Consider the following 106,796-nt stretch of genomic DNA (forward strand, 5'->3'; position numbering starts at 1 on the left):
ACTCCCACTGCTGCTGGGGGGGTCAGCTGAGGGATTTGTGTCTGCATGCAGCACCGGCCCATGCTTGCGTTTCCCGGAATTGGTTTGCTGTCAGTATCATATTTAGGGCAACACTGGTTAGCGTAGTACCGCCCTTTATGGCAGCATGGGCAGACTCTGGGCTTTTTGGACTTCGCTCCTTTTAAGGCATGGCAGTCTTTCTTAAGGTGGCCCAGTTTTCCACAACCAAAACAAGTCTGTCCTGTGGGACGAGGAGCTACCTTAAGGGCAGCAAAGGCAGCAGCCATGAGTTCATATTTGTGTTCAACCGTTCCAATACGATTACAAGCTTCCACCATTTATTCAATTGCAGGGTCTTTAAGTGGCTTTAAAACTCTTTGGCAGTTCAAGTTAGCATTCTCCACTTTAATTTTAAAAGAATAATATTGCGAGCTTCTTGATGGGCCACCTGTTTATCTAAGGCCTCACGAAGTCTGTCGATGAACTGTGTAAAAGGCTGTTTTGCCCCTTGGGTTGTGGATATGAAAACCTTTTGTGGTTTACTGGCATCTGGGACTTTCATAAAAGCGCAGTATGCATCATTCCTAATATTGTCCAAAGCTTCATGCGGGATCCCCCATGCTTGAGCCTCTGGCTGAGAATGCTGGCCCATTCCCATGAGGTGGTCAAGGGTTAGAGCTGCAAGCTGTTGATTTGCATTCCCCGTATAAATTAACCATCTAGCTTCTAACAACTGCCTCCACCCTGCCTCCCACAGTGCATATTGTGTAGGTGCAAGCAGCAGCTGAGAAGGCAATTTTAAACTGTGGGGAGCCATAACATAAGAATTGAGCATGGTAGAAACCATATTAGTAAAATAAGGAGAACAAACACCATATTCTGTTACATTTGTCTTAATTCCTTAATAACTGAAAAAGGCAAACTTTCCCAGGCAGGCTGTCTCTGACCGTGATAAATCACGGGTGCCACTATGGCTTGAGTGATATCAAACCACCATGATTCTAAGGCCTTTTGGCAAAGTTTACGCCAATTGTGATGGGAATAGGGAGATAAGAATTAGGCTTCTTTTCAGTGTTTGAAGGTCTGGGATCAAAGAGATCATTGTCAAATTCCAAGTCCCCATCAGAAGCGGCAAATTGCATTGTGAGACCCTGTGCTGGACCGCTGGCAGCTTGCAGCTCCGTGGGTGGTGGAGGCACAAAAGAATGCAAAGCCTCTCCTTCTGTGCTTTGGCAGGGGGTCTGAATTGCCAGAGGGGCTGCAGTGGGGGGGCGTGGCGTGGTGGGTGGCATGGCAGAGCCAGCGGTAGCAAGCAGCTTGGCAGGTAAAACAGCGGGCAGCACGGCGGAGCTGCAGCCAGAGCCAGCAGCAGCAGCCAATTCTTCCCTGGCAGCCTCCTGAGCTCTAAGGGTTTCCAAGATAGCTCACCAGACAGGTAACAAATCAGCTACTAATTTATCACCCTTAGTCGCTTTATCCCAAAGTTTCATCCCCACTTCATTCCATAGTTCCACTGAAAATCCTGTGGCAGGGCTTAACCCTTTAACATGTGATTCCGCCCAGCGTAGGATCAACTTAAGGAAGGGAGAAGCAACAGATCTGCCTTGCTTCTCCAAAAGTTTAGACATAAGGTCATGTAGCGGGTTCGGTTTGTAACCGGTTTGTAAATTTTAACACCAATTTAGTGTAGTGGTTTGGTCTCATTACTATTTACTTTCTGGGAGATAAGAATTAGGAGAAAAGCAAAGCAGGCACCAAACTTGAAAGAATATAAAGAAGTTTATTAATAGACCTAAAATAAGGAAAAAAGAAAAGAGAAAAAAAAAAATCATACCACACCTGCAGAACACTTCTCCTCCCCCCACCTTTCTCCCTTCTCCCACTGACAATTTAAAAAGACAGCCCTTGAGATGTTCAGTCTGTTTACCACTTCCATAACAGCCTTGTTCAGTTCATTTAGGAAGAGGAATCTGTCTTGCCCATGCTATGGAGAAATTATCACGAGCCAGCCGCCCGGGTTGGTTCTCTGCTTGCATCATGTGAGAGTCCCCCTCCCAGGACTTGCAGCTTTTCCTGCAACTGCTTTCGAGGGTCCAATCTTGGGCCACTGGGGTATATTTTTAAGGTTGAGCCATTCAGAAACAAAAGTTCTCTTCATCCATCTCTGGGAGCATTTTCATCTCTAGGAATAGAGGCCCTCCTCCTTCCCTGGGAGCAAAGGGTCTTCCTCATCTTCATCTCTAGGACTATCTCTGGGAGCATCTCTAGGAACTGAGGTTTTCTCCTTTCCCATTTGGAGCAAAAGTCCTCATCACTTCCATCTCTCCCTGTTCAAACTTCTCATGAAATTACAGCTGCGTCAGCATCTGCCTATCTCAGCGCAGATGCTTTTGCTCACAAGTACAAGTTGAACACTCCACCTCCCATGCCTTCATGAAATTACAACGGGTACTCTGATATATCATAGCTTTACAACAGAATTTCAGCTTTAAGCATCTCCTCTTTCTTCTCCCTCAGGTTTTCAGCTCTTCACAGCACTAAAAGGGTTAATCTCACCTAGGCCTTCCAGCTGGAATGTCAATTATCGCTGTTGGTCACATGATCTTTGCCAGACAGCAGGGCAGCTTCAGCTGAACCTTGGCTCCACTGGAGAGGGGGAGCCGGGCCGCTCTGGCTGCACATAGCAGGGACTGGGGGGGGGGGGGGGGGGGGGGGAGGGGGGGAGGAGGAGTGATCCGTGGGTGGAACAGGGCCCATTGGCTCCAGGATGGCTATGCTCCAGCCCGGCCTGGCCCAAGCAGGGCCTGGGCTGGGCCCCCTGGACCCCTGTAAGGGGCCCCACAGCTACCTGTCCCAGCGCCGGGAACGAGACAGAGCTCTGCCCAGGGTTTGTCTATTCTTAAGTGTGGACCACAGAGGTGGTCAAAATTTTAAGTGGCTTACAAAATTGTCCATATTCAAACTGGTCAGCTGATCGGTTCTGTCAGGTCATAGAGGAGTTGTAAGCACCCCTTTGCAAGAACATCAGTCCCAGGACTATGCTTTGCTAACCCATGACAGGTCATAAACATGCTTGTCTTCTGAGGACATATTACTGCCCATGTTCCCCACATCTCACCTTCAAAACCTGAAGGGATTAATGTCGGGCGAACTTCCCGTTTCCTTGCAATGGACACTTAAGTTCTGCGGGGTGTCTCCACCGAGTGCCAGGTAAGTGGTTTGTCGTACTCCTCCTCACATGGGTACATCATTTGCAGAGATTGAGAAAAAAGACACGGACCCTGCTGGATGGTAGTAAAGCAACAAGCAAGGCCAGTTTATTACAGAAATCACCAGCATTTATGGCTCTCTAACTTCTGGACGAATTCCTCTACTTAAACTTCCTTTGCCCCTGTTCCCATAGCAACATTATCAAGTCCTTGAAGACATCCCCTTGCGCCAGCGGTGACCTTGTCCACATCTTCTTTATGCCAAAGTGGTCAGGTCATGGCATCCTCTTCATTCCATCTTTGCTTCTTGTTCTTGCCTTGAGTTTTATCTGTCCCATGGTTTCCGCTGAACCGAGGCTAGAAGATCGGCACAGCTTCTGTTGCTGTCTGGCTCCTGACAGGGGACTGTGCCAAAGGCTTTAAAGAAGTTCAGATATATGGCATTTGTAACTCTTCCCTTGTCCTTTAATGCAGTCACTCCGTCATAGAAGACTACCAGGTTGATCCAGCAGGTCTTGCCCTTGGTGAAACCATTCTGGCTATCTTGGATCACCTTTCTGTTCTCCATGTGCATAAACATAGCTTCTTCATGACCTTCCCAGGCGTAGAGGTGAGACTGACAGGTTGGTCGTTCCCAGGGTGCTCCTTTCTATCCTTTTAAAGATGTGTACAATGTTACCCTTTTTCCAGTCACCTGGAACTTCACCTGACTGCCATGACTAGCACTACATGAGCCAGTTCCTTCGGGTCTCTCAGATGCATCTTATTCAGGTCCCACACACTTATGTACATTCAGGTTCCTCAGGGGCCCACAAACCTGATCTTCTTTTACAGTGGGCGGGACTTTGCTACCCCAGTTCCCATCGTGCTCTTCATTGACTTGAGAGATCATAATTGAAGACTGAGGCAAAAGGGCTGTTCCTCATCAGTTGTTACCTTTTTTGACTGTCCTCTTCCAGTCAACACAGCTGTAGAAAGCCCTTCCTCTTACTGTGTTCCTTGCCAGGTTCAGTTCCAGCTTCATCATGGCCTTCCTCATCCCATCCCTAAACATCTCTATACTCTTCCCAGGTCACTTGTCCTTGCTTCAACTGCTTGTGCATTTCTTCTTTCCCTTTAGTTTTAACAGGAGGTCCCAACTCAGCCATGCCGGTCTCTTGCCTTCCTTTCCCAATGTCTTGCTCTTGGGGATTGATATCTCTTGCATTCTATTGAAGACTTCCTTAAAAATCTGCCAGCTCTGTTCCACCCCCTTGTCCTTGAGGGCAGTTTTCCAGAGCATCCTATCGACTATCTCTTTGAAGAGCTGAAAGTTTTCTTTCCTGAAGGTGAGGGATCTAACTTTACTCCTTAACTTTCCTACATCTCTCAGGACTGCAAACTCCATCAGTGCAGGATCACTGCAGCCCAGCCTGCCTCCAATCCTGATGTCTCCAAGTAGCTTGCTTGTATTGGTGTTGGTGACCAACAGATACATGGCATCCCCTCTGATAGGGTTGTCTATTACCTGCGACAAAAAGTCCATGGATTCCAGGAGTCTCCTAGATTCTCTACAGCTGCCTGTACTACTTTCCCAGTAGTTGGAATAGCTGAAGTCCTCCAGCAGAACAAGAGGCTGTGAACACAATGCCTCCGGACAAAGCCTGGAGCAGGAAGGCTTTGTCAACAGGCTCCCCTTCATCAGGCAGCCTGTAATAGACACCAGCCATGAGGTTCCATTTGTTCCATCAGTCTCTGATTCTTACCCACAGACTTTCAACCTGTTTATGGGTAATAATGGTGTGTTGCAGGAACTATGCAGAAGTAAGCCACAAATTCTACCAAAATCTCAAATTTTTCAGCATCAAATAAAAGGTAGTTGGTTTTGAGTTTTTCAAATTCTACATTAAAACTGATACAGCTTGTCATGCTACCTTTTTTAAAGTACTCTAATTAAGCACAGTTTGTATGTTGATAGAGAAAACAGTGGGAAGAAAAATTGCAGCTTTAGATGAAGAAAACACACGAGATGTGAAGTTTGCTCTTTTCAAAAATAGCAGTCAAACTAAAACCTATGCTACATGTTACTTTGAGTAGTTAATACAAACAAAGCAATTATAATAATGCTTATGTGAGCCAAAGATGGCCAAAGATGTACAAGGTCTTGAGTGGGCATAGGCACAGAGCTGGCAGCAAGAATGGCTCAATGACCAGCAGAAGAGAAGGCAGCTCGAATGATCTGTCAGTCCAAAAGCATCCCTAGAAGAAGATACAACATTGTGTTATCAGCAGAGCAGCACAACTTTTAAAAGCTTGCCATAGAAAACAATAGTTTTGTCTCATGTATTTCTGTTTGAGACAAAATAAATTCCCAGTAATGGTCCAGAACTTCCAAAACTCAGGAATGTTCTAATTTCTAATCTAATGTTCTAATGTTCTAATCTAATGGCACACCAGCAACACACAGTTAAAATAATAGCAAATCAGTGGCACAAAACTCAGTGAAAAAAGCTCCCAGCTGACCAGACGAGGATTCTAGGCATCTGCACAAAATGCTTAAAGCACAGCTCAGGCAGTAAAATAAGAAGTGAATCTCATCAATGCAGACATGATATAAGTTATAAACCCAAATATATTTTCATTTAGATAAGACATGTGGGTCTTCCTTGCGCTTAGATAGCTCCATAAGTGGAGACACAGCTAGATGGTCAGGGAAGGAGAGATGTAGTAATAGATAATTGGTTAACCCTTAAACCTTATTGCAAGAATGGAATCAGTATTGTTAAAAATAAAGAAAGAGTGATACTTAGAAAATGAGGAGTTCTAAAGTTCTTGCCATCATTGACTCTCTTCCTTTTGAGAGTCATTTTATCTACATTTTAATGTCAGTTTTTCCTTTGGTACACACTAATGTCATTTAACATTTAGTTCTTTACAAGGACGTCAAATTATTTTAGTATAGTGTAGGTACAAAAATGCTGTTAGTGAGGATCTTCTTGTTATTTTTCTAAGTCCGTGAGAGACTTTTCTCTCTCACAGAAGAGGTAGCAGGGAATGTAAACAACCAAGCCACCTGCAACCTTGGAAAGTCTTGTTTATGGTATAGTAGAAAATATTTTGATAATGGATGTTTTAGGATTTTGGCCAATCACCCCCAAGGGGTGGATGGTCCTTTGTCCAATTAGACTATGAAGAAAAAAGTCTATAAAAGAGTTTGTAAAATAATTAAATAAATCAATCTTGCTGCACAATTCCTGCCTGCTGGATCTTCTCCTCCTCCTCCTCCTTATAGCTGCGGCACACGGTGATATACCGTAGGAACCAGGCCAGCGGTTAATATTTGGTGCTGCCCGACGTGATTTGCACTCTCTGACGTGTCCTGCTGCTGCGAGCCAAGCCGAATTCCTGTAGAGGTACGCTGTTCCTTTTTGCCCCCGGGACCGGGAGGTCCGACAGAACTGAGAAATGGCGAACAGCGGCTCACAGAACGACGCTGTCGTACTGGTCTGGAAAGGTGTGTTTAGCATATTGCGCACCTCCATTCCTGAAAACTCAGTTCGGGAATTATTAGACTGGGCTACTTTAAAAGGGATTTCCATGGACAGAGATACTGCCCTGGACTTTGCCTTATGGCAGGAACTCGGCTCTGCTGTCCGACACGAGCTCCCGACTGGGGAGCCGGCAGCGTTAGAATTATACAAAACCTGGCGTTCATTATTTTTTCTGCTGACAGCCCTTGACTGTGATAGCAGGGCTGGATCGCCTGTCTCGGTGATGAGTGACGGAGGAATGTCCGAGGGGGGCCCCGCTGACTGGGCTTCTGGGGCAAGTGATGGTGGATTCGGAATAACCCCCCCGGCTCCACAGGCAGAGCCTGCGCCGGCTCACCCTGCACAGTCGCAGGACTCCGCAGCCCCCAGGGACCCCGTGCCAGCAGAGGCGGGGGGGTCAGGGCAGAGGCAGGGCGCACGGCCTGCCTTGCCGTTCGGCTGGATGGCAGCCACAGCTTATCCAGGGCCGCAGATCAGCGGCTTAGCCAACTGGACGGCCAGAGAGCGTCCTAGTTCGGTTCCGTATGCACCTGGATCTAACTTAGCGAGCGTCGCGCCGGGCGTGCCCCTCCCGGGACTGCCTGGCTATGGTCCGCTGCCCTCCCTGGCGCTGGACTGTTCTGCGCAGTCACAGAACCGAACCATGGACCCTTTTATGCAGCATTTGCCCTTTCTGGCAGAGCTGCGAAACCTATCCCGTAGGATGGAGGACTTGCTCAGCCTGTTAGAGCGGCGAATGCCCGAGCCCGCGCCGCAAGCGGCGCCAGCGCCGGCCGTGCCGCCCGCGCCGCCCGCGCCCCCCCCGCCAGAAGCGGGAGACGCAGCTCCGAGCCGAGAAACGGCGCGGCCGGCGGCGAAACCGGGAATAGCGCTGCCGCGGGAAAACGCGGAAGCGGCGGCGGCTGCTGAGCGGCGGGCAGAGGCGGCGGCGCCGGGAGCGCCCACAGAGAACGGACCGGCAGCGGCGCCGGGCGCGTCCGCAGAGCGCCGGCCAGAGACGGCGGCGCCGAGCGCGCCCGGGGAGCGCGAAACAGCAGCGGAAGCGGCAACTGCGCAGAACGTGGCTGCTGTGCGGGAGACGAGCGCGGCGCCGACCGCGGCGCCGGGCGCAGTCGTAGCTCCAGAGTCGGCTGCAGCTTCAGTACCGGCTCGGTCGGAACTGGCCGAGACGGCCTCCCGTAAAGAGACTGCTGTGAAAACTGCCGCGCAGCCAGCTGCAGTCTGTCCTGTCTGTTCTGGCTCTGGTGAACTTAGCCAAAGTGCCTCACCGCCCCGTACATTTCTGTTCCCTCCCAGCACCCCAAAGTTGCCTTTGCCTGATGATTCCTCGTCAGGCAGTGAGGCAGATGAGGTTCTGGCCCCGGGTCGTCAGGCGGCTGTAGCCGCGCGGCGAAGAAAAAGGCTGCGCCGGTCTCGCCCCTGGACTTTTCCGGACTGCACGGTAACAATGCGTCCGACGCATCATAATCGCTTCCTAGAGTCTCTTAAGATATAAGCATTGGGGGAGGGTGACTGGAGGCTATTAGAAATCCTTGGAATGCCAAATAGATCTGAGGATTCTGGGGGTAACCGGGGAGCTGTTACACTCCATCCGCAGGCTGTGCCCGAAGTTCAGGATGGTACTGGTTCCCCAAAAGAGATCCGAGCTTTCCCAGTGTATAAAGCTCTCCCAGATTCAGGAGAGCATGACAAGCATGAGGTAATTGCTTGGAAAGTTGCCCAGGACCTCCAATCCAAGGTGGCACAATACGGGTTAGGTTCTGCTGAGGTTATGCAAATAATAAGGGTGATAAATACAGATTTGCTTTCTCCATTTGATATCAGACACTTAGGTCAAATTCTATTTCAACCTGTACAATTTACAGTTTTTGAAACAACCTGGAGAAAGCTGGCCAACAAGACTGCATTAGCAAATTTGCAGCTCCCTGCTGCTGATCCTAGACAGACAGCAGGAGTGGATGCTTTGATGGGGACTGGTCCCTTCTCTGATCCCAGTCTACAGGGTAACTTGCCCTCTAGCATCCTGCAGCAAGCACAACAGGTCGGCATGGCTGCCCTGTTGAAAACCATAGAGTTGTCAGCACCCAGAAAGCGATATACTGAAATAGTTCAAGGGAAATCAGAGTCATTCCTTTCTTTTGTAGAGAAAGTTGCTGCTTCTCTCGAGAAGCAGGTTGAAGATGATGGGTTAAGACAGTTGTTGTTAAGGCAGTTAGTGAGAGATAACGCAAACGAGGAGTGCAGAAAAATCATAGATGCCTTACCAGGGGATCCTGAGGTAACAGACATGGTCGAAGCCTGCGCTAAGGTGGGATCTGGGAACCAGAGAAGGTCTGCTTTGGCTGCGTTCCTGCAGCCTGTTCGCGCATCTTCTGGTCGTGAACCAAAGCAACCAAAACAGGTGAAGAAACGGAAGCGGCCTAAGCCTAGCCAAAAAGAGAACACACCGATCCCCCAGTGCAAAAGGTGTGGCAGGCCAGGGCATTGCACGGGCTACTGTAGATCCCGGACTCATGCCAATGGTCAGCCTTTGTCGGGAAACTTCCGCCGGGATGCAAGGAGGGGGAATTGCTCTCCGATGCAGTTGCTCCCCCAGAGAGTGGCACAGGTACAGGCACAGCCCTACCCAGCCACCCTAGAGATGGCACCCAGGGATCAGACGGCACCCAGGGATCAGACGGGTTTGACGTCCACACCGCAGCCGCAGTTGTCTTAGACTCTAGTGGTATTTATAAGGTTCCCTTGGATGCATATGGACCCTTAGCCCAGGGATCCAGTGCGATGCTGGTGGGAAAACCTGACGTTGCCCATCAAGGAATCTTAGCGCACTCAGGAGTTATTGATGCTGACTCTAAAGGTCAGATTTGCACTATGGTCTCCACGCAAAAACCCCCTGTAACTATTCCTGAAAAGACCTGCCTTGCTAAATTGGTGCCTTTTAAGTCTTGTGTCCCCAGGATAGAACAACAAACTCACGAAGATAACGGCAGTGGATCTAAGGGACTTCCGCAGGCCTTCTGGACTGCAGACATCTCTGACCAAAGGCCACAGATGACATGTACCCTGATCCTGCCGAATGCCCGTCTGCCCCGGATTCAGCTTCGAGGTTTGATTGATACGGGTGCTGATGTAACTATCATCTCCTTCTCTGTGTGTCCTCCCTCATGGCCTTTAGCCCCGGTGGGATCGGCCATCGCAGGATTAGGAGGAACGGCGAACGGCCTGTGGTGGTGAAGGACTCAGAGGGGCACACAGCTACAATCAGGCCTTATGTTGCTACCACTTCCCTTAACCTTTGGGGGCGGGATGTGTTGGCAGCTTGGGGTGTACAGATTGGGACAAATTTTTAGCAGGGGTCACTGTGTGTAAGGGCGCACAGCATCCTACACTGCCTTTGTGGTGGTTGACTGACACACCAGTCTTTGAGCCGCAGTGGCCCCTACCAAAAGAGAAGTTAGACGCCCTTCATCAGCTGGTTCAGGAACAGTTGCAACAGGGGCACCTTGAACCTTCTACTAGCCCCTGGAACACTCCTGTTTTCGTAATTAAGAAGAAATCAGGGAAATGGAGGTTATTGCAGGACCTCCGGAAAGTTAATGCAGTAATGGAAGGTATGGGGGCATTGCAACCTGGCATGCCCTCTCCCACCATGATTCCTACGGGGTGGGACATCCTGATCATTGATTTAAAGGATTGTTTTTTCACAATTCCTTTGCATCCTGATGACAAACCAAAATTTGCCTTTACTGTGCCTGCCATTAACAATGCTGAACCTGCTAAGAGATACCAATGGAAGGTCCTCCCTCAAGGGATGAGGAACAGCCCAATTATCTGTCAGTGGTATGTTGCCCAAGCTTTAGCCGGAGTTCGCAAGCAGTTTCCTGATGCACGCTGCTACCACTACATGGATGATATCCTGGTGGCAGCGTCCACTCGGGACGAGCTGCTGAGAATACAGCCTCAGCTGCTCGCTGCTCTGCATGCCTATGGATTAGAGGTAGCTCCGGAGAAAGTTCAACAGCATCCTCCTTGGAAATATTTAGGAGTGAAAATTTTGGACCAAATTATCCAACGCCAAGAGGTGCAATTCCCGGATTCGATTAAAACCTTGAATGATGCTCAGAAGCTGTTGGGTGTCATCAATTGGTTATGACCTTATTTAGGTCTAACTGCAGAGCAGCTTTCCCCTCTTTTTAATTTATTAAAAGGGACCCTGGTCTGAATTCACCTTGGGAGTTGACTCCGGAAGCGCGGCAAGCGCTGCAGGAGGTCCAACGGGCTGTTTCCGCTCGTCAGGTTTATCGAGTGGATCTCTCCATTGCTATCACTGTTTACATTACTATTCCAGACCTCCATCCTACAAGTATCATTGGCCAGTGGAATGCACAATGGCCTGATCCTTTGCATATCCTAGAATGGGTCTTTTTGCCTCACCAGCCAAAAAGGACGGTGACCACAGTGTTTGAATTGGTCGCTTCTCTGATAATCAAATGCCGTCAACGGTGTTTGCAACTGATGGCTGCGGATCCTGCAGTAATTGTCATTCCGATCTCAAAGGAATACTTTGAGTGGAGCCTCATCCATAGTGCTCCTTTGCAAAGCGCGCTGCAAAACTTTTCAGGGCAGATCACTTACCATCTGCCCAGCCATAAATTACTGCAGCTGGCAAAATCGACCGTACTTTCCTTGCGGCCGAGAAATAGCCGAGTACCGGTGCAAGGACCCACCGTCTTTACGGATGGTTCTGGGAAAACTGGGAAAGCCATTGTTACCTGGAAGGAGGGATCGGAATGGCAGGTGCTGAAGGAACACGAGTCAGGCTCTGCCTCAGTTAGTTGAAATTAAGGGCTGTTACCCATGGCTTTTCAGCGATTCTCACAGGAACCTTTGAATTTGGTTACTGACTCTGCTTATGTAGCAGATATAACTCAACGCTTAGATTGTTCACTTCTGAAGGAGGTGAACAATGCGGCTCTGTTTTCACTGTTGCAAACCTTGTGGTCTGCGATTCAGGCTCGAGTGCATCCATATTACATTCTGCACATTCGAAGCCACACCAATTTACCAGGGTTTCTAACAGAAGGCAATGCCAGGGCTGACATGCTGGCCAACCCTGCGTGGGTAGGGCCTCAGCCTGACAAAATTGCACAAGCCAAGGCATCGCACGGTTTCTTCCATCAAAGTGCACATACCCTGCAGAAGCAGTTCCATTTAACGCCAACTGAGGCGCGCGACATTGTCAGCGCTTGTGCTGACTGTCACGGACTCGCTGCGCCTTTGCCAGCGGGGGTAAACCCCAGAGGGCTAAAAGCCTTGCAGATTTGGCAAACGGATGTAACGCACATCCCAGAATTTGGTCGGCTGAAATATGTGCACGTGTCTATTGACACTTTCTCCTCGGCTATGTGGGCTACTGCTCACACTGGAGAGAAGGGCCGTGATGTCATTGCCCATTGGAAATTGGCTTTCTCAGTCCTGGGCGTGTCAGCTTCTGTGAAAACCGATAATGGTGCTGCCTACGCCTCGGAGAAAACGCAGCAGTTTTTACACCTATGGGGTGTAGACCATACCTTTGGTATCCCACATTCTCCTACTGGCCAAGCCATTGTCGAACGCGCTCATGGTACCTTGAAGCATGTTTTGGACAAACAGAAAAGGGGAATGCATGGAGAAACCCCACAGAGCCGACTAGCAAAAGCTTTGTATACAATTAATCACCTTACAGTACCACAAAATTCAAATAATCCTGTTATTCTGAATCATTTTCTCTCATTGCAGTCTGCAGGTGAGAGACAGCTGCCCCGGGCAAAAGTCTGGGTACGGAATTTACTCATTAACCAGTGGGAAGGCCCACATGAGCTTAACGTTTGGGGTCATGGGTATGCTTGCGTTTCCACAGATACTGGAGTACAGTGGCTACCTTCAAAATGCGTTCGCCCTGACCTGCGGCACCAGAGGCAGAACAGGCAACCTCCAAATGATGACCAGAACGCCAACCATCCAAATGGCGACCAGAATGTAGATCATCAGCCTAATGACTCTTCTGATGATGACCAGGATGTCAACCATCAGGCAGATGGTCCTTCTACAAGCAGAGACTGGGATGGTCCTTCCACAAGCAGAGACTGAATTTTGAATTTCTTGTTATGGAGTCAGATAGTTAAAGCCTTAAGGACATTTTTAGAATTAATAACTGATGTAGATTTCTATTTAGGATTAATAGTAGGGTTGTTATCTTATAAAACAAAAAGGGGGAATTGTAGGTACAAAAATGCTGTTAGTGAGGATCTTCTTGTTATTTTTCTAAGTCCGTGGGAGACTTTTCTCTCTCACAGAAGAGGTAGCAGGGAATGTAAACAACCAAGCCACCTGCAACCTTGGAAAGTCTTGTTTATGGTATAGTAGAAAATATTTTGATAATGGATGTTTTAGGATTTTGGCCAATCGCCCCCAAGGGGTGGATGGTCCTTTGTCCAATTAGACTATGAAGAAAAAAGTCTATAAAAGAGTTTGTAAAATAATTAAATAAATCAATCTTGCTGCACAATTCCTGCCTGCTGGATCTTCTTCTCCTCCTCCTCCCTATAGCTGCGGGACAGGGTGATATACCGTAGGAACCAGGCCTGCGGTAATAGTATAGCACTTTTAAATCTGACAAAAAAAGAAAGGGGTGAGTACAGAAAGGGACAGGACTATGTTTCATTCTAGCTATTTAGCAGGAATACCATCTAGTTTGTTCATCTGTGTAGATGCCACCTGCAAAGATGAATAGAGATTTGTCACTATTGAGAAGGTCACGAAACACATACACTCTGCCCCGAGTAATGGCAAAAAGCATGTTTATTATTTACACTTCTTTTATACACTTTCTTAACTACATGTTCATTGGCTGTTATTTTCCTACCGTACTATACTATTGGTTGTCTATAGTGTACACACATTCTGTGCTAAACATTGGCCAGTATCCTCACTTTTGCAGCTGTTACAACTTCTTTCTGTTGTTTATCTTCTTGATTCTGCAATTCTCACAGCTACAAACTGATTGTATCAAGGGAAACGTCTGCAAGGTCTTCAGACCAGTTGTCAGTTCCCACAGAGATTCCACCTGTCATTTCAAATTCAAAATAAGCAGGTGTATAGGAAGATTGACATAAATCAAGCAGAAGGCTGTGGAAGACTGTAGAGGGATTTATTTCTTAGCTTATTAAAATGGCATCTAGCATACCAGTAATCAATCTATAATCCAACAGGGATCAAGCACCTAAGTTAATGCGTTTATTTGGCGCGCATAGTAGGATTAATTCAGAATCACCATTTCAATGACTTAACATGCAATTTCCAAACCACCTGGAAGGATCCTGAGACATTCATAAATTTATTACTTTTTAAAGCTTAAGAGCAAATGTCAGCATACTATTATAGGCTATTCAAGTCAATATGCAATTCACTTTAAATAACAGTTTTATCAGACTGTGTAAAGATTGCTTATTAATCAAAGGTATATTAACCTATAAACAAAATGCAAATGTATAAAATGTTTGCATTTTATATTTTGGATTTTTAAAAAAGCCAAAATTAAAATTAGAAAATTGATTTGTGTAGATTATACCTACTTCCAAAGAGAATATTAGTCTTCAGAAATATCACCTACTCTTGAAGATTGTAAATATTTGAAGATTGATATTTCTTATGACTTTATTAAATTTACTTAATAAAGTCAGACCAACAGTACCACACTTATAAAAACTGTATTAACGGACTCACAGGGTACAGTGGGAATATATTTGAAAGTAGTTGCCTGAAGCTCTGAGCTCTACAAGTGAACTCAAATGCTACCTACTGACCAAACTGACAGAAGATCTCTTTTTGCTTGTATGAAGGGCATCATCATCCTATTGTACCACATGTAGATCTCAGAAGAAAATTCACAAATTCTTCAGACAATAACCCTTAAAGTGAAAAGTACTAGATTCCACTTGCCAGCATCAACCAAACTCCATATTTAATGTAGTCACTGTCAGAAGGGGCAGGGAATGAGGTGTGAAGGAAAATAGGAAACATATTTCACTGTTGTAACAACAATTTTGAAAATAAAATAACTAATTACACTGAACTCTAATTTTAAAGGAAAATGTACTAATGATGGCACTGTAAAGATGTTCTCACAAGTTTGTCCACTCAGATGACAGATGCACCTTAGGTCACTTCTACAGACCAGTTTTCATAAATGTCTTTTTACAGGTTCTGTCAGCATTTTAAAGGTGAGAATCTTGCTGCAGTGGTTTAAAACATAACTCAAGCTCTTTATGCTAGCTTTCTGCCAGACACAAAGCACAAATGCCTGCCTGCACTGCCACCATGCCAATTCACTGTCCAGCAGTGCCAGTAAAACCTGACGATGCTGCCCTCCAATGGATTCACGCTGACACATGCTGGGAAGCACTGGCAGTACAGTCCTGAGAACCAGCTACCTGTAGTCAGGGAGTCTCTCGTTTCTGTGGACAGAAATGTGTTCATGACATGTGACACTCAGAATTGCAAAGGACCCCGAAGAGTTCAATTTAAAATTCTCACTTCGTTTTAACATGCTTTTGCCATCTAGCTCCCTGTTATTTCTGACCCTTAACCTAGCCTCCCAGAAAACAAAATCAAGCAATACAAAACCCACGCACATTAAAAGCAAATTATCTCAGAGTCTAGCTAAAGGTGATAGAATCAAATTTACTTGTCAGGAAAGAGAAATTGCTTTCACTAATCATACATGAAGAAAAAGCCTTACTTTTCCTACTACTTGAAAGTTTTAAGTTATGCTAAATTTAATTAACAAGTTTTAGCCCATTACAAAATATTAGTTTCCCCTTTTTATGTTTTTGTGATCTACAATGCACGTCTCCTATGCTACTGTATGAGGATTTGTAGGAAAGTAGCTGTGTTATTCCTTTACTGTGGTTAGTTGGTTGATTGCTATTATGGACTTGTAGTTTTTTTACTTTTTCATTACAAATAATTGACAGATAAGTGACATCCTGGATGCATGCATGGAATCACAGAGTCATAGAATATCTCAGGTTAGAAGACACCCATAAAGATCATTGGATCCAACTCCTTGCTCCCTGTAGGACTGCCTAAAACTAAACCATAAGTATATAAACTTGTCTGAAAGATGAGGAGAAAACAGCAGTTCATATCCACAATAGCAAGAGCCCTAGAAGCCTACTTAACTAAGTGAAATCAAAGAATCAGAAACAGCTGAGTATCAAATGCAATTACACCTCCTTTACCGTTGAAGAAATCACTTGAAAGCCTGGTTTTGTTTGAAATAGTACATCTCTTTCAAGGTGTTTTAAATACTTGATATGAAAATGGACTTTTAACAAATTTCAAAAGATGAAAAAATCTTGCCACATTACGGATATCTTGCAGATTCTAAATGTTTAATGAAGAAATCAATTCAATAGAATATACCATAGCATAATACCAGCATTTCCACAGGCTATATGTAACACACTGCTTCAATATTAAATTATCAGGCTTTGTTTTAAGTGCTAGTTCTCCAGACTGCAGTTGCAAAAATGCTGGCAACACTGTAAAACCATTTTGCTTTTTATTTACAATAAAACACAGTTGATCAGATGTGCATATATGGTCTAATGGTTATCTAGCTATTTTAGCTATTTTATATAGCTATTTTAGCTATGGGCAATTGATAATGATTCATCTTCAGCCTGACAACTTGCATCTCAGAAACTCTAGATTATATATTGTCAGAGTCCTTCCCAGCCCTTTCAGATAGTCACTTTATCTTCACAATATCATTGCAAATATAGGGAAATGATGGCATGTATGCCAATATAGGGAAATGATGGGAAAGTGAACTACAGAAAGATTGAGGATTACTGAAATGAAGCAGCAAGATTCTCTTGGTCATCCTGTCCATAATCAACAACTTAGACTAATACTTATCTACACCTGGTCCCTGCCTATACCTATTTGGATTTGAGGTATTACTGTCTCTAAGTCTTTAGAAGCACCTCCTTCTCTTCAGCTGTGACACTGAACCATGCTGTAAATCAAGTCCCTCCTGATGGGAGAGAATTTACTGAAAGTCCTTGCAAGGAGTTTGAGAGATAAACTGAGACTTTTCCTTTAGTTTCAATGCTTCCAGATAGTTGTTTATTAAGTCTTGTCAGAGGAACAGAGCCACTAGCGTGACCCAGGTACAGCATAGAAGGAAGAAAAGTAGAAGTGAGAGCTAATTATCAAGATTTACACAGCCTTTTAAAGATATTTTAACCAATAGTTACTAAAAACGTACATTATTTTCACTTTCCTGCCAATTATTCAGTAACACGACTAGGAACTGCGGGATTTTCTATCCAATCATTCCAAACTACTTTTACTGCAGAACATGGAGTAGTAGAAGAAGGAGAAGAAGGTTTAGAGAACAACAACAATCCTCCATTTTGATATTTTTTACTCTTATCTATGTACTACAAAGAGAAGCCCAAAACCTCTAAACTTTTCACCCTGTGACAATCTAACATAGTAGTCTATCACCTAATTCACACCACTGTATTTTCTAGTTCTTGTCTGACTGTTGGTAATTTTTTCCAAGGTTTGAAGCTAAAACAGTGTTGTTCAGGGGGGTAAGAACCCTTAAAAACAGGCAGAGAAATATTCTCGGCCCTCTGGGTTCCTACAAGCTGAGCAAGACTAATACTACAAGAAGCCATCGGGAAGACATTCCACTTCTTCGTCATTTCCCTGTCTTCTGTCATCTCAGCTGCATGCTACTGTGACTTAAATTCTAACTGGAAAAGGTGCTAGAGAATTAATTCAGTACAGCAGTGGGTAAATACCCTACCATTCAGTGAGTTAGATCAACTTGGTAGAGAGTCAAGGCTGGTGTCAGAGGAAGAAAATCAAAATCTCCTCTTCAGTAACTGCATGGGCAGTAGGCCTTTTAAAAATTTCAGTCCCAAGATGATTAGGCAGTGCCTGAGTGATTGTTGTGTACACTGTAGGTTAAACTACTCCAGGAGGAGGGATCAGCACTGCACTTTCAGCTCAGGGCAATGGAAAAGACAATTTCTTTGAAAGAGCAAGTAGATGCTTCATGCTACAGAGTAACTGTTGTGCTATGCGTCCCATTACTGCAATTCCTGATCTGTCGAATTTCCCGTGTGTTCACTCGTCGGAGGAAATAACTTTCAGGGATGGGGCTACGCGATTATATGGATTTATTTTTTAAAATAACAAAATGCATCAGTCGAGGTGTGAGATTTTACAATACCTCCGAATAATGGCGAAAGTCATAAGATTTAGAGCTACATTGTAATTTATAACTTTCTAATCCAATAGGCACTTAAAACGACACTTTGTTTTGGATTTATGACCTATCACCTGTGGCACTTCTCACTGCAATGCAGCTGTGTCTTGACCAATAACTTCTCATGTCACGTACACACAGATGTCTCTATTGTACCATCTACATTATTAACGTAAACTATATAAAATCACACTATTATATTTAAAACCCTCCACCAGAACACCCAGTGTACATTTTTACTTATTACTATAGGAACACAGGCTTCTAATCCTTTTGCTTAAGATCCATAAATTTCTGTCAATTAAGCCAGACCTAGTCTCTTCCAGGGTTGTAAATCAAAGCATCCTTTAATTGCAGGAGTTTCTACTCCTCTGTCTCCCACACTGATCAAACCATGAGCCATCTTCCTTTTTGAGATAATAACTGTCTAAGAAAGACATTTTTCTCTTAAGGGAATTTCATGCTCACTGCTGAGAAGCTATAGAACAAAATTACAACTACTAGTCTCTTTTTAATATCTAAGTGGGATTTAGTATGCAAAATACAGTCTAAGGTCTTTAAAATATTAATCCAAAGAGACAAAAAAAAATCAAATAAATACTATTAAGTGTACTTTTTAAGTTACGTGTTAACATTCCTTTAGAAATGCTCCCACAGAGCAGATGCGTTGATATTTTAAAATCTACATGGAACATCCACATGGAAACTATGGAACAGTCTAAGCTAAGACAGTCGAAGTCAAAGATAATTGTTTTCTTCTGTATAACTGGAAGAAAATAAGTAGCAATATGCAATCAGTTCAATCTCTCCTGAAAGTCCATGATTTATGTTATACAGATATCCAAATCTTGCATGTCTATGTCCTGTTTCTAGTATAAATGATACCCTATTTCAGGTTGACAATTCATTTTCAGTGAAAAAAAAATCATTTGTTGAATCCAGGTCTAATAAGGTAGTCACAAAATGTAAACAGTGCCTGAATACTTTTTATTCCAAATAGCATTAAGCTCACATACAACATTTTTTAGTGAGAAACCAAAGTTACCGTGTTGCCTAGACCTGTTTTCTTGTAGTTCTTTGACTGTGTGCTGATAAAAGGTTAATGATGCAACAGTTACTCAAAGAAGTTTTTTTAAATAAATATATTCTACTCTATCCAAGCATAGTCCCTGCTCTAATTGTGCTTTTCTTGAAATCTCTGTGTCAGTTATTCTACAATGTCTAGGAGCACCAAGAAAAACTCAAACTACATTAATGTTACAGGGGAGAAAAAAAAATAAAGGTGCAGCAGGGAATGTCCTGCTTACAAGTAGAAGAAATGGACTGCAGATTATAGAAAATAATGAACAGGGATCAGGAGAAAGCAGATATACATTTTCACTTTCCCTAACACATATCCCAGGTCCACATACTGCCAATTCTTTTTGCTGCTGTAGCAGAAGAATGTAACAGACAGGTTAGGCATCTGCTTCAGATTTTTTAGTCACTCATGTTGCTTCTGAGTAGATGAACCCAGGCAAACAGTACATGTATGTACAACGAGTATGATAAAAGAACAGCATCACCCAACAACATCACTGGCGAAGAGCCTGAAGGGGGTAGAGAGGAATCCAATGGAAAAGAAGTGCATTGGAAGACATGAGCAAGAACACAGGATTCCTGAGAAAAGGACAGGGTTATAAGAATGTGGGTAGGGGTCCATCTTGTCCAGCTCTCACTGCCAGCAGTAGAAAACAGATGTTATTTAGGGCATATCCCCATTTACAGATCATTTTATGTGATTTTTCTAAAATCCCTTCTGAACATCTTGATGCTATGTGTCTCTATAGTCTACTGAAGCAAAAGTTCACTGCCAGTTTTGTAGGGAAGAGAAAAAGGGGGCTTTGTTTTTTAAGTGCTCTTCTTACTAGTTATTTCCTACTAGTTCAGTGAGTGCCTCTAATTTTAGGACTTGCCAAAAATAGTACTTGCTGTATTTGCCTTACCCACCATTTTCATGACTTTGTAAGATTTGATTACATTCCCCCTCATCTCTCTTCTCCAACAGCTACTCCGCCAGCTCTTTCAGTCTTACCTTTCAGGGCGATTGCTCCACTCTCTAAATAAAAGGACAAGAAACTGGACAGAAAAGGCAGAAATCAGGTAAAAACATTTCACAGTTGTAAAAATTCATGGTTTCATATTTCTCAAGAAGAGGAGAACTTTCTGTTTAGGACAGGCAGAAGAGATTATTTCAGAAAGCCTAGTTGATTTAAATTTTTAATTGGAGTATCTCTTTTCTTTTACTGTGCATAATTACCAGGAAGATACTACCCATGTGGCTCAAGTCAACAACTATTCAGAGTTGTTATCTTTGCCCAGTTAATTACTTGCCCATTATAAACACCAATAATATTTGCAATATGGTTCCCTATTTCTTAAGCAGCAGATGTTAATAGAATCTATGGCTCATTTTCTGAATGAATGGAGAATGTGTATGTATGGTCAGTGACTAACAATACTCCAGACAGAGATCTGGAATTATTACACTGTGCACAAGTACCATATTTTTGGTTACTCTGCATTGACAACATTTGCCTTTTTTTACTCTAAGCTATACTGCCTTTGTTGTTTCTCTTACGAAGTCTGCTTTTAGCTTCCATAAGAAAGTTTTAGTTCCTTAATTGTGGACAATGTGTAATCCAACTGCATCACTGAAGCTTAGAAACAAAAAAGAAAAAATAATTTTCTTTTCTGTGATGCTTAGTGGACAATTAGGCATCTTGGGCAAGTTGCTTTATTAAAATTTTAAATATTATTACAAATTATTACAACACCACATCAGGCTTAAGTAGTTTTAAAATAGACTGTAGTTTTTACTAGATCATCTAGAACCTAGCTTCAATACGTTACACAATGATTTCATCATCTTCCCTGATTACTATTTATTGTGAAAATCTCACCTGTCAGAATAGGCTTCTTTTGTTGCAAGTTTATGATCACTGTCTATAATGAAATAGACAACTCCAACTTAATTTTACTTTTCAATCTTTTTCTTAAGACAAGGTGACCAGTTCTCTGATAAACCCAGGCTTAAATTTTTTTTCACTCGCCCAAAGAAAATTCCTGCCTAGACATTTCTATTCATGCACTCTTACTCTTGTTTGGTGCAGGTAAAAAAAAAAACAACCCTTTCCTGGAAGCAGTTCCATGTGTTCTGCAAGAGGCTATAGATAAGGTATCACATTCGGAAGATCTGAGCTTTTTTCCTTGATACATGTTTTTGTGGACTTTTATGCCAGCATTTACTTCCTTCTCCTTTCTCTCTTGTCCTCTAAACATTTATGTGTTCAAATTCAAGGTAGTTTATTACACTCTAATATATGTATGCTACAGGAGTACATATAAAGGAGTCCAACTTAAACAGCAGTTTACCTGGATAATACACATAAATTCCCATAACCTCGCCATTAAAGAAAAAACAGAGAACCTAGCAAGAAAATTACCATGGCCTTCCTACCCTTCAAATAATCATCTGTTGGAATTGATATATGCCTTTTACATTTAACAATAAATTAAGTAAACTTACAATTAACAGTAGATTAAGGAACTGGATTTACTTGAGATGCATATAAAGGAAATTAAAAAGAACAATCAGACCAGCAATGATTTTAGTCCTTCTTCTCACCCTTCTTCTGTTTAAACTCTCTGTTTCTGAATAATACAACAAAAAATATGTTAGAAATGGCTAATCATTGTGTTTGAAACTAAAGTTTTCTTGTGAAAAATGAAGCTTGCTTAAAGTGTTCATTTATTAAATTCTGAACGGGTTGGATGGAAAAGAACAGAAAACCCAACAAAAGAACTTTCTATTTTTTCTTGATCTTTGCCAAAAACTGGAAATGAAGTTTAGCTTTTCATGCCTTGTCTAGAAAAAAAAATAAAGGAAAACAGAAATTTTTTTAAATCTTGACAAACTATGAAAAAGAATTGACTTCTCCTGCTCAAACAACATTAATGGTACCCTCTTGCACTCTGCCATTTGTTATAATCACTTTAAGCAGAGCTCTGTCACCTAGGAGAAATAAATAGTTTAAACCACACCAACAGAGCTTGAGATCAATCTGACAGGCTGTTCTTCAGCTGAACATTGGAAACAATAGTCATTATCTTGTTCCTTTGACAATGTTATTGTTCTCTTTTTAGAGATGTTCTTTTTGTTATAAATGTTCTTTTGCTATATTCCTTCATTTTCTTCTCTCACTTGGCTTTTCTATTCTTCTCTTTAAAAAAATAAAGGAAGAAGAAAAGGAAAATAAAGTTGGTTTAAGGAAGCTAGAAACATAACAGGGATACTAAGAGTACACTTCTATGCAGAAGTGGATCTGATTTTTTTTTAAATTCTGTCTTCTTTTTCACACTCTGCCTAACTGTCCTTCTCCTTCGATTCTTTTTATTAATATGAGTATTCACAAGTACTTTAATCCAAAAGGAATAGCTGTTAAATTTTCTTTAAAAGCAATATAAACACAAACAAAAAAGCAAACTCGCCACACCAACAGCTGTCCATCTTGCAGCAGCTTTTCCTTCAATATACGTATACAGAAATAAATAAAAAAATCCTCCTAAGGAAATTGCAGAATGAGACATCTTTTAGCTCAACAAAGATCATCCAGTTCTGACACTTTACATCAGCCCAGTCTCGCACTGGCTGCCTTGTGTAGCAGATTGAGGCGCTGCAGTGCACTAGTTAAACATCCTGGAATGATTTTCTTATCCGTATCTAAACGGGCGAGCCAATGCTCCACTGTAATGTTGATGCCTTTTTTCACTAGAGGGAGCCAAAACCCCCTGTATGTAGTCGTAAGTACCGTATTTCCAAGTTTTCAGTCCGGTCCTGTGTTAGCAGTTACTGTGGAAAAGACAAATGTGCTACCCGTGGAATACTATTTTTATTATCAATAATATCAATATGTTATTGCAGCATAAAAAGGAGGAAATTCAAAAGATACTGGCTTTGTCCTGCTGGTACAAGTTTACAGAATTTTGGCAGCTGAACTTAAAGCCTTGGGTATAGCAACAAGTTATGACTTTGCATCTTAATACTAGTAAGGAAGTTACTTTACATCTAATCATCTCATACTAATTCATGCTCAGAACAGGGCTGTCTCAGCTTCTCTGTTTTCACCCGTGGAGGATAATCCAGAAGATAAGCTAACTTTAGAGTGCATTGCTAATACTTGTTATGAGACTGGCATATTTGAGGCTCAGTTTTGCCAAGGCAAAACAGCAGTAGTGATTATATGGAAGAACAAGAAGCATGAGGGACAGTACAACAAAGAGCGAGAGTGAGCCTTTCTTCACTCAACTTTGGCAGTCCTTCTAACAGGAAGATTTTGTACGGGACCTCAGAGCTGATGGGAAGTTGTAGAATAGGATCAGCAACATTATTGCAGCTTGGCTTCATGACATGTACACTTTGCAGTAACTCAAAGGCAGCACTCACCAAGAAAGCGTGTGGGGGAACTACACAACCAAACATGGCTTAACCATGTTCATAAAATCACAACTGGAGAACATAGTGCTAATTTTGAGTGTAACAAGGAGAGTGCTCAAATGGGTTTTAGGCTGAACAACTGACCTTCTCCGTCATTTTGATAATGCGAGAAAGGTCAAACCTTTTTTCATATGTATCTATGATGATTCCAGTGATGTTGCAATACTGGATTTCTATTTGGCAAAAGGCTTCATACAAAGAATGAAAGAATTGTATTTGGGGACTTAGGAGTTTGGAGTTTTCTTTTAGGTTTTCTATTTTTTCTCTTTCCTTCCCCCCCCCCCCCCCTTAATAACTTTTGAATACTAAGGCCTTAAGTTACTGAAAACCAAATTTACATTTTCTTAGCTATAAATCCTCTTTATCCCTCTAAAAAAAAATTATACAAGACAGTTTAGTTTCCATTTGTTATCTAGATTACTATTCTCACTTGGTTTATATTTGGTGTTGGCTGTTTACAAAAATTGATTTAGGACTAACGACAGCTTGCATCAACCCTACTGTATAGACCGCCATGCATTGCTGTTTTTTTTAGATGATTTACTGTATGAAAGGGATATAAGGGACAAAATGCTGATGCTGTTGGAACAAGATGATCGTTAAGGTCCCTTCCAACCCAAACCATTCTCTGAATCTATGACACTAGAAAAACAAATAAATGAATAAATAAATAACTATTACTAGTAGTAATAAAGATAGCATCTGATCACTGATTAATTTTGAAAGCAACATGTCTTTCTTAGTTTCTAATAGAGAAGAAAATTATCATGCTGTTTTTCAGAGAAATTTTAAATGCCCACATCAAAATATCTTTTAGACAATTCTTAATACAGGATTCCTTCTTTTTTTCCCCAGTCAATTTCAATTTTTTTTAACCTAAACAAGTTTTACCTTTTATCCAATCTCATTGTTCTGGAGGGGAAAATATGCAAGAGAGTACGGAGAGTAATTACTCTTTACCAGGGAAAAGTAACTCTTAGATTTGTGAGTGTAGTAGAAGGACAGCAGAATCCTATTTTGATATCTTTATTGCACTATATTTGTGCTTTGTACTTACAGCCATATACTTGCAAAGTTTGATAAGATTTTAGGATTGTTTCAAGAAATTATGTAAATAATTTGGACATAAAAGTGGAAATTCCTACACATGATAGGAAATAAGGGGTGGTAACATTTGTTTATTTTAAAACATCATCTAGGTCTAATCAAAAAACAAACAGAACAAAACCAAAAGATAAGAACATAACATTGGCTTCAGAATCTAAAACCCCTTCAATCTTCAGACCTGGACAGTGTCAGATTGTGAATGCACATCCAGTGTACATATTAACTACCACCGCAGCTTCAGCTCCCTGTCCTAATGACTCGTGACAGTCACTCCTGCCCTTCCACTGCTTTAGTGAGGTTAAGAGCACTTACAGCTGTCTCTGTTGATGACACAGTTTCCTTGTCCATAATACCTCTCCAAAGCACAGCAGCCTTGTCTCCTTCACCATCCACGTCTGCACTGTCAGAGTTTCAGTGCAAATATAATGCACCTGGGGATACTTTTTAAGGAAGCTCTCTCAGTGAACCCTAAAGGAACAGTACCTTACTTTGCATAAAAGAACTGTGCTTGAAAACCCATTAGAGATCTAATAAAACTCTCTAAGTACAGAAAAGAGGAAGTAGCAGCTAAGCAAGTAAAGACTGCCTAATAATAATTTGCACCATAGTAATAGAGTTATGTGTTAGAGTCTGTATACCTGTACTGTCCTTGGCTGGGATATAATTATGTTTCCTCATAGCAGCCTGCATGGTGCTGCACTCTGCATTTGTGACCAAAACAGTGCTGATAACACACCAGTGTTTTGGTAATTGAACAGGGCTTGCACAATCCAGGCCCTCTCTGTTTGTCACTCTGTCCCTGCAGCAAGCAGGCCAGGGGTGAGCAAGAGCCTGGGAGGAGAAGCAGTCAGGATGGCTGACCCCAACTGAACAAATGCAAATGCCATATGCCATATAATGACATGCTCAGCAGTCAAAACTGGGGGTGTAGTCTTTCTAAAGCAGCCAATCCTCAGACACAAGCTGGGCACTGATGTGCTGTTTGGAGATGGCAAGTCCCTGCCTTGACGATACTTGCTCTTTTTTCCCTCTCTTGTTCATTACTTAACTGTTCTTATCTCAACCCATAACTTCTTCTTAATACAAAAAGCAAGAAGTATCTCTTTAATCAGCTTGCCTATTCAGTCCACAGATCACCTTGCAGAGTTTTCATACAAGGGGAAGAGGAATGTGGGGGTTGGCGTAGAAAGTGAATTTAATTTTTAGGTCAAATTAGTATGTAGCAGCTTCAGATTTTCTTGGAAGGAATAAATTAATTACACAGAAAATAGTTTTTCCCATCTTTTATTCTATTAAAAAGAAAATAAAATAGTTGAATAACAAATTCCATTTTGATAAGCCCAGCAGCAATTTTGTGGGCCTTTATACTTCAGTATAAGAATGTTAAGAATTTCAAGTTGAAGTTTTGACTCCAAATTTTAGAGATTTTAGAGAATAGAATCAGAATCACACAATATGCTGAGTTGGATGCAATCCATCGCGATCACTGAGTCCAACTCCTGGGCCTGCACAGGACACCCCAAGAATCACACCATGAGCCTAATAGCATTGTCCAAATACTTCTTGAATCTGTCAGGCTTGGTGATGTGACCATTTCCCTGGGGAGTCTCTTCCAGTGCTCAACCCCTCTGTGGGTCAAAAACTTTTTCCTGATATCCAACCTAAACTTCCCCTGACTCAACTTCATTTACTCAAGTCCTGTCACTGGGCACCACAGAGATCAGAGTCTGCCCCTCCTCTTCGCCTCATGACGAAGTTGTAGACTGTTACGAGGTCTCTCCTCAGTCAGACCAAGTGACCTTAGCTGCTTCTCATATGGCTTCCCCTCCAGACCCTTCATCATTCTCATGGCCCTCCTTTGGATGCTCCCTAATAGCTTAATGGTTTTGTTATATTGCAGCGCCCAAAACTGCCCCCAGCACTCGAGGTGAGGCTGCCCTAGTGCAAAGCAGGGCGGGACAATCCCCTCCCTCACCAGCTTGCAATGCTGGGGAAGGCTATGGTTGGCCATCTGGGCTGCCAAGGCACTGATAACTCATGTTCAACTTGCCACCAACCAAGACCCACAGGTCCCTTTCCATGGCACTGCTCTCCAGCATCTCATCCCCAGTTTAAACACACAGTCATGGTTGCCCTGTCCCAGGAGCAGAATCCAGCATCTGTCCTTGTTAAACTTCATAGTGTTGGTGATTGCCTATTCCTCTAATTTGTCAAGAATACCTTTCCTCTAAGATTTCCCACCTGAGCTACAACTATCGGATCAAATGTTCCTCCATAAGTAACAACTTTCACTGTCACTGTTCTAAAATATATAATGGAAAAAAAATCAGTGACATATCTTACATCCTACTAGAATGATTGATGTCTGCTTCTAACAAAATCCTTTTTTTCCACACAGGTTTATGTAACAAATTATGTTTCAAAACATTATACTGAAACTCCCTCCTCTACTTCAGAACTTATAAAAGACATTAAGCATACTGAGATTTTCTATAGATAACTAATGATTAATTAATTTACAGTCCTAATGTTGCTTGCATTTTAACATATAATATTCTTTACTATAATCAATTCACCCTGCTAAAGAAGTAATTATTCAGAGCTCTTCATTCAATCAAGAAAGAGGATGAAAACACTCTGAAGGATAGAGTTAGTAAAATACTTATTCCAAAATTGACCCACCATTATGTCCTCAGTGATAGTGCATTTTTTAAAATCAAATAATTTTTGCAGATAGTGATCAGACTAGCCATTTCTTTGTCTCTTTCTAGTATCCATGTTATCATATTAAGTATCAAAAAGATCAGCACTGAAAGATGAAAGATAAAGGTCTCAATTTTTAGTTTAGTCATTTTGCTTTGATATTTCTCAATTATATGCAGCCTTCATCCTTTTAGAAGGGAATAAGATCTTCCAGTTGTTGAGTTACTGTAAGTTACCCATAACAATCTAGGAAAAAAGCCAATCACAAAACAACAAAACCACTAAAATCTAAAGGCAAGTCAACAGCAGTGGTTTAGAATTAGTGCACCTACATAGCAGTTTAATAAATACTTTCTGTAGAATATCATAATGCGCGTTGTTACAAGACAACTGTGACTAGTTCAGGACTATCAGTCCTGATTAAAGTAATATAAAGATATGTAAAACTAACCTGACAGTTTTAACGTATACTGAAGATTCAATTAAATAATTCTGTTCGGTCTGGCTGGAATTACCACTGATGCTCCTTCTATTGCACACTGACAAATTGTACCAAACTTCACCAAGCTTCAGAATACAAACACAAGAACATGTTAGACCATGATTTGTTTACATTTAGTCTGAATTAAAGTTCAAGAGCCAGTAGTATCTCACATTGTAACTTGTCAATGTTAAAACACCAGATGTAAAAATTATTACAAAAACTATTCCCATTGTAATTAAGAATTATCAAATAAAATACAGCAGTATTTTATATTATTTTATAAAATACTTTGCTAGTGTAAACTGTTCCAACATTACACAACTATATCAATTTCATAGTGAATAAAGGTTACACTGTCATTGGAGACCACCCACAACTCTAGTTTTGACTAATGTTGATTGTTCACTTACAGTTTTCTAGAGTTTGTTTCATAACAAAATTTTTAATAATGTGGGATATTTCCCCCTGAATTTTAGTATGTGTTATGAAAAATTGGTATTTCAGACAGAATTAAAACTACTAATACTACTAAAACTACTACTACTAATTGTAATCTGACCGTGAAAGGCTGTAGTTACATACTTGAAAAAAAAAGTTTTAAACCACAAACTACTTACATGAAATTAGTTTCCAAGTAGAATTTCCAATGTAGGACAGGTTACTTCAAGAAGTAAGAAGGCCAGTTACTAATAAAAGAAAATTTGCTGTACTAAAGAAGTTTAAGTTTTCATTTCAAGTATCACTAATTTTTATTTATGCAAGGAATTTCAGGCACACACAAATATTAGAATGTACTGAATACAGACTTTTACACAATAGCTACACAATAACCCAGAATCTCAAAGTGAAAATGTACTATTTTAAATTTACCAACAGCTTCCCAGAGAGGAATGCCTGCACAGCATGTTTCTTTTTCATTTTCTTAATGTTGGATAATGTTAGCCACTATAATAATTCCATTTTCTTCTTAAGAATGACCAACAGGATAGTACAAACCTTAGAACTCAGTATAATTTATAGTACAAAGAAAGACATGATACAGCAACTGATCCACCTGGATGGAGGCAATTTAACTTGGAAATGAAACTTCAAGAAATCATGATCACATAGCACTCACACATAAGCATGGAATAGGCAATTCTCTAAGATTTTAAATTATAGCACTGTTTTTCTCCATGTCACAGAACGACTATTCAATTCTTTAACATGATCCTTAATGACACGAAAGTGATCATTTCTGTTTCTTACAAAACTATACACTCCAGCTGAGAGCTGAAGTCTTGTCTCAGTTTGCTCATTCTTTTATACCATACTTTCTCAACATTTTAACCATAGGCTGCAGTATTCACTACCTGTCTTGTTTTCCTTCCATGCGCTGATTCTGATGCATTGAATTTTCTTGGAAGAAAAAAGTTAACCTTTTGAGATTTCCTTCTTTATCCCAAAATGAAGTTAAAATCTGATTTCAGAATGAAAAAGGTTAAATCTTACAAGAAAAATCTACCAGACTTAGATCCAACCATTTAATTAATAGGTTCCCACACAAGAAAAATGCATGTGCAAATACTACTTCTCAATCAGAGACAAAAAAAATTAAACTGATGTTTTAAGTGTCAGTGGAGGACCCAAAAAATGGATTTATTACCTTTTCTGATTCCTCTTACCTCTTCCTTCCTCGAGTATTCTTTGTCCCTCTGTTGGCTGATTTCCAATGTTACATTCTTGTAAGGAAGAAACTACATAATATTCTGTTTAATTTTTGGCATAGATGTGCTTTGTAAATAAAAAGGAGAGCCACTATTAACATCATCATTCGCAAGCAGCTTTCCCCAATGCTCCCTTTTAGATAATACAATTACTTCAGAATCCTAGATCCCTTAAAGATATGAAATAATCAGTGTGTACTGAATGAAGCTACATACATCTGTATTATAATCCACGCTCCTCTACCAAAGATAGAGACATACATACTGTTGCTCTCATTTACAAGCTGTATATGGGCCCCTAAGGCTGTTTTTGGAGGGCTGATTTTCAAAACTATTTAAAATACAAACAAACAAACAAAACCCCCAAAACCACTAAGCAAGCACACTGCAACAGGAAATATTTCTTAGGTAGTAGAAGAACGACTTTAAGACATAGTTATTTTAGGGAGAAGATGATTCAATTCTTTGTCTTGCCTATTACAAAACCGTATCTTCATTTTCCAACAGGAGAAATAGTATCTTGGAATTGCAAGTTGTAAGAAACTTTTACCAGGTTTGACTTACCTCATGACTGTGACAGTAAAGAAAAAGTTTTAAAATAGACGTTATTTTAAAAATCAGTATGAGAAATCCTCAGTCACACGATTTGGAAGGTATAGTTCTGTTGTCCACTTATCAAGCATAATCCGTCTCTATTACTGCATGTAGGAAAATTTTGCTTACTTGCCAGAACTGTCTCACACAGCTGTGTGATCTCAAGCAATTCACAATCACTATTTATCCTTCCACTTTCATAAATGCAACTCTGGCATTTTTTCATAGCAATACAGTGCACCAAAGCACTCTGCACCAAAGGTATATGAATACATTCTGTATCGTGGCACACTCTTTCTCACTAGTCTTTACATTTCTCTTTTTTTTGGACCTCAGGAATAAAATTTAGTAATATGCAGCCTAATTAAGTAGCTTTCTCCCTTTGAATATGTACTTTCTTAATGTCAGCATATATTTTAAATGATTTATCAAATTGTTTGGTAAACAATATGAAATAAAAATAAACTAAAGATAGCCCTCATTCCTATTCTACACTCAGATCATATTTAAAGTTGTGAAAATATTTTTCTGTCTGGTATTCATAGCATAGTTAAAGTTAAAAGCACTATTGGACTCACATTTCCAGGACTTTAAAAACAGAAATTGCCATTTTATCCTGATCTAGGACTTCTTTCTTCAATTAACTCAGAACTTTGTCTATCCCAAATTCAATAATTGAACTTAGTTTTTCTTTAAGTTTTGACATTGAAAAGAAGGATGGAGGGGAGAGCAGAGTCTCTGTATTTTAAGTCTGTGTTTACAGAAAGATGTGGTAGGACTTCTGGCATATGAAAGTATCTTCAATCAACAACAACAAAAAATTAAATCAGCATTTTGTGTGACCAGCTAAATTGAGGTGCATCCTTTAATGCAAACACTTTTATTATATTTGCAATAATAGAGAGAATCATCATGATTCCATGGACTGATTAAAAGAACTAACTAACTGAGTACTAGAGATTTATTTGAAATGAAAACACCTGGTATGGTTCAATAATTTGGTCATATTATTCTATTCCCTATGCCTTCAGTGGAAAAAAAAACCCAACCCAACAGTTACATCAATAGTAAAGTTTTGGAGGCTGGAAGTTTGTTTTTTTTTTTTAATGGATATTTCAAAAAACATAGATCCATTTTTGCAGTAGGATTTCTAATTTCTATATCTGTAGATGTATTTCAAACTAAAAGATTAGATTAAGACTTTCCAGATATACTCAGCTGAACGCTTTCTGAATTTTAAGTTGTCAGTTTCTTTAAACGACTAAGGGCCTCTTATCCCACATTGAAATGATATGATACTGCTGCTTTACCCAGTACGCAGAGGAATGTTTGGTATCCATATCACTGAATGTTCTCAATTTAGAAACATGGAATGGCCAAATACAGTCATGCCAAGTATTAATTTCCTGTGATGCTTTTCCTTAACAAACAATATTATTGTGTCTTCCTGTTTCATAGTAATTTACTAAGTTGATGAAATCTCTCTGAGTTACAGCAGGGCTTTTACTTCCACTCTGCACCTGAAGGGTCATACCGCTGAAAGTTCAACAAGAGATCCTGTTATTCTGCATGCCAAATTTGAAAAGTCCAGGATCTAATATGCCAGTATCCCAACGCATAAGTTTATTTATGTTGTTATCTTGAATATCATGTTAAAAGCAAGCTATCATGTTAAAAGCAAGCATATGTCCAGCCTTACAGACATATATATATATATATATATAACAATATATAGTTGCCAGCTCCTTACTGTCATCCTCTCAGGGAGATTGATTAAAATTTCAAACACCGAGTGTTTTTCAGGTTTGAAACAGGTTGAACACTTTTCCCAGCTCCCTCCAGATCTTGTATGCCTTGTATGTCCTTCAGAAGGACAGGAAGTTCTACTACCAGTGGAGGGGCCAGTTGTTTCCAGCCTCCTGTGAGGGAAAGGCAGGAGAGGCACAGCTTGTGTTCGCAGTCAGCTCCACAACTCCTGTTTTCTGCTGCTACAAGACTTTTTGCATTTTACACATATAAATGCAAGGATATAAGAACAAAACTTCCTGCAATGCAATACAGTGTTTTTACTTTCAGTCATCATATCCCTCAGTCTTGCCACACAGCTAGCAATTTGCAAGGACTTCCTCAGGAAACAGGGAAGCATCTCAGCAAATTACTTTGTCAGAGTAATCAAAAGGAAGAGAAAATTGCTAAATCTCTTCTGCATAACTCACATCTTTGTGAAGACATACTTCATGGCCCTCCATGGTACAAAGACCAGTCCTGAGTTTTGTCTCCCAACCTCTGCTTGGAAAGACTATGCAGTTCAGCACAAATACTGCACACTTCTGTGAGGCTCAGGAATGCCAGGATGCATACCCAGCTACTGTCAGCCACCAGAAAAAAACCTTACTCTCAGAATTATGGAGTACCAGTTTTCAAGGAGATTGAGCAGCTCAAGTGGAAGTAAAGTATGAAACCACTTGGAGATTCTGGAGGTCTTGTTATGGTGAAAGTGACTTGATATCTTATGCATTGGGTCTACAAGGCAACATTTTGATCACTGTGGTGGACTGCAAGGACAACCTCTCTGAGCAGCAGCCATGTGTCTGCCCCACGTAGTTCCAGCCAGCTCCAATGGACACAGGGCACAGCTGAGCCCTGCAGTCAAAGTGGTGGCATCTCTCAGAAAACTTATTTAAGAAACTGTAAAAAATACTGTACAACAGTTGAGAGAGAGGAGTGAGAAATATGTGAAAAAGCCCTGAAGGTACCAAGATCAGAGAAGGAGAGGACAAGGTGTTCCAGGCACTGGAGAAGGGATTCCCCTACAGCCCATGCTGGAGGAACTTTATCTTGACAAAACTGTGGCCCACATACAACCTGTAGTTGAAGTAGTTTGTGAAGGACTGTATCCCATGGGAAGGACCCAGCCAGGAGTACTGGAAGAATGTGATAAGTAAAAAGTGGCAGAGAGGAGCTGTTACAGGTTGATCCCAGCAGCCATTTCCTGGATCCTGACACCACTCAGGGAGAGGAGTCAGGATTGAAGGACTGAAGTTGAGCCTGAGAAGAAGAAGGAGGGTGAAGGGAAGACAGTATAAATGCTCTGTATTTGTTTCTCACCACCCAGCTCTATTTTAATTGGCAATAAATTAAATTATTTTCCCCCATGTCCAGTCTGTTTCCCCTGTGATGTTACTTAGTAGGTTTTCTCTCTGTCTTTATCTTGACCCATGAATTTCACCTAAATTTCTCCCCATCCTGCTGATGTTGAGGAGTGAGAAAGCAGCTCTGTGGGCATCTAGCATGCAGCCAAGGTCAACCCACCATGTGTAGTGAAATTTGTCACAATGAAGAAACAGAAAAGTCAGATAAAAGGATTCCATTTCATTGACAGACAAGCTATAAGGACAAAAATAACTTGCTCACTTAAAATTACAGACTCTAGCAGAAACAAAAAAGAAAATGTTAAAACTCACATTAGAATTTCTTGTTACTCATGACACCTTCTGTGAAAGTCTGTGACACTTTCTAACTTTCCTCTACAGTTCACAACTGCCAAGAGGTCACAGAACTTTATCTTTTTTGCTCCTGCCCTCACATACAGCTTCCTGTTTTCTAGCACATGATATAAACCCTCTCTTGTATTTCCTTGCCTCATATGACTGGACAATGGAGTCTTAAATGGTAGTCTGACAGCAAAGGTATTTCTCTTACATTTCTTTAAGTTTTAGGGTTGACTTAGCTCTCTTCTGCCTCAATTAACAAATTCTTGTCTCTAATGTGTTTCTTCCTACTAACGTGAGTTCTCAACTCTACAGTCATTAACTTCTATAATCTTTCGGAAGAATTAAAACTTGGTATCAATAATTTCAGAAAGAACTTTTATCCCGTCTTGTTGGTAAGACCTGGAGATAGAGATCTATATTTTAATACATTAGTGAACTGTCTCAGACAAGACCTCAAAAATCTGAGGTTCCACTGCCCTTCTTTTATTTATATTAGCAGTAAATGAATTATGTAATTAGTGTCCTGACACTGTAATGTCTTTAGTGTCTTGCTGTAAAGTCCATGCAGTTAACACTTTGTAGCCTTTTTTCTCCTGCTGCTATTGTATCCTTTTCATTCTTAATTACTGCATCTTGCAGGAATATTTTGAGGATTAAATTCTGAATGACAGTACAAACACTTTGAAGGAACAAATATATTCTACATTTTTGCAACTCTTCTCAGCTTCAAAATTACTGCTTTCCATCACTCTCTACACTGAAGAATCAATTGTTTCTGTTGTACACAGCCATACAGTGCAGGTCTTTTCAAAACACCCCTTCATGTTTTGTATGTTACATGGTTAAGTACAGAAGGATAACTCCTCTTTCAGACAGCGCTCCTGTTTATCCTCCATTTAGTAACTGGAATAAACAATTCACATATGATTCCTTCAAATTCTTTAGTCTATTTTGCCCAACAGCAGTAGGGTTAAGTAACAAACCTTAGCTTTGAGCTGACTTCTGCACACTCTAATAGCTCTTCTCAGAGAGAGACTCAGACATTGAAAACTGTTACTTTTTATTAACTTATTTATACCTAGAACTTCTGAAGTACTAAAAGACTACTCATTAGTATAATTTCTAGCATGACCTACCCATTATACTTCTACAACTCAGAGGGAAAAAACAGTCTTATACAACTTGCTCCGAGTCTAATGTACTACATGATTTCAGTTGGTCCAGTTAGAGAACTGCATTACTTCAGTACATGAGGCATAGTGTTCAAGATTTTGGCCAAGTGCAACTAGCATAAAATATATTGGTTTGCTAGAACTGATGCATAAGAGTGGCCTTCTTGTGGCAGAGAGGAAGCTCCAAACATCTGCATTTGTAAACACTTGTAGTATAAGCTCTGTCAGATTGGAATATGAGCAGGGGAAGCTTGTGACTGAAATAGGTGTGCAAATAAAATTTCCAGGTGTAAACACAGTATTATATATAGTAGCATATAGTTATGCCACTTTATGCTTCCTAACTTCCAGTCAATTAGAAAATCTAAGGCTACAGTTACACATTACAAAGAATTGGCATTTTATGCATAAGGCTACCTAACAATGATTGTCAAATGAGAAACAGGTTCCCGGTAACACATAGTCACAGAGGAGAGCCTGCAGCACAAGAAGTGTCTTATGGTGAGAATTCATTAAGCAAAGGTGCATATTCCATCAGACCTGCCCAGTACAATGCCTTTTGCTGTGACATTCTACCTGCCAAATGTACTTGGCCAATGCTCTACAAACCAGGCCAGCTGGCCAGCCATCTGAATTTGGGAAGATTGATCATGAATGAGACCTCTAGAAGTTTATGATACACCACCAAGCAAACAAGGAAAGCAAGAAAGGTGCCAGATGAACAAGACATGGATGATATAACTTGCAAACCCTGAAAAAAGGCAGTCTGCCCTAGAAATGGTATTAACAGCTCTCTGAAGGAGAGTTATGGCATATTAAGTCTACACGTAGAATCTGACATATTTTGATTGTTCAGGTTAATATCTAAGAAGAGAAAAGAAGTATACTTCACACTCAATTTACACTTTTGTTACCTAAACATTGAGAAGAAAACACTAATAGACGTAACGTTTATTTGGCACCTAAGGTCTACCCCCCACAGCTGCTTTTGGAGAGAATTAATGCTTCCAACAAATCTGTAGTAACTTAGACCAAACAGAACAGTAGTTTAAAGAAAAGTGTGAACCTTTCTCAGCTGTCCTGATGCATATTAACTTTAAAGCCTCGTTATAACCATATAAATGCCCCTGTTTATATTACTTCTTCGAGCTTTTCAGCAAAATGTTCAGCCAATGCAGAGATAGAATGTTTCTTTGGAGGTCCAATAATGTACAGATACTCTGTTCATACAAGGTAGCAATCCGTTAAAATTTCAGTTGATTGTAATGTGTAGATTTAAGTGAAGCCTTAGTCATTCTTGTCCAGCGACCAGTTTGTTGTTCAATTTAATTAAATTCATATAGTTAAGAAATTTTATGCATACATTTGTACCAGTCAAAGGTGTTATTTTTAACTTGAAAATCTTTTAAATGATGTACTGACATATTTTTTAAGGAATTGCGTAAATAATGTAAGAAATTTATTATTAAATTGTGAAAAAAAACCCTATGCTTAGTTGGTCAAACTTAACCAATGTATCTAAACTAGTCACTATTTATTTTCTCTTCCATAATTCATAATCCAGTTTCTGTGCACTGCAGTTGACAAATCTGCCTGCACTTTAAGTATTGGCAGATTAGTGACATTTAAATCGAACAAGACTTTGCATCTTTCACAAAATTGTTTTGGAATAACCACTTCTGATCAACTGTTTGTGAAGACCTAAGCAAGTTGCAGATCTAAACTAACCTGATTTCTAACAAGAGTACTCTGAAAGTGGCCCACAGACTAAACTGATAAAAAATTCATACTAGCTTTTTCCTCCTAGACCTGAATCCACTGAATCAATTTATTTTTCTTTCTACTAATTCTATAAAAGAATTTTTTTTTTTGCCACCATTGTTTTCCTCTAAATCTTCTCTCTCTAATCTTTAGCACTGTGCAGCTGGCTGGTTGGTTAGGCCCAGGTGAGGAGGGGATTCTGGGTGTGGTTAAAATAAAAGAGGTGTGAAAGGTGAATAAGGCAAGAAGGATGTAGTATTCAAGTCACAGGATAATGACTGTGTTACTTGCATAAATTGCTATTGATGGCTTCTCAGTAGAAGAGAGAATGTAAAATTAAATGGAATAACACTAGGGATACAAAATGAATGAAAAGAAGCAAACTAGACCATACCTGCTGCGTGTAACAGCTACTGAAGAGAAAGAAAATCTTTGCTACTATATTCTATCTCAAGTTGTGATCTTTGAGCTCTTCAGGACATGTTTTAGAATTAACTGAAGGTTAGAAGCAGAAAAATCAAAGTACTAAGTGTGGTGAGGGAGCTGTTTAGAAAGAACAAAAAGCAAAGAAACCAGTGTATAACTTAGTGCATAGTTAAATCTTAAGGATACTTCTTTTGTCTATCTTGCCTCACAAAAGACTGCTAGATGCAGTATTGGAGGCTTCAGTACTTTAAAAAGGGAAAAGCTTCTTTGTCCAGAACTTCTAAATGTTAAGACTAGAACAGTGGTAAGTCTTTTCCTGAAGATAAATTACTGTGATAAACAGGAATCCCTACCAGTGTTAGAAAGTAACCTGAAAACATAGACATTGAAAGGGACTGTGCTCACTGCATAACAGTGCAGCTATCTTGTACAGATTATCTCTTGTCTATAAGCAAAAATCCAACTCACAAAGTGTTGTGGAGGCAGGGGTAAGGTAAATCAGTGACAATGAATATTCTCACCCACATCCTGGTGAGGTGACAGAAACTTGCAAAACAGCTTCAGAAAAAACCAATTTATTTATTTTATATTTTATTAAAATTTTTTTCCATGGGTGGTGGCTTTCTGTAATGACAAAAAGCTTTGTCCATCTGTCCTTAAAATGTTGTGCATCACATGTATTTCTCTCTTGATGCAGACTGAAAGCTGTGCATACCGGAAGTCAGTATTACTTACAGCATAAAATGCTGCTAAGATAGGAATGTCATCCATAATTTATTATGACATCTGGGAAAGAAGGAATTGGTTAAATATGCAATACAAAGAAGTTTTGAAGTGAAAGAAAAGTCCTTCTCTCACATGATGTGAAGAAAGATCTCCAGACACTGTTTTGGCAATTTTTAACTACTCTCAGAAACAACAGCTGCTACTATCACACTGCACAGGGATCACTTCATGTGCAGCTGCATGGTGACCTAGTTCAGACAGTTAAGTGACCAGAAAGCAATTGTTTTTGAGAAGGGCTAGTTTTTGGCTCTCATAGCAGATGAGGTTGGAATCACAACAGTTCTAACTCCAGTTATTTAAACCACTGTGAAAACATAACTTCAAAAGAGATTTCCAAGGCTGAGAGGAGAGAAACTCTACTAAACAAATCGAGGTAAAGAAAACTGAAAAAGCCAAGGAGATTATTAAGTAAAATACAACTAAACATGTAGATGTGCTAGTTTTGGCTGGGATAAAATTAGTTTTCTTCACAATAGCTGGAATGGGGCTATGTTTTGGATTTGTGCTGGAAACAGTGTTGGTAACATGTTTTAGTTACTGCTGGTCAGGGCTTATGCAGTCAGTGCTTTTTCTGCTCCTCATCCCACCCAACCAGTGAGGAGGCTGGAGGTGCACAAGGAGGTGGAAGGCGACACAGCCAGGATGACCACAGGGACGTTTCAGACCATATGGCATCAAGCTCAGTATATAAAACTGAGGGGAAAAGAAGGATGGTGGGATATGCAATAGGGCCCTGCTCCCCTGGGGATGGCTGAACCTGCCTGTGGGAAGGGGTTAGGTAATTGTTTTAAATTTACCTTAATTTAAAAGTTACTTTCATTTTTACACTCTTCAATTCAAACTTCAGTCTATTGCTCTTTGCAGCACTCTTGTCTATCACAAAACATTCTCCTTTAAGATGACTTGGGCAAACTTCAGAGCTTCAGTAAGGAACATAGTGTAATTATACCCTTATTGTAAACTTTCAAGCTGTTTTCTTATTCAAGCAATTCCTAAAGGCATTTTTCTTAACTCTAGGGGGAAATTTTTTTCTCTGCCATACAATACTGAGATTTTGTGGTAATCTCCTATACCATGCTTGAGAGCTGAGCTAGTGTATATGCCTCATCTGGCCTCTGCAGCTCCTCAGACAGGGAATTGTTGAGTGTGACAGCCAACCCCACACCATGCTTGGTGCGCTGAAGTCTCCTTGGTAGGCTCCAGGAAACCTAACCAACTCAGCTGCAGGGTGGTGTGTATATCAGCTGTCCACACATCACTGAGCACCAAGGCAGCTAGCATTGCTCATTCTGGAAGAGTAACCATGAGTTAAGATATGGCACCAAGAGGTCTCCAGCTGACTGACTGTGGCTCACATGTGGGTCCTGGCCAACACAACTCTTCAAGCTTGAATTCATTTGACAGCTGCTGTGACCACCTTTGTCCCGTATACCCACACGGTGAGTAGCTTCCTTCAAGATCTCCTTCACTGATGAGGAAACTATGTTTTCCTGCTGATCTAACCTCTTTCACCCTTGCAGGGGGTTCAAAGGTCGGATGCCAGACGTCAGTCACCAATGTCCCCACAATCCTCCTGCACAGTGATAGAGCCTTGCAGCGCAGGTGTGCTTTCACCGGGAAGGCGGCAGGTAAGCTGCTTCCACCTTCCAGCGCCGTGTTGTATTATTTACAGCACAGTCTCACTCAGCTACTACTTTCTTTTGCCATTCTGGGAACAATTGGACACACAAACTACTTTTTTGCTTGTGTGTTGTTTTTTGGGGGTTTAGGTTGTTTCGTTTTTTCAATAACGACCGTGCATCTCGTTAAACCGTCCTGATCACTGGCAAGGACCGAGCATAGGACTGGGCGTACATGTTTGGATTTAAAGAGGAAGGCCAGCCCTCTGCCAGGGGACAGTCCAAGCCTACCTAAGTACGCTCCAGCGCCGCTCGAACCGCGCGCAGTGAGAAACGCAGTTGCGTTTGTCGTCGGGCCGCGATTTTACACTGAAAACCGCAAAGCGCAGTACCGAGTGGCCCGCGCCAGGCTGCAGTCGCGCCGCTCGCCTCAGGGCGCCCCTCGGGAAGCGCCCTGAGCCCGCACACCGGAATGGGAGCCCCTTCCCAGCGCTAGGCAGAAGGGAGGTAAGGGCGGATGGCGGGCAGGAGATGAGACCGAGCCCACCCGCTCCCCGAGCGACCGCACCGCTTCTGCCGCGCTACCCGAGGCCCGGCAGCAGCGCGGCTCGTCGCCCCCGCCCGAGGCTCCTCCTCCCCCTGCCGGTCGGTCCCAGGGCGCAGGGCTGACATCACGCCCGGGGTTTCCATCCGACCGCGGGAGGGGGAGGCTGAGCGGAGTGGCGGCGTGATGGCGGCGGTCGGCAGGACTTAGGAGTCGGCAGCGGAGCGGAGCGGCGCCCACCCCGGTTCTCCCGGCGCCCCTCCCAGCGTGGTCCAGACCCCATTGTTCGAGCGGCAGAGCGAGCGAGCCCGCGGTGCGGGCAGCGCGGAGCCGGCCGGAGTAGCGGCGGCCACCCAGGCCCCGCCGCGGCCGCGGAAGCCGCCCACGACCCGGGACTGCCGTACGAGCAGCAGTACGCCCCGCGGGGCGCAGCGAGGCCTCGGGCCGTGGGGGGGCCCGGGGAGGGCTGGGCCGGCCGGGCCCCGCGCAGCGCAGGTAGGCAGAGGCCGCCATGGCACCCTTCGCCGGCCGGGAGCTGTGCAGCTGCCGGAGATGAAAGCCGGAGTGGGGGCGGGCAGTGCAGAGGAAATGCGGCCCGGCTGCCGGTCGCGAGGGGGGTGGATGCCCAGCGCCGGGCTGGCTCCTCGGGCCCGCTCCCTGTTCTCCGCCGAGGGAGGGAGGGGTTCGCCGGGGCCGAGGTGGGCAGTGGGGTCGAGCTGCTCCCGCGCCCTCCTGCGGGGGGAGCCAGTGCGAGCCGCCCGGGCGGCCTGAGAGCGGCCGCTGCTCCGCTCCGGGCCGTGGGGGGCGCCGGGGGAAGAGATCGTGGGAGGGCGGCGGCGGTGGCTGTGGAAGTGCTGCCAGGGAGCGGCGCCCGTGCAGGCCGCGCCGATAGCGGAGCGGGCGGGCGGCCCTGCCCGCGCTCCCTGTGGGCGGGCAGCGAGAGAGCGGCGCGGGCGGCAGGGGATGAGAGTCGGGATCGCGTCGGCACGGAGCAGAGAGTGGGCGGCGGGGAGAAAGTTTTGCCGCTGCCCGTGGTGTTTGCCGGGTGCCGAGGGCGCGGCGGGATCTCCCGGCGTGCCCTCTACTCCCTCGCTGGGTCCCCGGCCGCGCTTCGCGGCCCCACTGCGGCTGCGGGGCTCCTTCCGATCGCGCTCCCCTCCCTTATCGCTATTGTTCGCGGGCCGCAGCGGCCTCGGCGGTGTTAGCGCAGGGCAGTGCCCGCTCCAGAGCGAGGGTTCCCTCACCACGGCCCCGATGGGCTTGGGGTTGGGCTGTGGCTTGTTCGAGGGGAGCACCCCGAGGCAGGCAAGACCCTAATCGCCTTCACACCGCCAAGTCTGTGAGGGCGCATGTCTTGGTCTGATTATCACTGAGTTTATACTTGCGGCCAATTCACCGTGAGACTTAACTTTCTCTGGCTGCATCGAATACTTACTGCCTAATGATCTGGCCTAAGATACTCATGTATATGGAATAATGATCATTCCATCTGTGGGATCTTGCTGGTTTGATTTCGTGGGAACTCGTGTTAAACAGTACAGTCTTTTATCTTCCTGCTCCTAACCCACAACTGTAAGTGGTTAGCATTACGTGTATTTCTGGAAATGCTTCCGCTATGTTTTGTGTATGAAATACATTTTACGTAGCAGATCTTAGCAGAACATTAATATTTACCTACCTCTTCAAGTAGGCATTTTTTCTTTAAAATTTAGATCTGTTTTGTCCTGAATTCAATACTATGTCAAAAGTTAAGACACAATGTATAGTAGTGCAGATAGGCAGTAAACTGTTCTCACCCTCCAGTACTAAAGAAATTGTAATTTCCATAACTTTTCCTGTTCTGCAGCTAGTCATTCAGCAGAAATTGCCATCTTTATAGCACTATCCATGAAAAGTTGCATAAAGAAGCATGATGGCGTAAAGAAGTGTATGGTGGAACCCCACTGCAGTCAAACAAAAAGTGAGACAGGTCTTCCCTGCATTTTGTGCATTTTATTTAGATCTTCCAGTTTTTTAAATATGACTAATATGAGGACCTGCTGTTCTCTGGACGTTATTTTTTGTTGTTTTCACAGACAGCAGGAAAAATCCTTTTTTTTTCCCCTCAGAAAAGGAAATGGTGATAAAATGATCAACCGTGAACAGGTAGCACACAAAAAAATGCTACTTTTGAGTTACACATGTGACGTCAAACATGCCCCCTTTCACTGTTAGTGGAAAAAAACGTAGTATTTTTGGTAGGTCTTTAATTGCAAACATACTTTAAAACTGTGTTAATGTTTTCCTTTCCTATTTTAGGTATTTTGGGAGAAATCTTGAATACCCGCTGAGAACACTAAAGCAAACACATACAGTGTCTGGAAAACATACACAGTACCAAGAAGCGGATTCCTGATATCCACCTTGTAACCTGAGTGGACTTTTATTTATTTTTTAAACTTAGTATTTACAATGAATGGGCACAGTGATGAAGAAGGTGTAAGAAACAGTAGTGGAGAGTCAAGGTAAGCACTTGCTTATTTCAGTTATTCCTGGCTATGTATTTTCTTATATTTTGTTTACTAAAACTAAATTATATTTGAACTGAGTGCTAAAGTGTTGTGGTTAGCATGCAGATCATAGGTAGGAAGAATGGCTTTGCTTTCTTGCAGGTGCTTAATCTGCTTGTTATGTTCGCATCATTTCAGCTAAGAATGGGAGTGATCTTGTATATGTCTTACATAATGAAGCTGAAGTAGTATTAAAGCCATGTTGGCATCCAGCAGAATAGTATCACTCTTGAGGGAAAAAAGTGCCTGAGGTATCAAAAATATTGACTTAAAATGTTAAAATAAAGCTATCCTCTATAAAGTGCAAGACACACATACATACTATATGTTGTATAAAACCCTAATTAGGGTGTCTTTAAAGGGGCAGTGGTTCACTTCATTTTTTTATATGAAATACGTTTATAATTCTGTCATTCTTTAAAGCTGTCATACTAGTATAGCTGAAAGTGTTAACTTTGTATTTGTATTCAGAAGTTAAAGGACTATTTTCCAGCTGTGTTCTTAACTAAAAAGAAACCTAAAATCAGTTCTCTAATGTCAAATTACTTCTATCAGGTGCAGAATGTTCAAATGTTTGGAAGAGTGTGATTAGAATGTCCTTGCATCCATGCAGGGTGACAGCCGGTTAGTAGGGGTGGAATTAAGTTCACTTACAGTTCCAAGTTCAAAAAGCCCCTCCAGTGCTACAAAGTTTAGATTTCCAAAACTAGAAATATGATAAACCAAGAGGTTTAAAAATCAACTCGCCAATAAAAGGTGGGCCTTAGACTTCTCCTCTAAAAGGTGACTGTGCTGTTTTTCTGCCCCTCTTTCTGTCAGATCTGTTCTTTGCCTGTTGAAGTGGTTAGCTAATTCTGTCAGTCAGAGTGCCATAAAAAAACTATGTTCTGCAGACTGTGGAAACTTCCAGTTGGATAGAGAGAGATCTAAATTACTGCCTCAAGAGAAGAAATGCAAGAAGAATGTATGACTGCCAGCTGATCAGTCAGCATGTGCTAGCCATCAAACTTCTACAGTGTATGATGGACTGGGAGGACAGGGAAGGGAGAATTGTTTAGGTGACCCTGGATGCAAATCACAAGGAAATGTACGAACAGTGAAACTAAAGAGACTTTTATAATTGTTGTGTATTTTTATGTTAAGCTTCCTATTAATACACAGGAGTGTTCTAGAAAGACAGTACATTTTCAATGTTGTGAATAATTTGAAAGCTCTACCACATAGTAATTTTTGAAGAAATCTGCTTCCTATAAAGTTGATACTGTTACAGTTAACAAACAAGTTTGAAGTTTCATCTGGGGCAAAATATTCCTTGTCACTTAAAAAAAGCCAAACCAAAAGCTTCCAACAAACATGAACCTACAAGTTTGTGTGTGAATTTTCGAACTACTTGAAAGAAGCCACCTTGCTAAAGGTCTGTGGAGAAACTATTTTGTATTGAACTGTGAATGGCCATAAGTATCTGTATATCAAAGTTATTTAAAAGCCGTAGGGGTTCATAAGATTAAACAATTAAATGTTGTAAGATTCCCGTGAATTTAATGAAAAATAAGCATCAGGAGGATGCACAGTACTCAAAGCTTCGCATTTGCCTGCAAAGTGAGACTTTGTTCTTCATTTTATATGTCCTGCTGAATACATCTTAAAGCTTCAAAAAATTGAAAATTCAAACAACAGTTTTTCCTAGGCTTGTGTCACTTGATAACCTGTGGTGGTTTGGTCCAGAATGCTCATTACTAACCTTTGACATAACCCCATAGTCTAATTCACAGGCAGGCCTTGGAAACTTTATTTTCATGTTCATTATCAGAAAGCTGTTCTTGTAAGCGAAGCGAGAAAACTTGCCATTTTAGATGATGGAACCCTTTTCTGTCTAACTTAGTTCCATTATTAAAATAATACGGAATATTTTTATTTTACTTATCCTTGGGTTATAGTTGTGTGGTTTTTTCTTTAACTGGTAGGTTTCCAGTACTCTAGGTGGTATTCACTCTGAGGTGAGGTACCTTAGCAAGCTGCAGCTGTAGACAGATAGTTAACTGTAACTTCGAAGTGTTGGTGTAATTATCCTTCATATCTGGAAATGTGAACTTTAGAGAATGGAAGTAGGATCAGCACAGAATATGTTTAAGCTTATAGTGATCCCATTCCATTCAGAATGCTAGGGATGGAAATGGAATAAGTGAAGAAAGCAATTGAGAACTGCTGCTGGGAATAAATTGCAAAGATCAAATTCAAGAATTAGTAGGAAAAAAGAAAAGATGGAGGTGAATATAGTGATAATCTAAGTAGCAGCATTGGTGTTAACTAGGAGAAGTCTTTGAAAATTTGTGTCGGTTTGCAAAATTGATACTTTACAAGTGCAGTAAAGCCCGTTCCCTTGCCTTGGGTGTCTGATGTCAAATTCTATTGCTGTCATTCTGGAGTGATAGTAATTATAGCCTGATACAGGGGAGCCACCATCATTACTTCAGAAGGTTAAGCAGTGGATCATGGCTGGCTTTACAAAAATACACCATTACATGGTGTTTTATGGGAACACCATGACTTGAAAAAGTTGTGGAAAGCTTGTAGTATTCTCAGCAATAGGAGGGCTGGAGAAGGGACTGGTCATAGACTTTTGACTTCATGCACTGTGGTAAGGAGTTGTAGCTGTCCTTTATTCACTGTGTTTAGCTGTGAAGGTGATTTTTTTTTTTCTGAAGTAAGAAGAATGAACAGTTTTCCACACTGCTTCATACCTCTCCAGTGTTGCATCTATTCATCTCTCTGCTAGATCACTAAAGAACTTTCCGTGGTTGCAGGTGTTGGTCCTGAAGTTCTGTTTTGCTACAGATGGCAAACTGCATGGCCACACCATTTGGACTTCCCTTGCCTATTTCAGCAACCTCTGAAGCTCTAAATCGGTACTAGAACTGAGCATGATGGAAATTATTGTAAACATTGTTAACTAGTCTTGTTGCTGGTGTTCTGATTTCTGTTCAATAATCACAGTGGAGTCTACTTTCCAGCTTCTTGTTTACTTGAAATAACTATTCCATAATGTTTTTAAGTAGCTCAAGGTAAAATATCACAGATACTGTTCATCTGGATCGCAAGTGAGTGTAGACACAAAGACTTTTTAGCAGTACGTTGAGAAGCTTACATAAGTGGAGCATCTTTGTATAGCATTCTTGACAGCATTCAGAACAATTCAGCATACAAACTTCAGTATGAATACATACATTCAAGTCACATAGTAATAAGAAAGCTTAATCAGCAAGGAAGGGCAGTTACACCTGATTTGCAAGACAGGTGCCAGGTAGAACAGGGACTGCAGCAATGAAATGTTGGTACTATTTGAATACCAACCTGATTTCCCATCTCTTTGCTCTTCTGTGTTTCTGCAGAACAAGGTATAGAGGGCTTGAGCAAACCTTCCTTTCCTAGTAAAAAGGCATGTGCTCAGTGTAGCGTGAGTGGAAGGTAGCTGGCCATTTTTGCAGTAAGCAGCTTCTTACACCAAAGACTTTTACAAGTCTATACACACTTGAACGTTGATGTTGAGAGAAGATAGTAATTTCAGTGGATTTAATTTGCTTTGTGGGTTGCGTAGTCTGTGGAGCACATAAGTAAAGAGTAAAGACTTGGTCAACAGGCTTCAATTTACTATATAAATGCATACCTTCCATAGAAAGTAAAAAAGATTCATTGAAAGCCATGACTTCAGGTTCTTGCTTTCCTGAAAACTAAGTGGGAGTTAAAACTGAAATTGACCAAGCATATTTGCAGAATTACTTGCATGCACTGGCTTATTTTTAGTAGGAGTTTAATTGATAATATTAGTAAAAATGTGTGTATGTAGCAAGAGAGAGCATATACATAAAGCTATATATATTTAGATAAATACTTCATGCACAGGAATTCTCTGATCAACTAAAGTACCTGAATGGTAAGGAAGACTTTTGGTAGAACGTACTGTAAACAGCTAGTGGATAAAGCAAATTCTTTGCAGTGTTTTTGTCTTTAATTAACAAGTTGTTATTTTGTCAAGAGTAATCTCTTACAGAATTAAGAATATTAAAGCATGATAAGCTGTCCAAATCCAAGTTAAAAGCATCTTTTCACTTCTTTTTGGAAGAGTTCAGATAGAACATGTATCCAGACCCAAGTATTTTTTTCCTAGAAACCTTTCCAACTAAAAGGAAAAAATATTTTAATTCATGGTCTGGCTCTCATTCTGCATGTGGTCTTAAGTTTGGTTTTGGAACTCCTGCTAAGTTTATCCCCAGTTTTTGTCTAACCCAATTGGATGCAACATACCTGTACCACATATTTTAGATTAAATTCCACTATTCTGAGAGTTTCAAGATTTTAGCTGATGCAAGCGTTTCATGTTCCTCAAGACAGAGTGAAGTTTTGTGATACCGGCAGTGTATGCATCAGGCCTATCCAGATGTGGCACTTCAACTGGCTTGCTTTTTTTTTTTTTTTTTTTTTTTAAATTAAATTCCATTTAATACTTTTTTTGCTGGTGGTCTCTAAGGAGCTTCTGGTAAATACATCATTGTGTTGCTGCTGGATCCAGCTGTGTGTTGAAGGTTGCTCACATTACACAAAAAAGTAGTAGACCCCTGGGTAATGACTGATACCTCCTGCCTTGGGAAGGGTTCCTGGAACTTCTTTGTACTCTTAAGATGTGTGACTTGCATATTTCAAATAAAGACTTGCAATATGGTTCATAGGGTCATGAAAGTTGGTAGGTAATCAGTTTAATTTTGATAACATTGCTGTGTTTATAGTAGTACCAGCAGATACGAAGTCTGCAGGACAGGAAACACAATGTGTTAGCCCATACCAGGAAAACTCAATTGGGTTCATACTCTGTAATAGCTGAGGACAGGAAATAACATTTGGTAGATTGAACATGATACTCTTTGTGCCCTCTGTTCTTTACTGACAGTGGTGAATAAGATAAATCTGCCTTATGCATTATAATGAGGTTAAATATTTAAGATTTCTTGAAGAAGTAAAACTGAAAAAAGCTTACTACTTACATAGCGTTTGCCTAAGAAGCTTACTTGCCATTTTATGGGTTTGGCATTTACTATCTGTTGCTTCTGCACATTTTGAAGGGGCTCTTCATATTCCAATGCTTGCCTTCCTTCAGCTTGTTTAAAAAAACCCCAACAACCACACAACAAAGGAGACAGTCCACTGTCATATCAGATACATTTCAAAGACCCTGCAGATAGTAATCTTTCTTTTTTAGTGTGTTGAACTTTAGTTCGCCTTAATTGTTACTCTCTGTCTTGCTAGTCTTGATCAGTAAGGTAACTTCACCTAATGAATGCACTTGAAATCAGTGATGTTAAATTAGCTGTTCTTGGATCTGTTACTAACCTAGACAGGAGTCTAAACTTTCTGTCAGTTCTTTTGCAACATGGCTTGTTTAGCTTTCCATTTTAGGATTTGTATTAATGCCTAGTTCCTTGTTGTATGATCCTCTCAGGGGCACCTTGTTTTAAAGGATAAGCTAGTGAAGCTAAACTTAAGACTGTTGAAAGAACTAATGGCTCTGAGGCAGGATATGTGCTTTAAGCTTGTCATTTCCCCAAAGCATTCCCCAGTTTCATTGCATAAGTATTTATTTGGGGGAGTTAAAAAAAAAACATTTGTTTTAACCTGTTACCTGCTTTGGTACCTTCTCTAACCTATGTTGCTTTTCTTTCAAAGATATCTTTGCAAATAAATATGACATTCGGGCATAGATTTGTTGTGAACATGTAGGGAGTACCCAGAGACAGTTAAAAAAACTAGACAAATTCCTTCAGTGTGTCTAAATTCCTTACCAAATCAGATTTGACATGTGCTGGTGGACAGATGCAACGATCAAGGGCTAGAGGTAAGAGGATTCTTAAGTGCATATCCTGGAAAGTGCTCTTTCTTTACACCTCAGTTTGTTAACATACATGGAACTAATTTTTCACGTAGAACTTCCATCCTGAGACCTGCTGTTCATTTTCAGTAAATGCTGTTGGCCTGCTACTGAAAGTTACTGCTGACTGCTAAATTTTTCATCGTTACTGGGGTTTGTTTGCACAGTAAAGAAATGGTCTCACTTCAGTGGTACCAAGGAGATCATCCTTAGTGCTTTACCCATCATGTTTGTTTCTATTTTCCATATCCTTATGAGGGTCCACTCTTCTGCACAGTCTTTTATACTACTGTCTTAGTTTAGTTTGGAGAGGGGAGGTTGGGTTTTTGAATGTTTTGTTTTTTCTATTTCAGTTGAGCAAAGGGAATACAATGTAAGGTTTCTTATTCAGGAGCACCTTTAAACACATAATGCCATTTTCATATTACTTTTTAAAAAATAAGTAATATATGTAATTTGCTTGGAGGTGTAGGAGGGAAGAAGGCTTATGTGATACAGAAGAGGGACTTAATAGTAATTTCGTTTTGATTAATTAAGTGCCTAAAAGCATAAATGGTCTTCAGTGGTTAATCTTAGCAAATATTGGATCTACATCTCCTGTTCTAGTCTTGATAGTGTTTATAATTTCTATAGCCATTTGGCTTCTTGGAATCCCAGTCATCTGGGAAGAAGGTAAGAAAACAAGGCAAGTTGGACAATAAAGTATTATTGGTTAGAAGAGGTCATCAGTACAAGACCAGAGCAAAGGGTAGACATAGTGTGACACAGTAAAAGTAGGGCGAGTTTGACAAACACAGATTCACAACAAACATTTTTAGTTAACTGAGAATGATGTCTGTTATGCTGATAGTTTCTCTGATTATGTTAGGTAAAGTGTCAGTTCTGCCAGCAGAGTTGAATGTAAAAAGTAGGTTCCAGCTCTGCACTGTCATGTAGAGAAATCATCTTGACTAAGTTTGGAAAGGCTGAGGTAGAGACAGAGGAAGGTCCTAATTTGTACTAACTGCCTAAAAATAGTGGAGTTTTCTTTTACTTACCAGTTTTAGTCAGGCTTTTTTTGGAAGAAAGCAAAATGTAGATACAGATGGCAAAAGAAAAGGCTGGTTAAGTTGTATCTAAGCCATCTGTTGTATTCCACCTTAAGTATCTCCAGGAGAGTGGGTAATGTATCCACTGTTGTGTTATGCTGAACTATTTCCAATAGAAGCAAGTTAAGCAAAGACCGTGGCTTGTATAGGAAGAGGAATTGTCAGGAAATAACACGCTTGACATCTCCTTTCCTGTAAGAGGAACTCTGAAGAGAGGGACAGTATTTGTGTGATAGCATTGAACAGCAGCAGACAGCTAATTGTGACAGTATTCCAATCAGTGTTTGAGGAAATATGTAATGTTCCTTGCATCCACCCCCTAGAGATATGATACCAGAATCTCAGTAATTAGTAATATCAGTTCAGGTGATTAATTTTGTGAAAGTCAGTGGTGCTACTTTGCACTAATGGGCATTACTTGTTGCAAGGAAGGTTGGTCAAATTAGGGACCCTAGTTAAACTATATCAGCTGACACTTTAAAGCTCTTTGGCTGTGTTCCGGTTTGGCCAAATTTAGAAATATATCCTCTGCGAGAAGGCAGGCTACAACCACCCCTCCCCCACCAGGTTCGGGAAAAAATAAATTTTCCTCGAAGGAAAGTGAAAGAGATAAAAATTATTTATTTAACAAACCCACAGGAAAAGGATAATAATGCTAAATGATAAAACCTCCCGGTCTGCTGAGAGAAACCTGGGGGGAAATTCAGAGTCCTTCCGTAGATCTCTCTCTCCCTCCTTGGAGATGGGACGGGGTGGTGGGCCCGTGTCCAGGGCCAAGGCCTCGGTGGAAATTCCTCCTGTTGTATTCTGATGTTGAAACTGTTCAGCAGAGAGAAAAGGAAAAAAATGAAGTCCCAGGAAAACAAAAGTTCAACTCTCCGGAGGAAAAGGAGCTGAGGAAAAAAACTGCCGAAAGCTGGCTGGAAAGAAAAGCAAGCTGCGTGCTTCCCTTCCCTCTCGCTCTCCAGCTGAAAAAAAGTCTCTATCTCTGTGTGACCTTGAACAAGCTGCAAACTGCTTTGAAAAAGTTTTGCTCAGTTTTTCCTCCCCCCTCTCAGGCTCAGTTTAAAGGCATAGAAAGGCACAAAAATTAATTTCTGGGCACAGGGCAGCGATTATGGGATACACATCATAAAGTCACCCCAAGACAGGCTAGAAAATAAATTCCTTATAGGCTGTGCCTCAAAAAATGCAGGTGAAGTTAAAGAATCCCATAGGCAAACATAGAAAAGAAACTAACCAAGGGTGTTATGACTACCTAACTGCTATTATCTCCCTGTGTTTTTAATACCTTTATTGCAGAACTTAGCTTCTGTTTCTTTAATGCAAGTTAAATCTCTGCCTTTCTATCAGATAGGCTTTTTGTCCTTATTGTAGCAATGATTTTAAAAGTCGAATTTTAGCACAGTATGAAATGCCCTCACTTATCATTTGGTGTGCAGTGGTAGCTTCCATTGAGTATTTACAGAAAATACATATGTTCTTTTTATTTCACATTTCTTTTCCATTTCAGGGAAGGTTAAGCCATTTCTGGAGTTCTGCTAATACAAGGTGTTAAAATCAGAGATTACTTGTTAAAATAAGAGTTTACTTGTCTTCATGCTCTGAAAAGTTTTAGACCTCTCTCCAGCTGATGATAATTATTTTTGCCTTTTTGTAGCTGGCTGTTGGGGTGTCCCATTTCAGCAGATGAAGAAAGTGTCAGCTGAGCTACTAAAAATCTGTCTGAAACTTCTGTATGTGTTTTCCTGTGAGCTTCAAAGACTCAAACAATTGCATTTCAAAAACTGGTAAACAGGCTCTAAATTTGCAGTGATGCTGGTAGACACTGCAGTGTGCTAGGAGTTCTCTATGCTGTTGCCTGTTTTATTAGTCACATCTGCAGTGCCATGTGCCTGGAAAAAGGAGAGAAGGTATTACACCATTTAGTAGATGTGCTAAAGTTGAAAAATACCAAAGACACCCTTTTTAATTTGAAATCTGTTTAGGGTTTTTTTTCTAGGTTCTCTGTTGATTTCCACTGGTTTATGCTTCAGTTTCAGGACAGCAGTCTCAATAAATACTGCCTGTTCATTTCTGCTTGTTTTTTTCCACATCTTCATAGGCACTTAAGAGTGTTTATGAGAACAGAGGCTGTTTTGAAAAGCTCTGTCTCTTCTGTCTGTGGATAGTACTGACACCATAGGGGACATTGGAGAACGCAGCAGTATCAGCATCAGAAAAAGTTATTTTTATATACCTTCACCCATAGGTGTATGTATTGGTGAGGGCTGAATGTGTTTTCAAAGTGAGGCAGTGCATACTGTTCCCAGCATTGTTCGAATTGTGTAAATATTACTGTAACTCAGAGCAAAGGTAGGAGCAGTTAAAGAGAAATTTTACAGTTCTATGTTTCTTGTTTCTGCGTTCCTCCTTTACTATAAGGAGGTGACATGTAAATGCTCTCCTTGAATGCCTGTGTGTAAATGTATATACCTTTACTTAAGTAATTCCATATTTACTCTTTAAGTTTAGCATCTAGCATACTAGGATTTAATCTGAATTACTGCTCATATGGAAGCAGGTCACAGTTAATTCTGCAAAAGGGATTACAGTTTTATGTTCATTTTTAATAACCAAGGCTTGCTTAGTATGTCTAGGTTAAGGAGAAAGGAGGATATAAAGGAGGATTTTTTTTTATCCTTTAGTGCAGTGGTCTCTAAAATAGTTGTTTGTGCACTCCTGTCAGTATTTAAGCATGCATTTTAATGTATATATAGTTCATTTATGAAGTATATACATACAATAATATTTGTACTAAAACCTACCTCATAAAACATACACATAAAATAGAAAACTTCAATGTATGAGATAAAGATTTAATATTCAAAAATGTTACATTTTTATCGGTAAAAAATCCCTTTTAGCACTCATTTAAAAATATTAAGAATATTCTTGTTTATTAAAATCTTGGTTTAACATTTTGTGATACAGTGGTTTGAAGGTATGGTTCTTCATTAAGTTTATTTTGGTACCTTATTTTAATGACCAGCACATCTGAAGAAGATACCTAGCAAAGATACATGGCTTCAGATGGAAGAAGCATTGTTTACTGCACTAAGTCATAGTAATAGTTTTTTCAGTGCCATCAGGTAATTATGCAAAGGTTTTTCTTAAATTTCGTCTAGTAAATCCCCATCTACCCTGTCAATCATTTCTTGCATATTAGTCTTAAGGGATTGCAGTTTTTATGTTTTTAGTAAGTGGGTTCAAAACCCACTGAAACTTCTTGAAAGATTTATTTTTAAAGGCTATAAATTTTTATCTCCCAGCTTTTAATGTGTATAGGTACAATAGCTTTTCTAGGTGACGTGCACTGGTTTTGGTAATAAGATCACATAATGATGGAAACCTTTCCAAACATCTGTTTTAAAGATGCTGGCTCTATGGCATGATTTTCTTTTGAAAAACCGCTGCTTTTTCATTGTTAAAATGTAACTTTTGCTTGGAAGGAATACATAAAGTCTGTTTATTTTTTTCAAAAATATCTGCTATGTAGCATACAGTATATTGGTAACAAATTGTTTCCACAGAAAGGGTCAGTGTGTTTGAAGCAATCATGTTCTTTTTAAAACAAACACCTTCAGAGCTCACGAAAAACTAATATTCCTGGTCAACAATGCTTCTTAGCAGTTCAACCTCTTAGGGTATAAATACTTTTTTTTATGTTCATTTCCTATCTTGTTACAAAGTATTGTAAATACTTTACTATTTAATAGACTTGTTTTCGTAAAATTAAGAACATCAGTGACTTCCTGCGTCCTTCTGGCTCTAGATTCTTTGCTGCAGTAGCTTGCCTTTTGTTGATGGAGTGGATGAATTTAATTTGTACTGCAATCTCTCATCGCCCCTATTAGACTCTGGTTTTTATTCCAGTCAAAGCAACCACACATTCTTAGTTACATTTGCATAGTTTTTTCATAAAACCTTTTTTTTTTTTTTTTAATTAAAGAAGTGGTTTACTGTTGATAAGATAACTTCTCTAATGCTTTTCCTTTAGTGACTTAGGAAAAGTAATTTCTTGTGTATTTCATTATTGAAAGTCCTGAAGCTGGGATATGTTAGAAGCACCTGTACTTTCATTCAACCATACTGCAAACCTCCTGCAACGGGTGATTTGTTCTAATACTTGTTTCTTCAAATCTTCAGCAATGTTTTCTCTGTGTCTTTCAACACTCTGTTGACAAAGAAATGCACTTCAGTTTGTCACTGTAGTTTTCCATGCATTTATTTTAGCTATTTTTAAGCTGCAAAATCTCAATTTTGTGATGGCATGTGGATTTTTTTCCCTTGATCTTAGGTAAGATAACCTCAGAGCAGGCTGCTAAACATCTATCATTAAATTAAGGGACATTCTTTAAAGTACAGGATTGACTATTACATTACTTGAAACATTGCTGGAAAAAATGAAGGTTTATATTTGTGTTCTAGATGGTCTATTCAGATGTCTTGTTAATTGTGATGGTTTCATGCTACCATTGGCTAATATCTCAACATGCAATACAGATTTAGGGTAAGAGTAATTGTTAACACTGGTAAGTAATATTTTGAATAGTCTTGATAATTGAAATTTTCTTTAATCCAACTTCATGTCAGATGTCATTGTCATTAAATTGTCATTGTCTATTACCTTGGAGTGTGGCTTATGAAGAGCTTGTACCATAGTAGAAGTGTCAGTGCTGCCATTTTCTTTTCACGTGCACTCACAGTACTCACAGTACCTTCAGTCCATTGTTTCCTTACAGACTCTTTTTAAACCGCTTCTCCATTCTGTAAGGGTTAGTTTGGTTAAAAATAAGTAATGCTATCCATGAATCCACCTAATCAGGCAGAGACAAACTGCAGTCTGTCTCCCTGCACACAGAAGGAATGGAGTGATTGCACCGCTGTCACCCATCTGGGCTGTGGAGCACTATTTCCCCCAGAGCCCCACAACTGCCTTATGTGATACAGGCCTATCAGAGATATGGGCTGAGTGAGTTTACAAGTGTCAAACCATTAAATACTTGAATGTTGGCAGAGTTGAATTTGTAGTTTGGGGTTTTCTTTTTTCTTTCCTTTTCTAATTTTTTTTTTTTTTTTTTTTAATTCCTGGGTTGTTACTTTGTCGTGGCTTTGGATTTGGGTGGGTTTTTTTGGTTTTGTTTGTTTTAAATAAAAATAAATCTAAATAATGGTTCCAATATGCTCTTTACATACCCCCACAAGTTGTTTTGCACACCTTATGGTTTGTGTGCACCCCTCTTTAAAAACCACTGTCTTCATGTGCCAGTTTTTTCTTGTCAAAGAAGTGTGGTGAGGCTGGGAGAGGGGGAAGCTGTTTCTCTTTCAAAGAACACCTTAGGGCAAATACTGCAACTAAAAGGCTGGCTCCTTAGAGAATGATAAAGCCTTTAGTTAAACACTGGAGTTCCTCGCATCAGTTTGAAGTATGGATTGTCTTTATCACTAGGAAGGCTGCCTTTAAGAAGAGTTTCTCAGTTAAGTCCTGAGGCAGGATCGCTCTGGGTCCTGCTCATGTGATAATATGAAGCAGTGATTCATTGTTACATTTTGTTTAGGTCAGCACTACATGTGAAACAAAAATTAAAAGTACAGATAATGTCCCAGTGATGTTACGTCTGCAGAGGCTAGAAATGGTTGGTCTCTGTGTGTTAAATTGATATGATATAGTAAACTGCTAGTATCTATGCTGAATAGAAGTTGAAATGGAAAACTGCTGCTAGATTGGGTTTCCAGTAAGACTTCATTTTCACTGCCCCATTTTTTCAGTATGGACATTGCTTAGGAGACATGGCTAGAAAATGCCACAGATACATTTCACTTTTACATTTATTATGAGAGGAAAGGTAGTTTTTTATTCTCCTCTTTATGTAACTCGTCTCCCTTTGTCCCAAGGTGGATTTTGCTGGATTTCTTAATTTTTTAGAAAACGTTACATAGGTCTGTGTTTTTACTTCATTGCTGCTGCTTTCTTACAGGTATTTTGTAAAAAACAAGTAAGGTGCTCCTTTGTATCCAAAGTGGATCATTAGTTGGGTCTGATGTTGTTGTAAGACTGCTTTGCATGAGATCTGTTTAGAAACAAAAAAAACCCCAGTTGATAATCAAGTCTATTCTTTCTGTCTGCCTTGTAGACACAGAGCTTTAGAGGTAATTAAGAACTAATTCTTAGGCTGAAAAATTCTATTCAATTTCTGTTTGAGTAGATAGCTAGTCCTGTTATACAATAGAGGGTTTTTTGTTGTTGTTGTGTTGATACAAGAATGTTTTCTTTAAACTTTTGTGTTAAACAAAATATTATCATTGGAAGTGCTAGACAAATACTTTTTTTTTAAGTGCAGGAAAAGCAAGGGGACAGTATGCATCCAGAAGTGTATCATATTTTGATCTTGGCATAAACATGTTCTATTTTGGATCTTTGACTTAAATGATAAAAAGAAATATTTTCTCTCCAATATTGAAAATACTTAATACACTGAAAACTGAGCCCTAAACCTGTAATTCTTACTAGAGGGTGTGTTTTTTGCCTTATGTGCTCCATCACTATTACTGTTGGTTCAAATCCTTCAAATGTCTCTAGAGGAAAGAAAGTCCTTTGATGTATGGACTGTTAACAGCTATTGGGGATTTGTAGGTGTTACATCCTATGCAGTGCTGCTTGTCTATACGGTCTTAAAGATCTCCAGTTTGTCTTTATTGCATATGTTTATGCAGAGCTTATTTATAACTCCACTTTCTACCTCCTTTGCAAACAAGAGCTTTAGGTTTCTGACTCACGGTGTTGTCTTTGTAGAGTTTGTTTCAGGTTGAAACAGTGTATGAAAGTACATGATGAAAGAACCATTGCTTTGGTAACCCTCAGAGGCTGTCCTGTAGCAAGTAAACGGTGAAGATTTTTGCTGTTCAGTAGAAATGAAGACCTATTTGTTAGTCTTACCTAATCTTTTTAATATGCACTGTAGTTCCATGAAGACGTCTGGGAGTATGTGGTGCACAGGCAGAACTTGTAGTTCACACAAGTTTCACACAACTGCATTAATTTGGATGATTATAGTTGAAGTAAGCTCTTCCCAACATAGACTAGCCTTGTGTGTTTGAACTCCTGTAGTGCTTCCTATGTGTTAATTTCAAACTTTTTATGCATGTATGTATACTAACACAGATTAGTAAGGTTTGATAAATGTTTCAGCAAGTCCTTGCTGTTTCCCTGGTTGTAACATTGGTTGCTGCTACTCAGTTAGTCTTTTCCCCTTTCCTTGTTCTGATTCAACACTCTGGGATAAGAAAGCTTAGTAAGATATTATTGATGCTATAGTCTTTGAATTTCATGTAACTGTTTTTTTCTGTTCTGTATACCATATGTTAGTCTGGTGGGGATCCTACATTGTCCTTCATAGATGGTGTCATTAGGGCTGCTCTAAATCAGTTGTGGTTGACTTTATTCTTTGTTTTTTCTTCTTGTAATTTCATTAATTTCTCTCCCCATCCCTTTTACTTCTGTGTGTAGGTTTGTTTTGTAGTCTTGCATTTATTTGTAATGTGGTTGAATTAAGAGTTTTACTCTTTGTCAGGTGTTGCTGTGAGTTGTGATGCAGTTGAGTTGTATTAGGCTGCTCTTCTCCATCCAAATCAGGCCAATTTATTTTGAGAAACAAGGGTTATGGAATAGCTCTTACTTCGCTGGTCCTTCTCACAAGCCTATTGAGAATTCATTACGAGAGTCAGAGCTTTGATGAGAGCTAGCTGTCAAGATAAGGAGCCTGTATGGTTTTTTTGAATACTGTATGATCCACATCAACATCCACATGTTGACATGTTGGTATTGTTTAACAGAGACCTTAGATGATAGTTAGCTGATCTCTTAGTAAATAATAAGATTTGGCACTGGCTGGTTTTCTTGCATCCGACTCTACAGCAAATAGCATTATCCACTAGACTTACATTTTCCCTATTTCAGTCCCTTTGGTTTTGAACTTACACTCAATTCTTGTGAAGAACATCAAACAACATAAAATTTCCCATCAATTGTTTATCCCTGGAGATGTCGAAGAGGCATTTGGATCTGGCGCTGGGTGCTGTGGTTTAGGGGTTACAGTGATAGTGCTGAGTTCATGGTTAGACTGGATGGTCTTGAAGGTCTCTTCCAACTTTGGTAATTCTATGATTCTGTCTAATCAGTGTAATTCTTGCTTAATTATCTAAGTAAACTAAATTTTTTTTCATCTTTTCTGTTATCTCTCCACCATTCTCTTCTGTAGCTTGTTTAGATGTTTCTCATTACGTTGGCAAGTTGACCAAGATGTCTTATTCCAGTGTTAGTTACCCCATGCTACCTTAGAAAACAGGCACTTTGTTCTGGTTGCCTCTGTCTCTGTATGCAATTGAACCTATGGTTAGCACTGTATTAGTGTATTAGTGTCTAAAATAGTGTGAACTATTTTACTGCTGTATGGAAAGCTAATTAGTTAATTGCCATCCATACGGCTTAGTGTTTTGCATAAATTTTTGGTTTGATAATCCATGTCATTATTGTCCTCTTTGAGCAAGCCTTGTCCTGCATGAAGGTACTGGATTCCTTTCCCCTCCTTCAAGGTTCTGTGGGATTTACATTTTTTTGGTAACTTTTTATGACTGGAACTTTGGCTGGTATTTACTTATGTCTCTCCATGCTGAGTTTTCTTCTGTATATCTTCTTTATAGTTAGTGCTGCTGTCTGTAGTCCCCCTGACATGTACTTATGGCACTTTGCTTTGCTGAGAAATGTGGTTGTTTTGTAAAGGTATGATCTACCCAATATTTAAGGTAAGGCAATGTTTGTGTACAAAAACTGTATTAAAATGAAAATCTCTTCAGAAGACAATCATGGAGTGCCGTTAATTTCTGCTGGTCATACATTGTAGTGTCATATTCTGTAACCTGCTTTATGGGCAAGTGAGGTTAGTGTTATAGTATCATGCCTGCAGTAAGACTTTGATGAAAGAAAGAAATTGGAAATTTCAGAGCAGCCTTGTAGTTTCCCAGCTTTCCTCTCAGCAAGTACAGGGGACACAGCAGCAACATGTTTCTCCACATCTTGCTCTTCAGAGCAAGGAAGCTTCACTGTGGTCGCTTTGCCCCTCTTTACTTCACGATTGCTGGTTTCAGATGGCTGATGGAGGTACCCTCTGCAGGGATCTGTTTATGAATAGCTTCATTTCTTCTTCACTGGCACAGTTTTGTTGGTGGCAGCAAAAGCAGAGGAGTGATTTTGCTTTGTTTTGCAGTTTTACAATATTGTCAGTTAAGTATATTCTGGGGCAGATGATCAATATTCCCTCTCCCCCACCTCACCTCCAGCTAACTGTCAGCCAGATATTGTGCTGGCAGGGATCAGCTGGGCTTTGATAGAATTTTGGCTTTAACATTTGCAATTCTGGCTTCATGTTTACTCTGGTTTTTAAATGTTTCAGTCAATGTGTACATAATTTGAAATTATTTTGCTATGTGGTGTTTCTTTCTCATGATACCTTTGAAATATAGTATTAATCTAATGAAGAATTTTACTAAAGTTTCAAACTCATCTGCTTCGTGAAGTTGTTTTAGAGAAACAAATGCTGTAAAGTTTTTGAATGGTCATAAAATAAGTATCTTTAATTAATGTGTGTTCTAATTATGTTAAATCTGGTGTAAAATGAATATACAGATGAAATAATTTCACGGCTCAAGTGTATGCCAAGGAAAGTGCTTTGACACAAGTCATACCACCTCTGACAAATTCAGAGTTGTCTGCGTGGGAAAATTTTGTGCTGCTCTTTTAACAGAAAAGCACAGTCTATGTAGCTTTTTGTTTTGTTTTTTAGGGAGTACCACTGATGTATGAAGATTGAAAACAATATTGGATAGGTCTTTGTGAGGTAGACTAAACCATTAGTTAATATGGCATTTGATGGAGCTAAGCAGTAATTTTGAGGGGGTGAAACTCAACAGTTTTGTGTGGGTACAAAGCATTTCCACCACTTTTATTTCCCCTGCGTGACTCTGCCGTATTAATTGGAATGGTTGCTTTATCTTTATTTTGGCTTCACATAGACTATCTAATTACACTTTGAATTCTTATTCCCTGTTTATTTTTAGCTTTATTCAACTCAACTTACTTAGTCAACTGGCTCCATTTGTGTACTACCCATTTGTCTGGTCTCACTTTAACAGTTGAGTTATCGGTAAAGTTAAGGTGACTTTTTTTTCTTTTAATCCTGTTACCTTTGCAGTTGTGTAATATCCTACTAACTTGTCATTGCAGCCGATCAGATGATGATTCTGGGTCAGCATCAGTTTCTGGATCTGATTCCAGCTCCGGAAGCAGTAGTGATGGAAGCAGCAGCCAGTCAGGCAGCAGTGACTCTGACTCTGGTTCAGAGTCAGGCACTCAGTCAGAATCAGAGTCTGACACATCTAGAGAGAAGAAACAAATTCAATCTAAACCACCAAAAGTTGATGGATCTGAGGTAAACAAGACACATAAATGAACCCTTTGGTGGGGGGTGGCAGGGAAATACTAGAAAAATCTTTTGAAATTTTCAAGAGAAGTGTTCATTTAAAAAATAAAAGGAGGCAATGAAGTGTTCTTAATTAGATTTTAATTTGATTGGGTTAGTGAAAGCATGTGTTTTGTTCCCTTAAACTTTGGGCAAGTGAGATTTGTAAGTGTTTTGAGTTAAAAGCCTACCTAAATTTCATCATACAGAAGCATGCACTAATTTACTGGAACTTGTAGAAGACAAAGACACACATAAATGTTATTTCTGAATTCTGTTTTTACATTGTTTCTCTAATGCTTGGTTTCATTGTATTAATAAATAATTGTATAAAAATTTCAAGCTTACATACAGTTTCTTTATCAATAAGTCAGCTAAGTGCAGGGAAAAGTGATGTTGAGAAATCTCTTCAGTTCAGTGGGCCAGAACTACCGGCACTCTCCCATGTTTATGGAGTGGTATATCATATTTATGAAGATAGTTATAGATCAGTTACACCAAGAACTGAAGACTGTTAAGGAGTCTCTATTAGATTTTTTTCTCATGTACTGAGGTATTACTGTATGAAACAAAATCATAGCAGTCAAGCAATCTGAAAGAATTTATCTGTGTGAATTTTAAAATGTACTTTATAAAGTTTTGCCTTAACAATTACCTACACAACAGGGTTAGACATGTTGCAGTAGTTATCCTGGTGATTAGCATATAACATCCTGTTTTGTAGAAATCTTACTATTTTGAAAAGCTGACTGATATTGTTACTTAATGCAGTATTTTGTAGTGAAATTTTTAATTGATAAAATTAAGATGCTACTTAGGAAAAGTAAATATATGGTAAACTGGAGACTTTCAGTATGTTTAACTGGCTCTTGCATCTCTATTCCTGTTTAGTTTTGGAAGTCTAGTCCAAGTATACTTGCTGTGCAAAGATCAGCAGTGCTCAAGAAGCAGCAACAACAACAAAAGGCAGCCTCATCAGACAGTGTTTCAGAAGAGGTGATTAATGTAACTTAGATTTTTAAAATGTACACATGCCTGTCTCATTCTTTTACCCGTTAAAATAAAATTACATAGAGCAAATTTGTATTTTCTTAGTGTGCACAGAAGTCTGAGGTTAGTCTATAAAATTAACATTCAAATAACTGACATTTTTGTAAGCAAACATAAAGCTATCTCTGGTTATTTGTTTTCAAGTGAGTTGTCCCAAAATTATAGCGGTCTTGATTCTGTGCTGGTTTTAGGTAGCTATTCTGTGTTGTCTGGACAAAATTTTCAGGCCACACGGTACTGATGTACATTGTATTTTTGACTTCTTGAGTTTTGTAAAGAGAGATAAAAACGCTAAAATTTTTTTTTCAGTATGTTTTTGTATAAGGTGTCTGCTATGGTTTTCAGAAATTCCATATGAAGTAGAAAACTAATTTTTACAAGTCTTAAAATAGTTACTACAAAAGAATTGTATTTTAAGAATGAGGCTTGTATTCCAGCTATTTCAAAACCGAAATCATAGGCTACAGAAATGCTGACTTTTTGCAGTAGGAACATCTTCTAAGAACACTAGTCGGAACTCTGGAATGGAATTCATATGTAAAGCAGTCTTTTTGTCTTGTATTACAAAGACTTTGCCATGTAGTCACACTCACTTGGTTGGATTTCTGTTTTTGTCTGATTCAGCAGCTCATCTTCTAAACAGAAAACTTAATCACCTATCATTAAAATAGTAATTTACAGCTGTTAAGCACTCTCTTCCAGAAAGATACTTCTTAGGATAAAAGTTACTCTAAATCTAAGTTTAAGACAATGAGATTGGCCTTAAGAAAATCTTAACATTAAGAGGGTTGTTGTTTTTTCTGCTATTATAAATGAAGAGGGAACATGCTATTCTCAGAATTTTCTTAAACTGTTATTTTGATGTGAACAAATATAGAAGTTGAAAAAGCTTTTGAGGGTAGGAGATTTCATTAGGATTTTTACAGAGCCATCATCTCGGTTAATGTGGAGCAGCTTACACCATGACTTTTTATGTAGGCACAATAATAATTTTTTTAGATGGGGATTTTATGTGGTGTTCTCCAGGGTGGTATTGGCACAATGTATTCATAGATGGATAAAGAGAAAAACAATAGCAGTCTTCTAACAGCTAAACTGCGAGGCATGAAGAAGGTGAAACATGAATAATATGCCTCCAATTTGAAAGTAGAAGCTGATGTATCTTTTCAAAATCTACTTGCTAGAAGTACTTAATTCTTTTTGGAGTAATGAATTGGGTTTGGTTTATTTCCTTCACCTGCAGGACTCCTCAAGTAGTGAAGATTCAGCAGATGACTCATCCAGTGAAACCAAGAAGAAAAAGCATAAAGAGTAAGATATTTTCCTAAGTAATAGTACACATTTTTTATCATAGAGACAGATGCTCATAACTTATGCTTAATTTCCTCACTCTTGAAATGCTTATCTTTCTAATTTGTCTTGATCTTTCATTTCCAGTTTTGTAATTTTTAAAATAAACTCCCAAATGAACATCTCTATCATACTAGTTTCTCAGCAAACAAGTCTGCAATGTTGTTTGAAAACATTCATCACTGCTTTTATTTCTAAAATACTTTGTTGCAGTTTACTTTTGAGCTGGAAGCCCTCCCTAAAAATTCTTGTGGAGATGGGAAAACGACTTAAGTAGGTTGTCTCACAGCAAATTCAAGTTGAAATCCCTTAGTTAATGCACATGGCTTTTCATTTGGATTTTTGTGGGGTTGCTTTTGTTTTCTTTTTTCCTTTCCTTGGGCATGCTTAAAAGTTAGTATAGTTTTGATATTGATATTAATTAAGCTATTAAGATTGAATTTTCCTGTATAAAGTCAGAGTTTGAATCAAGGTACTGTACATAGTCTTTCCTGTCATGAAGTAAAAAATACCAGTTAAGCAGAAACAAGGAGATCCTGCTACTCAGTCACAAGTACTCATAGTACCTTGCCTGGCTGATGTGAGTTTAGTGGGAGCTTTTGGGAGCCAGTGCCACTCACCAGTTGCTGAAATTCATGTTTTTCCGTGTTTCTCAAATCTGCCTCTAGTATTTTTCAATTCTCATGTAAAGTTGCTGATTCTTCACATGGGGCACAGAGACTGTAGGCATTCGACAATACAGGGCTCTCCAGAATACAGCATGATAGGGCTTCATGATTTGAACATGCCTAAGTTCTGATGAATATGTGTCTTTCCGGGTAGACTTGCTAAGTGCTTTGTTTTCTTAATGTCACGTTAACTCATTTCTTCAAGCTGAAATTTATATAGAAATCTAGATTTTTGTTTTTGTTTTAGATTTTAAATCTACCTCTTGAGAACGGAAAACATAGTCCAAATCCCTTTGATGCAATTGGGCATTTTTTTACTTACCTAGTATTCACTGATGACAGTTTTCTGTCTCATCGACTGAAATAACTGTTACAAGATTTTATTTCTGTGAAGAGTCTTGAAATTACAGCAGATCCCCCATGGATGAATAACTGTTCTTAAAAATGCAACAACATGAAATTACTGGTTTGTCTTTCAATATGTACAGTGAGGACTGGCAAATGTCGGGATCAGGGTCAGTATCGGGAACTGGTTCTGATTCTGAATCAGAGGAAGAACGGGAGAAAAGCAGCTGTGAAGAGAGTGAATCTGACTATGAGCCAAAAAACAAGGCCAAAAGCCGGAAGCCTTCAAGCAGGTAAGAAGCTGGGCATTTGAATGCTCTGGTACTATCTCTAAAAAGCAATTGAGTATTTACTACTACTGTACATGTGACTGAAAACAATAATACTTTTTGAGAAAAAAAAGTACTTTTATTTTTAAACATACATGATAATATATTAATGCTTTCTAGTGAATACGTTTTCCTGTCTGCTTTAAAAGAAAGCAGAGCAATTGAACATTCATTAAATACATGTATTCAGAAAGCAATGCAGAAGATTTTTATTGTTGTCCTTGTTGAAACATCATTGTTGTCCCATATCTTATTGCCTTCAAGAATTAAGCCAAAAAGTGGGAAAAAGAGTGCAGGACCAAAAAAGAGGCAACTTGATTCATCAGAGGATGATGAGGAGGAGGAGGATGATGATGATTATGATAAGAGGGGATCTCGTCGCCAGGCAACAGTCAATATTAGTTACAAAGAAGCTGAAGAAACCAAGACAGATTCTGATGATTTGCTAGAAGTTTGTGGAGAAGATGTTCCACAACCTGAAGAAGATGAATTTGAAACTATAGAAAAATTTATGGATAGTCGAGTTGGCCGTAAAGGAGGTATTTTTTTAAAGTGTTTTTTAAGATTCTTTTTAAGTTCATGGTGCAACTTCAATGCATATTCCCAGCTATAGGTTGAAGAGCACTAGTTTTAAAGTTACAAAGAAGTCATACTGTTTCACCTCTCATTCATTGCTATTCCCATCTAAGTATTGCAGAGTAAAATACAGAAAAATTGCATACCTAAGTAGAAAATAAATATCAGGTGGAAGATCTGTATTGCATAAATGCGCACCATATTGTTATGACACTGTTTGGACAGTTCAGTGATACTTGATCAGTATAAATTATATACAGTGAAGCAGAGAAAGTAGACTAGACTAGTGGTCTGAACAGTGAAAGATGGTGTTGGCAAGGCTGAACCACTGAAACCATGATTTCAGTTACTTCAGTACAAATACAGAACAATGTGTGGAATGACTACAAAAAATGCACCTAAAATTGCGATGGTATTTAGCAGTTCTGCTTTGTATTTGAGTCTGCAAGTTAAGATCATAGACTCATAGAATGGTTTTGGTTGGAAGGGACCTTAAAGATCACCTAATTCCAACTTGCCTGCCACTGGCAGGTACACACTCCACTACATCAGTTTGGTTGAAGACCCATTCAATATGGCCTTGAACACTTCCAGGCATGGTGTATCAACAGCTTCTCTGTATGTAACTGGGCAGCCAGTTATGGTGCCTCACACCCGTCATAGCAAAGAATTCTTCCTAATACCTAATCTAAACCTACTCTGCTTCATTTTAAAGCGAATACCCCTTGTCCTACTATTAAATGCCCTTGTCTGAAGTCCCTCTCCAGCCTTCTTACAGCCTTCTTTAGGTACTAGAAGGTGCTATAAGATCTCCCCAGAGTCTTCTTTTCTCCTGGCATAACAGCCCCAACTCTCAGCCTGTTTTCATAGCATAGGTGTTCCAGCCCTCTTACCATCTTGATGGCCTCCTCTGGATGTGCTCCAGCAAGCCCACATCCTTTTTATGGTAGGGGCCCCAGCCTTTTCAAAAATGAGGTTTATGTTTCTCCTTTTCCAGTTAGTGCGAACTTCCCCGGACCACCATGACCTCAAAAATTATGGTAGTTACTTAATGCTTAGCTATTTCCTCTGCCAGTTCCCTCAGGTCCTGTGGATGTATCTGATCTGGTTCCCTGGATTTGTGCACCTTCAGTTGCCTTAATTGGTCTCAAACCTGATCTTTTCCTAGAGTGGATGATTCTTCCTTCTCTCATTCCCTCCCTGGTTTGCCTCCTCTGGTGTGGCTGGGTCACTTGATTGTGAAGACTGAGGCAAAACGGTTGAGTACCTCAGCCTTCTCCTTGTCCCAAGTAACCAGTTCTCCCATACTTTGACTCTTAATTATAAAAACAAACACATGAAAAAACCCCACCCAAACTCTGAGCCCTTTGCACTTCAGGGCTGCCTTTCTCTACTAGTTACACCTAGCATCTGAAGTTATGGACCCCTCTCAGAACTTGTACTCTTCTTTCTCTCAAATTCCCTGTCCCATGCTATCCCATGCTATCCCATATCCTGCTCCAATGTGTGGTGTTACTGCTGTGGTGAAAGCCTTAGGAACTAAGCTTCTTTCATTCTTCCTGCCCAGATGATGTTGCTGCTTGTGATGCTTTTTGATGTTGCCTCTCTGTGACTTTGTCCGCTCCAGCAGCTTGGTGGGCTCATTTTCTTATCAACACCACTGAGATTAGCTCACTTGGTTAGAGCTGGGTGCTAATAATGCCAGGGTTATTGGTTTGATCCCCATAGGGGCTTAAGAGTTGGACTCCGTGATGCTTGTGGGTCCCTCCCAGCTCTGAATATTCTGTGGTTCTGTAACCTGTTCTCACCAAAGTGAGCCTATTTCCTGCTGCTAGTGTGCTGCAGCTACAATACAGTCTGTACTTAATCTGTATTTAATAATTTTTACCTGATAAGATAACAGAGGCAGGAAAAGTAACAAACTTGTTTAGGAAGAAGGAGGTTTATAGTGTCTCTGTTAGTAGGTTTTTTCATGTCTTGAGGCTGACCAGACATAACATCAGATGGCATAATTTTATATGCTCAGAGATAAGAATAGTGTAACAGAAGATGACAAGCAGTGGAGCATTCCCTAGTGACTTCTTTAAAAACCAGGAATACTAGTAATAACATAAAAATAATAAAGTTCTTATGAGGAAGGATAAGATACTGCAGGTTAGATGTAGAAGTTTTGGTTGCTTTGTTTATTCTCTTGACGACTTGTGCATGTGTTAACATATCTACATCATAATTTTTCAAATGATAGTAATGACTTGAGTGCAGTAGACACTAGTCAAGTATATACTCATCTAAAATTACCACCAATTACTTTTTCTACTACATTTCTAACTGGTTAACTTCTGACAATGCACACTTACTCAAGTCATATGGTGTGGTTTCTTTCTCAGCCACAGGTGCTGCAACCACAATCTATGCAGTTGAGGCAGATGGTGACCCAAATGTTGGGTTTGAAAAATCAAAGGAGCCGGGAGAAATACAATATCTTATTAAATGGAAAGGTTGGTCGCACATCCATAACACTTGGGAAACTGAGGAAACACTGAAGCAACAAAATGTTAAAGGAATGAAGAAACTGGACAATTATAAGAAAAAGGATCAGGAAACGAAACGATGGTGAATTTTTTTATTTTTATGATACTTATTTTGAAACACTCTAGGTGTTCTGTTGTGTTTCTGAGACTTGTTACCTGGTTTTGAGGACATAACTTTGAGTGTCTGTGCAATGGGAAGAGAAAAACTTTGAAAGCCAAAGTCCCTTTAACATGTTTTTGTAACATAATCCTCTGAATCTGATGTGTGCATGTGTGTTATAAATGGAGTTTTAACAAGATGGGTAGTGTTTAAAAATGAATAATAAATTGTACCTTTTAGTAATTTTTCTGTTATACTTCGATTGGAGTTCTTCAGGAATTGTTACAAGGATCGGTGCATTAGCCATTTCAGATTATTTTGAAGAATTCAGTTTTCTTGGCTGAAACCTGAGGTCAAAGCCTGGGAATAAAAACATGAAGAAATACATGTATTTTAAAGTCGCCTTTTTGGTATCCAGTTTTAGTAGTATGTTCAATATAATCAATGAATGCTGTTGGGATTTTTAGCAACTAATCATAAGATGGACTGTTACAGAGTGGACCACCCTGAATACTATTTCATGAAAATAAACTGTAAAGTGTACTGCTTATCCAGAGACACAGCTACGACAGCTACCAGTTGTACTAGTCAAGCCACTAATGCAGAATACTTACTTTCTGCAATAAGTATTCTCAGTCATTAATGGTGAGGCACTTAGGCCAACCACTTTGTAGTGAGATTTTTTAAGTTGTTCCTTCAAAAAAGCTTTCCAGGCAAGATTCCTGGGATGATTACATTCAGAGCTATAGAGTTGCTGAATTTTCTTAGTTTTAGAACTATATGGTGTAATAAGTGTTGTAAATTAATTCCCACTCCAGGCTGAAAAACGCTTCTCCAGAAGATGTGGAATATTACAACTGCCAGCAGGAGCTTACTGATGATCTACATAAACAATATCAGATAGTGGAAAGAATAATAGGTATGTTACAAACTTGGGGACAGAAATCTATGTCAGGAATTCTGTATGTTCTCAATGCTCTTGTATTTGTAGTTAAGAAATGTAAAATGTTGATATCACAAACTTTTTAATCCAAAACAAATCTTCAGGTAAAGAGAAGAGCTGTCAGACTGGCCGTATGGTTCTAGCTTCTGTTGTATTATTACCTCAAATGAATGTTTTCATACGGTACAGAAGTAAAATGCTGATCAGACCTCTGGTGCATTTTTACAGCTCATTCAAATCAGAAATCAGCTGCTGGTTATCCGGACTACTATTGTAAGTGGCAGGGTCTGCCTTACTCTGAATGTAGCTGGGAAGATGGAGCTCTCATTGCCAAAAAGTTTCAGGCACGCATTGATGAGTACTTCAGCAGAAATCAATCCAAGACCACTCCATTTAAAGACTGCAAGGTGAGTATGTAATTTGCAGTGGATTTATAATCAGTTGTACTGGATCTGACTGGGATAGGGTTAATTTTCTTTATAATAGCCTCTACAGTCTGTGGTTTAGATTTGTGACCTAAATGGTTTTGGTAACACATACTGGCTGTTGCTGAACAGCACTTGCACAATGTCAAGGCCTTCTCTGTGTCCTGTTGTGTCATCCCCACCATGGGGATGGGAGGGAACACACCAGTTAACAGCTGACCCCAACTGGCCAAAGAGGTGCTTGGTGCCATTTAATGTTTTACTCAACAATAAATTGCATGGGCTGAGCAGGGGCTGCTTGTTGCATGGAGATTTGCTGGTCATCAGTCTACTGGTGAATTAATGTGTGACTCACATTCTGTCACTTGTGAGGTTTTTTCCCTATGTGTTTTTTTGTTTTGATTGGGTGGGTGTTTTTCCTTCACGCAGTAGACTCGTTATTTTGACCCACAATTTTTTTCTCACTCTTGCCTTTTCATTTCTCTCGTCCCTCTGGGGTGGGAAGTGAGTAAGCAGTTGGGTGGCAGCTTGGCTGGTGGCCAAGTTCATGCCACCACATCAGTTGCAATAGTAAAAATGTGATTTTTTTTTTTTTTTTTTTTTTTTTTTTTTTTTTTTTTTTTTAAATCCAGATATCAAGTACATGCTATGTATTTTTTGGAAGCTTTTTCAGAACAGCAATAATGATACATAGTAGGATGTATGGACAATAGCACTACTGACAGTAGGTTTTTGTAGATGCCAGTCCCCTGCATTTTTACTAGCATTCAGAAATGGGTTTGTTTACTAATGTAGTTTATATTAAAAGAAAACTTTGAGTGAGTTAATATCACTCATGTTGGGACATTTAGATTAGAAATCAAACTGGTTTCTACTTGCAAATTACTTGGTGTTTTTGTATGGCCTAGATTACATCGATGGATAAAAACTAGAGTTGATGACCTAGTAAATACCTCCTGTTACTTTTTCTACAGGAAGATTTTTTGCCAACTTCAGTCAGTTACACTTCGATCATTGACTGATGATCAGTTTCCTTTTCACAGGTTCTAAAACAAAGGCCACGGTTTGTTGCACTAAAGAAGCAACCACTTTACATTGGAGGACACGAAACTCTAGAATTAAGAGATTATCAGTTAAATGGGTTGAACTGGCTTGCTCACTCATGGTGCAAGTAAGTATAGTCTCAAATTTGTTTGTTTGTAAATTGCAAGTATTTGTAAAGTACTGAAATGCTTTTTTCTGTTTGGTGGTTTGGTTTTTTATTTTTGGAGACTTTCATACTGTAAACTCAAAGTAGAGGTCTGAAGGGACTGGTTTTGCTGTAAGTAGTACCAAAATTATCATTACGTGGCCATTCTCAACAAAAAACAGCTGTGTCATTACTTTGCTTTTAGTTTCAGTGGAATAAGTTTTATTTTTAAAACAGCCAACAAACCTAAAACAATAAAACCAGAAAACCCAAACATTTCTGGAATGTCAACATTAGTATTAAACTTTTTAAATTAGACTCAGGAGGTCTACTTGCAACCTTTTTGTTAATTTAAGGGGATAGTACGGGTGGGAAGTCTTTTTTATGGAAAAACCGTGTAAATAAATTTATTCAAAATATGTAGTAGCAAAATCTGGAAAACTTTTATGAGTGGGTTTTGTGGTCAAAAGATAATAATTTCTTCTTATCCAAACTACTTTCCCCATCTCCACACCTCCCCTAAATAGTTTTGTTTCTTTTTTTTTTTTAGGGGCAATAGCTGTATTCTTGCAGATGAAATGGGTCTGGGTAAAACAATACAAACTATTTCTTTTCTGAACTATCTGTTTCACGAGCATCAGTTATATGGGCCTTTCTTGTTGGTTGTGCCACTTTCTACATTGACATCTTGGCAAAGGGAGATTCAAACCTGGGCTCCTCAGATGAATGCTGTAGTTTACTTAGGAGACATAACTAGCAGAAATATGGTGAGTATTTCTCCTTGTCATTGGAAGTCTTGTACATAAACAAGACTCACTTCATATTCTTATCATCTGCGTATCTCAAATATTTTGGTTGGGACTGAGCAAATATTTGTTGAAGACCTATGTCCTTAAAATGTGAATTGAAAGCTTAGATTTTGATGTCACGTGAATGTGTGTGAGAGATTGCCTTTCTGCTTAATAGTGAAGAGAATTAAAAATGTTGTCTTGCATTTGAAAATCAATTATCTTCTGCCATGCGATTACTTAGGTGGATATAGTGAAAATAAGTATGTAAGAAAGCCAGTCATGATCTTAGTTTATTTCCTGAAAGGTTGTCGGTTTGTTTTCTTAATGTTAGTAATCTTATCCATTAAAGTAAAAAGTTTTTGTATGTTATGTATGTGTGTATATATATATATAGTGTGTAAAGGTATGTGTGCATATATATATGTGTATAAAATGTTACATATGTGTGTGTTGTCCCTCTGTTTTGTTAATCATATTACTTTATGCTATTAAATATCTACATTATTGCAGTACTTGAATTGATTCCAGTCAGAAAGACCTTTTTTCTGCAGCTCACAGTTTGTTTCTTTTTGTAGATAAGAACTCACGAATGGATGCATCCACAGACAAAACGATTGAAATTTAACATACTCTTAACAACATATGAAATTTTGTTAAAGGATAAGGTAATTGCACTTCTGTGGGGAGACAAAAATAATTTCCCCAATATAGAATTCTCTTTAGACTTGCATGTATTTGGTTTATGGCCCATTAAATTTATGGCAAGTCTGATAGTTTTTGCTTTTGAAAGTACAACAGTGTATAGTTTGGTGTTTTGGTTTTTGTTTCTTGTGGGGGCTTTTCTTACTTTAAGCACTTCTGGATTTTATGTATATGTGGTGAAGCTTTCAGCCTTTTCCCATTTTGTGAGGTGGGTAACAATTTTGTTCTTAGTTTTTTTCTTCTTAGTTTGCTTGAAATTCTCATTACTGTAATGATCTTCTCCCAACTTCATGCTCTACTTCTTTGCAGACCACCATCACGGAACTTAAACAGAACCCGATCCTTAGCCCCAGATATGATACAAAACTAGGAAATCCCTATAGTTTTTCTGTGATACTGTGCATACAGTAGTATGTTTACATGTATTAATACAGTCTCTGTAGTGATAGCACACAGAGTTATTGTTAATCCTAACAGCATGTGGAAATTGATACAGATATTCAAGAAGCAGAACATTTTGACTTTGTTTACTTCATGTGGGTCAGACTTCTGGGCATCTTTTTAAATAATAAATTTAATTTATGCTTTCTTGGGATGACTACACAGCTTTTCATTGAACCTGGCAAATGTAAAAGCCTTAATTAGTACTAAAAACATATAGCTGTTATTTTATTACAGTACACCAAGAAATTATTGGGTTTATAGCTTGATTGTATAATGTGGGAAATTATGTAATATGTTTATTTGAATAATGTTTCCCCCCTTCTCCATTTCTTTTAAGTCATTCCTTGGTAGCCTGAATTGGGCATTCATAGGAGTTGATGAAGCTCATCGTTTAAAAAATGATGACTCTCTTCTGTACAAAACTCTAATAGACTTCAAGTCTAACCATCGTCTTCTTATTACTGGAACCCCTCTGCAAAACTCCCTCAAAGAGCTTTGGTCTTTATTGCACTTCATCATGCCAGAAAAGTAAGAAAGAGTTTTTTGTCAAGTTTGTTATAGCAAAGTAGTGTAGTGATGTGAGAATCAGTAGAAGTAGGGAATTGTACTGAAAGATAGCTTAAATATCCTATATAAAGTAAATGCCTATATCTTTTCATGCTGCGTTAGGTAAGTAATGCTGGTAGAAGTTGTCACCTTTTCCCATTTTAGCAGTGCATAAAAATGATGGATTGATGTATAGGTCAGAACCTGGAAAAAAGGCTTCATCTTAGTTTAAGAGGAAAGCCATATAGATTTGCTCTGGGGGAAGAAGAATGGAATCTTTCTTGTGTTAGTACTACTAATAAAAACAAATTTGTGTCAAGATGCCAAATATCCTGTAATTCAATTAGATAGCCGGTTTTCCTGTATGTTTTGCATATGGTAAAATATGTGTTGACTTGATTTTGTACTGACTTGTTTAAACCTAAGGTAAACTAGAGCTCATGTGTGAAAGCATGTGTTCCTGTCATACATCTTGTAAGTGCTAAGCACCATAGCTCTATTTAGTTTGAGCTATGGATTATACTGACTTCCTCAGAACATTACAAGCAAAGCCACTGAGGTTGGGCAGCCATTATTCTTTTGTTTGATCATAAAGTCTGTTCTCCAACTCTGTTAGTCCAGACGATTGCTACATGTCAACTAGACCATACAAGCTGCAGGACATATTTTAAATAGATTCTTGTTCTCTTGCACACCCTCTAGACCTGGAGCTGGCTTTTTATGCTGTCTTGACAGAATATAATAATGGAATTTTCTGCAACCATCTAGACAAGTGTCCTTGCAGAAAAAGAAATCATTGCATTTCCATGGTGGAATCGAAAGTTTTCATTCTGTAGACATTTTTGGAGAATTCCATTCTTTTGTTTACAGGCACAATATCTGGGATTTCTTGGGGGATGAAAGTTCAGAAATTGGATTAAACAGAAGGCAGTGGGGAAGAAATCTGAATGTTTATGTGGTTTTGTGGTATATTTATACGTGTTCTGTGTCTGTGTTACCTTTCTTCCTGAATTTTGCTTCGTCAGGTCACTCACAGTATGTCACTATTTTGCGCTCATATTTTATTATGTTGAAGGTTTTCCTCATGGGAAGATTTTGAGGAGGAGCATGGCAAAGGGAGAGAGTATGGTTATGCAAGTCTTCACAAAGAACTTGAACCATTTCTGCTGAGAAGAGTTAAAAAAGATGTAGAAAAGTCTTTACCTGCTAAAGTGGAGCAAATTCTGAGGATGGAAATGAGCGCATTGCAGAAGCAATACTACAAGTATGTACCAACTCCTTGTGTATTCTGCTGTTTTAGTGATATGTCTGCATACAATTTACTGAATTACAGTGGTTTCTGTACTGTATAGAAGTTGAGGCTTCTATAGGGTTTCTCAGCAATAAAATTCTATGAAGTAAGGGCTCAGGAATTACGGTGGTCTAATGTCTGTTCATGTAGTTTCTTTTGTTTGGTGTATTTATATATACTTTTGGGAGATACGTTTACTTTTTAGCTTGTTCATTTTGGGAGCTTGCATCTGTCTTGCTTCCACATACGGTTAGAAGTTACTAATATTGTACATTTTATTTCATAGGTGGATTTTAACCAGAAATTATAAAGCCCTTAGCAAAGGTTCAAAAGGCAGTACTTCAGGCTTTTTGAATATCATGATGGAACTCAAGAAGTGTTGCAACCATTGCTACCTCATTAAACCACCAGATGATAATGAATTCTATAATAAACAGGAGGCCTTACAGGTAATGTCACTTTTTATTAAAAAAAAAAAGAGAAGTTAAACATCTGTAGTTTTCACGGAATTTTATAGTGCTTTGGCAGTTCATTAGTTCTTATTGAAGTGTATTAAGGAAAATGAGGTTTTCCACAAAATGTGCATCTCGTGGGTTTTTACAGTCAAGTATTTTTTGATTCTTAATTGGAACTGAGTAATTGACAGAGAATTGACTAAATAAATATGCCCAGTTTTAATTACATATTATTGTATGGATGTTTTAAACTGTAAGATTCTTCAGAAATGTCAGAATTTGGCTTTTATTTTTCTGCCCACAGTAACAGAAAGAAAAACAAACTTCAGATGAATGTCCAACATACCCCAGCGTGTATTGGTGTTGAGATTAATTTACTTTGCAATATACATTTCTTGGTTTTTGCAGCATTTAATACGTAGCAGTGGGAAACTAATCCTTCTTGACAAGCTACTGATTCGTCTGCGAGAACGTGGCAACAGAGTCCTGATTTTCTCACAGATGGTAAGGATGCTGGACATCCTGGCAGAATATCTGAAATATCGTCAATTCCCATTTCAGGTAAGAAACTTGCTGGTAATAGCAGCTAAGAAGCTTTGATCTTGAATATTAAGAAAATCTTTTCTTTGCTGTGAGGGTGTCAGAGCACTGGAACAGGTTGTCCAGAGGTTATGGAATTTTGTCTCTTGTGGAGGTCCAAAAGCTACCTTGGCATGACCTTGGGCAGCATGCTTTAGTTGTCCCTGTCTGAGTAGGGGATTTAGACAAGTTGACCCTCAGCAGTCCCTTTCAGCTTTGTTCGTGATTATGTGACCGTTACCCCTTCAATTAAAAAAAAGTGGAAGAAAATGCATTCTTTTTCTAGAAGGGGACTGGCTCTATGATGAGTGTTATTTTGAAGTAAAACAGATGAACTAAAAATTATGTGAGCTGTTTATTTACTTACTTTTTTTTCCCTTCACAGAACAGTTTCAGCAGCTGACAATTGAAGTTGCTCTGATTTTGAATATAGTATAAAAATTATTTTTTAACTGTAGTTCTCAATCTCTTTAGAGACTTGATGGATCAATAAAAGGGGAATTGAGGAAACAAGCACTGGATCATTTTAATGCAGAAGGATCAGAGGTACAGTATTTTTTTCCTGAGGAGTCTGTTTTAATTTTTTCCCAAGAAGTACAAGACGACATTGCACAAAAAAGAAGGGCTGAAAAAAGTGAGGAATATATCAGTAAAGTTGGAAACTCATTGATACTGCCTAGAGTATAAGGTTTATATAACCTTTTTTTTTTAGAAGAGGTTTAAGTAGAAAACATATAAGTTAGGAAAATGGTAGCTGATTCCTCTATAAATGCTGCAGAATTTTAACCCCAGCTTTGTTCCTCTGTAGAATTTAATAATGTTTACAGGAGTGCTGAATTTAAGCAGTTAGCATCCAAAAGTCCTTTGGCAATGGGCAGAACTAACTTCATCTATCCTTGCACAAATGATCATGTCTTACTTGTTTCAAATACAATTTCTGTTATCTTCATTTGTTGCCACCTGTTTACATGCCATCGAAGAAATAGTAAAGTACCGATTTATAGCAATTCTTTGTGAACAACCTGTAAGTATGTAGCCATCTGTTACAATTCTTTAGATTCTGAACTGGAATATTTGTACCTTATTTAGCACTCCTATTATGCAGGTCATTGCATACCTTTGATCACTTTAAATCCTTTGTCCTCCAGTGGCAGATTTGGGGGAGGGGAGGTTGCTTGGTCATTGGTTTTGGGGTTTAGTTTGTTTGGTTTTTTAATTGGTATTCGAAGATAGCATTTATTAGTTGCTGCTGAGCTTGTTTCTGCTTTGTGGAGGGAGAAGGACTGAACTCCATGTTGAATACAAAAGCTAACTCTTTCAGATTTCTTTCATGGACATTGTTGACATTTTCTGAAATCTTAGCAGTTACACTGTACATTTTTTGAGATGAAGAGGAATTTAAACCGTGCATTTCTAAAATTGAGGCAAACTCTTCATTTGTGCTGCAAGAAAAATAATGCTCTCAGTTGTAGCTTTTATTTCCTAAAATTTCGTAACATGTTGGAGGGGATTTTGTAGAGTTTTGTATTACTGAGCTAAGGGCTACCTGGAAATCTTTCACACAATTCTCAGGACTCTTTCCATATTCTAATGTTTGCTGTTTCCTGTAACTACTGAAAATTTGGTTTGTTTGGGTTTTTTTAACCTGTTTTACTTTAGCTTAGATTTCATATGTTGGTTTTTTGCATGTCTCAGTTTCCTTCTACAGTATTTCATAGTTATCTCTGATTCAATAATTTTATATTGTCTACAGGTTTTTTTCACCATATAGGCTCAAGTACTTTCCCTGCTCTGACATGACTGTTTAGTCTTGCAGGGCTTGGGGCAGGGAGGGTGGAAGAGGGTTTTTGTAACATTGAAGGCCTTGACAGTAAGATTTTGGTACTTTTTTTTTGACCAATCTGGTTTTTTTTGGGATGTCTTGCTCAGTGATCCTCATCTAAGATACTGCGTCCTTTAAACTGTTGAGAAGTCAGCAACTTTATGAAAGAAATTGGTAGTCAGCATTTGTTTTATACTTAAAGAAGCTTTAAACATAGAGCAATTGTGGATTTGATAGTAATATGATTTTGTAGTCTGTACTACATAATGCATAAAGTATATTGGTTCCTTTAGGAATATTACAAATACTGTATATAAAACTATTTCTTACTTTATGATTTCAGGACTTCTGCTTTTTACTGTCTACCAGAGCTGGAGGATTAGGTATCAACTTGGCATCTGCTGATACTGTGGTTATATTTGATTCTGACTGGAATCCACAGAACGATCTGCAAGCACAGGCTAGAGCACATAGAATTGGGCAGAAGAAGCAGGTAAACACACTCAGTTTAAGCTCCAGCCCTGAAGGACAGTTCTGTACATCAGCTGTCCACTCTCTGTCTGCACCATTCAGTTCTCATGTATTTTTGTGAATAACGAATACTTTCTGCATATGTCCAGAAATGTTACTAATGCTCATTTCTTTTTTCCTAAGTTTCCGTACAGGAAGAAATAATATGGCAGCTGTGGTATTTGGGTGGGAGAGGGAGAAGAGTTGTGGACTTGTCAGTCTCACATTCATTGGTCTGATGTCATTCTACAAAACAACTGCTACATCAGGCACATCCTCCATGCTTAAATATTCTAGGTCTCTACAGGATTGTTTCCTTCTTACAGAAGACATACAGTAACAATTAGAAATATGACATTATTTCCTGTGGCAATGCTTGTGCAATGTTACTGAAGTTTATAAAGAAAGGTCTAAGACTGTTTATTTGGGTTTTTAAAAACGTTTCTGTAAAGACTGTGGTAATATGATTAAACTAGTATTTCACATTTGAAACACATTAATAAATCAGAAGTTATGTAATGAAGACTGAGATTTCTGCTTCTAAAATCTTTTATTTTTTAAATACACATAGGTTAATATTTATCGACTAGTCACAAAAGGATCAGTAGAAGAAGATATTCTTGAACGAGCCAAGAAAAAGATGGTGTTAGATCATTTAGTAATCCAGAGAATGGACACTACAGGGAAAACTGTGTTACATACAGGCTCTACTCCTTCAAGGTACATTTGTGGTTTTTTCTATACCAACTTACCCTTAAGAATATTTCACTTGTAAATAAAAGGCGAAAAATAAGATGCAAAGTCTTTGTAGATTTTTATTTTCATATTAAATATGTATGTCAAATATATGAAGAGTTTAACAGTAAAAAGATAGCTAAATTGACTATGATTATGAAGAACTTTTCCAAGTTAGTAAGTTAAAATGTTTTTTCTGAAATATAATTTATTTCAGCTCAACACCTTTTAATAAGGAGGAGTTGTCAGCAATTTTAAAGTTTGGTGCTGAGGAACTTTTTAAAGAACCTGAAGGGGAAGAGCAGGAGCCTCAAGTAAGTAGCAATTAGTAGTAGTCTTTCTGGACTAGACAGATAAAACAGCCAAAAATATGTACGAATTATTTAATTGTAAAGAATTTTTACTTTTTTAAATCCTCAGGAAATGGATATAGATGAAATTTTGAAGAGGGCTGAAACGCGGGAAAATGAGCCAGGTCCATTAACTGTAGGAGATGAGTTACTTTCACAGTTCAAGGTATGGCTCTTTTCCCGCCTTCCTGCCATATTTATACTTTCCTTTGTAAACAGTACTATTTCTCTTCTATGTATTTATCTCTATCTCTTCATTCTTTGGAAATAGATGCCTCAGTAAGTCAACTCTGTACCACTTTCTAGTAAAATGTTCTTCACCTATACATGATACCCACCATCAGTATAAAAAATTAAAAATACTTTCTGTATTTTGATAATAAAATGAGATGTATTTATGAATCTGTTAATGATTAGAATTCTAATTTTGTGGTTTATGGACTGCCTTTGTATTAAGCAGCTGTAGTATCATTAAATGCAGTACATTATATTCTTTGTGTTTCTTAGTTGATCATTTCTGCAAGTTGCTTTTAGCCCTAAAGTCAACTTGGAATGCCAGGTGTTTTAAAGTGTTGTCAGTTAAACATATATGTACAAAAAAAAAAAAAAGCAGAGCATGATATATTTGTTTAGTTAAGGAAATTATTACACAGCTCTCCTGCTAATCACTTATTCACAACATATTTTGATATCTGCATGGTATTAATGTTTGGTTAGTTTTATATTATTATAGTTTCACATTAAATCAGGCATTCAAATGTTGTTAGCCCTATTTTGAAGGAAGTTAAATAACCATCATACATGTGTGAGGGACATGATTCTCCTTTTATCTCATCTTAACCCATGCTGAAGGAGTCTGTCTTTCCTAAATGAGTAAAAATACTTTCTTCAGAGACTGTTTCATGAAACATTTTGTATTTATAAATTTTATATATAGCTTATAATACAATAGCATATATATAAAAATAGATAAATATGTAATTACATTATATGCATAAAATATGGCATCTGTAACTTCGTTTTCCTAAAATAGTAGTTGATCAGTCTTTTTCAAATTGTGTCATGTATTGATTTGATGAAAATATGTACATTTTGGTATACAAGGTGGCCAACTTCTCCAACATGGATGAAGATGTTATTGAGTTGGAACCAGAAAGAAATTCAAGAAATTGGGAAGAAATCATTCCGGAGGTCCAGAGGCGAAGAATAGAAGAGGAGGAAAGACAAAAAGAGCTTGAAGAAATATACATGCTTCCAAGGATGAGAAACTGTGCAAAACAGGTGTCTCTTGGTTCTGACTGAATTGTAGATCTGTGTTGCTTTTGGTGTAGTTTGTTGCTGTTTGGGGTTTGGGGTTTTTTTACTTCCTTTTCTGAACACATTTTTTTGACAGGGCAGATAAAACTTGCTTGTATTTGTTACTGATACAGCTTGCTTACTCTGGAATTCCAGATCAGCTTCAATGGCAGCGAAGGGAGGCGCAGTAGAAGCAGAAGGTACTCTGGATCTGACAGTGACTCCATCTCAGAGAGAAAAAGGCCAAAAAAACGTGGAAGACCACGAACTATTCCTCGAGAAAATATTAAAGGATTTAGTGATGCAGAGATTAGGCGGTAAGATATGGGAGGACATGCATATTTAAAGGGCCAAGAAATTACCATTATTATTATTAATAATATTATTACTAGTCTTGAAAGTACAGCTGATAATCTGTTTTTCCTGAAGTTCTTTGAAATCTTTTTACTCTAAGCATTTAATGTTTTTACCTTGTGGTGCTGACATAGTGAACTGCCATAGCAAGAATTTGAACCATTTTAATGTGGTATAAAATTAGGTTTGAAAAATACTCATGATTGATTTAAGTTTTTTAATTCCTTCAGCCTGTGAAGGCAGTATTTTCACTGGGTGGTCACTGACAGTGATTTTACAAGGGGTGAACTTTTCTTTAAAAAGAAATGAGCAAATAATCTGCTTTCTACCAATTTATCTTAAAACCTGTGGTGCTGGTGTTAATCTATTTGGTGACAAATGAAAAAATTTGATTGGATTTTGTTTTCTTTTTACACTTCTTGGCACTGTAATTGAATTGTTATATCCTGCTTTTTTAAAACTAAGAAAATATAAAATCCTGTTTGAAACTTGTACTATTATTGGTCCCTTCTGTATATGCTAAATATTTACTGAAATACTGTTTTGGTAGGAGGAGGAGGAATTCCTTTTGGTTAACATTTTTGGATTTGTGAAATGCTACTTGCTTCTGAAATTCAAGTATGCATGTTTCTCTAAAATGCTGTAAAGTTCTCAGAGTATTTTTTTAGAAGAAAAACTTCAAAGATCTTTTTTGGCTTTCTGTCTCATCTAACAGCGGGACAAATTGGTACTTTTTTCAGGGCTGTTCTTGTGCTTGCACAAGTAACTTCGTTGTTAAAGAAGTCTTCTTTCTTCTTTTATTTATTTATATTTAATTTATTTTTATTTAATGTCCTTTCTTTTCCAAGTATCTCCAGTTTCTTTCCATCACTTAGAATTTCAACAGAGAGTATCTTTCGTGTCATTTTCTGAAACCTTCCAACTATCTGTTGGAGATTGCTCTTTTTAATAACTGTGTAACTACACATAACATAATGTCTGAAATCTTGATTTACTGTAAATCCATATTCAGTTTTCATTATTAGATACATATAGCTGCTGAATCCTCAGTCTTGTGAAATTAATAAAGTAATTTCTGAAATCAATTGTATCTTCTATTGTTTTATTTATATCAGTTCTTAAACCCATAAAACTGATTTTGTTTATCTGAACATATGAAGCTGCTCTACTCTCTACGTTTTTTTTCACCCATTGTCTATATAGCATTATACTAAGATTAATAATTGTATCAATACAAGTTTAAAACAAATGTTGTTTGTTAAGCATATATTTAAATAGCAAAATTATTTTCTGTTACTAGGTTTATCAAGAGTTACAAGAAATTTGGTGGCCCTCTTGAGAGGTAAAGTTGTTTGATTATTATTTGTGTGGCAACTTGGAATCTCTTTTTTATAAAAATTAGAATGTACCATGAAACTAGGCAGTCGGGGAAATACATCATCTTGAATATAGTGTGACTTCAGTGTAGTGTCTTCCATTTCTTTATGTATGGTGTGTGTGCAAACAGCCGCACAACAGACCTTGCCATTTGGAGGAATACTTCCTTTATATTTATCTGCTGACTTGTTTAATCTTCCTTGGTAATAATCATTCACTTGTCATGTTTGATAGGCCTGTTTCATGAAAGCCTATCAGTGTATCCACTCTGACTGTCAAAGTTACATTTGCATTTTACATATTGTCAATTCTCATTTTTAAGCTTCTTTCATTATTCCTATTTAAGAGAAACTTCCCATCCTTAAAAATATTTATAGTGCATGTGATGATATGATAGATATATATATGTATGATTTAATGATTCCTTTTCTTTTCTAAAGAAATATGTAATAACACTAGGGTTAGGCTTCTTTACAGTGCTTGTTGTATTGTCCTCATACCTAAATCATTTAGGGTTTTCTTTCTTGGATCACAATTGTACATCAAATAGAAAACACAGGTGACTGATAATTTATGTGATCATTTCTTTAGTTTTGAAGTCTGAAGGAATCATTCATAACCAACAAATAAAAATGAGTATTTTTTTTATTACAGGCTAGATGCTGTAGCTAGAGATGCTGAGCTAGTTGATAAATCAGAGACAGATCTCAGACGTTTGGGAGAGCTTGTACATAATGGATGCATTAAAGCCTTAAAGGACAATTCATCTGGACAAGAGAGAGCAGGTGCAGTATTCAGGGGGCTTGAGGGGACAGTGTCAAGAAGAATGAGGTACTCTTGCACTCTGATCATAACAGAAAACAGTTTCGTTGGGAAAATGTTGAGGTGTGTACTGGATGATTTAAAAACCCCAGGGTTATAATAAGGTGACTCTTCCCCCTTTCTGTGTGTGACTTACCACTGAAAAATGCAGTAGGTTTTTGATTTGCTATGAAATTTAGAAGTACTCCTGTTATGTAGCGGCTTTTTAATTCAAACATTTGGTTAAGAAAAGGTCATGTGGTATAATTGTTTCCTTTACATTTTTCTGATGCTATTGGTAAAGGTGAATATTTTAATAGCTTTTATCATTTATTTTAAGGAGGTAGACTTGGGAAGGTTAAAGGCCCAACATTCCGAATCTCAGGAGTGCAAGTAAATGCAAAGTTAGTCATCTCTCATGAGGAAGAGTTGGCACCACTGCACAAATCCATTCCTTCAGATCCAGAAGAAAGAAAAAGGTATTGATTTTTGCGTTTTTTTAAGGGAGTAGTAATGCAGAAAACTTCTCAAGTCTTACTAGCATTTGTTTTTGGCAACTTTGACTCAAACACTCTAAAAGCATTGTCTCTCTGTTTGCTTTAAGAACTGGCAGCAGTAACCTGCTCCACAGCTGTACTTCCTTTTTTCTTCCTTTGCCATAGAAGCCAGTAACAGCTTTAACCTGTCAATTGTATTCACTGGGAACTGTGTTCAGTTGCTAGTAATAATTAGGACTAGTATTCAGGCTTGCTAAGGTGCTAAATGTGTCATCTCTGCTTGAGAGGAGTGTCAAAGTGCAGCAGTAGTTGTTCCAACCTCTAAACTTGCCACCTTGTGTATTGCAATTCCTAAGCTATCCACTTAGTTAGAACACTTGGATGATGATTTTTGCTTTTATTCATGGCTGGCCGATTTTGTCACACAGCTCATGGCTACAGACAGATGTCTGTTCTTCATATTTTAGTCTTACTCAGCTTTAAAACACATTCCAGTGCTGATTTCAATAAATATTTTATAGAAATACTAAGAAAATATTATGATAAATATTTGGATTAATTTCTTAAATTTACCAGCATTTTAGCAGAAAAAATAAATCTAGTTACATTACTTTTAGTATGTTCCCTTCCCCCTCTCTTAAGTTTCAGATGTAAAAATCATTTTTTTGTCATTCTAATATATTTCTTCTAGATATGTCATCCCATGCCACACCAAGGCTGCTCATTTTGATATAGATTGGGGTAAGGAAGATGATTCCAATTTGTTAATAGGCATCTATGAATATGGTTATGGCAGCTGGGAAATGATAAAAATGGATCCTGATCTCAGTTTGACACATAAGGTATGTCATTTACAGTAGTTTATCAAGGACTATTTGCTTTGGTAATGATGCTGCTAAGTAGAGTTACTGAAAGAGCTTATTTTATGATAAATGAAATTGCAGAAACATTATATGTCAGTTGTACTTTATACTATCCTTCTTGTGGTATATTACTAGCTTTTAGGGTCTTGAGTATTTTGAAGTACACATTCTTGCAGTCAGTTGTGTCTCCATATTCCCATGTGGTTGGCACTGTGTCATTTGATTTTTTTTTCAGTCTTTTCCTTCTCTATTTCAGATGTTCTGCTGTTGTTAATTCTGTGTTCTTGATCTTTTGAGAAGGGCATTTATTCTAGAGATTTATTTTAGTTTCTCCATCCCTGCTTAATCCCCAGGTTCTTCAGCTGGAGCTATCTTCCACTCCCAACACTAAGAGTAGCTTTACTAGAATTAGTGCAATAGCTTCTTAACAGTAGTGAGCAGCAAATACTGAGGAAAAGCCTGGGGTGAAGTAAACTTTGTGACAGTGCCAACAACCTATAGCTTTGGGATTTGAGGAGCCAGGTTTATGTCCAGATTTGTTTAATAATGATTCCTACTCCTGCTTTTCATTAATTTGTCTGACTTTTGGAACCACACATTTGTATTCTTGGCATCTGCACTGTAGTGTAGTTCTGCACTTAGAAGGTGAATTAGTCAGAGCCAGAGTTCTGTGACTGATTGGTACAGGTGCCCAGAATTTCTTAGATGAAATATCAGAGTGGAGACAGAAATCTGAGGCTGGTTTCTTGAGTTGGTTTTAAACTCTGAGGCAATTTCAAAGACTCTGCATTGGTTGCTTGCATTGGTTTCAGTGGAGAGAAATGAAAACTTTTTAAAAATTCTCCTTTGCTTTAAACATTCTGACACATTTGCTAGGTATAGTTGGAATGGATTGTTTACTATCTCCTTTGGCATGGCTTTTGCTGTTCTGTGTGCTCCAGGCTAACATCTAAAGTTGATAACCTGTACTCACAGCTGTGATGCTGCCATTTTCTCCTCAGATTTTGCCTGACGATCCAGATAAGAAACCCCAGGCAAAGCAGTTACAGACCCGTGCAGACTACCTCATTAAACTACTGAATAAAGACCTTGCGAGGAAGGAAGCACAAAGGCTTGCTGGAGCAGTAAGTAAAATGTGGCATTCATTACTGAAGTAAAACATTATGCTTAGGGGCATGTCACCTGATGCTTTTCATTTTTTAGTTCTGCACTTTTTATTTGTGTAGTATTACTCTATTGCTAATCATAATACATAAGACAAACTCAGAATATTAATTGCAAGTTTAATGTTATATTACTCTCTTATTATTTGTGTGTATTCTCTGCTATTGCACTAAGCTCTGTCTCCAATCCTGAGTAAAGTGGTGGTCATTAGTGGCAATAAATAAAATAAAAGGAACCCTCTCTTTGATGTAAACCCAAACCTTTTATTTTGCAAAGATGCTTGTCAGTTTACATGATTAAAGAGATCAATTTGCATTCAGGGCAATTCAAAGAGAAGGAAAACAAGAACTAAGAAGAATAAGGTGCTAAAGGCTGCAAAATTAAAAGAGGAAATAAAAAGTGATTCTTCACCACAACCCTCAGAAAAATCTGATGAAGATGATGATGAGAATAACAAGGTATCTTCCACGCAATAAAAATGTCTATTCAGTTCTTCCTGTTAGTATCAATTTGTATTTTATCTTCTGCTTGGCTTAATAAAATTAAAACACCTGAATCCTGTTCCTGTGGCCACTACAATTGATGTTGCATCATGGCACATGGAAGACTGTATCTATTTCAATTTCATGATGAACTAATAACTGAGGAATTACGAATTTTCCAAATTGTTATAAAAAACGTTATGGTCTAACTACTAGTGATACTGCTCAGTTTCAGCATTCTTTAAAGACATTAGCACTGTATTTGCTAGATATGCAAATCACACTTGTAAAAATACTAGGGTTTGCTCATGTGTTACAGCTACTGATAATGATTCTTAAGGTAAAGGGTTTTTTATTGAGGCTGAGAAAAATATCATCAAGCTCAATTAGAATGAGCAGCATAAGAAAATATTTCAAAGTTTGCATACAACAGCTTGTATATACATTATGCATCCCATTTTTCAGAAAGACTATTTAACCAACTATTTAACCTTATTAGGTTTTGTTACTTCTGATTATTAATCTTAGTATTATGCTTCTGTTGTGTCTTGTTATTTTTTTTATTTATCATATAGCAAAATCACTAGACATTAATATTTGGATAAAATTTAGGGTCATGACACAGCTAATTTGAAAGCAGTTGAAATAAGTCACTGCAATTGTATGCATATCAATAAAATACTCTCTACTTGGTTTGAAGCAAACTGTTACAAACCATTGTAATTGTCAACTTGTTCTAAAAGAAAAAATACTTATGGAAATACATAGTTAAAATTAGCATTAGAAAAACTATGATAAATCTATTAAAAATAGTAATTTTTAACCACTCTTTAGGTGTCTGTATTTAAATTGTACTATGAAGAATAAAACGTAAAGCCAGCAACAAAAAAAAGTTCAGTGTAGATTGCCTTGTGTTTATAGCTACAGTCATTTGCCTGGAATGTAAGACTAAGACCTGTAAATGTTGCCACAGTTCCCAGTAAATTAACACGGACAACTGAACCCTAAAACTAAGCAAATTAATTGTTCAGACTACTTCAAAAATGAGTGTCTTCCATCTCCATTTAAATGAGAATACACTGCCAGTCAGTTGATTGACTTAACTATGTTTTGGGAAACTGCCTAGAATGTTGTCCTCTCTTTAACAGCAGGTACTCATCACTTCAGTCCTTTTGGACATGATTAACAATTGCATTTCGGAAAACTGGACTGTATGTTACAACCTTCCTAAACAGCTGGCTTTAGCTACTTAGATGCCACACCGTGTGCAGTATTTAAAATTTACCTATTTTACTCCTAGAATTATCAGGAAAGTTTTTATGTCATTGGATTTTTTGTTAGAAAGCTTCCATGATACCTAAACACCAAAACACAGCCTTGGTTGGGCCGATGACTTCATACCTCTTCTAAATAACTTGTTCAGTTCGAGACAGTCTTTCATCTGTTTTTTTGCAACAGATAAACAGTTTCTGTATGTGCCTTTTTGGTATATTCAAATAAATTCAAACACGATAATGATTCTTCCACCTGTATTATAATAATACTTCAGTTACAGTATTTTTGTATGTCTGAAAGGATATTAGTTTCCATCACAGATCTTCTCAGTGAATATTATAAAGAGCAGTGAAGTGATACTTTGTTCACCTTCAAACAGTTAAATGGGCACCTAACAGAGAGTCTGTAACTAAAGATTTTTTTAAAGCCTGGTAAAACTAGCAGTTCTGGAAAAGAGAAAGTTGGGATTCTGTTACCTTCTCCTGTGAGTGTTTAATATGGTATTGGGACAAAGCAAATTAGATCAGAGGTCTTCTAATATCCCCCATGACTTGACTGTCCTGACAGATCAGGTCAGTTTTGCAAGACTTACTTCCTTTTAGATTTCAGTTCTTCAGTCTAATAACCTTTAAAGGGACCAAATTCAAATTTAATTCTAAGTTAAATGAACACAATTTCTCACACCCACTGACTCTGCCAAATCAGTAGTTGCTTTGTCACATCAAGGAAGTAAGTGCATAGTTCTCGTATTTCTTAACCCGCTGCATTCAGTTCTATTTCATGAGTGATTTGATAAATCTATGTCCAGAAATAAAAAATGCACAGATAAAAAGTGTTTCAATCTGATAGTTGCGAAACTTGTATAGATAGGAACCCCATTTGATGTGACATATATGCTTGCATATTGCAGGATGAGATTGTTTCAGTGAAACATCCACATAAAAAATTTAAAGCAGAAAAAGAAAATGAAGAAAAGCCTGAGCCAGATTCTGGTATTAAGAAGGAAGCTGAAGAAAAAAGAGAGACAAAAGAAAAGGAAAATAAGAGGGATTTGAAAAGGGAGAAAAAAGAAAAAGAGGATAAGAAAGAATTAAAAGAAAAGGATATTAAAGAAAAGAGAGAAAACAAAGTAAAAGAATCCACACAGAAAGAAAAAGAAGTAAAGGAAGAGAAGGTAACTAGGTTTACTTATCTTACATAGCGCTAGAGAAGGCCACCAGGTTTATGTGAATGATTTTGAGATGAAAAAGTGTTTGGATCTTATCAGTTGTCATTTCATTAAAGTCTTTTATGTCACTTGAAGCTTTATTTTTACCTGAAACCACAAGGACAGGCATTTGGAATGGGGAAGTACATCTTCAATGATGTATCTCTTAATTGGACTGAACGTGTGCAAAAAATTCTTTTTTTCCTTTTCCATTTTCCTTTTCCATTCCACAGAGAAAATAAAATGTACTGTCATTGAATGTCAGCATAGATTTTATTCTTATGTATTGAAGAGAATGCAGTAGTTAGGGGGATTGTCATATGTTATAATTGCAGAACCAAAATAAAATGTATTAAGTATTTTTGTATCTTGTTCTTAGGTAAATGAAATCAAATCTGAAAATAAAGAGAAAGCTAAAAAAATTCCATTGCTGGATACTCCAGTTCATATTACTGCATCTAGTGAACCAGTTCCTATATCAGAAGAATCTGAAGAGCTAGATCAGAAAACTTTTAGTGTGGTAAGTCCCCTTTTGAAATCGGTGTTTCTACTTAATAGTCTAAATTAGGACAATTGCTGATACTCTTGATATTGTTACTTGGCACGGTAACACAGGTGATCTTTTGCTAAGTCTCAGATCAATGAATCTTACTGACAGTGTACTAAAGTAATTTTTTACTGTGTTCTAGCAGTTTTATTTTGCCTTTTTTCTGTATTTATTCAGGATAACAGAAAAACTTATCCAGTAGTTTGTAGGATTTACAGGTTGAGAATATACACTAAAGATTTATCCTCAAGAATCACTTGTATATCGTGCTTCTTAAAGAGCAGATGTGAATGAACTTAATTGGAATTGATGGAGTCTTCGGCTTCGCCATATCATTTATGCTTTTCTTCTTTGCAAGATAGCAAGAAAAACTAGGTTTCAGGACTTCCTTCTGAAGTATTGTATAACTAAAGTATTGCAGACTTTAGTTAGTAAACACAAGAAGGAACAATACTAAAGCACTTAGAAATACCTTGCTGAGGCAATGTCTCTGACACCAAAAGAATTCTGTTTAATCACTACTTCTTACTAAGAATAGAATTAACATTTGAGAAAAATGCATATGCACAATTTATATGAAGTTTTATAGGTTGGCTGAGGCCCCTGGAAAAGTATCAATGAGTTTCTTTGAACAGCTGTGCTTGTTGTCATTCAGATTTCAACAGTTGTGTTTTTGCCAGCCAGGTCTGTTGGGTCTGTTGTGGATGCTGGCTGTGACATGCCAGTAGGATTCCCATGAGTATGGCAGTTACTGGTCCATGAGTTTATTCTAAACAATCTAAGTAAATCACGTGTGATTTTCCGCATGGGCCTTGAGTGATTCAGGTGGATTTGTCTGTGTGGCTAATGACAGAAAATCACTTGATTTCCATGTACAGTTATATTTTTCTCATCACTTCTATATTTAAGAATTGCACTCTATAAGCTGTCTTTTTAAAAGCTACTTTAATCTGTGGCAGTGCAAAATGTAAACCAGATGCTTAATTACTTAGTGGAATGAGATGGCAGTGGAACAGCTTCCCCAGTTTTTCTGAGTTGTCCCTAGATGCTTAGCTGGTAATGGTGATACTCTGTTTCATTCCATTCCAGGTATTTGTTTGGTTTTTCTAGGTTTGGTACTGTATAGAGGGGAAGAATGGGGGAAGGAGGTGATTGTTGTTTTTCATTATGCCATGGTCAGGTGCAGTCTAATTATAGTTGCACTTTCAAATGGAAATGTTGTTCAGGCTTAACTGATTGTGCTCTTGGTGACAAGGAGGATATGCATGTCATGTTATCATGCCATTGGAGTTCAATGGTATTACCAAGCAAGTGTCTGCAGAGTTTAAACCATGCCAACTGGGTTCATCTGGATTTATCATTAAAACATTGGATTCAAAGTGGGAAAATTCAAGAATGTACGACCTTTATCTGTGGCTAGTCTAGACATTCTCTGTGGCCGTATCTCGAGTGCTGTGTTCAGTTCTGGGCCCCTCAATTGAAAAAGGGCATTTTGCTGCTGGAGCAAGTCCAGAGAAGGGAACGGAGCTGGGGAAGGGTCTGGAGCACAAGTCTTATGAGGAGTGGCTGAGGGAGCTGGGGTTGTTGAGCCTGGAGAAAAGGAGCATCAGGGGAGACTTTATCACTCTCTACAGCTTCCTGAAAGAAGGCTGTAGCCAGGTGGGAGTCAGGTCTTTTCCCAGGGAACCAGTGACAGGACAAGGAAAAATAGTCCCACGTTATGCCAGGGGAGGTTTATGTTGGATGTAAGAAAAGATTTCTTCAATGAAAGAGTGGTTAAGCAGTGAACAGCCTGCCTGGGGAGGTAGTGGAGTCACTATGCATGGAAGTGTTCAAAAGAACAACTGGATGTGGGACTTGGTGATACATTTTAATGGAGATGGTGGTGTTCAGTGAAAGGCTGGGTTTAATGATCTCGGAGGTGGTTTCCAGCCTTTATGGTGCTATACCCAAGCTAGCTTTATTCTTGGTAGCATAACTTCTGCTAGTATCTGCATAGGAATGAGGTTTAAAACATGCTCAGAGAAGCAATTTTGATCCTTTGTTGAATGCCAAGTGTAATGGTTGCAGAAAGTATTTGTTTGAAATGTCCTGAACACTCTCATATTTAATTTTGACATTGAGTTTGTATAGCTTTGTAGGTGCTAAAAGGGGTAAGACTTGTCCTACATGATTGTGCTCAAAGTTTTAATACTAAAATACAGTTGTAGTAAGTCTTTTTCCTCAGAAATCCTATATATTAAATTAGTGCTTTCTCAAATCCTAGTGTGGAGTCCCACCCTTAAGGGGAAGGGATCACCCAAGATTCTTGGATGTTTGTGATGGAAAGGAACAATAAAAATGAGAGGGTCTGCAAAAGCTTACAAAGTTTTATTAGTAAATTACACACCTGGAAAGAAAATCAGTATGTTAGTCCCTGACCTGCCATATAAGCCGACACCAGTGGGTTTTGAACAGAAAATAAGATAGCCTCACAGCCATCCAGCTGCTGGTGTTTGAGATATACACATTAGCACCTGTATCTTCTGTGCTGCTACACCTTGATATGTGTATTTTATAGAATCTAACGCTTTCATAGGGAAGTGAATTTCCAACTGGATTGATAATCTTCCAAAGGAAACATGTAAAACATTTTTAAGACCTGTGAGGAAGTCTTGTGTTTCATTTGACTTCTAACAATATTGTCTTCACCTGTGGGTATATATCACAGTAAAAGGTGGGTCATGCTTTAGAATAAATTTTTTTGTTTTGAATTGATGCATTCATTTTTTTCTATTTCACAGTGCAAAGAAAGAATGAGACCTGTCAAGGCAGCATTGAAACAGCTGGATCGACCAGAGAAGGGCCTTTCTGAAAGAGAGCAGCTGGAACATACTAGACAGTGTCTTATCAAAATTGGGGATCATATTACTGAATGTCTAAAGGAGTATACAAATCCTGAACAAATTAAACAGTGGAGAAAGTAAGTTATTTTCTTGGGTTTTACTTGGAAAAGGGAAATCTACAATTGGTTCCATTGAGAAGAATAGGTTTTAGTCTCCTATTTATTGTTTGCTCTTGTATCTTTCTGCTGTTTTAAATAGAAGTCTATTAAAAGGTGATTATGTATTGTTCTGACCTGTAATGGATTGACTTTAAGCATTGATGCAGAGTCCTGTATTTTGTCCAGAGGGTGGAGACATCTCTCTGCTTAACGCTGACAGCAAACGCTGGGGACTTGTCACTGCCACTCTGTTTAGTTAAAACCATTCTTACCTTTAAAGATCTGGTTTTCTCAACTTCAGGTCATTTTGGTTTTTTAATAATTCCTGCTGAAAATACGCAGTTCTAAAAACGTGTTGAATGTATGATTCCAAGTTGCAGAATTCTTTTTTTTTTTTTAAATGCGCTCTAAAATTGAATTAACTATTACGTATTAACTACGACTTGATAATTATTTATCATAACATACTCTAACGCAATTCAAAAGCGAGGGAAGAGTTTGCATCTATATCAGGTGACAATATAAAAAGAACTAAGAAAAAAAATACTGGTCTTGTATTTCATTGATAAGTTCTTAATGCAATTTGACTTCCTTTTGTTGGAATGTTCACTTAATGTTTTTATGCTTGAAGATACAGCCTATGATTATATATATCAAAGTCTTAAGTGTTGCATTTTCCTGAAGACTTCTGTTAGCGTAAAATGCTTCTGCTGATTTTACTTCCTTTACTTGAAATTAGTAAGGTGATCTGAGATACAAAAACAAAATCCACGTCTTACATTTTGGTAAAACTTGTAGTAGAGCTGTTATTCATAATAATGGTATGATATTATGTGTAGATAAAATACATATTTCAGCTGTATTTGATAAGAAGTAGTATAGTTTATATAAAGTTAGAATGGTCTCATTAGACACACCATTGACTGGTTGCCTACTTACAAAAACTTCTAGACAGAAATTATCATGTTTAAATTATCATGTTTGAATAATGAGCATACTGTTGCTTCCTGAAGTGCCACACTCAGAATATTTTTGAACACTGTTATTCTGTAGACTCTTCTAACCATTCCACCTGCAAATTTCACTAAAAAAAATCCGTATCTCTTAAAAAAACTTTACCTGTGATCATGGAAGGAAAAGTTTTCTTCAGAATTTTGGCATCTTGACAGCAAAAGACTTGATTTGTTCTACTTTGGTTCCTTCAAGCACAGATTAGGCTCAGATTTATTACTGTACGACTTTCATCCTCTTTCACATTCTTACTTGGTTTCAAAAACCTTGACCAGACTCTCAAATTCTGTGGAAAATTTCCTTTGTTGATGGTTTCATTTAATAAGATTTGTTCGTCAAGTGTCTTAATGCTGTAAGAGATTTCAAATTTGAAAGAATTTTTACTCCTTTACTTACTTAAATTTTTTATTTGTAGACTGGTAAATACTCAAAATTCAAACAAACTTTTAGAAGACATATATAAACTGATAGCTATATTTTTAATGAGCATTTCACCAAAAATTGACAGAATTCTTATCAGTACTACTGTCCATGCACTTCACACTGAAGTACTTACGATAAATATTAAAATGTGAAAAATTGTTAAAGGAATCAATCTTTCAAATGTTTTATTTACAACTACATAACATTTGTTGTGCAATTAGACAATACTGTGTAGATTATATAGCATTTCAGGATTACTGAAGTAGCATTCAGATAATTGCAGTTAAATCCATGTTCTGCTATGTAATACAGGGAGAAATTTAAATAATTATAACTTCTCTTTTCTTCTTCCTCAGAAATTTGTGGATTTTTGTCTCTAAGTTTACAGAATTTGATGCAAGAAAGCTGCACAAACTGTATAAACATGCAATCAAAAAACGTCAAGAGTCTCAGGTAATATTTTCAGACCATTTCAAAAGACACAAATACATTTTTTAATTATTGTAATGTTTATTAGATACAGAGGATTATAAAGAATACGGAAATACACTTCAAGTAGTCTTTGTGTTTGCAGTGTAGTAGTCTCTTTTGTTAGGGTATATTTCAATGTATTCGGATGAACTCTGGGATTTACCAATAAGTACATTTACCAATGTACTTGTCTTTTTTAGCAACACAACGACCAGAATATTAGCAGCAATGTGAATACACATGTAATTAGAAATCCAGGTAAGAAACTTTTAAATATATTCTTGTGTTAAATACTTTTAAGTATTCATGTTTATTTCATTTCACACGTCTCCTGGGTCTGTTTTCCACACTGCTAAGTCCTATAGAGATAGCCTAATTCGAAAAGCTTCACTGATTTGCTGGTGAAATCCAGCAGAGTGCAGAGTGAAGCTGGTACTACCAGGTTATTTGAGTGTCCTTTAAAATAATAAAGAAACATTTTTTGTGTTAAATTTTGGGGAGGGCAAGAGGTCAAAACCTGTAATTTTCTTGGAAATTCTGTGACTGTAGCTGTTGTGGTATCACTGTGGTGTAAGTTTATTAGTCAGTCACAGTCTGTCATTAGTTACAGGGGCTGTTTTTTATTGTTGACAATAACACTGATTTTTTTTTTCCCCCCATATGTTCCCACACCTGCCTTCTTGTATGTAGTGCTTTTTTAAATCTTGTGTTACTGAACTCCTCAAGTATATTGTCATGGATTTAAAATCAAGACTCACGTGTTTTAGGAATACTATTGAAATTCTTTTGCTAACAAGGTGCACCTTTAAAACTGTTACTCATGCTAAGAGCATCCTTTCTTAGAGAGGAGGTTGCTGCAATTCTATCTAAAATTGCTCTGCTGAAGGCACCTCTACTCACTGCTTGTTTGGACACTTAGCTTCGTAGACTGAATGGAGGGGCTGAGAAGTTCTGTTTCCAAGTCCTACACATCTACATCTTAGCTTGGTTCCCTCTTAATTCTGAAGTTTTCTTCTGTTCACTGGCATTAGTGCATTTGATTTTCAGCTATTTAGATCTTGTTTTTTAAATTATGTCCTTTTCATACAGCTGACAGGTAGAAGTGCTGTTTGAATTAGGTGAAGTAAAGATGTTATGATACTTCCTTTTAACCTCTGCTTTACTAAACAGATGTGGAAAGACTGAAGGAGAATACAAACCATGATGACAGTAGCAGGGACAGCTACTCCTCTGATAGGTATCTGTCACAATTCCACGATCATCATAAAGACAGGCATCAGGGAGATGCTTACAAGAAAAGTGACTCCAGGAAAAGGCCCTATTCAGCCTTCAGCAATGGAAAAGATCACAGAGACTGGGATCACTACAAACAAGACAGCAGGTGAGTTTCTTGAGTAATATTGAAATCTGGTCAGAATTCTCTTTGTGTTTTTGTAGCTATGCTTGTAGGAAGCACCAAACCATCTTTTCTGAGTAATATAAAATTGCAACAGTGATCTTTCTCTAATGCAGTTCTGTCAATTTTACATAATTGTGGCTCTTAATATGTTACCAGTAACTCTATTACAAATAATTTCTTATTTTTTAGATACTACAGTGATAGTAAACATAGGAAGTTTGACGAGTACAGGAGCAGAGACCACAGGTCAAGCCTGGAAGGGAGTTTAAAAGACAGCCGGGTTCATTCAGATCACCGTTCCCATTCAGACCACAGGATACATGCAGATCACCGTCCCTCTTCTGAATACAGCCATCATAAATCTCCCAGAGATTATAGGTACCACTCAGACTGGCAAATGGACCACAGAGCTTCAGGTAGTGGCCCAAGGTCACCATTGGATCAGAGGTCTCCTTATGGTTCAAGATCTCCCCTAGGTCACAGATCTCCATTTGAACATTCATCAGATCACAAAAGTACACCTGAACATACATGGAGTAGCCGGAAAACATAACAAAGACTGACATTTTCTGGACCTTCTTTTAGCCATATACAGTAAATTAACACAGTAATTGCCTTACATGACTTGAAAGATACAGACGGGATATTCTATCAGTAGCAGTATTGTTACTTCTTTCCAGGATGCAAGGTCTAGTATCCCAACAGAAGAAAAATATTTTTGTATTTAAAGTTTATGCTGCACTGTGCTGCAAATGCTGTGGCACTTTTTTTTAAGAGATGGAAGATGTTTACTTTTACAGGGACCTCAACACTGCCCATTTCAGACTGGATCTTACTATAGAACACTTCATGTCAAAGTGGTTTGAGGCTGATAATGTTTTAAGTTATGTTTGTAAACGAACTTTTAAACACTGACCTGTGCTCATATTTCAGGAGGGAATGGGGAAAATATTTTTTTTCTTAGTAAAGAACTCTCAAGGACTTTGTTCACTTTCCAAAGCTACTTGTTTACATTGTACACTGCGACCACCTTGCCGCTTTCCATCACAAGCTTGAATATTTAAATTCTGTACCTATAACTGTAAAATAGCCAGGATTTCTCCTGTTTGTGATCAGTTACAACACGTTTTTACAAAACAAACAAATAATAAAAAAAAAGCGAAACACAAACAAATGGCTGTAAATTGTTGTAAATTTATTAAATGAGCTTTTTCCCCCTCAGGCTTTTTTTGACTGTTCCTTTCCCCACCAACTCAGGCCTTCTTGTCACAATTATGAAACAAAATCAGTCTACTTGTATGTTTCAATAAAAGATTTTGATGGAGTCACTGCTCAGAATGTAAAAATGGGGAAAGGGAACATTTTATTCCATTTAGTGCTCCCTTTTTTGGATACTTTAGATACATGTTTTGGTTTGTGGGTTTTGGTTTTTTTGGGGGTTTTTTTGGTTTGGATCTTTTTTCTCTATTAAACTGTCAGTGTTGTGATTGTTTGTAGTGAAATCTTAAGAAATATCCAGCTAAACTGTGCTCTGGAAAGCTTTTCAGGTGCATTGGTTTTAAAGGAGGAGTGTCAAATACCTGAACACTTCAGTATCAAAATCAATCAAAATTAATTGTAAATTCATATGTTCCCTCTTCAACATGGGCAATAATGTCAAATGTGCTATGCAGGTAGTTAATATTTTAGAAGATTTGACTTACGAATTTATTGACAGAATTGTTACAATGCACACTGATTGTACATAGATAACTTCTATCTGACAAATTAAATTTAAACTAAAAGGACATGTGGGTCTTGTAGTTCTCTGCTGTGTTTGTCTATACAGTGTTACTTTCCCCCAGGTTTACCCATGAAGACATTAAAAGTACTCAATTTTAATCCTGGTGATAACTAGAGAAGTTACCTAGCCTGGCATCGTGTGGCAGGAGCTCTCTCTACTGCTCCAGTTTTTCTCTGCTCTTGAAATGCTGAGTATTTTTTCCAATTAAGCAGGTTTATATGAAAGCATTACCATAGAAGGACGATCTGTCCACAGAGTATCTCTAAGGATCTTGCTATAGGCACAGTTGCTGCACATTAAGCATTAAGCTCATTTAGTGTAGGCTTGGACTTGGTTGGTTAATGCTGTTTCATTTCTTAACTTTTTATCTTGACAGGATCTGAGGGGTTTGAGTGGTTCTGCTTTCAAGCTTGATTGTTGAACAGTGTTCAGGCAGCAGAGTCTGATAAGGTTGTGCATGTGTACCATGCACCTTCCACTTCCAAGGGTGAAAATGTAGGAGTCGGGAGCATCTCCAGCATCTCCATGGACACAATTATTCCTGGTTGGCAAGCACACAGATGCATCCTAGAGCATAGACAGGGCATCCCCACAGAGCCTGGTTTGCCATCAGTGTGGCTGTGATACAACACTGTGGCTTCACATGATATGGTTGGTCTGTACATTTTCACTGAAGGTACCTCAGGTCTCTGAAATATTTGGTGGCTTTGATGATATGGGTCTCTGGGAATTAGTCTACTTCTGCTTTGTAACTGTAACTTTTACTCGGTCATATTTAGAGATACACAAATCACATTTGCAATAGTTTAATTTTTTCCCCTCTGGTTTCCATTACATTGTAAGTATTTGAAGTTTGATGTTGGAAATTACCTTCATATCTGGTGAGGCCTGTTATGGTGTATCTTACTTTTCAATCCCGTATCCTCTGCAAATGAGCGACTTATCAACCAGTCTTCATGTAGATTTGATCCTTCCTTTGCTCATTTGTAATGAAAGGTTTCCAAGGAGTGTGTCCATTCCTGAAGCATCCATCAGATACTAATGTTGCCTGTCTGTCAAAGGTTTTGGGAGGTAAGAATCCTGAGGACTGCAAGAGAAGTCCTCATATGGCTATTGATAAAGGTTTAGACATTCCATCTACCATGCACGGAAGTCTAAGACTTCCATTTTAATCCTGTTTTGTATTTCTAGTCTACCATTCCCAGTAATACCCAAAAAGAGTCTTAAGTATGAAAAAGCAGATTAAGAACCGTATTACTGCCCTAAAAGTTTTATGGACAGAGAAATGCATATTCTGGTTGCCATTAGTTGTCAGGGGTGATGATGTGATCATCATTTACCTGCTCACAGTTGCCCTGTTTTCCCCCATTTTGATCCTCCATGCAGATGTGGTGACTGAGCAGCATTCAGACAGCTGCTGGTTTCTGAGAGCCTGTCACCACAGGACCAATCAACAGGACTTGCAAAAGACTCAGGCACCAAGCACTGAAGGATGGCAGTTCCTGCGGTGGTACCATGACACTCCTTTGAAGGGAGTGTGCCCTGACCTCCCTTTGAGATAGGACTCCCTAGGATGAATACTTTTGAGGCGTTTTTGAAGCTTGATTGGCTTGTTTTGTCCCTGTGTGATAGTTTGTCATCCACAAACGTATCTTGTCAGTTTCACAGCCCTAACTGTGTAGTTGCAGGGCTCCACATACAATATAAAATCCCAGGGCAGCACTCTGGTAGCAAAGCAGTTTTAAGGAACTGATTCCATCTCCAGTGTTAGGCTTAGTGTTGTGTTCAGTGACAATAGCTCTTTTTGGTAGGAAATTACCTCACCATTACTTAGGAATTACACAGAAATAAATGTAGACAATTTCTTGTTTCTGTTAGAGAGTAGTAAATAATGTAAAAATCAGTAATACCTAGTATGAGTTATCCTATTGCACCAAACAAGGTTTGTTTTATTGAACTGTGTTGGGACAGATGTAGTGCTGCCAGTTTATGTCTTCATTCTTCCAACAAACTAGTGTAACTGCACCTGAAATTTGAGTTTTGGTCTTAAAATTTTATGCTGAAGCTTTTATTAGTGAAACAGTCTGGAAGCAGTAGCTAAGGAATATTAGTTGTGTGGGATGCTGATAGGATCAGAATGAAGAGGAGGTTCATGGAATTAATTGTTTCTTAAGCTTTTTGTTTTTCTCTGTATTTCAATTACTTAAGATATAAGTCAAGAACACCTGAATAACAGCAAGTACCTTCTGGTCCACCCATCCTTAAACTCTCACAGTGTATTTGGATATGGCCAACACAAAACCAGTATTTCTAGCATGTATTTTCCAAGTCCATAGTCCTACCAATTTATTGGTAATTATTTTATTTTTTGTATTTCCAAAGCTTTTAACAACTGAAAAATTGCTTTGGAATGAATAATGAAATTGAATGATGATTGTTAATTTGCATGAAAATGTAAGAATTGCTGTCCTGTTGAAAATAACTTTCTGAACCTTGCATAACTTGAAAAGAAAATAATTCTGCTTTTTAAATTATCTGTACCATCTTCATAAACCTATTCAAAAACTACTCTTGAGACTGAGCCATTACCATAGTTGATCCCATGTTTGCACTAACAAAAAGAAGGACATTGCTGGAAGGCTAACAGTGTCAGCTATGTGTAGGGTGCCTGTGAGAGAGTCAGGTGAGTGTTTATTTCTTGGATACGAGATAGGTGACTGTGAAGGAAATAGTGCCCCAGGGTGTTGCAAGTCCCTCCGATGCCTGCTATTCAAACCTGAAGTGTCCAAACCGAGCCTGGTAGTGAGTGCACTTGTTTTCACAGCCCAGATTCCCACCCCACAACTTCACCCTCAGTGTTTCTGGAATACTTCGAAAATCGCTGCTGCAAGACTTTTGAGATGTTTTGACATATAAACTTTAGATCTATATTGAGTTCATGCACTAAGGCTGAAGCCCGAAGAACACACTTGGACATTGCATATTATTTATTTGACACAGGTTTTTCATCAGGCAAGTCTGTCTTCTCTGAAAATAAACATCCAGAAATCATGGCAGAAAATCATGTGACACTGATCACATGAGAGAAAGTAATCAGAGGGCTTTTATTACTGCAGTACTCTTAGACCTCCACTGCATTTTATTTGCAATAGAGTTAGTATTTGCTGAAGTAACTGAAGCATTTGGAAAGTAATCTCACTCATCACTTAAAATTAGCTAATGGATTTGGTTTTCCCTAATTCTAGCATTGATAAGTGGTTCCCTGCAGTGTATAGGCCAAATGACACTTCGACATTCCTTTCAATCACTGAGGAGCACATAGAGAACTTCAAAAGCTCTGATTTTTGTAAGCATACTAGATTATCATTCTTTTCCAGTCTAGGAACTGTGAAATGTAGTCGATGACTGAGCAACACGTAAAACTACCATGGCACCAAGTATGCATAATAAAGCTGTTACAGGTCCACAGCCTTAAATGCCCTTTAGTCCTTTTGTCTGGAACTAACTATTCCATCTCTTTTTGGTACTGCTTGCAAAGAAGTTGCTAATATGAGAGACAGCTTTCTAGTTTAAACTTTAACTAAATTTCACTTGGGAGGGTTGATGATATTCTTCCGGTAATGAAATCTGCAGGTGAATTCTCTATCCAGAAAACAGTAAAGCAGGAGGTCAGTTTTGAAACATCTAGAATACAAAATTGCAATTCCACCTCATGGAACTCTTATCAAAGCTATAAAATCTCGAAGAGTAAGGTCTAACTCAGTCTCGTTCTTGTCAAGAAAGTAAACAGGGCTGGAGAATTACTTCCCAAGATTCTAAGGGTTCAATAAGTCATGTCAAATTCCAAGTATGAAGAGTTAGGTTGGAGTTACTCATTACCCATAATGCTGGAGGGAAACATGCACAGGAAGGAGATATCCCATGGGCTTTAATGAAAAAGAAAAAGCACACAAAGCACAGCACTCTCTAGTTTGGTGTTTTCAAACTGTATTCTTTCTTTCAAATGCCTCTGCTAGTGAGCGAAGAGAGGTGAGCTACCACAACAGATCACCTTCCAGCATGTTCTGGACAAGTTTTTAAAATACAGCTTCCATCTGATCTGTTACCTTTGACAGTGCAGCTTTCCTTCTTTTAATTAAGTGAATTCATTGTAAGATGGACGGACTTTATCTTTGGGATAAATTGATATCTTTGGGATGACTGTTGGACCCCCAATTGCCCTCCTTTATGATTGTTCCAAATACTGAGGCAGATGGAATCAAATGCATATTAAGCTCATTAATGGTAGCTGGGCAAAGTGATCCCAGAGATTTTGAAGGCTGTAAAGCAGTGGGGAGGGACAGGTTTTCTGACCACCTATATTTAAGCTGCCTCGGAGACAATTCTACTGGTAAAACACATGTTGTCCATGATTATCAGTGGAAGTAGCAACATCAGAACAGCACTCAAACCCTTTTTAGTGAGCTCTGATCCAAATCCAACCAAACAGCTTGGGGACATAACTGTAAATGGAAAGCCTGTTTACGAGCTAGGATATTCAAATATTGTGACTTATGGTGGGGCAACTGTTGTTGGAGGACTGTTAGGCCCAGGAAACAAGCTGTATTTTGACCCACCAATAGATGACAAAAGGTTGGAAGACGCCTTTCCCAACAGAATGTGGGCCTTGAAAGGACATAACTGGATTTTTGGCCAACATGCTTATCCCAAATTACCTCCAAACTGGTCAGGGATATTGTTCTTTTTCTGCTACCACAAGTTCCAGGAAATCTGCTAGGAATCAAACCATATGGTGATTTAATTAGAGAAAAGCAGTCAATCCCTGGCTGGAGAGAGTGCCCAAAGGCGGGGAAAAGATGAATGGCCACCAGAACGGATTATACAACACTATGGACCAGCCACTTGGAATCCTAATGAGTTAGTATCAGGCATCAGAGAACCCATTTAGAATTTCAATTAGATAATTAGGTTACAAGCTGTCTTTGAAATAATAACCAACCAGACAGCTACAGCTCTTGACCTTCTTGCTGACCAATCCACTCCGATGAGGAATGTGATATATCAACATCAGATGGTGTTAGATTACCTATTAGCTGAAGAAGGGGGAGCTTGTGGAAAGATAAATGACTCAAACTGCTGTTTGCAAATAGATGACCACAGAAAAGTGGTAAACAGATAACAAAGGAAGTAAGAAAATTATCTCATGTACTAGCCCAAACATGGAAAGGATGGGAATGGGACATGTTTTTGTGGTTAGCTGGTGAACTATGGGTTAAACAAATGCTATTTGTCCTCTTATGTGCTACAGCAACTCTAATCTTTTTACCATGCGTGATCCCTTGCTTAGTGCAGCTCATTCAACATGCGATCAAGGGGATGCAGGTGGTAGCCATGCCTACAGATCCAGAAATGGCTAAAGAAGGACAGAAAACAAAGAAGACCCAAGAAGAAATGATTGTATCCGTGATAATTAAGCTTTGTGAATAAAATCATTGAGAAAATAAAAAAGAGGAGGGATTGAAAGGAATAAGATGAATGTGTCTTTACAAACAGACCATGTGAATCTCCTTGTAGATAGGGCCAGGAACTTACAGATAAGGAAGTAACTGAAGAGAGAAACTATCAGTTCTAGAAAATGTTACTAATCTACGTGGATTGTTGCTCAGCCAAGGCTGTGTTAAATTCCTGAACTTAGAGAAAAAGAACAAAGACATAATAGAATTATGAATACTGTTTTGTTACATAAGAAAAAAAAGGGGTGCATATTAGAGGGGGCATAGAGTAGGCAATTCGGGGAGTCTGTATCTGACTACAGCACAAATATAAGGGTATCTTGGCTATTTCTGATGTACTTTATTGATTGAAATTAGTATTTCAGGTAAAGTTTACAGCATCAGAAAGGGACAAGAACAGAAGAACAAAGCACAATCTAAGAAAAGACCTTTGGAACTGAAGTTGCAGCTGGTAGATAAAAGAAAGTGTTTGGATAATACGGTGATAGAAATGCCAAACTCTTAGGGGGCATGAGCAAGGGCAAAGCAGACAAAGAGCAAAGGAGAGTATTTCCAGCAATTAATTACAGTCCAGAGTGGTCTTGTGAGTCATGCGCCTGACCTTGTCTAATCATTTCTCCTGACAGCAACAAGGATGCATCAGCTCGTGGCAGCCTGAACCACTGCTGCACTTGAGGACACAAGCAAAGTCCGTGCATGCGTAGAGGTGTGGGGAAATGAAGGCAGCAAAGACTGGAGGGTGTTCTGCTCCACGTACAGATCTGTACCTACAAAAGATTCAGTGCCCCAATAGCAGATGAGGGACTGGGACATCCCCCCATCTGGCAGCCCCTGAGTCCCTCCAAGAGCAGGTGGGAGAGGTGGTAAATGACAGTGGAACTCCCTGTGGAGGGGCACAGGTCCCCTCCTGCTACCCTACCTGGCCTGGGTCAGGATAAAGGAGATGTGCTTCTTCAGAGGGGTTCTGTGAGGAGGCTGACAAGGCTTCTCTAGTTCTTGGCTAATTCAAGTACCAGCCATACGGCCAGATGTTCCAACCCCTTAAGGTGAGAGGCGAGTTTTGCTTTGATCCACAACCGAGGAAAGTGAGATTAAAATACCTGAAAGTGAGATTAAAACACAAACGAGGTTAGATGTTGGGATCCAAAGCAATAACTCACTTATTTTTTCATGAAGGAAGAAGGAGAAAAAGGAAAGAGAAAAACAGGAAATTTCCAAGAATAATTATGAAAACCACAGGAAAGGGGTTACCAGGGGTGCAGCACTGGCTTATAGAGTGCATGGGGAAGATCTCTATTGGGCGCAATGGGTCTTTCCCTGGTGAAGTCCTTCCAAGAGCTGGCCAGCAATCCAGCAAGGGAGCAGAGCCAGGCAGCCAGACCAACAGGGTGGTGGGTCACGAACACCTTTGTAGAAGCAGCCAGGACAGTGAAGGACAGAAAAGACAGCAAAGACTCCAGCACTTTGTCGAGTTTTTAGACATGGGGGCAGGATGGCCGCATCCATCACGACTTTATTTGCTCCCTTGAAGTGGGCTGATTCGTTGGTATCCACGAGAAGTTCGTCTGATGTTTCAAAGTTTATTACTTGCTCTGCTGATGTATCAACAAGCTCTTTTAATGACTTGATACAGGGTGCCCTCATTTTCTAAAATAAAGCAGTTTCTAAAGTTTTTGTTAGAGGCAGTTAAGCACTTCAACTTTCAAACCTTAATCTTCTAAGAGGCAATGTAGAAACATTCCTTATTTTTTACTCATTCCCTACACCAGGGGAGACCTGGAGCAGAGCAAAAATGAGTGTGTTGGTCTGGAACTGAGGACCAGGGGCACCAGGGTGCAGTGGTGCCACTTGCCAGTGAAAGGAGGAGGTTGAGGAGGAGTGGACAGATCATACAGGTCAACAACCACGGTTGCACCTGGTCTCAATTAGAGCTTTGGCTTTTATGACCCCAGGGCCATTTTGAAGATCAAGGATGGGTAGTTGGTCTGACATGACTGAGTATGACAAATGCTTCTCATGTCTATCAAATCTGGGCAAGCTGATGAGAAGAGCTTTGAACTAGAAACAGCAGGGGGAGAGATGATGATCCACCATGTGAGAGATAATGTTTTGCTTCAGCCATTGTTTCAGCCATAAGAATGCATACTTATGTTAGAAATGAACTAACTTTTACATACAATTAAATGGGGACAAAGTTGTCGAAGAAAAAGAAAACTATCCAATTTCTGTTTTATGTCTGGCCATGCTCTGGTAGCAAAACTTATTTGTAATAGTTCTTGGCATGCCGCACTTTCAAGATCTAGTCCGGAATACTGCTGCATATTCTTTCTGAGCCTTTGTAACCAGGCAGTTAGTGGCTCATCTAGCTGCTGTTTATTTTCAAATGCCTTTTCAAAACTCTGTCCTTTTGGTGCTGCCTCCTTAATTTCCCTTATCCCCAGTCTTCTATAATCGGACATACTATTCCTTCCCTTGATTGTATTCTGATCCCAATCAGGTCTTACCAGGGGGAATTTCTGTTCACCAGGTATTCCTCCTTGAACATTGGGTGGATTTTCTCCCTCCCATATTCTTATTCCTGCAATTCTTATCATTTGTCTTTATTCCAGGGCAAATAGGATTTCTAAAATAGATTGCATTTCCTCCCAGGTGTAAATATTTGGGCCTAAGAATTGATCCAGTTGTTCTGCTAGCCCCAAGGCATCCTCTGATATAGTACTCATTTCCCTTTTAAATTCTCTTACTTCAATACTGTTTCGAGCTATGTTAACAAACCCTACCCCTCCTTGAGCTCCATGCATAGGTACCTGTCCCAGGGGAAACATGGACATATTTGTGTTAGCATCTGAGGTGGTTCTTGAAAGGGGGAAGGGGAAATTTTGAACATCTCTCTTTAATTGTCCTAGCTCTGTAGTCCTTGTTCTCTGTGACAGCTGGTCTGTCCTATTTTGAGATTTTATCATTTCAGTAAAACCAGCCCCACTACATGGGCCCGCCATTTTATGGGGACCAGCCCTGCCATTATCGTCCCTTTGCTGCTCTGCTGCTTCTTCTCTAAATTTAGACTATTCAGTACCCTATCAGGCACACAGCGAGGGGGTAGGTGGTCTAAGGGGTCCCATTTTTCCCTCTTTCTCTCCCCTTTAAGCTCCCTTAAGTTCTTGGTCACAAATATGGACACATATGTCTCCAGCAAGCAGCATAATTCCTCTCCTCTCTCTTCTGAGGTTCTTTCATGTTTACATAAAAATTTAATGCCTAACATACCCATTTGTCCGACGACCCACACTGCAGCCAGTACAATAGGTCTGGCCCAATAGGTTCCTTTGTCCATTCAAACATACAACACTGGATCATTTTCCCCTGATCCTTCCCCTGGGTACAAGACAGCTCCTCTTGTCCCCCATCCCTGAGCATCCTCCCTAAGGTACTGTCTGGAGGTATGCTCAGAGTGGAGCCCTTATGTCCCTCTGCACTCCTCCTGACCTTCCTGCTGCAGATGTTGCCTATTTCCTAGTATTCCCCTGAAGGACTCCTTTCTCTCAAAACCATTCGCTTCATCCCTTCACTGGATGTACCCCTCGTGGGATAATGGAACCACAGTTAGAAGGACTCCACACTCACTTTGCAGGCAATTCTGCATCTCAAGCACACTCACTCAGTCCTGCTTCTTCCAGCCACCCAGGTAATACTTGACAGCTGTTACAAACGAGATCTAGAAGATTGGCTTTCTCATTCGAGTTGAACCAGTTGTTAATTAGTTGAAGGTTGTTGATTAGTTTAATGGTTGTTAATTGGTTGGTTGAAGGTGATGATACTAATTTAGTCTACCCATTCACGGTTAAGAATTACTGCCTAAACTGTAAAAAATACGTAATGGGGAGAGTGTAGAACCCTCTAGACAACTCATGAGGTAATCTTGCTCCAGGAAAGGGGAGTGGGTGTCGACCTGACTAACATAAGGGGAGGTACCAAGGAACCCCATTGGATACCTCACAAGCCAATAAGAAGATCTTGAATACCAATGAGCCAACAACTGACCAATCAAGAGGTCTTACCACTCAGACAATTACTCCAGTCTCTTTGGGGGCGGGGACAGGGGATGTACCGGGTTGGGTTTAGGGGTATAAAATGTATCATCACTCAATCCTGGGTGTGCCTCTTACCACACCTGTCCCAGGTCAAGCACCCAGTGTTGTTCCCTTTGTTTTGTGTAAGGCAAATTGCCATCGTGGTCTCCTATCATTAATTGGGAAGGTTGTTTCTGGAATAAAATTTTTCACGAAAATCTTACTTTGTGAGACTCATTTCTCACAACAGCCAATTTCTTACCTGGGTCCCGTGCACAGGTGTTACCGGCTGACGTGCATGAACTCTGCTCTTTCTCTGCCTTTTCCCTCTCTCTCTACCTTTCCTCTCCCCTCTTTTGTTTCAAGAGTCCCCTGTCCGGGTCTCACCTGCAGCCCTCACAGGGCATGACAGGGCTGCTGAAACTGCAGGGAATGCCTTCCCATGCTCCCATTGTCCTACCTCGCAGGATCAGAGGTCAGGTATCCCAGACAAGTTCCCAAATTAGAATGAACTTTCCCATGTTAGAAATGAACTAACTTTTACATACAATTAAATGGGGACAAAGTCATCAAAGAAAAAGAAAACTATACTGTTTATTAGAACAATTCAGGTGAGGCAGGTGCCTGTTCCTCCCCAGACCTGAACAAACACACCCTCCAACAAAATAGCTACATTTTATACCCTTTCCCAGCCAGGGCAGTCCCTGTCCCCTTCCCCAATGGCTGGGTACTCGGGAATTTACATTCTCTACTGACCGCCTACTTTTCTGTCCCCTCTCCTCTCATCCTACTTCCTTTTTTAATCAGGTCTTCAACCCCGCCCCTCTCCCAGCTCACAGCAACACCCAACAAACCAACCAGAACAAATCCAAACCACAAACAACACCACATAGAACTGTTATGAATGATTTTTGAAGGCTGGCTTTTGCCATATGTTGAATTAATTATGAATTATGTTATAAGTTATATTAGAGATTATAATGTTGGCTATTATGATTTTATCCAGTGGAAATATCAAGTGATAAGATATATGTCAAAGGTTTAATGTTGTTGGGGTGGCTTTGACTGTACAAGTTTGGTTTCATAGGAGTTGGGTGAGTTTTGTGTGACAGTGCCAGTTCTGTGTTGCCAGCCAGACTTCAGGAGCAGCACCATAAAAGCAACGAGAACCCTGACCATGAAAACCCTGATTGCCTCAGGGCCAGAAAAGCGCAGGCTCTCAGAGGATTGGCAAGGGGGCGTGGCTATGTAAAACCAGCGATTACTATGCATCAGACACAAGGGTATAAAAGGCCAACCTGCCATTTTTGTGAATGAGCCTCTGGCAACCAGCTAAACTCCCAGCGCCATCCTTTCTTGCTTTGCAAATATTTTTTGCATTCTCAATAAATTTTAATAACTCATATCCGTTTCAGATGTGGGTCGGTTATAACAGAACT

General features: G+C 39.0%; 1 protein-coding gene across 2 annotated transcripts; it reads left to right on the forward strand.

Annotated features, from left to right (window-relative positions):
* The first annotated feature begins 40,146 nt into the window (after positions 1–40,146).
* Positions 40,147–95,778, forward strand: CHD1 (chromodomain helicase DNA binding protein 1). Of its 2 annotated transcripts, XM_032095143.1 has the most exons (37): positions 40,147–40,495; positions 42,299–42,504; positions 59,876–60,080; positions 61,002–61,106; positions 62,404–62,471; positions 63,667–63,816; positions 64,117–64,391; positions 66,816–67,041; positions 67,878–67,978; positions 68,231–68,409; positions 69,471–69,598; positions 70,167–70,383; positions 70,983–71,072; positions 71,891–72,081; positions 73,175–73,363; positions 73,677–73,839; positions 74,254–74,406; positions 74,899–74,970; positions 76,590–76,739; positions 77,328–77,476; positions 77,709–77,805; positions 77,912–78,007; positions 78,946–79,122; positions 79,294–79,454; positions 80,792–80,833; positions 81,523–81,653; positions 82,010–82,148; positions 82,858–83,008; positions 84,031–84,153; positions 84,514–84,651; positions 86,861–87,124; positions 87,537–87,677; positions 90,488–90,666; positions 92,478–92,574; positions 92,793–92,850; positions 93,763–93,973; positions 94,181–95,778. In XM_032095143.1, exons 2-37 carry the CDS (start codon positions 42,452–42,454, stop codon positions 94,542–94,544), a joined length of 5,433 nt encoding a protein of 1,810 aa, XP_031951034.1. In that variant the 5' UTR covers positions 40,147–40,495; positions 42,299–42,451; the 3' UTR covers positions 94,545–95,778. The 2 variants fall into 2 exon arrangements, with proteins under 2 accessions (XP_031951034.1, XP_031951035.1); XM_032095144.1 differs by lacking the exon at positions 86,861–87,124.
* The last annotated feature ends 11,018 nt before the right edge of the window (positions 95,779–106,796 follow it).

This window comes from Corvus moneduloides, chromosome Z (genome assembly GCF_009650955.1).
Source record: "Corvus moneduloides isolate bCorMon1 chromosome Z, bCorMon1.pri, whole genome shotgun sequence".
NCBI classification, from domain to species: domain Eukaryota; kingdom Metazoa; phylum Chordata; class Aves; order Passeriformes; family Corvidae; genus Corvus; species Corvus moneduloides.

Excerpts from the sequence above, each read along its gene's own strand:
- CHD1 (XM_032095143.1), top strand. The coding sequence starts at position 42,452 with ATGAATGGGCACAGTGATGAAGAAGGTGTAAGAAACAGTAGTGGAGAG. Across the intron at positions 69,599-70,166 it reads CTTGCTCACTCATGGTGCAA|GGGCAATAGCTGTATTCTTG; the intron begins GTAAGTATAGTC and ends TTTTTTTTTTAG. Across the intron at positions 84,652-86,860 it reads ATGATGATGAGAATAACAAG|GATGAGATTGTTTCAGTGAA; the intron begins GTATCTTCCACG and ends TGCATATTGCAG.